The sequence below is a fragment of the Bufo gargarizans genome, chromosome 6 (assembly GCF_014858855.1).
Source record: "Bufo gargarizans isolate SCDJY-AF-19 chromosome 6, ASM1485885v1, whole genome shotgun sequence".
Taxonomy (NCBI): domain Eukaryota; kingdom Metazoa; phylum Chordata; class Amphibia; order Anura; family Bufonidae; genus Bufo; species Bufo gargarizans.
This window is the reverse complement of record NC_058085.1, coordinates 382,741,251-382,885,429: the sequence shown is the minus strand read 5'-3', so window position 1 is coordinate 382,885,429 and position 144,179 is coordinate 382,741,251. Positions and strand designations below refer to the sequence as shown.

The following is a 144,179-nucleotide window of genomic DNA, read 5'->3' as shown; positions in this document are numbered from 1 at the left end:
ACACCCCAGATGATAAGGCCATTGCTTCATTATGATCAGACCAAAAGCGATCGGGACGGCTGGATGTTTTTTCATAGAAAAAAACTTTAATTTTTTATTTTATTTTTTTAAGTTGTATGGGTGGGTTTTTAATATATAAAAAAATCATAATAAAGTCTCTTAATAGTTTATTAGAAATAATGCAGACAATTTAAAAAATCCCCAATAATTCCAATACAAATCAAGTACAAAGCTCAGAACTAAATTATTCCAGGATGTCGTAATGGTTCGTTAATTCGACAATGGTTGATCAATTCGACACACGTCCCCGGATAGGGGACCTAACAGGGATTAAACTGATAGCAATAGTACTAGTTAAGACACCAATCATATAGGGTGTCACAGCACATTGCTCCGTGCACGCGCAGTGCCCCAACTTGGGAGTAAGAGGACCGACCAAGCTGCTTTTTTCATCTCCCGGTTACTAAAATCAATTCAGTTTGGTGTATCAGAGTTTGGTCTGTCACTGTGAAGGCAGTCGAAGGTACCCGGCCTAAATTTTTTTTCACAAAAGGCAATCCCACCCTGATATGGGACGTGACAGGGATTAAACTGATGAGAATAGTACTACAGAAAATAGCACTCATATCGGGTGTGACAGTAAATTGCATGGCGCAGACGCAGTGACCGTGGCGTGGATTCAAACAAAGGAGAGGGAGCCAGCAATTTTTTAGCCATCTCCCCGTTCGAAAAATCTATTTAATAAATGGACCCCAGATTGGGGACGTAACAGGGATTAAACTGATGAGAAGAGAGAACTACAGAAAATACCACTCATATCGGGTGGGACAGTAAATTGCACGGCACAGACGCAGTGACCGTGGCGTGGATTCAAACAAAGGGGAGGGAGCCAGCGTTTTTTTAACCATCTCCCCATTTGAAAAATTAATTCAATTCACCTTTCCGGGACCCTTGGTGTTGTACGTGGCTGGGTGGAGGAAGAAACCTTCAATGACATCAACGGGACGAGGCTAGCTTGGTATCCAACCTTGTGCAAATGGGGAGTTTGCTGTTGGGCAAATGGACTGTTTGCGGTTGTTTGCGGTGCATTAAAAGGGGAGTTTGGTCTGTCAATGTCTGCGAAGCGGACGTAACCCTTACACTACCTGATCGATACAACATCATACCTGATCGTATACACACACTGGATGTTTTAAACCACGTTGTTCAAAAAAAAATTGGATTGTTAGGTGATATATGCCCTTTATGGATTAAAATCCAACTCTGCGTCAACTATGTAATTTTCCATAGGAGTTTTGCCATGGATCCCCCTCCGGCATGCCACAGTCCAGGTGTTAGTCCCCTTGAAACAACTTTTCCATCACTATTGTGGGCAGAAAGAGTCCCTGTGGGTTTTAAAATTCGCCTGCCTATAGAAGTCAATGGCGGTTCGCCCGGTTTGCCGTTCGCGAATAAAAATTTTTATGTTCGCGACATCTCTAATAATAAACCACACTGACTGGTGATCACTAGATCCCAAGCTTTCCCCTACAGTAATATCAGATACCAAATTCCCATTTGTGAATACTAAATCTAAAATGGCCTCCTTCCGTGTTGGCTCCTCCACTACTTGCTGTAGAGATAATCCCAGTAGGGAATTTAGAATATCTGTACTCCTGGCAGAACTAGCTATTTTGGTTTTCCAGTTTACATCAGGAAGATTAATGTCTCCCATAATGACAACTTCCCCCTTCAATGTCATTTTGGCTATTTCCTCAATTAGTAGATCATCTAAATCTTTGACTTGGCTAGGTGGTCTGTATGTCACACCTACACGAGTTACTTTATGATTATCAAGTTGCAAGGTAACCCAAACGGACTCTAAATTGGTCTCGCTAACTTGTATCAAATTAGATTTTATGCTATCTTTCACATACAGGACCACCCCTCCCCCTTTCTTGCCTTCTCTGTCTTTCCTGTATAGAGAGAACCCTGGTATTGTTATATCCCAGTCATTACTCCCATTGAACCACGTCTCAGTAACAGCCACTAAATCTATATTCTCAGATGCCATTATAGCCTCAAGTTCATTGATCTTATTCCCTAAACTGCGAGCATTTGTCGACAAGAATCTGAGCTTGTCATTTTTTTTTTATTTTTTTTTTTGAACAATAGGTTTTTTATTCAATTATAGAATAGGTTACAAGTACAAAATGAAGTAGTACATGAAAGTAGGGTATTGACACCTTTGTGCTACTGGCATCTTCTGGCATTGTTCCGGGGGGCAGTCGGACTGCTGGATTATCACTCTTTTGCCCCCCTTTCCTAGTTTAAATGCTCCTTAGCAAATACTTGGAACTGTTGACTGAGGACATTCGTTCACTTGAGAGAAAGATGCAAACCATCTTGCTTGTCCAGTTCTTTTCCATTCCAACGTGAGCTAACATGAGACACACAAAGCCAAACCCTTGGTTCAGACACCATTCACCAAGCCATACATTGAATTCCTTAATGCACATATTCCTGTCATGCTGAAGGTTATGCACTGGCAAAACTGCTGAGAATGAAATCAGTTGATGCAACCTCCCGTATATCATTTCCAAGTGTGTGAAAAGCTTCCTTCACCTTTGAAACCTCATTGCAAGCCAGATCATTTGTTCTAAGATGGACAATAACATCCACCTCCCTTTCCTGCTTTGCTTGCCTAACAATATTAAGGATCCGTTGTCTATCCCTGCTAGCGGTAGCACCAGGGAGACATCTCACAACACCATTTTCCTCAAACTTCACACCTCTTATGATTGAATCGCCCACCAACAGCTGCTTACTATCAGTCCTCACTTTCTGCTTTTTGTCTTTGGCTGCAGTCTTGCATACTTTAGGCATGGGAGATGATTGTTTCTCACCCACTGCACTTGAGCCATCCTCCATGTTGCTCTTGCACTCTGAAAGTGCTGAAAATGAATTATGGAGAGCCACAGACTGTGGGACATGTCTTCTATCAACAACTCTCAGTCTACCAGAACCTGCAGGAACCCATTTTCCATTTCTAGGGGGCCTCTGTGGCAGTGGCATTGCAACGTTCTCATCCTGAGTTTGTTAACGGTTAATTTACAAATCTCAGTTTTCAAAAACGCGATTTCCTGCTGCATTATGGAGAGCTGTCTATAGACCAGACAGCATCCAAACCTTTGAAGAGTGGAACCTTAAATAAAAGCACAACAATTCCTGCACAGAACCAGGTCTGCTATTTTAAAGAGGGGAAAGATTTTAAACAAACAAATCTTACTTGTTTAGATTGTATCCACCTCCAGATTACCTCCTGAGTATCTCCTGAATATCACCAATGCACTTATAAAAATCAGCAAGCTATAATTAGGCAAGCTAATACTATCTGGCTATATATACACACACTCCTACAAAAGCTCCTCCCCCAACAACACATTTAACACCTTAATCACCTATGCTCATTTGCAATCAGACAGTAGTGATAACCTGTTTAACAAATTCCTCACCTGTTTTGAAACACAGTGTCTGAGTATCCACCAGAAACACCGCTGAAGTTCTGCTACAGTGGAAGAGCTCTAAGTTAGTCTAAGTTAGTATCCTGAATATCTCCAATGCACTTATAAAAATCATCACTTGGAAAATCAGCAAGCTATAATTAGGCAAGCTACAGTAATACTATGTGGCTATACAGTATATACACACATTCCCACAAAAGCTCCTTCCCCCTCACAGTAGTTATGTTCTCCTAGTGGTCCCTTACAGTAGTTTTGTCCTCCTTGTGGTCGCTCACAGTAGTTATGTCCTCCTTGTGGTCGCTCACAGTAGACATGTCCTCCTTGTGGTCGCTCACAGTAGTTATGTCCTCCTTGGGGTTGCTCACAGTAGTTATGTCCTCCTTGTGGCCCCTCACAGTAGTTAAGTTCTCCTTGTTTCCCTCCTCACAGTAGTTGTGTCCTCCTTTTTGCCCCCTTACAATCATAATCCCACATTTTGCCCGTAGTGCCCCCTCCAGCTCCATGAATAAAGTTAAAAAACAAACAAACAAAAACACGAATACGTGTTTCCATGATCTGACGCAGCTTCACCAGAAGTGACGCGGCCGCACAGGAATCAGCTGGAGGAGGGTGTGCGCGGCGCTGCGCAAGCTCACATCCACTGGCTTACCAAACAATCATTGCAGTGCCGCAATAAACGTACTTCATGCACCGCGCGTGCGCACTTAGGGGTATAGAGATTTTGCAGCGCAAAATCTTGCATCAGATCTCCCTACCCCTGAGTGCGCAGGCGACTGGTGACCTCGGTATCCAGCACTCAGCTCTGCAGTAAGCATGAACTGCAACTGATGATTTGTGGGCGCCTGCGCAATCAGGGGTAGGGAGATCTGATGCAACATTTTGCACTACAAAATCTCTATACCCCTAAGTGCGCAGGTGCAGCGCTGCAATGATTCTTTGCTAAGCCAGTGGATGTGCGCTAGCGCAGCGCCGCGCACACCCTCCTCCAGCTGATTCCTGTGCGGCCGCGTCACTTCTGGTATAGACTTTTCGCAAGGTATAAAGATCTGGCAGAACACCGGCGCTATCCAACAGCAGCAGCACGGCGCGGTCACACACACATCGCACTGCTGGCTGTGTAGAAGTAGGCTGATTCCTGGGTTTGCACTGCTCCTCCCACACAGGGCAGTGTAAATCATTAAAGTGCCCGAGCGCACACTCAAACCTCTGTGCCCAGGGCATGTAGCCCATTTGCACCCTCCCTTGCTAAACCCCAGACATTGGAACAGAGCTCTCCAAAAAACACTGATAAATAATATTTCAAGTAAATAACTTTTAGGTAACTTCTAACAGTCTTTATAATTTCTATAAATAATATCTGCTGCAGAACATCTTTTTGAAGAGTAAGAGAGAGTTTCTTGTCCATCACTGGTGAGCTCATATATAATATCCTCCTGCTTTTAAAAAAGATCTGCAGCATCTGAAGTGTATAATATGTTATATATGTAGCAGTTGGGGCACAGCACTGTATAAAAGAGCAGGACTCCTCCAGGAAAAGATGAGCAGCACCAATATTAATTAAGATACAAGATATTTCTTTATTTTAGAGAGAATATGCCTTTTATTCTTCCTTTCTTATAGGTCGGGATGTTGCCAATATATTTATGTGTACAGGTTATGTGCATCTGTTTTTCTTTTTTGACATAATCATGGATTTTTATTTGTTATTTTTTGTTTTTTTTATATTTTAAATATTTTATTAAGCCTTTTTTTCTAAACTCTCATGGTTATTGCACTGTATTATGCCTGTCAGCGAGATGCCGGCAGGCCTTCTATTAGGTCCGGCTTCTGGCCTAATTCATCAGAGTTAATTGACAAAATAGTGTCCATAGATTGTTACAGTCTCCAGAAAGTGATGTTGTCGGCCCCCGCTAAATGGTGTTATTCTAAACAGATGATAAACGGATAACAGATGATGAACGGATAACAGATGATGAACGGATAACAGATGATGAACGGATAACTAATATAAGTGAAGCCAGGAACCAGATCTGTGCCCCATGTGAAGATGACTGGATCTGGTACAGGGGAAAGTGCTACTACTTCTCTAAACAACGTGATACATGGAACAACAGCCAGGAATTCTGTATCTCACATAATGCATCACTGGCGCTTATAGATAATCAGGAGGAACTGGTGAGTAACTGAAAGCGAATGTATAGAACACACAGAGTAGTGAAGAAAATAGGTTTTCTAGTTACCGTAGGTTAATGAAGCTCAATCACTGTATAGTAGACACGGAGGGAATTTACTAACTGGTTTAAATCAGTTTCCCAATGTAGAAAAGTTACAAATTTTGACGCATGCCACATCTGTGGAAAAAATTACAACTTTTTGTTGACTTGTGCTTCCCTTGCTACTTTTGAAAAGTGATGGTGCTTAACCACTTCAGCCCCGCTAGCTGAAACCCCCTTAATGACTAGGCCACTTTTTACACTTCTGCACTACACTACTTTCACCGTTTATCGCTCGGTCATGCAACTTACCACCCAAATGAATTTTACCTCCTTTTCTTCTCACTAATAGAGCTTTCATTTGGTGGTATTTTATTGCTGCTGACATTTTTACTTTTTTTGTTATTAATCAAAATGTAACGATTTTTTTGCAAAAAAATTACATTTTTCACTTTCAGCTGTAAAATTTTGCAAAAAAAACGACATCCATATATAAATTTTTTGCCAAATTTATTGTTCTACATGTCTTTGATAAAAAAAAATGTTTGGGCAAAAAAAAAATGGTTTGGGTAAAAGTTATAGCGTTTACACACTATGGTACAAAAATGTGAATTTCCGCTTTTTGAAGCAGCTCTGACTTTCTGAGCACCTGTCATGTTTCCTGAGGTTCTACAATGCCCAAACAGTAGAAAAACCCCACAAATGACCCCATTTCGGAAAGTAGACACCCTAAGGTATTCGCTGATGGGCATAGTGAGTTCATAGAACTTTTTATTTTTTGTCACAAGTTAGCAGAAAATGATGATTTTTTTTTATTTATTTTTTTCCTTACAAAGTCTCATATTCCACTAACTTGCGACAAAAAATAAAAAATTCTAGGAACTCGCCATGCCCCTCACGGAATACCTTGGGGTGTCTTCTTTCCAAAATGGGGTCACTTGTGGCGTAGTTATACTGCCCTGGCAATTTAGGGGCCCAAATGTGTGAGAAGTACTTTGCAATCAAAATGTGTAAAAAATGACCAGCGAAATCCGAAAGGTGCACTTTGGAATATGTGCCCCTTTGCCCACCTTGGCTGCAAAAAAGTGTCACACATCTGGTATCGCCGTACTCAGGAGAAGTTGGGCAATGTGTTTTGGGGTGTCATTTTACATATAACCATGCTGGGTGAGATAAATATCTTGGCAAAAGACAACTTTTCAATTTTTTTTATACAAAGTTGGCATTTGACCAAGATATTTATCTCACCCAGCATGGGTATATGTAAAATGACACCCCAAAACACATTCCCCAGCTTCTCCTGAGTACGGCGATACCAGATGTGTGACACTTTTGCGCATCTAGGCTGCAAAAGTGCCCAAATTCCTTTTAGGAGGGCATTTTTAGACATTTGGATCCCAGACTTCTTCTCACGCTTTAAGGCCCCTAAAAAGCCAGGGCAGTATAAATACCCCACATGTGACCCCACTTTGGAAAGAAGACACCCCAAGGTATTCAATGAGGGGCATGGCGAGTTCATAGAAATGTATTTTTTTGGCATAAGTTAGCGGAAATTGATTATTTTTTATTTTTTTCTCACAAAGTCTCACTTTCTGCTAACTTAGGACAACAATTTAAATCTTTCATTGACTCAATATGCCCCTCAGCGAATACCTTGGGGTGTCTTCTTTCCAAAATGGGGTCAGTTGTGGGGTGTTTGTACTGCCCTGGCATTTGAGGGTCTCCGCAATCATTACATGTATGGCCAGCATTAGGAGTTTCTGCTATTCTCCTTATATTGAGCATACAGGTAATGAGATTTTTTTTTCCGTTCAGCCTCTGGGCTGAAAGAAAAAAATGAACGGCACAGATTTCTTCATTCGCATCGATCAATGTGGATAAAAAAATCTCTGCCAAAAAACAAAAAAAGGAGGGGAAAGGTGTCTGCCAGGACATAGGAGCTCCGCCCAACATCCATACCCACTTAGCTCGTATGCCCTGGCAAACCAGATTTATCCATTCACATCAATCGATGTGGATGAATAAATCATTGCCGGGATTTTTTTTTTTTTAGATACAAAGTGTTTGCCAAAGCATAGGAACGCCGCCTCCTCCTCAGCTCGTATGCCTCGGCAAACGTATCTGTTACTGCAGAGGAGAAATCTCGTCTTGCAGCGCCGCATACACCGACTTGTGTGTAATCTGACAGCAGCGCAATGCTTCTGTCAGAATGCACATCAGTGCTGCAGCTAGTCGATCGGTTGGTCCACCTGGAAGGTAAAAAAAAAAGAAAAAACCAGGCCACAACGCAATAATTTTATTAACTTTGGAACAGAATACATAAACTTTAACTTTTTGAACTAAACATTAACCTTTTTGCTTACTGGTGTTTTTTTTTTTTTTTTTTTTACCTTTATAGAACAAACCTCTCCTTCCCCATGGGTCAATGTGCAAAGCGCAAAGCGCCCAAAGATGTGGCGAAGTGCGTTATGCACTTTGTCCCAGGTGAAAGGAGACGTTTGCAGCAGCAGTGAGTGAATGGGCCCTAATAGCCCTGTGTGCCTGTCCTGGTGAGATGATCCCTATGCTAATAGTGTACCTGTGAGTGGTACTTCCGGAAACACTCTCCAAAGCATAGGGCAGGGTGGTCAGGACAGTCAGGACAGAAATAGCGGGTGTCACGCCTTATTCCACTCCTGCTACAGACACAACATTTTTTTCGGGGTGGCGGTCGGTTTGAGGTACCAGGAACGACACTGGGGAAATGTCGCTCGTGTAGACGGCTAACTACACTGGTGGATGGGGCCACGGAACCTCCTGGGTACAGGAGGTTCGCGATGATCTCTTCCTGAAATTTGAGGAAGGATCCAGTTCTCCCAGCCTTAATGTAGAGAACAAAACTATTATACAGAGCCAATTGAATTAAATATACAGACACCTTCTTATACCAGCGTCTGGTTCTGCGGGACACTAAATACGGAGCCAACATCTGGTCATTGAAGTCCACCCCTCCCATGAGCAAATTATAGTCGTGGACTGAGAGGGGCTTTTCAATGACACGGGTTGCTCGTTCAATTTGGATTGTCGTGTCTGCGTGAATGGAGGAGAGCATGTAAACGTCACGCTTGTCTCTCCATTTCACCGCGAGCAGTTCTTCGTTACACAGTGCGGCCCTCTGCCCCCTTGCAAGACGGGTGGTAACGAGCCGTTGGGGGAAGCCCGCGCGACTAGTTCGCGCGGTGCCACAGGCGCCAATCCGTTCTAGAAACAAATGCCTAAAGAGGGCCACACTTGTGTAAAAATTGTCCACATAAAGATGGTACCCCTTGCCGAATAAGGGTGACACCAAGTCCCAGACTGTCTTCCCACTGCTCCCCAGGTAGTCAGGGCAACCGACCGGCTCCAGGGTCTGATCTTTTCCCTCATAGATCCGAAATTTGTGGGTATAGCCTGTGGCCCTTTCACAGAGCTCATACAATTTGACCCCATACCGGGTGCGCTTGCTTGGGATGTATTGTTTGAAGCCAAGGCGCCCGGTAAAATGTATCAGGGACTCATCTACGCAGATGTTTTGCTCAGGGGTATACAAATCTGCAAATTTCAGGTTGAAATGGTCTATGAGGGGCCGCATTTTGTGGAGCCGGTCAAAAGCAGGGTGGCCTCTGGGACGGGAGGTGCTGTTATCACTAAAGTGCAGGAAACGCAGGATGGTCTCAAATCGTGTGCTGGACATGGCAGCAGAGAACATGGGCATGTGATGAATTGGGTTCGTGGACCAATATGACCGCAATTCATGCTTTTTAGTTAGACCCATGTTGAGGAGGAGGCCCAGAAAAGTTTTAATTTCGGAAACTTGGACTGGTTTCCACCGGAAAGACTGGGCATAAGAGCTTCCCGGGTTGGCGGATATAAATTGTGTGGCATACCGATTTGTTTCGGCCACGACTAAGTCCAAGAGCTCCGCAGTCAAGAACAGCTCAAAAAATCCCAGGGCCGAACCGATCTGAGCTGTCTCAACCCGAACTCCAGACTGGGCAGTGAAAGGGAAAACTACAGGTGCGGCTGAAGTTGGGGACTGCCAATCAGGGTTTGCCAGCACCTCAGGGATTCTAGGGGCTCTACGGGCACGTCTTTGCGGTGGCTGCGACGGGGTCACTACTGCTCGTGCCACCGTACCAGCTTCAACTGCCCTTCTGGTGCTTGCCACTTCACCAGGTTGTACGGCAGTGCTGGTACTAGGTCCAGGAAGGGCTGGGCTGCTGGTGTATGCCTCACCACGTAATCCGACAGCACCAGCCCCACTCTGCTGCTCTTGAAGCGGATCCTGCGCAACCTGCGGTCTAGCGACACGGGGCCGGGTACGTCTGGTGGTATCAGGGACCTCAGCCTCCTCGTCCGAACTTTGGGTCAGAGAGCCACTGCTTTCTACAGGTTCGTATTCTGACCCGCTAGATTCGTCAGATGAGGGTTCCCATTCCTCATCCGACTGGGTCAGAAGCCTGTAGGCCTCTTCAGAAGAATACCCCCTGTTTGACATTTGGGCAACTAAATTTAGGGGTATTCCCTGAGACTACCCAAGAAAAAAAAGCAAGCCTGTCTTACAAAGGGGAGGCTAGCAAAGTACCGGAGGCCGCTGCGGTTGATAAAAAATATCAAAACTGTTTTTTTTATCGCCGCAGTGCGTGTAAAGTGAATGTGCAGTGATCAAAAAAAATAAATAAATTGTCACTGCGGTGGGGCGGGCGTGGGTGAACGCACGTGTGGGCGACCGATCAGGCCTGATCGGGCAAACACTGCGTTTTGGGTGGAGGGCGAACTAAAGTGACACTAATACTATTATAGATCTGACCGTGATCAGTTTTGATCACTTCCAGATACTATAAAAGTACAAATGCTGATTAGCGATACGCTAATCAGCGAATAAGGGACTGCGGTGCGGTGGGCTGGGCGCTAACTGATCGCTAAACTACCTAACCAAGGGGCCTAAACTATACCTAAAACCTAACGGTCAATACCAGTGAAAAAAAAAAAAGTGACAGTTTGCACTGATCACTTTTTTCCTTTTCACTAGTGATTGACAGGGGCAAGAAGGGGTGATCAAAGGGTTAATTGGGGTGCTGGGAGGTGATCTGGGGGCTAAGTGTGGTGTTGGTGGGTACTCACAGTGATGTGTGCTCCTCTGCTCCTCTGCTGGAACCAACCGACCAAAAGAAGGAGCAGAGGAGCACAGCAGCCATATAACCACATCATATTTACTAATATGATGTGGTATCTGGCTGCTGATTCGTTTTTTTGAAAATCATCAACCTGCCAGCCAATGATCGTGGCTGGCAGGTTGATGACGAACTTGTCCTTTGAATTTTGCCGGCCCGCGATGTGCATGCGCGGGCCGACTTTCCCCGAAATCTCGCGTCTCGCGAGAGGACGCACCGGCGCGTCCACCCAGAGCAGCACGGCCGCCGCGAAGACGCAATCCTGCGTACGGCGGTCGTGAGCAGGTTAAAGAGGCCCCGCGTCCTCTCTTGACAGGCCTGTTTTAATATATACATGCATTCCCCATGTAATAACAGTTCTGGAGCCAGGCTCGGATTGGCCCACAGGGGTACAGGTGAATCCCCCGGTGGGCCCCTGGGCAAAGGGGGCCCCTAGTCTCCCACCCCCTGCACAAGTGGCACTTAACTCAGAAGACTTACTGCACTACATACATATATTCAATGTACAGCACCTTCACTAGCCTATGTTCATATAAAAGACTTGTTAGACTATTTATTATATTTGAATGTATCCATTTGGTGGGCCCCCAAAATAAATTTTTACCTGTGGGCCCTAGGTACCCCAGTCCAACACTGTCTGGAACATCTCTTCTTATGGCTCTATGTTGTACCATTCCTTTGTTATTTCTACTAGAAGTTCTGAATGAGTTGCTAGCAGTCTGCAGTAAGGGTACAGAGGGGAGGTAACCAGTGTGTGTGGGGGGGGGGGGGGGGTGTTACCTGCACAGTCTGACTCTATCCAGTCAGTGCTGCCATTGTCAGACTGTGCAGGTAACACCCCCCCAACCGGTTACCTCCCTCTGTACCCTTACTGCAGACTGCTAGCAAATCATTCATAACTTCTAGTAGAAATAATAAAGGAATGGCACAACATAGAGCCATAAGAATAGAGGCTCCAGAACTGTTATTACATGGGGAATGCGTGAAGCTATTAAAACGGGCATCAGGAGCGGTGACAGGGCCTCCTTAATGGGATGGATATAGCCTCTCACAAATTAAACACATTCACCATAAATTATTTTGGCACATATCTACTGTACTCCTGTAGATTTGTTTGTCCGTTTGCTAGAAAAGCTAAATCATGCCGACTTTATTAAGACACCTGCAGTGGCTGCCAGAGGCCTAACAAAGCCCCCCAGGACCCCAGGACCGCTATGGCTGTATGCCTTTCAGGTCATGGTGAAGGTACAGCGTAATAGAATGGCTTTAAGTTAGTTACAGTCAGGCAATACATGTTTGATATACTGACTATACCAAAGCATGTTAAAAGTGGTTTAATGATAAATAAATAATTAAAGTTTGTTACGACACTCACCGCCAGGTAGATGACGCCGCTGGTTAGTGAATAAGCCCCTTTCTCCAGGAATACAGTTTTTAATCCAGCCGATCATCAAACCCCCGAATGGAGCATAAGAACGTGGCAACTCCCGATCAGCAATTCAGTCGAACTCCTTCCACAGCTAGCAATATACGGAAGCGCTGTCCCAATAATAAATCCCTCCATAAACGAGACCAAGCTCCGTCTTGAAAGTCAAACAGGGAATGATTTATTGAGGGCTACCCGCCCGTATTTATGCAGGTCCCCATCTGGTGGACACGCCCCCAGGGGCCCAGAAGGGAGACTGCGACACAGGACAGACATGCAGCACTACAGAGACAATACATCCCCACAATGCATTATGGTTTCCTCCTCTCTGCCCTGGAGACACCCGAGGAATAATCCAATTATCTCTCAAGACAGAGGGAAATCACCAATACACATGTGGGGACAACAGAACAGACATCACCATTTACACACACAATGTCACAACCCTTTTCAATACACAGACATTTAGCATCCCACAATGGCACGAATTAGACCAGGAGTTCAAGTTGGTTCAAGTCCTTTGTGAACAATGAGGCCATTTAGGTTACTAGCAGCAGACTCCTCTCCTGGGTGGCCGTCCGTTCAGTAGTTCCAATCGGTATGTGGGGAAACACACGAACAGGGGCATACGGACAGGAAATCCAGCGAAATGAAGGCAAACAGACGAACCAGCAATATAGGTCTATACAGATGGATCTGTCACAAAGTTTAACCCCTTCATGCACCTTGGGGTAACTATAAACCTGAGGGGCATGAGGAGTGTATGTAGCAGGCTCATGGGCTGTGACTGCCCCATATATTGCGAGTATCCGCTGTATTAAGCTACTTTCACATCTGCGTTTTGCTTTACGGATTTGAGATCCTTCACAGCAAAACACTTCAGTTTTCTCCGTATTCATTTTCAATGGGGACAAAACTGATAGAACTTGAGCATCGTACACCAGAATGCTCTCCGTTCTGTTTCGTTGCGTTCCCATGCCGCACACAAACACTGCAAGCAAGCATTTTTGTGCGTCATGGGACACTGAGCAAGACGGATCCGGCATGAAACACAATGTAAGTCAATGGTGCTGGACACAAAAATAACTGATCCGGCGCCTATTGACTTACAGTGGGTTTAGTGCTGGATCTGTCTTGTTCATTTTGGAGATAATACGACCGGATCTGTTCTGAACCAATGCAAACAGTTGTATTATTGACCGGATGCGTTTTTTCTGATCCCCTGACGGATCAAGCGAAAACGCAGATGTGAAGGTAGCCTCACACAGCTAACACCCGTCCATAGAAGCCAGAACTGGAGACAACTCTGACCTTGGTCCTGAAGGGGATTCTGGAACTAGTTTATGTTGAGATAAAATTAAGTGCAATAACTAAGATCGTTTTTTTATTATTGCAGGATTTTTTGCTCTGGGTTAAGGGTTTAGACAATCACTGGATCGGTCTGAGACGTACAGAAGATAATAAAGCCTGGATTTGGACCAATGGAACATTATACAACGAAAGCCTGTAAGTCACCTTATTAAAGTGTATACATCCACTCTATTACTACTATTACATCTATGGCAAGTTCTCAGAACATGAAGTCTTAGATGATTTAGTGATTGAAACAGTATGAAAATTGCTATGAGCCGATCTACATTCTATGATACAAGATTGAGTGGCCGATAGTCTGCGATAAAGGCACGTCTGTGTGTTAAGTTGGGGGGTGTCCCTGCATAGTCTGACATAATCAGTGCTGCCAGTGTCAGACTTGCAGGGACACCACCTTTGGCAGGAGGAATAGTAATGCCCTGTTATCAATTTCTTCAAAAATATTCATGGGGAGTAACAGAGGAATGGCGCATAGTAGAGATGTAACAGAAAAGTCTCCATAATCCATAGAAGTATCTACCATTTGATATAAAATAATGAAAATAGATATTAATATTTTGTTTTCAAGAGGAGATGATTTAGTAAAAGAATAGATTGATTAAACTATTGTTCCTGACTGGATTATAGATACCGTATTATGGGCCGACAATTGAAATGATCATTGCTAACCAGCATTACTAGTAACACTCGTTAGTGATGATCTGGCGGTGTAAATGCACTGCCAAGTACCCGATGAATGGGTAATTGTATCTTTTGTACAGCACAAAAAAAATCTTCTTTCCCGGTGGCAGATCGCGCTGTGTAAACACAATCTGCTGCTGGGAAACAACAGTATGCGGAAGAGCGATGGCATTAGCAACATCCCCTCCCCATACTCTGTACATGTAAATGCACCGATCTCCTCCGCTAGCGATCAGCAGATTGTTGGGAAAGAACGCTTCCTTCCCGACAATCTGCTAAATCATCATCCTGTGTAAAAGGGCAATTACCATACCATAAGACTCAACTTTTTTTTTTTTTTTTTTTTTTTACAAAGGGTTACTTTATATCAATCATTATATTATACAAAGCTCATACTTTACATAATGCCAATGATTGTTTCACAAATAACGGAGATTTCACATCTCAGTTTCATTTTCCATTCTTGTGATCCATCAGAAGAACAGAAAAAAAGATAAAACAGGATCCTGTAAAAAAAAATTGACCCTGTTGCACATTTGGCATCCGTTTTTTTGTGTTGTGCGAGTTTAATGTGTTGAAGTCGCTCGTCTGAAACCAGCCTTATAGGCCGAAAAATATGGTAATTTAAAAAATGGTTATCAAACTATTACCTAAATAAGAACTGTGTTTTAATTTAACAAAACATACAAGGAAATATTCAGAAGATAAACACTAAAATTAAAGGGGTTGTCTCACTTCAGCAAATGTATTTATTTATTTTATGCACTTATATTGCGCTACTATATTCCACAGCGCTTTACAGACATTAGCATCCAACTGTCCCCAATGGGGCTCACAATCTAAGGTCCCTATCAGTATGTGTTTGGAGTGCGGGAGGAAACCGGAGAACCCGGAGGAAAGCCACACAAACACGGGAAGAACATACAAACTTCATGCAGATGTTGCCCTTGGTCTGATTAGAACCTAGGACCCCGGCGCTGCAAGGCACCAGTAATAACCAAATGATGTTTATCATGTAGAATAAGTTAATACAAGACACTTATTAATGTATTGTGATTCTCCATATTGCCTCCTTTGATGGCTGGATTTATTTTTCCATCACATTATAAACTGCTTGTTACGACCACCCTGTAATCCAGCAGTGGTGGTCGGGCTTGCACCCTATAGGAAAAAGCTCTGGCCTATGCACTCTCCCATGGTCCTTGCCACTAGAGAGGCCAGCGCTTTTTCCTATAGTATGCAAGCATGACCACCACTGCTGGATTGCAGGTTGGACGTAACCATGGAAATGAACAGTGTATAACGTGATTGAAAAATGAATCCAGCCAGCAAAGGAGACAATATGGAGAATTACAATACATTAGTAAGTACCTTGTATTAACTTTCTCTACAGGATAAATGCCATTTGCTGAAGTGAGACAATCCCTTTAAAGCAGAGATGCTTAACCTGCGGCCCACCAGCTGTTGTAAACCTACAACTTCCACAATGCCCTGCTGTAGACTGAAAGCTGTAGGCTGTCCAGGCATGCTGGGAGTTGTAGTTTTGAAACATCTGGAGGGCCGCAGGTTGGACATCCCTGCTTTAAAGTATACCCTTGAATGCAATTTTTATTATTGCACTGTACTTATTTTGGTGTAAAACATTTTGCCGGTAGGTCATCATTAAAAATGTAGCTCTGTTTTCATTACATTGAAGGCTGTTCTGTGCCGTACAGAGTGAACGCCATCAAGACCAACTTTCTAACACTACGGGAGATTTATCAAAAACTGGTGTAAAGTAGAACTGGGTCAGTTGCTCAGAGCAACCAACCAGATCCCACCTTTCATTTTTCAAAGCTCTTTTGGAAAATGAAAGGTAGAATCTGATCGGTTGCTATGGGATACTAAACCAGTTATTTTGATTGATAGAGAAGTAAGGGCCCCATAGCAAGGATCAAACCGGGCCCCCACACAGGACAGAAGGGTTTCCGCCTAAACCCATTTCAGTGACCCTTGGGCCATTTCTCCACTGCCTCATTTGCTAAAAGTTGTTCCTTTAGAGGGTAGAGTCCTGACCAAGTGTTCACCCCCAGTAGAAGAGGAGATATTCCCAACTAAGACTGGGCCCCCTCCTGCCCTGGGCCCCATAGCACTCACATGGTCTGCCGCTATGGTAGTTGCGTCCCTGGCTGCAGGCCAAGCAATAAGTGAGTTCGTCTGACAGAAGGAGCTCTGAGCAGTTTGCACTGTATTGTAAAACATGTAATTGTCGATAAAAGCCTTTGAAACATATGAAGTGCGTGTAATTATATTTCACTACATCACAGAAACAACTGAAACAGATCTAAAAGCAGTTTAGCAACAAACTTTGTGAAAACTAATATTTGTGTCATTCTCAAAACTTTTGGACACGACTGTACACTATGCAGTAAAATTGACCAGTTAACTCCTTAAAGAGGACCTTTCACTAGAATAAAAAATCTAAACTAACTATACAGACATGGAGAACAGCGCCGCTCCGTTCTCCCGGTATAGCCTCCGGTATCTTCATATGTTAGGCTCCACCCAGTGGAACCTGCCGGCGTCTCATTCTCCCATGCAGTAGCGCTGGCCAGAGGCTATACCGGGAGAACGGAGCGGCGCCCAGGTATAACAGTAAGTGCAGGGAGATCCCCGGGCGCCGCTCTCCATGTCTGTATAGTTAGTTTAGATTTTTTATTCTAGTGAAAGGTCCTCTTTAAGGACACAGCCCTATTTCACCTTAAGGACCAGGCCATTTTTTGCAAATCTGACCAGTGTCCCTTTAAGTGGTGATAACTTTAAAACGCTTTGACTTATCCAGGCCATTCTGAGAATGTTTTTTCGTCACATATTGTACTTCATGACACTGGTAAAATGAAGTAAAAAAATAAAAACATTTTTATTTATATAAAAAAAAACTAATTTAGCAAAAGTTTGTAAAAAAAATAAAAAATTTCCAAGTTTAAATTTCTCTACTTCTATAATACATAGTAATACCTCCAAAAATAGTTATTACTTTACATTCCCCATATGTCTACTTCATGTTTGGATCATTTTGAGAATTATATTTTATTTTTTGGGGATGTTACAAGGCTTAGGCTACTTTCACACTAGCGTTCGATCGGATCCGTTCTGAACGGATCCGCTCATATTAATGCAGACGGTGGCTCCGTTCAGAACGGATCCGTCTGCATTAGAACTTAGAAAAATTTTCTAAGTGTAAAAGTAGCCTGAGCGGATCCGTTGAGACTTTACATTGAAAGTCAATGGGGGACGGATCCGCTTGAAGATTGAGCCATATGGTGTCATCTTCAAGCGGATCCGTCCCCATTGACTTCCATTATGAGTCGGAACGGATCCGCTCGCCTCCGCACGGCCAGGCGGACACCCGAACGCTGCTTGCAGCGTTCAGGTGTCCGCTCACTGAGCGGAGCGGAGGCTGAGCGCTGGCAGGCGGATGCATTCTCAGTGGATCCGCCTCCACTGAGAATGCATTAGGGCCAGACGGCTGCGTTCAGGGCCGCTTGTGAGCCCCTTCAAACGGAGCTCACGAGCGGACACCTGAACGCAGGTGTGAAAGGAGCCTTAGAAGTTTAGAAGCAAATCTTGAAATTTTTGAGAAATTTTCAAAAACCCAATTTTTAGGGACTAGTTCAGATCTGAAGTCACTTTGCGAGGCTTACTTAATAGAAATCACCCAAAATGACCCCATTCTAGAAACTACACATCCCAAGGTATTCAAAACTGATTTTACAAACTTTGTTAACCCTTTAGGTGTTCCACAAGAATTAATGGAAAATAGAGATACAATTTCAGAATTTCAAATTTTTGGCAGATTTTCCATTTTAATATTTTTTTTACTTTTACAAAGCAAGGGTTAACAGCCAAACAAAACTCAATATTTATGGCCCTGATTCTGTAGTTTACAGAAACACCCCATATGTGGTCGTAAACTGCTGTATGGGCACACGGCAGGGCGCAGAAGGAAAGGAATGCCATACGGTTTTTGGAAGGCAGATTTTGCTGGACTGTTTTTTTTTACACCATGTCCCATTTGAAGCCCCCTTGATGCAACCCTAGAGTAGAAACTCCAAAAAATTAACCCCATCTAAGAAACTACACCCCTCAAGGTATTCAAAACTGATTTTACAAACGTCGTTAACCCTTTAGGTCACGGGTGTCAAACACAAGGCCCGCTGGCCGAATCCGGCCCGCCAGACCTAGTCATGTGGCCTGCGTAGCCGCCGCCGGCCGCCAGCCTTCACCTTTTATTATCACTTCCTGCAGGCGGCCCCTGCAGGAAGTGATAATAAATCGCATAAGGAGCGCTGTATATTACCGGTACTTACAACTACAAGCGCTCGCAGGAAGGAGGGAGGAGGCAGGCTGGGAGGATGGGCGCTGGCAGTGTGAGTCATAAGTCACGCCGCGCCTGCGCCACCCACTTTATGAATGAAGCAGGCGGCATGGGCGCATGACGTATGACTCACACTGCCAGCGCCTGTCCTCCCGGCCGGCCTCCTGCCTCCTCTCTGCCTACCGAGCGGCGAGAGCTTGTAGTTGTAAGTACTGTAATACACAGCGCTGATTATGCGATTACATACAATTAACTATTAGACATAGGATTATACAGTGAGCGGGGCCCGTGTAGTAGAATACAGTCACTGCACAGGCCCCGCTGTCATTATAAAAGCAGATGCCGGCCCCTAGCCCGTGTATTGAGAGTCATTCACTACAGGGACACTTATGGAGGGGATCTGTGGATGACACATAGCATAAGATGCTATATATGTGTCATCCACAGATCCCCCCCATAACTGTCATACACAGATCCCCCATAAGAGTCACCCACAGATCCCCCATAAGTGTCACCCACAGATCCCCATAAGTGTCACCCACAGATCCCCCATAAGTGTCACCCACAGATCCCCCATAAGTGTTACCCACAGATCCCCCATAAGTGTCACCCACAGATCCCCCATAAGTGTCACCAACAGATCCCCCATAAGTGTCACCCACAGATCCCCCATAAGTGTCACCCACAGATCCCCCATAAATGTCACCCACAGATCCCCCATAACAGTGCGTCACCCACAGATCCCCCATAAGTGTCACCCACAGATCCCCCATAACAGTGCGCCACCCACAGATCACAATTAGTTCAAAACCCACCAAAAGCACACCTTTTGGTTCAAAATATTTTTTTTCTTATTTTCCTCCTCAAAAACCTAGGTGCGTCTTATGGGCCGGTGCGTCTTATAGGGCGAAAAATACGGTAACCCTTACAGTTCTGGAATGTGTTGAATAACACTGACACCATTATGTCAGTGTTATCCAACACATTCCAGAACTGTAAGGGTTACATAGCATCATAAATCAGTATAATGCTATGTGACCCCAGTCAGCGCTTGCAGGTCAAGCTTTCAGAGCTAGTTATTACTTACATTATTACAAAAAACAGTAATAATTGAATGCAGTGACAATAATTTATGATAATAAAGAGTGGACACATAGTCCTACAGATACAACCGGCCCTTTGAGGGTGACCAAACTGCTGATGTGGCCCCCGATGAATTTGACACCCCTGCTTTAGGTGTTCCACAAGAGTTATTGGCAAATGGAGATGAAATTTTAGAATTTAAATTTTTGGCCACATTTTCCATTTTAATCCATTTTTTTCAGTAACAAAGCAAGGGTTAACAGCCAAACAAAACTCAATATTTATGGCCCTGATTCTGTAGTTTACAGAAACACCCCATATGTGGTCGTAAACTGCTGTACGGGCACACGGCAGGGCGCAGAAGGAAAGGAATGCCATGCGGTTTTTGGAAGGCAGATTTTGCTGGACTGTTTTTTTTTTACACCATGTCCCATTTGAAGTCCCCCTGATTCACCCCTAGAGTAGAAACCCCAAAAAAGTTACCCCATTTTAGAAACTACGGGATAGGGTAGAAGTTTTTTTGGGTACAATGATTTTTGGTTGCTCTATATTACACTATGGGGCAAGATAACAAGAAATAGCTGTTTGGCACAGTTTTTATTTTTGTTATTTACAAAATTCATCTGACAGGTTAGATCATGTGGTATTTTTATAGACCAGGTTGTCACGGACGCGGCGATACCTAATATGTATACTTTTTTTTATTTATGTAAGTTTAACACAATGATTTCATTTTTGAAGTGTTTCCATAGTCTGAGAGCCATAATTTTTTCAGTTTTTGGGCGATTACCTTGGGTAGGGTAAAATTTTTGCAGGATGAGATGTCGGTTTTATTGGCACTATTTTGGGGTGCGTGTGACTTTTTGATCGCTTGCTATTACACTTTTTGTGATGTAAGGTGACAAAAAATGGTTTATTTAGCACAGTTTTTATTTTTTACGGTGTTCATCTGAGGGGTTAGGTCATGTGATATTTTTATAGAGCCTGACGATACGGATGCGGAGATACCTAATATGTATATTTTTTTATGTAAGTTTTACACAATAACAGCTTTTTTAAAACAAAAAAATGATGTTTTAGTGTCTCCATATTCTGAGCCATATTTTTTTTTATTTTTTGGGCGATTGTCTCAGGTAGGGGCTCATTTTTTGCGGGATGAGATGACGGTTAGATTGGTACTATTTTGGTGGGCAAGTGCCTTTTTGATCGCTTGCTGTTGTACTTTCTGTGATGTAAGGTGACAAAAAAAATGGTTTCTTTAGCACAGTTTTTATTTTTTATTTTTTACGGTGTTCATCTGAGGGGTTAGGTCATGTTAGGTTTATAGAGCCGGTCGATACGAACGCGTCAATATGAACACGTCGATACCTAATATGTATACTCCCCCCCCCCTATTTTTTACCAATTTTTTTTTACTTTATTTGGGGGAAAATGACGTTTTTGTTTATTTTTACTTGAAACTTTTAATTCTTTGGGAGGAAAACTTTATTTTTAAAAAAAAAAAATTCTGCCTTCCATGCCATCGGGTCCCCCGCACAGCCCCATGGGGACCCGATGGCACCGCTCACCGCCGCCGCAATAGATAAAAGCCGCAAACCGCAGGTCTGAATTGTCACGGGACCCCCCCGGGCATTTAGCCGAGGTGCCTGCTCAGTAATTTGAGCAGGCACCGGCTTCCACTGCGCGACAGTGATCAGAAATACACAGGGCGTCCTGAAGAGGTTAAATTCATTTTTCTGTTCAGTACGGTTCCAACGATGCCACACTTGTATAATTTTTCTTGCGTTTTAATACTGAAAAAACAATGAAAACCTTGGAGGAAAAAATAAAATGTATAACCATATTGTGACCCCTATAACTTTTTTGTAGCTATGTGTACGGGGCTCTGTGAGGGCTCATTTTTTGCAGGACAATCTGTTCTTTTCAGTGATATCAATTTGAAGTGTGTGCGACTTTTTGATCACTTTTTATTTAAAAAAATGATTGTGTAGTTGAAGTGACAAAAAATGGCAAATTGGCAGTTATTTTTTTTTCTTATTTCGCCATTTGCCGTATGCCATTAATATTGTTATATTTTAATAGTATGGGCATTTTTGCAAGCGGCGATGCCCATGATGTTTATTTTTTTTATTGGTTAAGTATTTTTAATTTTTATATTTGCTAAATCTCATTTTTTTTACTTTTTTTAAGTCACTTTGGGTGACAATAACTGGCAATCATTAGATTGCCCAATGTGTTCACTGATGGCTAAATAGCCATCATTGAACACTTCATTTGGAATATAACAATACAATGCTGCCACCTAGTGGCCTGTATTGGTATATTCCTGAAATAGACACCAAAGCCTCAAGCAGTACTTCAGCGAAGTAACACGGTCCCTGATCTCAGCTGTTACTGACCCAGAGAATGAAGGGCACAGGTTAATTTTCCTGCAAACATAATGCCATGGGAACAAAACCCATAAAACTGTGGAGGAATTTTTTTTTCCAATTCTACCCCATTTTGATTTTTTTTCCCAATTCCCACTACATTGTATGGCATATTAAATGGTGCCATTAGAAAGTACAACTTGTCCCTGAAAAAATAAGCCCTCATACAGCTATGTGAATGGAAAAATAAAAAACGTTATGGCTCAAGGAAGATAGGGAAAACGTAAAAACAAAAAAAAACTTAGCAATGCTCACTTACAGCTTGGCTAAGAAGACTCTTTAAATTGAAATGACAGTTAGGCCTCTTTCACACGGCCGTAGGTGTCCTGTGCCCGTGCAGCGGACTGCAAATTGCGGTCCGCAATTCACGGGCGCCGACCGTGGGGCATCTGCAGCGGATCGCAGACCCATTTACTTCAATGGGTCCGTGATCCGCCCGTTCCGCAAAAAGATAGGACATGCGGAATGACAACGGAACGGTGCCCGTGTATTGCGGATCCGCAAATGTGGTCCGCAACACAGGAATGAGACACTTTGTGAAAGGGGCCTGACACTTTAACATCTGCATGGAGTTTGTATGTTCTCCCCGTGTTTGCCTGGGTTTCCTCCAGGTTCTCCGGTTTCCTCCCATACTCCAAAGACATAATGATAGGGAACTTAGGCCCAATGCACACGGCCGTGGAACACGAATGTGAGCGGTCCGTGGTATCCCGGCCTGGCATCCTGCTGAGAGCAGGAGTGCACGGCGTCATTGGTTGCTATGACTTTGTGCGCTTCATGCCGCCGCTGCACTACAGTAATACACTCGTATGATCTATACAAGTGTATGACTGTAGTGCAGCGGCGGCATGAAGCGCATGGCGTCATAGCAACCAATGACGCTGTGCGCTCCTGCTCTCAGCAGGATGCCAGGCCGGGATACCACGGACCGCTCACATTCGTGTTCCACGGCCGTGTGCGTTTGGCCTTAAATTGTGAGGTCAGTAAATGATGATGATGTCTGTAAGGCCTCATGCACACAACCGTTGTTTTATTCCATGTCCATTGTGCCGACCTATTTTTGATTTTCTGCAGACCCATTGATTTTCAATGGGTCCGTTGAAAACTCGGCTAATGCACCGATTGCCATCCGCATCCGTGGTTCCAGTCCGTCAAAAAATATAACCTGTCCTATTATTTTCACGGAAAACGGTTTGCGGCCCCATTCAAGTCAACGGGACCGCTAAAAAACGCGGAGGCACACAAGATTGTCGTCTGCGTCCGTTTTTTTCCTATCATTTGCATGGTCTTAGACTTTTTTTACCTTCCTTTATGTCTGGTGGTCCTCCAAAAATAAAGGAAGACACACGGAAACAAAAACGGAAATGGATCACCGAACAACGGAACCCCATTTTGCGGACCGCTTAAAAATACTGTCGTGTGCATGAGGCCTAAGTGTGCAAAAAAAATACATGAAAGTGAACTGCTGTGTGGCTGTTTATCAGCCTCCCATAGATCTCACTACTTACCAGTAATACCTACATAGCGTTAGCCTGTCTTCTTCAGAAAGATATGTCTGTATACAGTAACTATGTTCTGTGAGGTGTGGAAATCAGACAATAGTGAAAGACGTTTATAATACCACCGAATACTGAGTGTTTGATAAAAGCATTCCTTGTATAACAAAATGCCTTCTTTTCTAGATTCTATATCCAAAGATCATCACAAGAAAATGTTGAATGTGTTTCATTAATTCACGATCGTGTAAGAAGTAACACTGGAACTATTTACTACAGATGGATATGTAACAAGTAGATTCTTGCACGTGACCATGTGCCCTCCGAGAGAAGGCCTTATGCATAATGAGATTGATGAAAAAAGAAGGCCATCTTTCTACCGAAGAATCGTTTTTCTATCAACAAATGAACCAACTTCATTCAGATACAGCTAAACAACCACTAATCCTTGTAATAGTTGGACACTTATTGTTCTGTGGCGGTCTCAGCAGTCATCTCATTATTACAACAGGCAGGATTATGGGTAGCATGGTGGCTAAGTGGTTAGCACTGGTGCCTTTCAGCGCTGGGGTGCTAGGTTTGAATCTGAGCGAGGACAACATGCATGGAGTTTGTAGACAGTGCTGATAGGGAGCTTTTAGATTGTGGGCCCCATTGGGGGAGAGTAAAGATAATGCCTGTAAAGTAGTGCAATATAAGGGCGCAAAATAAATAAATTACAGATAATGCAAGATGACAATAGTGGATGGTCACCGCTGTCAATTAATGGCTTTTATTATTATTATTATTAGTAGTAGTAGTATTATCATCTGTTATCAAAATGTCAGTATTTGGAGTATTACTTTTTTTGTCTTCTTAAAATATAAGCTGTTTTCACAAAAAAAATAATGTAAACTGAAATTAACATTTTGTATCAAATATAAAATTTCATAAAGTTGACAAATACCTTTCAAGTATTAAAGAAAGCAAAGCAGTACCCGAAACAGTGTCCAAGGTTACTAATAGCAAAATGAAAAACATTAGCCATCTAGGACCTAGTGAGGAACTTCACACATATGAGATATTTTGAAAATTTCCATAATGTTTCCTGCAGTCATATTGACATAACTCCAAGTCTCTCTTTAATCCATATATTTTAGTCATGTACAAAGGCCGAACCATTGTGGTAACAAGTCCGCACAAATCATGTCTATATTTAATATAGGTATTCAGCTTTCTCCGGCACTAGCTCTACTATTCTTTGGATTACAATCCATCCCATTTGACAATTACAATATGTTACACCTTTACGCCAAGTAGAACTCAAATTGCAAATGACTGGAAATCTCGAACCCTCACCCCACCCATAATCATGTAACTTAGAATAAAGATAAAGGGGGTCAATTACTATCTCATATATACGCCAATTTCTGGTGTATAGCTGGTGCAGATTGCAGAGGAAATGTATCATCTCATTTATCATATCATTTTCTATGCCTGTTTTAGGCATAGAACATGTTCTAAATCAATGCCAGCAAGGAAGGTGGATGTGCTGACGTAATGTAGAGACCGGTGCCTCTTCATAACTTCAGGGGATCCACCGCCAGCGCAGGGATTTATTAAGACCAATTTCTAAAACGTTGCTCTTAAAAAAATAACCCCCAAAGTTTATGGTTATAATTAGTAAAAAAAAAGGTGATACATTAAGGCCTCATGCACACGACCGTTGTGTGTTCCGCAATTTGCGCAACGACACGGACAGTCATTGATATAACTGCCTATTCTTGTCCGCAAAACTGACAAGAATAGGACAGGTTATATATTTTTTGAGGCCCGCGGAACAGAGCAACAGATGTGGACAGCACACGGAGTGTATGGGTCCGCATCCATACTGTTATAATGGCCTTTCACTTGTACCATCTGCACCAGCCACAGTTGCTTGTGGGTTTGTATTTGTGCTGGTCCTGGTTACTTTTGGTATAAAATGTGCCAATGTGCTTGTACTCCTCCTCAGGACTGTATTGCGAGGGTTAATCGTGTTATGCGTGTGTCTGCATCTGTTTGGCTAATGAGTTTGTTAAGTCTGCTATATAGTCCTGAGTTCTGTGTCAGTTTGGTGGATGTCTCCAGCGCTATTACCTGCCCTGGTTGAGCAACTTTCTTGTCTCTCGTGTCTTTCTTGTTTGTTCTGTTCGGAGTTTGTCTGTGCCCTAGTTATAGTCATTGTCCTAGTCCATAGTTTGTGTGGATTGTTCTGTTTGTCACAGTCTGAATTATGTCTTGGTTCATTTGCCATAGTCTGATCTGTGTCACAGTCTGAATTCTGCTCTGTTCCGTGTGTTGTCTGGATTCCATCCTAGTTCTTCTCCGATCAGTCTTGCCTAGTTTCTGTATGTGTCTGCTGTTTCCAAAGGTCCAAGTTCCTGAAGTTTGTCCAAGTGCATGAAGTTAATATGTCTGGGTTCCTGATCTATTTGTCTGCCTGTGCTCTGTGTCTTGTCTTATGCCTGTGATTTGTGTTTGCCTTGGATTTGCCTGCATTGAATCGTACAAAGGCTGTGTCTCTGGTGCTTTGCACTAGTATTTATGACCCCAGTATGTCAGCTGCTCAGTACACTGGGACCATCCCAGGAGGTAGCGGTCTGGTCACTAACCCACAGTGAAGTCAACATCCCTGTACAAGGGTTAAAGAATAAATTTGCTTTCCTTTAGTCCAAATGCAGCACACACAAAGGGTTAATGTCTTGCTCTTTTCATCTAGGACAGAAGACAAATCATTAGTAAATCATCCTAATTAACTCCCCCTATAAAGTAGTGCACACCCACTAGGACTAGGGAGACATGTTTTTTCCAAGCAATTCCTTTATTAGGGATGGATATCTGTGCTGCCTTTGGACTCAAGGAAAGATCAATTTCGATAAGCAAATGTATTCTTTCCTTATCGTCCGTCTGGCAGCATACACAAAAGGATATTAAGAAGCAGTATTAAACAAGGGGCGGATTAGAAGTTGCTGCCTTAATAAGCACTTGTCTGTAAAAAGGCTGAGTCGCAAGCAGCAGATACATCTAGTTTGTAATGTTTTTGGAAAGGTGCTTGGAGAAGACCATGTAGCAACCCTGCAGATTTGATTGAATGCCACTTTATTTTTTCTTGCCCAAGCGACTAAGTGGACCAAGTTGAGTGTGCTGTAACTCCACCTGGTAACTGGAGTACTTCAGATTGAAAAGTAGACTTAGTAGTATTCTTGATCCAAGCAGTCAGTGTGACCCTGTTGGCTTTTATGCCTCTCTATAAACAGCCGGTCAGCCGACCTGAAGGACCCCGAACCTCTAATGACTAATAAATGAAGCTTCTCTTGTTTAGCTGATTGAGGATTCTGAAAGAAGGCAGAATAATGTCTTGATTTACATTCATGTCAGATGAGACCTTTGGTAGGAAATAAGACATCAACCTTAAAATGAAGACTTCTTGATGTACCTTCAGATAAGGCTCTTTACATGATAGAGCTTGCAACACTGACACCCTCTTGGCTGATACAATTGCTACCAGAAACAAACCCTTCCAAGTTATGAATCTTAGTAGTGCTTCTGTAAGAGGCCCAAGTGGAGATTCAACCAGGGTCTTGAGGAGAATAGCCCAATCCCAGGCTGGAATAGGAGACAACTGATGGATTCAAATTGAATAAAGCTTTAAAAAAAAAATCTCTAAAATGGATGATTGGACAAAGCTCCATCTATGAAAGCATTGGCAGCCGTGAAATGCACTCTCAGTGTTTCTGGTTTTAACCCAAACTGGAAACCTCCCTGTAAAAACTGTAAGGCCTCTTTCACACAGGCGTCATGTTTTTTGCCCGGATAAGAGGCGGGTGCGTTGCGGGAAAATGCACGATTTTTCCGCGCGAGTGCAAAACATTGTAATGCGTTTTGCACTCGTGTGAGAAAAATCATGCATGTTTGGTACCCAGAGCTTGGGATTGATGTTCTGAAGGTTATAAGGGAAAATAATAGCATTCTGACTACAGAATGCATAGTACAATAGTGCTGGAAGGGTTAAAAAAATAAAAAAGTTAACTCACCTTATCCTCTTGATCGCGTAGTTCCCGGTCTGTTTACTAGCTGTGGGCTAAAGGACCTGTGGTGATGTCAGATCACATGCTCCAATCACATGAGTGGTGCAACTGGGCACTGGCAGTAGTGAGCACAGTACACGCTGTAGGCCTGACACACACACTTGCAGGCAACTGCAATTATATTACAGAGAATAGAAGAAAAAAAAAGCAAACTGATGTACTAGCCCTAAAAAGGGCTTTTTGTGGTGCTGTCAGGACGCTGTCCTTACAGCAGATCAGATGAGTCTTTGAGGACTGCAGTGGACACTGAATACACTGGCCTAGCTATCGATTTCCCTATTAGATCAGCAGCAGCAGCACTGTCCCTCCTCTCACTAAGAATGCAGCTTCCGAATGAATCTAAAATGGATGCTGTCCAGGAGGTGGGAGGGTCTGGGAGGGAGGGTCTGCTGCTGATTGGCTGGAATGTGTCTGGTGACTGTCAGGTACAGGGTCAAAGTTTGCTCAATGATGACATATAGGGGGCGGACCGAACATCGCATATGTGCGCCCACCGCGGCGAATGCAAACAAGCGATGTTCGCCGGCGAATAGTTCGGGACATCTCTACTGCAGAGCAGGCCAGCACCTCCAAGGGGTAAAGGGCAAGCTCAGGCCATGTGCCCAATTTGGAGACGCAGAAGTTGCAGGGGCTGACCCCTGTCAGTCAGTTCGTGTAGGTGTGTGCATACTTACTGCCCCACCATGTCGCACGTCCCCGTGATGTTCACGATCCAATTTGATTTGCCCCTACTATGGTGATTACGGGTGGCGGGGAATCAGGGTTCCAGGCCACAGAGGGAGCGTGAGAAAAAGAGACCAAATTTAAGGGAGGATCCATTTTTTCAAATTTAAAATTAGAGTTGAAATATGGGAGAAATTATTAAAACATAAAAGTGTGACAACTTTTCAAAGTTTAAGCATTGAATGTAAGGATGTGGTGCGCATTAATTACTGAATAATTTATAAAATTTTATCCCCTGTCACCTATGCAGAACAGGTGTTTATTCACGTCTAAAATTGTATAATGTCAACCCAAGAATGTAACAGAAAAATTATTGAAATTTATTAAGCTGTCAACTAGGTAAAGGAGGGGTATATTACACCCCAAAATTTGTGAATTTCACCAAAAAATTTAACTGACAATTTTTTATTTTTTTCCGGTCTACTAGGTATAGGAGTGGTACATCACACCCAAAAATTGGTGAATTTCACCAGAATATATAACTGACAATTATTTTTGTTTAACCTGTCTACTAGGTATAGCAGTGGTACTATACACCCAAAAATTTGTTTATTTCGCCAGAAAATGTAACTGACAATTTTTTATTTATTTTTTACCGTTCCACTAGGTATAGCAGTGGTACTATACACACCAAAATTGGTGAATTTCACCCTAAAATGTAAATGACAATTTATTTATTTTATAACCGGCCTACTTGGTATAGCAGTGGTACTACACACCCAAAAAATTGTTAATTTCACCATAAAATGTAACTGACAATTTATTTTTATTTTTTTACCGGTCCACTAGGTATAGCATAGAAACATAGAATGTGTCGGCAGATAAGAACCATTTGGCCCATCTAGTTTGCCCAATATACTAAATACTATGGATAGCCCCTGGCCCTATCTTATATGAAGGATGGCCTTATGCCTATCTCATGCATGCTTAAACTCCTCCACTGTATTTGCAGCTACCACTTCTTCAGGAAGGCTATTCCATGCATCCACTACTCTCTCAGTAAAGTAATACTTCCTGATATTACTTTTAAACCTTTGCCCCTCTAATTTAAAACTGTGTCCTCTTGTAGCAGTTTTTCTTCTTTTAAATATTCTCTCCTCTTTTACCTTGTTGATTCCCTTTAAGTATTTAAAAGTTTCATCTCCCCTCTGTCTCGTCTTTCTTCCAAGCTCTACATGTTAAGGTCCTTTAATCTTTCCTGGTAAGTTTTATCCTGCAATCCATGTACCAGTTTAGTAGCTCCTCTCTGAACTCTCTCCAAAGTATCGATATCCTTCTGGAGATATGGTCTCCAGTACTGAGCACAATACTCCAAATGAGGTCTCGCTAGTGCTCTGTAGAGCGGCATGAGCACCTCCCTCTGTCTACTGGTAATGCCTCTCCCTATACACCCAAGCATTCTGCTAGCATTTCCTGCTGCTCTATGACATTGTCTGCCTACCTTTTAAGTCTTCTGAAATAATGACCCCTAAATCCCTTTCCTCAGATACTGGGTGCATTATCTTGCACTTATCAACATAAAATTTAAGTTGCCAGATTTTTGACCATTCCTCTAGTTTTCCTAAGTCCTTTTCCATTCGGTGTATCCCTCCAGGAACATCAACCCTGTTACAAATCTTTGTGTCATCAGCAAAAAGACAAACCTTACCATTGAGGCCTTCTGCAATTTCGCTAATAAAGATATTAAACAATATGGGTCCCAGAACAGATCCCTGAGGTACCCCACTGGTAACAAGACCTTAGTCTGAATATACTCCATTGACTACAACCCTCTGTTGCCTGTTCCTCAGCCACTGCCTAATCCATTCAACAATATCGGAGTCCAAGCCCAAAGACTGCACTTTATTGATAAGCCTTCTATGTGGGACAGTATCAAAAGCCTTACTAAAGTCTAGATAAGCGATGTCTACTGCACCTCCTCCATCTATTATTTTAGTCACCCAATCAAAAAAATTAGATTAGTTTGACATGATCTCCCTGAAGAAAAGCCATGCTGTTTTTCATCTTTCAATCCATGGGATTTTAGATGTTCCACAATCCTCTCCTTAAGTATGGTTTCCATTAATTTCCCCACTATTGATGTCAGGCTTACTGGCCTATAGTTGCCCGATTCCTCCCTACTACCTTTCTTGTGAATGGGCACCACATTTGCTAATTTCCAATCTTCTGGGACGACTCCTGTTGCCAGGGCCGGCTCCAGGATCATGTGGGCCCCCTTACACAGTGATAACTCTCTGAGTACAGATAATACAGTAGATATCACCTGCACTCCTATGTAACAGCATAGATAACACAATCATGGCTATCTGAGTACAGAAAATGTAGTAGTGTTATCTGCAGTCCTATGTAAAACCACAGATAACACTAGTGTAGATCATGTAGTAGTGTTACCTGCGTCCTTAGTGTACCTCCCTGTGCCTCTACCACGGACTCCATGCTGGCGGTGCTGCCTTTTCTTCCATCTTCTTCTTGCCCCGCACAGAATGTCCTGATGCAGCTGCGTCAAGACAAAGGGAACACTCTGGGCATGGTGATGGTGACACACACACACACACACCGGGACAGACACACACTGGGACAGACACACACACACACACGGGGACAGACACACACATACGGGGACAGACACACACACATATGGGGACAGACACACACACAGGGACAGACACACACACACAGGGACAGACACACACACAGGGACAGACACACACACACACACAGGGACAGACACACACACAGGGACAGACACACACACACACACAGGGACACACACACACATACACACAGGGACAGACACATACACACAGGGACAGACACACACACACACAGGGACAGGGACACACACACACAGGGACAGACACACACACACAGGGACAGACACACACACACGCATGGACAGACACACACACACACAGGGAGAGACACACACACACGGGGACAGACACACACACACACGGGGACAGACACACACACACACGGGGACAGACACACACGGGGACAGACACACACGGGGACAGACAGACACACACATAGGGACAGACAGACACACACACGGGGACAGACAGACACACACACACGGGGACAGACAGACACACACACACGGGGACAGACAGACACACACACACAGGGACAGACAGACACACACACACACAGGGACAGACAGACTGACACACACACACACACAGGGACAGACACACATCATGGCCCTCAGAATACACCCGGATCTGTATGATAACCCCCCTTAATTGCACCAGATTCCACTCCACTTGAAAACCACTGCCCCTGTGTGTGCTCCACCTGCCCCCTCATATATGAGCTCCATATGCTTCCCCTCACAAGTTCTATGTTCTCCAGCAGCACATCCTACCTCACTCTACAGCATCTTGCAGGCACACAGCCCCTCCTCCTTCCACAAGCTGCTGCTGCCGTCAGGGTCTGTCATGTGACCACGAAGGAGCATGTGACCAGTGATGTCACAGACCTCCTTCTAACAACTACATTCTAGCATAGGATCGATCATCTACCGAAATAACTCCATCTACCCTGTTCTGAGTCCTGGGGCCGCTTACCCCAGCAGTGCACATGGCGAAAATTGTCTGCATTGCTGGGGTAAGCTGCCCTAGAATTCAAAACAGGCAGGACACAGCTGCAGGAGTGAGCGGGCACAGTGGCCCCCCCAGGAGCAGGGGGCCCCGGCACTTGCCCGGGTTTGCCGGGTGGTGGCGCCGGCCCTGCCTGTTGCCATTGATTGGTTAAATAAATCTGTTAATGGTTTTGCTAGTTCACCCCAGAGCTCTTTTAATAGCTTTGGGTGTATCCCATCAGGCCCCTGTGACTTATTTGTATTAATTTTAGACAGTTGACTTAGAACCTCTTCCTCTGTAAAGACACATGCATCAAAAGATTCATTAGTCTTCCTTCCTAACTGAGGGTACTATACTGAGGGTACTATACACACCAAAATTGGTGAATTTCACCCTAAAATGTTAATTTCAATTTATTTATTTTTTAACCGGCCTGCCAGGTATAGCAGTGGTACTATACACCCAAAAATTTGTTAATTTCAGGTTTTTGGTTTTAATTTAATTTTGTAAAATGAAGGTACACTCCAAAAGAGTGTGAAATATCCAAAATACAAACATGAGCAATTGCTCTGCAGTATAACAATGGCTGCTTAGTGCTGGTATACATGTCTATTCTGCACAAGGTACGGACAAGTCCTGAGGGATCCATGCCTGGTTCATTTTAATGAACGTGAGCTTGTCCACATTGGCTGTGGACAGGTGGCTGCGCTTGTCTGTGATGTCGCCCCCTGCCGTGCTAAACACGCGTTCAGATAATACACTGGCTGCAGGGCAGGCCAGCACCTCCAAGGCTCAAAGGGCAAGCTCAGGCTATGTGCCCAATTTGGAGACCCAGAAGTTGAAGGGGTCAGACCCGTCATTCAGTACGTGTAGGCGTGTGCACACATACTGCTCCACCATGTTGGTGAAATGCTGCCTCCTGCTAAGACGTTCCATGACGGGGGTATTGGTTATGCATAGTTCGCCCCTTCTTACCTCATTACACTTTCTTGTATCTTCCCACCACCCCCATTACATCTCACCGTCACCATCCCCCAAACCCACATAAGACTCGGACCACTGACTGGAAATGTAATGGCCACAGCAGCCGTTTATTGAATAACAAATACATAAATAACCACAACAATAATAATAATAATAATAATAATAAATAACCTAATAACTCAATGGGGGAAGGTCCTTGAAGCCCCAAAATCATCGAGCTGCCAAACCAGGGTGAGCCATTCCTGCCTCCAGCCGTTACCTTCAGCTCAGCGGCACCATCGAATGACCCCCCCTCAATTCACCACAACCGCTCGGTCCACCTGGGAGTCCAGCCCCACGGTCGGGCCCCCAATGTCCTCAAATTCCACCATGACCAACTCCAAGGACCCCCCCACCGCCACCGACGCCCGGATTTGACCCCCTCAACTCCGGGTGTTCCTCCACAACCTGAGGGCAATCTCAATGCCTTCCTGCAACACCAAATTCTACATATCTAGACCTACGGCGTTCAAGTGCACCCCGTCCAACCTCCAAAAGGCCCCCACTCCACTCTCTAACTCCTTGTGCCTGACCACCACAGCCCCGTTCCGAGCCATATAGCGCCCTATCACCCTATTTACCTTCATCCGGGCCTTATTGACCGCCTCCACCGATCGAGCGTCCCTCCAAACCCGCCTCGGGACTATGTCCGACCACACAGTCACCATACCGGGAAACAATGACCATAGCCGCAGAAAATACCACTTGATCTCCTTTATCAACTCCCGAATAGGCCTAGCTGCCAAATCATTGCCTCCCGCATGGACCACTAATACATCAGGCGCCCTGTCCATCCGCGCAAACCAATGTACCTCTGGCGACACCCCCTTCCAGACCATGCTCCTGCGCCCAATCCATCTTACCACCGTGGACTCTCTGCCAAATCCCAACTGCTGGAAGTCCGGCCGAACCACTGCCCGAACGGCCCCCCAGAAGACTTATGGGTGCCCCAAGATTCACACCAGAGCGGGTGCCGCATCGGCAATGAGAAGATTACAAGAACAATACCACAGCTTTTTACATGCACAAAACACACAATCCCCCCTCCTACAAACTTCCCATTACCACAAAACTCCTATAAGCGCTCTATCCGAATGTAAGACCGAAACCGAGCCGATTCCCAACGCCCAATCCGCTTGATAACCTCTTCTCCTAGGCCCAACCTTGCCACCTCCGTTGCCGCCCCAATCCTTAAGGAGTGGCTGGAGTACCCCTCTCTTTCCAACCCCACCCAGTTCAAACACTTATCAAATACCACTGAAAACGGGATAAAAAAGTGCCATCGGCATGCACCAACAAAAGGGGACGACGCCCCAACAATCCCTGCCCCATAGTCCTGGAGACATTGAACAGGGCACATATCACAACCCCCAATCCTGAAAAGCACCACTCTCCGACCCCGACCCGCCACATCCGTCTTTGACCGACGGATCACAAACTCCACTCTATCCGCAAACAAATCAACATCTTCCCTCAAAAGCCCCCCCACCCTGCTCACTGATGGACAAACCAGTTCACCCAACCGCATTGCTCCAAAAAACGCTAAAGAGAATGCCAAACGAAACAACCGGACTTCCCACTCCGAACTACAAACCCCCCGTAATTGACTTCCCAGCTGAACCAATAACACGAACGACACCTGCCTCCTACCATCCACCCCTGTCCCCATCCTTCGCCACCCTTTCAGTGCCTGAACCACCAAAAACGACTTTGTAATATTAACCATTCGCCGTAACCGAAAACCAAAAACGCCAACCCTGCCATATAACCGTTAATCTTACTCACTGACCAACCCTCCTCTTTACAGTGGCCCAAAAACATTAACAAAGAAAACTCCAACTCCTCATTCCCCCCTCCCAAACCGGTACATCAATCCTCCCAATCATGCCAGGCCCTCAGATATGTGGACCATGTATCCGGCGCCAATAAAGCTTGGATGAGCCCCGTTACGGTTCCTCCAACAGATCCCACAGGCAAGCTGGACACTCCAATCCAACCGCGTCTGCCTCCGGAGCCAACCGCCGAAACCGATCCCACTGCGAACGAGAAAGAGCGTCAGCAATACAATTGTCCACCCCGGGCACATGCACCGTTACAACCCAAGCATTCAGCGACAAGCACTCAAACACCAAGTGCTGCAGTAGCCGCACCACTAATGGCGACGATGCTGAGAAGCCATTGATTGCTTGAACCACCCCCATATTGTCTCAGTGAAAACGTATCTTCCTATCCTGAAAACGATCCCCCCCATAACAAAACTGCCAACACAATAGGAAATAACTCCAATAAGGCCAAATTCCTCACCCAGCCCCGCTCTACCCACACCACCGGCCAGCCCCCAGCACACCATTGACCCCCACAGAAGGCCCCAAAACCCAAACCCCCTGCCGCATTAGTAAACAATTCAAAATCAAATGAATCAACAACTTCACCCATGAACAGTGAGCGAACGTTGTACTGGTCTAGAAATGAACTCCACACCTGCAAGTCCACTCGCAATTCCCTCCCCAACCGAATGTAATGATGCGGGGCGACCACTCCTGCGGTTGCCTGTGCCAAGCGTCTGCAGAACACCCGGCTCATGGGCATGATCCGACAAGCGAAATTGAGTTTCCCCAGCAGCGACTGAAGCTCCCTCAACTGTAACTTCTTCACCCGTCTAGCCCTGGCCACCAGCCCCCTCAAAATCTCAAAAAGCGAACTCAACGTTTCCAACAATAACGCACAAACCCGCGACCACGGGGGCCGATACACAGAAAATCATCCAGATAATGAATCAGTGATTCACAACCTGACGAGTCCCCGACTGCCCATTCCAAAAACGAGCTGAATGTTTTGAAGTAGGCACACGACAGCGAACACCCCATGGGTAAACAACGATCTACAAAAAAAAACATCCCAAAAACACCCCAACAAATGTTGACACTCAGGATGAACCGGCAGCAACCTAAAAGCCGCCTTGATGTCCGTTTTTGCCATCAGAGCACCGTTTCCAAAACGCTTTACCCAACCCACGGCCGCATCAAACGACGTATAAACCACTGAACAAACCGCAGGGTCAATACCGTCGTTGACTGAGGAGCCCCTCGGAAACGACAGGTGATGGATAAGGCGAAACTTATTCGCCTCTTTTTTGGGGACAACTCCCAACGGTGATACCCGCAAATTAAAAATGGGCGGCTCCGGAAATGTGCCCGCCATCTGCCCCAGCGACACCCCCTTCCCCAGCTTCTCTCCCACCACTTCCGGATGCTCCCTAGCTAACCACAAATTTCTCCTGAGCAACACAGTCTCCCCTGGCACGAACGGAATCCTAAAACCCTCCGAAAACCCTGACCACAACAGCACCGCTGCTTCTCTATCGACGTACCAATCTAGATAGGACTGCATCTTTACCAGCCGCACAGGAGTCACCCCCTTTTCCATTAATTTCCGCCCCTCTTTGCTTTCCGCTTCTAAAACATCTCGCCGCCCCATGATTTCCCCCACAACCTGAACATTCATGTTTAAATTTACATTTTGCTGTATTGAGCGTCCCCCCGCTGCTCCCCTCCCCTCGAAAGGGATGCCCAGACCGAACCGGAGCCGTAACTTTAACCACAGTGCAATATCCTTGTGGTCCCACCGCATTTCCGGACGCACGGCTTTCCGCTGACGGAAATGCTCATCATATCTTAACCAAGCAACTCCCCCGTATACCCGGTAAGCCTCACCAATTGCGTCCAAATAACAAAAACGGCCCGGACAAGCCTCCGGCGCCTTTTCCCCAATCACGCTAGCCAATATTGCGAACGCCTGCAACCAATTTGCAAACGTCCGCGGTATCAATCTAAAACAGCGTTTCTCCTCTTCCTCCTTTTTACCCTCGTCCCTGCGTACTCTGTCCAAATTGAAACGTTCCAAGGGAAGCAGGGAAAATATCTCAACATATTCTCCCTTTCAAATGCGCCCCCAACGGACCCTCAAAACAGACGTAAACCTCCCCCTTTGTCTTATCATCCACCCGCACATTATCTTCCTCCACATCCGCCCCCGCCTGCACCGACACCCCTATGCCTGGTAACCCCCGCCTCTGCTCCCCTACTGACCGCCCGCCTCCCGCTAAGCCCTGCACACCCTCCCCCCTTAGCTTAAACTGACCTATCCTAACCCCTTGCTCACCCTTTAGCCCCCTCCCCCCCCTCTAACCTCGTCCTTCAATCCCAAGAACTCCGGGGCTCCCTAACCAAACCCCCCGTCATGGGGGCCTCCCCTAAAGGGCTTCACCTCCCCCAGTCCGGCCATTGCTTATCAGCTGGTGGTGCTGGTTGTTGTGGCCTGCTGACAAATCTTTTCCACATTTTGGCCATGTTAACCCTGCCTTCTGAGGTGCTAGCGGTTCCCTAGATGCATTGGCGACCTCTTCCTTGTCCTCTTCCTTCGCCTTGTGCTTCCGCTGTGCCCCCGCTGTCAGGTGGGAATGCCACCAGCAGCGTGTCTACCAGCATGCGCTTGTACTCGCGCATCTTTCGATCACGCTCCAGTGAGGGAATTAAAGATGGTACGTTGTCCTTGTAACGGGGATCCAGCAGCGTGGCCACCCAGTAATCAGCACAAGTTAGAATGTGGGCAACTCGGCGGTCGTTGCGGAGACACTGCAGCATGTAATCGCTCATGTATGCCAGGCTGCCCAGATGCAATGAAAAGCTGTCCTCTGTGGGAGGTGTATCGTCTGTCTCCTCTGTATCCCCCCATCCACGCACCAGTGATGGCCATGAGGTGGTCTTGGTGCCACCCTGTTGTGAACATGGTTCCTCCTCCTCCATCTCCTCCCCCTCATCCTCCACCTCCTCATCCTCCCGAACTGTGGCCTGGCTGGACAATTGTGTACCTTGGGTTTGTGGGTGCAGGAACCCACCCTCGGAGCCACTTGGGAATGACTGGCCGGAAACCCTACGATATGATCCCTCTTCCTCCTCCTTCTCCTGTGCCACATCCTCTTCCATCATCACCAGGAGCGTTTTTTCAAGGAGACATAGAAGTGGAATAGTAACGCTGAGAACGGCGTTAACGGCACTAGCCATGTTGGTGGAGTACTCTAAACAGCGCAACAAGGAACACAGGTCTCGCATGGAGGCCCAGTCATTGGTGGTGAAGTGGTGCTGTTCCGCTGAGCGACTCACCCGTGCGTGCTGCAGCTGAAACTCCACTATCCCCTGCTGCTGCTCGCACAGTCTGGCCAGCATGTGCACGGTGGAGTTCCACCTTGTGGGCACGTTGCATATGAGGCGGTGAGCGGGAAGGCCGAAGTTATGCTAAAGCGTTGACAGGCAAGCAGCAGCAGGGTGAGAACACCGAAAGTGCGCACAGATGGCCCGCACTTTATGCAGCAGCTCTGACATGTCGGGGTAATTTTTAAGGAATCTATGCACCACCAAATTCAGCACATGCACCAGGCAAGGAATGTGCGTCAAACCGGCTAGTCCCAGAGCTGCTACGAGATTTCGCCCATTGTCGCACACCACCAGGCTGGGCTTGAGGCTGACTGGCACAAACAACTCATTGGTCTGTTGTTCAAGGCCCGTCCACAGCTCCTGCGCAGTGTGGGGCCTGTCCCCCAAACAGATACGTTTTAAAACTGCCTGCTGTCATTTACCCCTGGCTGTGCTGAAGTTGGTGGTGAAGGTGTTACGCTGACCAGATGAGGAGCTGGTAGAGGATGAGGAAGCAGAGTAGGAGGTGGAAGCAACAGGAGGCATATTGAAGCTCCCTGCAATCCTCGGTGGTGGAAGGACATGCGCCAAACTTCTATCCGCCTCAGGCCCACATTTACCCAGTGTGCTGTTATGGAGATATAACGGCCCTGACTGTGCTTACTGGTCCACATACCCGTAGACAGGTGCAACTTGCCACAGATGGCGTTGTGCAGTGCACACCTGATTTTGTCCCCTACTTGGTTGTGAACGGAAGGGATGGCTCGCCTTGAAAAGTAGTGGCGGCTGAGCACAACGTACTGTGGGACAGCCACCGCCATAAGGCCTTTAAAACTATCTTTCTCCACCAGACGGAATTACAGCATTTCAAATGCCAGTAATTTAGAAATACTGGCATTCAGGGCTAGGGATCACGGGTGGGTAGGGGGGTACTTCCTCTTCCTCTCCAGCGTTTGGGATATGGAGAGCTGAACGCTTCCGTGGGACATTGTTGAAATGCTTGGTGACCCAGGTGTTGGTGTTGCTGGCAGATCCTCTGTTTGTGGGGTGCCAGGTGGCACTGTCACTCCAGAGGTGGATGAAGAGGCCGCGACTGCAGCAGAAGAGGAAGCAGGTGGAGCCAGAGACCTTTCTTGGTTTTTGAGGCGTCTACTCCACTGCAGCTCGTGCTTTGCACTTAAATGCCTGGTCATGCAGGTTGTGCTCAAGTTGAGAACGTTTATGCCTCGCTTCAGGCTCTGATTGCACAGCGTGCCTTGTCATCAGCACATTGTCTGAAGAACTGCCACGCCAGGGAATTCCTTGGAGCTAGCTTTGGTGTGCTCGGTCCCTTGCTGCGGTGGGCAGTAGGAGGCGTACTGTCTAGAGGACGGCCGCTCCACTTTTGCACCCTGCTCCCTCTTCTGCTGTGCTGGTGGCTCTGTGCGACCACCGCCTCTTCCTCCGAACTACATCGGTCACTCGCATGATCTTGATTCCATGTGGGGTCGAGGACCTCATCGTCCTCCACATCATCTTCCACCCAGTCTTCACCCCTGACTTCCTTGTCAGTCTGCACACATTCGAAAGCCCCAGCAGTTGGCACCTGTGTTTCGTCATCATCCGAGACGTGCTGCGATGGTCCTCCCATGTACTCATCTTGAAAAATAAGTGGTTGGGCATCGGTGCACTCAATCTCTTCCACTTCTGGGGCAGGGCTAGGTGGATGGACCTGTGAAACCCTGCTAACAGAGTCATCAAAAAGCAGAAGAGACTGCTGCATGACTTGGGGCTCAGACTGCTTGGCTGATTTGCAAGGTAGTGAGGTGAAAGACTGATGGACATCGGCTGCAGGTGCCAACTGTGGTCTTACAGCAGGAGACTGGGTGGGAGACAATGTGAAGGAACTGGATCCACTGTCAGCAACCCAATCTACTATTGCCTGTACTTGTTCAGGCCTCACCATTAGTAGAGCAGCATTAGGTCCGACCAAATACCGCTGCAGGTTTTGTCGCCTACTCGAACCTGAGAAAGGAGTTTCACTTGTGCGTGTAGCTGGCACAGATCGACCACCTCCTCTCCCTGCAACAGGAGCTCCACCAGCAGCACCACAACCTGTGCCACGTCCCTTATTTGACGCTCTCCTCATATTTTTTAATTTAGGATCTTGCCCTAAATTGGTGTTTAATTAATAGTAGAAAAGAACGACAGTATGTCTGGGGTGTATCTCAAACGGCCTGAACCAGACTAGGCCTCAATTAAATATTTCGTTGCACAAAATGGCTGTATTTCAAATAGCTGTTTTTCAAATGCCTGAATTAAATCCCTGTATGTATAGGGGGGATCACACATGCCCTGAATCAGTGTAGGCCTGAATTAAAGATTTCTTTGCACAAAATGGCTGTATTTAAAATGGCTGCATTTTAAATGCCTGATTCAAAACCCTGTATGTAGAGGGGGTATCTCACACGGTCTGAACCAGTGTAGGTCTGAAGTAAATATATCTTTGCACAAAATGGCTGTATTTCAAATGGCTGTATTTCAAATCTCTGAATCAAACCCCTGTATGTAGAGGGATTATCTCACATCGCTGTGCAGAGACCTGACTGTGGGGAGAGTGACGGACTGAGCATGTGTGACCACCAGCCCTCAGCTCAGCAGATGGTCGTGCACATGGCTATACACTTTAAACAGGTGGCGCCATACTATGTAAAAATAAATGTTACTTCACTGGACGTTTTTTTTTTAACAACCTGTAAATGGAAAGTTTGCATCATTTTTATGACATACAATGAATATGACATGTAACGGCTGGACAACCCTTTTAAGGAGGTAGCAATTTTATGTTTCCATATAACAGCATACTGTACAGGGCTGTCATCTTTTAACGCATCCATCAACGTAGCCATATCAAGAGCAAGTTGTTATTTTTATTTTTTTCAGTGGCACTAATTTGTGATTACATATTTTGGGGTCATTTAACATTTAAGGTTATTTTTATGTCAGTTTTAACCGCCTCCGGACCGCCTAACGCAGGATCGCGGTCTGGAGGCGGCAGCTCTGCGCACAGTCACGCGTCTACGCGTCATCTCGCGAGACGCGTGACTTCCTGTGAACGCGCGCACACAGGCGCGCGCGTTCACAGGATCGGCAGGTAAGAGACAGGATCTACAGCCTGCCAGCGGCGATAGTTCGCTGGCAGGATGTGGATGCAATTTTTTTAACCCCTAACAGGTATATTAGACGCTGTTTTGATAACAGCGTCTAATATACCTGATAACTGGTCCTCTGGTGGTCCCTTTTGTTTGGATCGACCACCAGAGGACACAGGTAGCTGTGTAAAGTAGCACCAACCACCACTACACTACACCCCCCCTGTCACTTATTAACCCCCTGATTGCCCCATATAGACTCCCTGATCACCCCCCTGTCATTGATCACCCCCCTGTAAGGCTCCATTCAGACGCCCGTATGTGTTTTACGGATCCACGCATCCATGGATCGGATCCGCAAAACACATACGGACTTCTGAATGGAGCCTTACAGGGGGGGTGATCAATGACAGTGGGGTGATCACCCATATAGACTCCCTGATCACCCCCCTGTCATTGATCACCCCCCTGTCATTGATCACCCCCCTGTAAGGCTCCATTCAGACATTTTTTTGGCACAAGTTAGCGGAATATTTTTTCTTTTTTTTTCTTACAAAGTCTCATATTCCACTAACTTGTGTAAAAAAAAAATAATCTTACATGAACTCACCATACCCCTCACGGAATCCAAATGCGTAAAATTTTTTAGACATTTATATTCCAGACTTCTTCTCACGCTTTAGGGCCCCTAAAATGCCAGGGCAGTATAAATACCCCACATGTGACCCCATTTCGGAAAGAAGACACCCCAAGGTATTCCGTGAGGGGCATATTGAGACAATGAAAGATTGAAATTTTTGTCCCAAGTTAGCGGAAAGGGAGACTTTGTGAGAAAAAAAAACAAAAAAAACAATTTTTCGCTAACTTGTGCCCAAAAAAAATAATTTCTATGAACTCGCCATGCCCCTCATTGAATACCTTGGGGTGTCTTCTTTCCAAAATGTGGTCACATGTGGGGTATTTATACTGCCCTGGCATTTTAGGGGCCCGAAAGCGTGAGAAGAAGTCTGGGATCCAAATGTCTAAAAATGCCCTCCTAAAAGGAATTTGGGCCCCTTTGCGCATCTAGGCTGCAAAAAGTGTCACACATGTAGTATCGCCGTACTCAGGAGAAGTTGGGCAATGTGTTTTGGGGTGTCATTTTACATATACACATGCTGGGTGAGATAAATATCTTGGTCAAATGCCAACTTTGTATAAAAAAATGGGAAAAGTTGTCTTTTGCCGAGATATTTCTCTCACCCAACATGGGTATATGTAAAAAGACACCCCAAAACACATTCCCCAACTTCTCATGAGTACGGCGATACCACATGTGTGACACTTTTTTGCAGCCTAGGTGGGCAAAGGGGCACACATTCCAAAGAGCACCTTTCGGATTTCACAGGGCATTTTTTACAGATTTTGATTTCAAACTACTTTGCACGCATTTGGGCCCCTAAAATGCCAGGGCAGTATAACTACCCCACAAGTGACCCCATTTTGGAAAGAAGACACCCCAAGGTATTTAATGATGGGCACAGTGAGTTCATGGAACTTTTTATTTTTTGTCACAAGTTAGTGGAATATGAGACTTTGTAAGGAAATAAAAAAAATACAAAAAATTCATCATTTTCCGCTAACTTGTGACAAAAAATAAAAAGTTCTATGAACTCACTATGCCCATCAGCGAATACCTTAGGGTGTCTTCTTTCCGAAATGGGGTCATTTGTGGGGGTTTTCTACTGTCTGGGCATTGTTGAACCTCAGGAAACATGACAGGTCCTCAGAAAGTCAGAGCTGCTTCAAAAAGCGGAAATTCACATTTTTGTACCATAGTTTGTAAACGCTAGAACTTTTACCCAAACCATTTTTTTTTACCCAAACATATTTTTTTTTATCAAAGACATGTAAAACAATAAATTTAGGGAAAAATTTAAAATTTATATATAGATGTCATTTTTTTTGAAAAATTTTACAACTTAAAGTGAAAAATTTCATTTTTTTGCAAAAATTTCGTTAAATTTTGATTAATAACAAAAAAAGTAAAATTGTGAGCAGCAATGAAATACCACCAAATGAAAGCTCTATTAGTGAGAAGAAAAGGAGGTAAAAATCATTTGGGTGGTAAGTTGCATGACCGAGCAATAAACGGTGAAAGTAGTGTAGTGCAGAAGTGTAAAAAGTGGCCTGGTCATTAAGGTGGTTTCAGCTAGGGCGGTTGAAGTGGTTAAAGAGGACCTTTCATGGGTCCAGACGTTATAAACAAAGTATTAGGGTATGTAGGGCATACAGCGGGGATCTAATAGCGCTTACTATTTATCTGGGCGCCGCTGCGTTCGCCCGCTGTGGCACCCGTTAACTTTTCCCGCACTGTATGCTAATTTTTTGCATCGGAACAATGAGGAGGAGCCTGAGTCTTTCTCTGTGGGCATCTCCATTTCCTTTTGTAGCACTGTCCAATCGCAGCGGAGAAAAAAAAACTCACCTTCTCCGCTGCGATTGGACAGCACTACAGCCAGGGAGAAGGAGACGCCCACAGAGAAAGACTCAGGCTCCTCCTCATTGTTCTGATGTGGAAATTAGCATACAGGGCGGGATAATTTAACGGGGGCCACAGCGGGCAAACAGAGCGTCGCCCAGAAAAAATAGTAAGTAGAGTTGAGCGGACACCTGGATGTTCGGGTTCGAGAAGTTCGGCCGAACTTCCCGAAAATGTTCGGGTTCTGGATCCGAACCCGATCCGAACTTCGTCCCGAACCCGAACCCCATTGAAGTCAATGGGAACCCAAACTTTTCGGCACTAAAAAGGCTGTAAAACAGCCCAGGAAAGGGCTAGAGGGCTGCAAAAGGCAGCAACATGTAGGTAAATCCCCTGCAAACAAATTTGGATAGGGAAATGAATTAAAATAAAAATTAAATAAATAAAAATTAACCAAAATCAATTGGACAGAGGTCCCATAGCAGAGAATCTGGCTTCACGTCACCCACCACTGGAACAGTTCATTCTCAGATATTTAGGCCCCAGCACCCAGGCAGAGGAGAGAGGTCCCGTAACAGAGAATCTGTCTTCATGTCAGCAGAGAATCAGTCTGCATGTCATAGCAGAGAATCAGGCTTCACGTCAGCCACCACTGCAACAGTCCATTGTCATAAATTTAGGCCCAGCACCCAGGCAGAGGAGAGAGGTCCCGTAACAGAGAATCTGTCTTCATGTCAGCAGAGAATCAGTCTTCATGTCATAGCAGAGAATCAGTCTTCATGTCATAGCAGAGAATCAGGCTTCACGTCACCCACCACTGTAAGAGTCCATTTTCATAAATTTAGGCCCAGCACCCAGGCAGAGGAGAGAGGTCCCGTAACAAACAATCTGGCTTCATGTCAGCAGAGAATCAGTCTTCATATCATAGCAGAGAATCAGGCTTCACGTCACCCACCACTGTAAGAGTCCATTTTCATAAATTTAGGCCCAGCACCCAGGCAGAGGAGAGAGGTCCCGTAACAGACAATCTGGCTTCATGTCAGCAGAGAATCAGTCTTCATGTCATAGCAGAGAATCAGGCTTCACGTCACCCACCACTGTAAGAGTCCATTTTCATAAATTTAGGCCCAGCACCCAGGCAGAGGAGAGAGGTCCCGTAACAGACAATCTGGCTTCATGTCAGCAGAGAATTAGTCTGCATGTCATAGCAGAGAATCAGGCTTCACGTCAGCCACCACTGCAACAGTCCATTGTCATAAATTTAGGCCCAGCACCCAGGCAGAGGAGAGAGGTCCCGTAACAGACAATCTGGCTTCATGTCAGCAGAGAATCAGTCTTCATGTCATAGCAGAGAATCAGTCTTCATGTCATAGCAGAGAATCAGGCTTCACGTCACCCACCACTGTAAGAGTCCATTTTCATAAATTTAGGCCCAGCACCCAGGCAGAGGAGAGAGGTCCCGTAACAGACAATCTGGCTTCATGTCAGCAGAGAATCAGTCTTCATATCATAGCAGAAAATCAGGCTTCACGTCACCCACCACTGTAAGAGTCCATTTTCATAAATTTAGGCCCAGCACCCAGGCAGAGGAGAGAGGTCCCATAACAGAGGATCTGGCTTCATGTCAGCAGAGAATCAGTCTGCATGTCATTGCAGAAAATCAGGCTTCACGTCAGCCACCACTGCAACAGTCCATTGTCAGATATTTAGGCCCAGCACCCAGGCAGAGGAGAGAGGTCCCGTAACAGAGGATCTGGCTTCATGTCAGCAGAGAATTAGTCTGCATGTCATAGCAGAGAATCAGGCTTCACGTCACCCAACATTGGAACAGTCCATTGGCATATATTTAGGCCCCGGCACCCAGACAGAGGAGAGGTTCATTCAACTTTGGGTAGCCTCGCAATATAATGGTAAAATGAAAATAAAAATAGGATTGAATGAGGAAGTGCCCTGGAGTCCAATAATATATGGTTAAGGGGAGGTAGTTAATGTCTAATCTGGACAAGGGACGGACAGGTCCTGTGGGATCCATGCCTGGTTCATTTTTATGAACGTCAGCTTGTCCACATTGGCTGTAGACAGGCGGCTGCGTTTGTCTGTAATGACGCCCCCTGCCGTGCTGAATACACGTTCAGACAAAACGCTGGCTGCCGGGCAGGCCAGCACCTCCAAGGCAAAAAAAGGCTAGCTCTGGCCACGTGGACAATTTAGAGACCCAGAAGTTGAATGGGGCCGAACCATCAGTCAGTACGTGGAGGGGTGTGCACACGTACTGTTCCACCATGTTAGTGAAATGTTGCCTCCTGCTAACACGTTGCGTATCAGGTGGTGGTGCAGTTAGCTGTGGCGTGTTGACAAAAGTTTTCCACATCTCTGCCATGCTAACCCTGCCCTCAGAGGAGCTGGCCGTGACACAGCTGCCTTGGCGACCTCTTGCTCCTCCTCTGCCTTGGCCTTGGGCTTCCACTTGTTCCCCTGTGACATTTGGGAATGCTCTCAGTAGCGCGTCTACCAACGTGCGCTTGTACTCGCGCATCTTCCTATCACGCTCCAGTGCAGGAAGTAAGGTGGGCACATTGTCTTTGTAGCGTGGATCCAGCAGGGTGGCAACCCAGTAGTCCGCACAGGTTAAAATGTGGGCAACTCTGCTGTCGTTGCGCAGGCACTGCAGCATGTAGTCGCTCATGTGTGCCAGGCTGCCCAGGGGTAAGGACAAGCTGTCCTCTGTGGGAGGCGTATCGTCATCGTCCTGCCTTTCCCCCCAGCCACGCACCAGTGATGGACCCGAGCTACGTTGGGTGCCACCCCGCTGTGACCATGCTTCATCCTCATCCTCCTCCACCTCCTCCTCATCCTCGTCCTCCTCGTCCTCCAGTAGTGGGCCCTGGTTGGCCACATTTGTACCTGGCCTCTGCTGTTGCCAAAAACCTCCCTCTGAGTCACTTCGAAGAGACTGGCCTGAAAGTGCTAAAAATGACCCCTCTTCCTCCTCCCCCTCCTCCTGGGCCACCTCCTCTTCCATCATCACCCTAAGTGTTTTCTCAAGGAGACATAGAAGTGGTATTGTAACGCTGATAACGGCGTCATCGCCACTGGCCATGTTGGTGGAGTACTCGAAACAGCGCAACAGGGCACACAGGTCTCGCATGGAGGCCCAGTCATTGGTGGTGAAGTGGTGCTGTTCTGTAGTGCGACTGACCCGTGCGTGCTGCAGCTGAAACTCCACTATGGCCTGCTGCTGCTCGCACAGTCTGTCCAGCATGTGCAAGGTGGAGTTCCACCTGGTGGGCACGTCGCATATGAGGCGGTGAGCGGGAAGGCCGAAGTTACGCTGTAGCGCAGACAGGCGAGCAGCGGCAGGATGTGAACGCCGGAAGCGCGAACAGACGGCCCGCACTTTATGCAGCAGCTCTGACATGTCGGGGTAGTTGTGAATGAACTTCTGCATCACCAAATTCAGCACATGCGCCAAGCAAGGGATGTGCGTCAAATTGGCTAGTCCCAGAGCTGCAACGAGATTTCGCCCATTATCACACACCACCAGGCCGGGCTTGAGGCTCACCGGCAGCAACCACTCGTCGGTCTGTTGTTCTATACCCCGCCACAACTCCTGTGCGGTGTGGGGCCTGTCCCCCAAACATATGAGTTTCAGAATGGCCTGCTGACGTTTACCCCGGGCTGTGCTGAAGTTGGTGGTGAAGGTGTGTGGCTGACTGGATGAGCAGGTGGAAGAAGAGGAGGAGGAAGCCGAGAAGGAGGAGGTGGCAACAGGAGGCAAAGAATGTTGCCCTGCGATCCTTGGCGGCGGAAGGACGTGCGCTAAACAGCTCTCCGCCTGGGGCCCAGCTGCCACTACATTTACCCAGTGTGCAGTTAGGGAGATATAGCGTCCCTGGCCGTGCTTACTGGTCCACGTATCTGTGGTTAGGTGGACCTTGCTACAGATGGCGTTGCGCAGTGCACACTTGATTTTATCGGATACTTGGTTGTGCAGGGAAGGCACGGCTCTCTTGGAGAAGTAGTGGCGGCTGGGAACAACATACTGTGGGACAGCAAGCGACATGAGCTGTTTGAAGCTGTCTGTGTCCACCAGCCTAAATGACAGCATTTCATAGGCCAGTAGTTTAGAAATGCTGGCATTCAGAGCCAGGGATCGAGGGTGGCTAGGTGGGAATTTACGCTTTCTCTCAAATGTTTGTGAGATGGAGAGCTGAACGCTGCCGTGTGACATGGTTGAGACGCTTGGTGACGGAGGTGGTGGTGTTGGTGGTACATCCCCTGTTTGCTGGGCGGCAGGTGCCAACGTTCCTCCAGAGGCGGAGGAAGAGGCCGAGGCGGCAGCAGCAGAAGAGGCCGAGGCGGCAGCAGCAGAAGAGGTAGCAGGGGGAGCCTGAGTGACTTCCTTGGTTTTAAGGTGTTTACTCCACTGCAGTTCATGCTTTGCATGCAGGTGCCTGGTCATGCAGGTTGTGCTCAGGTTCAGAACGTTAATACCTCGCTTCAGGCTCTGATGGCACAGCGTGCAAACCACTCGGGTCTTGTCGTCAGCACATTGTTTGAAGAAGTGCCATGCTAGGGAACTCCTTGAAGCTGCCTTTGGGGTGCTCGGTCCCAGATGGCGGCGGTCAGTAGCAGGCGGAGTCTCTTGGCGGCGGGTGTTCTGCTTTTGCCCACTGCTCCCTCTTTTGCTACGCTGTTGGCTCGGTCTCACCACTGCCTCTTCCTCCGAACTGTGAAAGTCAGTGGCACGACCTTCATTCCATGTGGGGTCTAGGACCTCATCGTCCCCTGCATCGTCTTCCACCCAGTCTTGATCCCTGACCTCCTGTTCAGTCTGCACACTGCAGAAAGACGCAGCAGTTGGCACCTGTGTTTCGTCATCATCAGAGACATGCTGAGGTGGTATTCCCATGTCCTCATCATCAGGAAACATAAGTGGTTGTGCGTCAGTGCAGTCTATGTCTTCCACCGCTGGGGAAGGGCTAGGTGGATGCCCTTGGGAAACCCTGCCAGCAGAGTCTTCAAACAGCATAAGAGACTGCTGCATAACTTGAGGCTCAGACAGTTTCCCTGATATGCATGGGGGTGATGTGACAGACTGATGGGGTTGGTTTTCAGACGCCATCTGTGCGCTTTCTGCAGAAGACTGGGTGGGAGATAATGTGAACGTGCTGGATCCACTGTCGGCCACCCAATTGACTAATGCCTGTACCTGCTCAGGCCTTACCATCCTTAGAACGGCATTGGGCCCCACCATATATCGCTGTAAATTCTGGCGGCTACTGGGACCTGAGGTAGTTGGTACACTAGGACGTGTGGATGTGGCAGAACGGCCACGTCCTCTCCCAGCACCAGAGGGTCCACTAACACCACCACGACCATGTCCACGTCCGCGTCCCTTACTAGATGTTTTCCTCATTGTTATAGTTCACCACAACAACAAAAATATTATTTGGCCCAATGTATTGTATTCAAATTCAGCTGAATATAAATTTGAGGCCTAGTATTTAGGCGCTGGGTGACCGGTATGGATTCAGTGACAAAATTAGACTTGGAAATGCACAGTAGCGTGTGTGTGAAGATATTCTGAATGACCCTATGTGCACCTTGAATATTATATACCCTTTTAGGGATAGATTTCAAATAGCTCTGATATAGCAGAAACCACTAAATTATGAAATTGCTAAATTGGGAATTGTATTTCAACCCAGAACAAAAAATGTGCTTTGACGGACACTAAATAACTTGCCCAGCCACAACAGTACAGCGGTAACGACAGATTTAGCGGGATATAAATTTGAGGCCTAGTATTTAGGCGCTGGGTGACAGGTATGGATTTACTAACAGAATTAGACTTGGAAATGCACAGTAGCGTGTGTGTGAAGTTATTCTGAATGACCCTATGTGCACCTTGAATATTATATACCCTTTTAGGGATAGATTTCAAATGGCTCTGATATAGCAGAAACCACTAAATTATGAAATTGCTAAATTTGGAATTGTATTTCAACCCAGAACAAAAAATGTGCTTTGACGGACACTAAATTACTTGCCCAGCCACAACAGTACAGTGGTAACGACAGATTTAGCGGGATATAAATTTGAGGCCTAGTATTTAGGCGCTGGGTGACCGGTATGGATTTACTAACAGAATTAGACTTGGAAATGCACAGTATCGTGTGTGTGAAGTTATTCTGAATGACCCTATGTGCACCTTGAATATTATATATCCTTTTAGGGATAGATTTCAAATAGCTCTGATACAGCAGAAACCACTAAATTATGAAATTGCTAAATTGGGAATTGTATTTCAACCCTGAACAAAAAATGCGCTTTGACGGACACTAAATAACTTGCCCAGCCACAACAGTACAGCGGTAACGACAGATTTAGCGGGAAATAAATTTGAGGCCTAGTATTTAGGCGCTGGGTGACCGCTATGGGTTTACTGACAGAATTAAACTTGGAAATGCACAGTAGCGTGTGTGTGAAGTTATTCTGAATGACCCTATGTGCACCTTAAATATTATATACCCTTTTAGGGATAGATTTCAAATAGCTCTGATATAGCAGAAACCACTAAATTATGAAATTGCTAAATTGGGAATTGTATTCCAACCCAGAACAAAAAATGTGCTTTTACGGACACTAAATAACTTGCCCAGCCACAACAGTACAGCGGTAACGACAGATTTAGCGGGATATAAATTTGAGGCCTAGTATTTAGGCGCTGGGTGACCGGTATGGATTTACTGACAGAATTAGACTGGGATATGGCCAAAAAATAACCACACTATTGCTGGTTAAATGCACTTGGTGTGACAGCTTGACCAACCACACTACTGAGGGTTAAATGCACTTGGTGACGGGCGCAGCTTGCCTCTGATGTAGTATATGGCCAAAAAATAAACAGACTATTGCTGGTTAAATGCACTTGGTGTGACAGCTTCACCCTGATGTAGGCTTTAGCCAAAAAACAACCACACCATTGAGGGTTAAATGCACTTGGTCGCAGCTTGTGCTGGCGCACTACAAGACACAAAATGGCCGCCGATCACCCCAGAAAAAAGTGACTGACAAACGGTCTGGGCAGCCTAAAAACAGTGAGCAATTGAATTTCAGCAGCTCAATGATGCACAGCTGCAGATCGATCGATTAATCAAGTCCTTTGGAGGAGTTAATCTGCCTAATCTCGCCCTACTGTCGCAGCCGCAACCTCTCCCTACGCTAATCAGAGCAGAGAGACAGGCGGCGCTATGTGACTCCAGCTTAAATAGAGGCTGGGTCACATGGTGCTCTGGCCAATCACAGCCATGCCAATAGTAGGCATGGCTGTGACGGCCTCTTGGGGCAAGTAGTATGACTGTTACGGTTACTCCCCGGCTAGCTGGGAGCTGGACCGCTTGGATAGTCTGGATCTCTGTTTAGGGAGAAAGAGAGGAGCCGCTTTGTCGCGATATCCAGAAGGATCCTGTAAATGTAGAACAATCCCGGTAATGATCTTTCAGCTAGGATAATCCTTCCCCCCTCCACAAACGAGTCGAGGCTGCGATTTGAAGGTTAAGCAAGACTGATGTTTATTGACCCGGGGCCTCCTTTTATGCCATCCTGCCCTGGGAAGGGCTACATTTACATGATTACCACAATACACAATTACATGTCTGGGACAGCCCCCACGTCTCCTCCCCTCAGATAAGCCTTTAACATAATCAACCCACACACAATGTTACCCAAGTTCTGGATGTACCCCAAAACCAGGGGGTACATCTTTACATTCGGTATCCTCAGACAGTCCTGGTGTAGGGGAACAACATATCCAAAATCCGGCTCCGTCGGTCCAAGGGTTCGGGAGTTACGGGTCCCTGAAGTCCTGACCGACCGCACACAGTGTAATTAACAGTTTTGTAACAGTGCTCCCTTTTTGTGGAACACTCTGGCAGACACTGTCTGACCCCTTTTCGGGGCAGACTAAGGCTGTCCAGACCACGGGTTATGCTGGGCTGAGGTCTGTTTGTCTGGACAACCCGTCAGCGTTGCCATTCTGTTTCCCAGGTCTGTAGGTAATGGTGAAGTTGAAGGGTTGTAATGACAGACTCCAACGTAAAAGTCTGCCGTTATCCCCCGAGACCCGGTTTAGCCACACCAACGGGTTATGGTCAGTAACCAGAGTGAACTCTTGTCCATACAAATAGGGAGTCAATTTCTTTAGTGCCCACACCAAAGCCAAACACTCTTTTTCTACCGCTGCATAGCTGACTTCGCGTGGCAGGAGCTTACGGCTGATGTAGACAACTGGGTGCTCCCCTCCGTCTTCGCCTACTTGGCTGAGGACAGCTCCCAGCCCGAACATGGAAGCGTCTGTATGGACGATAAAACGTTTGTTAAGGGCTGGGGCCGCCAAGACGGGAGCGTTGACAAGAGCAAGTTTGAGAGCTTGGAAAGCCGTTTCACAGTGGGGAGACCACAGGACCTGTCGAGGTAAGTTTTTCTTGGTCAGGTCAGTCAGGGGTTTGGCAAGTGTGCTGTAGTCTGGTACAAACCGTCTGTAGTACCCTGCTGTGCCCAGGAATGCTAGGACCTGAGTCTTAGTGGTGGGGGTGGGCCAATTGGCAACAGCTTCTATCTTGGCCGGCTCTGGTCGCTGTTTCCCACACCCCACCCGGTGACCCAGGTACTGTACCTCGGCCATCCCAAAGTGGCATTTTTCTGGCTTCAGAGTCAGGCCCGCAGTCCGGATCTGATCCAGAACCATTCCTACATGAGCTAAGTGGTCCCCCCAGGACTCACTGTGGATCGCTATGTCGTCCAGGTATGCGCAAGCAAAACTCTGGAAGCCATCCAGGAGCCTATCAACCAAGCGCTGGAATGTAGCTGGGGCATTCTTCATCCCAAACGGCATTACCTTAAAATGATATAAGCCGAACGGGGTGACGAATGCTGACTTGGGGACAGCCTCCTGGGCCAGGGGAATCTGCCAGTAACCCTTGCAGAGGTCGATGGTGGTCAGATAATTTCCCCTGGCTATACGATCGAGTAGCTCGTCTACCCTGGGCATAAGGTAAGCGTCCGTCACTGTCTTTTCATTGAGCCTCCGATAGTCTACGCAAAACCGGGTTGTACCATCTTTCTTGGGCACCAGGACCACTGGAGAAGCCCAGGGACTATCGGAGGGCTCAATTACCTTGAGTTGGAGCATCTCATCGATCTCCTTCTTCATCTCTGCCCTAACTGCCTCGGGGATTCGGTAAGAAGCCTGGCGTAAAGGAGCTTGTCCCGGGGTATCTACCTGGTGGGTGGTTAAGGTAGTGTACCCTGGCTTCTGGGAGAAAGTGGGGCTTTTGGACTGCAGGAGTTGGTTAAGCTGCTTCCTTTCAGTGGGGCTAAGTCGGTCCCCTATCTTGACCTGAGCTACTATATCTGCGTGGGGACTTTTTTCTAACAGATCTGGAATGGGTAGACTGTCGGGGTCTTCCTGAGGGGGACAGCATATGGCCGTCACGTTCTCCGGCCGCTCAAGATATTCCTTGAGCATGTTCACATGGAATGTCTTTCTAAGATTGCTGTCATGGCAGCTAGCTATTACGTAGGTGGTGTCTCCCCTTTTCTCCACTATCTGATAGGGGCCCTGCCAGGACGCCTGTAATTTGTCTGTCTTAACTGGCTTAAGCACTTACACCTTTTGTCCTAGGGTAAAGATTCTCTTTCGGGCCCCCCGATCGTACCACACCTTCTGTCTTCTCTGGGCCGACTGGAGGTTAGCCTGCACTGATTTAGCTAATTGCTCCATTCGGTCCCTGAGTTCCAGCACGTACGGCACAATGGGGACACCGTCAGTCTCCATCTCTCCCTCCCAGTGCTCCCGGATCAGGTTTAGGGGTCCCCGTACTTTTCTTCCGTAGAGCAACTCGAAGGGCGAAAACCCGGTCGTTTCCTGGGGCACCTCCCGATAAGCAAATAGGAGGTGTGGCAGAAAACGCTCCCAGTCTCGGTATTCCTGAGTAAATGTTTTGAGCATTTGTTTGAGGGTCCCGTTGAACCTCTCACAAAGTCCGTTTGTCTGGGGGTGGTATGGAGAGCTCAGGAGGGACTTAATTTTGCAAACCTGCCAGAGTTGCTGAGTCAATTCGGCCGTAAATTGGGTGCCTCGGTCGGACAGGATTTCTTTCGGAAATCCTACCCGGGAAAACACCTGCACCAGCGCATTCGCTACCGTATCCGCTTGGATGTTGGATAGGGCGACAGCTTTCGGGTACCTGGTAGCGTAGTCCACTACGGTAAGAATGTAGCGCTTACCGGAGGGACTAGGGGTAGCCAGCGGTCCCACTAGGTCAATAGCAACCCTGCTGAAGGGTTCCTCCACAATGGGCATATTTACTAAATGAGCTTTAGGGTGATCGCCTCTCCTCCCTACTCGTTGGCACACATCGCAGGTCTTACAATATGTCCTAACATCAGCGTGTACCCCTGGCCAAAAGAATGTGTGAGTAATGCGGTGTAGTGTGCGGGTTACAGCTAGGTGGCCTGCCAAGGGAATGTCATGTCCTATCTTGAGTATTTCTCTACGGTATTTGTGGGGCACTACCAGCTGTCGCCTCTGCTGCTCCCTTTTCTCCGTCAAGCGATACAGCTTTCCCTTTTCCCATAAAAAGGTTTCGTTATCTGACCCGCTCCCTCCGGTCTCTGCTCGTTCCCGGTACTTTTGTAATGTCGGGTCAGTCTTAGACTCTGTCTCGAAAGCATCTGGGGTGTCCCAGGGTATGGGACCTAACGGGTCAGTCTTGGTCGGGGTAGGTCTTACCTGTGTCTCCCGCACCGGTGATAGTTCTTGCTGCGTTCGGGCTTGGGCTCTGGTAGTCACTGGGTTTGCCTCGTTGTTGTACACTGGAGCATAGGCAGAAGTCATGGGGCCCAAATCGTTGCCCAGTAGTACTTCGGCAGGTAAATTATCCATTATGCCCACGTTTACGGACCCCTTTCCCACTTCCCAATCAAGATGTACTTTAGCGGTCGGAATTTTGTACACATCCCCTCCCGCCACTCTAACGGCCACAGTCTGCCCTGATCGCTTGTGCCCCGGCACCAAATGGCTCTGGACTAGTGTAATGGTAGCCCCCGTGTCTCTTAACCCCTCGGTAGATCGCCCCTCGAGCCATACCTTCTGCCGATTGTGCTGGCGGTTATCCGAAGCAGCATATACCGGATCTGCTTCGTGAAGTGGTCCCAAATATTCCTCCATAGGGGCTTCTTGGTTAACACAGAGCGCCCGGGCAGGACGAGATGACCCAGGGGGGTAATTATAATTCCGGGGGGTCTGGTGTGCATTAAGGGGGCAGCTAGCCATGCGGTGGCCTGGTTGATTGCATCGGTAGCAGGTCGGTCTGGGACGATCAGAGTTGTTATTCGGTGGTCCTGAGTAACGTGCGGGGCCCGCGGGCACCGAGGCTCGGAATTCAGTACGTGGTGGCGTGCGGTAAACATCTTTGTGTTCGACCCGTGCTGGGGCTCGGTAGTTCGTGGGTTCGTGTAGACGGGAGTCGTAATGTTCATCGGCCAATTTGGCTGCTTCTTCTAAGGTAGAGGGTCGTCTGTCTCGCAGCCATTCCTTCCCCTGCTGCTCCATGCCGTTATAAAAATGTTCTAAGAGAAATAATTGTAAAATTTCCTCACCAGTCACAGCTTTACTTCCGCTCATCCAGTGATTTGCCGCTCTCCGCATTCGGTGCGCCCATTCCATATGTGTGTCGTTAGGCTTCTTTCTCGTGCTACGAAATTGTCGGCGATACGTGTCAGGAGTTACAGCGTACCGCCGCAACAGTGTCTCTTTGACCAGCGCATACTGTGTCACTTCCTCAGCGCCCAGAGTCCGAAATGCTTCCAGAGCTCGCCCGGATAGTTTTCCAGACAATATTGTGGGCCACTCTCTGTTGGGAATCTGGTGCAGGGCACATTGCCTCTCGAAGTCCGCCAAATATTCATCGATTCCTGTCTCGCTTTCTAGGAAGGGTCTAAAAGCCGCATAGGGTATCTTTGGCCTCCCGGCGTTTCCGACAGGAACGATTACCTGAGGTGCTTCGGCATTGCGGTGTGCGGTCACTAGGCTGAGTTCGTGGGCTCGAGCTTTCCGTATATCCTCGTCCGCTTCTGCCATCAACTGCTGTACCAGTTCCATAGGTGGGTTCGGCCCGTATAGAGAGAGCCTCTCCCGAACAATCCTGGTCTTTTCGTCACTACTCGTGGTCGGGGTTTCTGCCATCGTGAAGCCCTGATCCAGTTCGGTTAGTTCTGCGATCAGTTCCCTTCTCGGACGGTTGCTGGCGTTCCCCCCTCTGCTTTCGAGTAAATCCTTCAGGGTCGCACGTTTCAATTTTTCGTAAGCGCTCTCCATCCGTTCAGTACCTCTCCTAGGAAATCCAGGACAATCCCACCGCTGCCATCCAAATGTTACGGTTACTCCCCGGCTAGCTGGGAGCTGGACCGCTTGGATAGTCTGGATCTCTGTTTAGGGAGAAAGAGAGGAGCCGCTTTGTCGCGATATCCAGAAGGATCCTGTAAATGTAGAACAATCCCGGTAATGATCTTTCAGCTAGGATAATCCTTCCCCCCTCCACAAACGAGTCGAGGCTGCGATTTTAAGGTTAAGCAAGACTGATGTTTATTGACCCGGGGCCTCCTTTTATGCCATCCTGCCCTGGGAAGGGCTACATTTACATGATTACCACAATACACAATTACATGTCTGGGACAGCCCCCACGTCTCCTCCCCTCAGATAAGCCTTTAACATAATCAACCCACACACAATGTTACCCAAGTTCTGGATGTACCCCAAAACCAGGGGGTACATCTTTACATTCGGTATCCTCAGACAGTCCTGGTGTAGGGGAACAACATATCCAAAATCCGGCTCCGTCGGTCCAAGGGTTCGGGAGTTACGGGTCCCTGAAGTCCTGACCGACCGCACACAGTGTAATGAACAGTTTTGTAACAATGACGCTTGTTGATTGGCTGTTAGCAGCCTTTCAAAAAGCGCCAAGAAAGCGTCACAAAAGCGCCAAGAAAGCGACGAACACCGAACCCGAACCCGGACTTTTACGTAAATGTCCGGGTTCGGGTCCGTGTCACGGACACCTCAAAATTCGGTACGAACCCGAACTATACAGTTCGAGTTCGCTCATCCCTAATTATTTCTTATTTTAAAGGGGTTCTCCAGGATAGGATAGGTCATCAAGATCAGATTGATGGGAGTCTGAATCCGGCCACCCCACCAATCAGATGTCCGTGAACGCTTATGCCACTCCCTGGACCAGTGATGTCACATTCATCGGTCACATGACCCAGACGCAGTTGAGTCCCATTCAAGTGAATGGGGCTGAGCTCAGTGGCGTAGCTATCAGGGAAGCGATTGCTTTGGGGCCCGAGCTCAGAAGGGGCCCCAGAGCAGTAGTGGATGTTTTCATTAGATCTAGGGCTGCCCCTGCTCACAGCTCCTGCACTTTATAGAAGCAGATGCCACTTACAGCAGCAGCGCTGGAGCTCCTCCCGCTGAAGGTCCGCACTCAGTGAGGAGCAGACACAGTATCATGGCGTCTCCTCCTCCTCCTATGGCCGCTCTCAGGCTGGGATCCGCAGTACTGCACACCACTTACCAGCACTGCTTTCCGTTTTCTATTGGCTGGCAGCTTACTATGGCATCAGCTGCCAGCCAATAGCAGAACTTTATGGGATCAAGCCCCACCCACCAGTGTGAAGCCACTGTAGAGCAGGCTGGCTGCTCCAGCACTCAGAGCTCTAGAATGCCCCCCCCCCATGTGTCCTGTTCTCTGACCCCCATAGTAGGTTACTGATTAACCCCTCCACTGCTGTCCCTGGATGGCACAGAGGGGTGATGGCACTTACTTCTCCAGGCTGCCTGTGAGGACCAGACATCAGCTGTCTACAGGAAAGGTAAGTGTCTGTGTGTAGAAATAGGTGTATAATTACTTGTATGTTCATGTGTGTGTATGTGTGTGTGTGTGTGTATGTGTGTGTGTGTATATATATATATAGTATATACAGTATATATTTTTGTTTTATGCACTATACAAAATATAAATTTTTAATAGTTCTTACCTCAATGTGACTACAAGCCTTTACTCTGCAGAGATGCTGCGCCTCATACTCGTGTCCATGAAGGTCAGGTCTGGATGTAGAGACACCAGCAGATGATCAAAAGCCTCCATGGACATACGGCAGTAATTCTTAAACTTGAAGGGGTCCTGTCGCAGGTCGTTGTATAATGTGTGGAACTATGCCTTCCGATGACGCTGAGCGACAATAGGATGAACCCACTGTCGCCTCCTCCTCTCCGGTTCTTCGTCCAGCATCGCTGCTTGCTGTCCAAATCGCCGAGATAGGAGACACTGGAAGAGAACAACATTGATATTAGTGTCTCCACATTCTGAGAGACAGTTTTTTTTGGGGGAGGGGAGGGCGATTGTCTTAGGTAGGGTCTGATTTTATGCAGGATGAGATGACGGTTTGTTTGGTACGATTTTGGGGTGAGTATGACTTTTTGATCGCTTCGTATTACACTTTTTGTGATGGAGGGTAACAAAAAATTGCTTTTTTATTTTATTTTTTTACTGTGTTCACCTGAGGGGCTAGTTCATGTGATATTTTTATACAGCAGGTTATTATTATTTATTATTAAAGCGCCATTCATTCCATAGCGCTGTACATATGATAAGCGGTGCACATACATAATACAGACAATTGCACTAATCATAAACAAGACGAGTTACAAACTGGTACAGAAGGAGACAGGGCCCTGCCTGTGAGGGCTTACAATCTACATTGTTACGGACGTGGCGATACCTACAGCATTTTTCGCCCTATAAGATGCACCGGCCCATAAGACGCAGCTAGGTTTTAGAGGCGGACAATAGGAAATAAATATTTATTATTAGACCTCAGCTAACAGCCCCAATCAGCCCCCAATGTTACTAAGACCTCAAGACCTCAGATCAGACCCACAATCAGACCTCAGCTCAGACCCCAATGTGAATGACCCCTAATCAGACTTTAGACCACAATCAGACCTCATATCAGCCCCCACTGCCTCTCATATTTGCCCCTTGCAGCCCCCATTGCCTCTCATATTGGCCCCAAGCAGCCCCTACTGCCTCATATCAGCCCTCTGTTGCCCCCATTGCCTCTCATATTGGCCCCCAGCTGCCCCCGTTGTCTCAGATCAGCCCCTATTGCCTCGTGTTTAATAAAATAAATAAACCACTTACCTCACTTGCTCCTGGACGTGGCCGCTCCTCACGGCCTGCGCTCTGTCTTCCTCCTGCTGTCAGCTGTGCTGTAAATCTGTGCGCACAGCGTGAGGGAGCTCTGTGACCCAGCCACTGCACAGCCGACAGCCGAGGTCCAGGAAGCAGTGAGTACAGAGCCTTCACCGCTTCCTGGTCCTCGGGTACTAATGAGTGCTTCCATAATGAAAGAGCTCATTAGTATTCGCCCCATAAGACGTAGGGGCAAAAGAAATGCGCCTTATGGAGCAAAAACTATGGTAATATGTATACTTTTTTTTATTACTTAAGTTTTACACAATAAAAGCTTTTTTGAACCAAAACGAATAATGATTTAGTGTCTCCATATTTTGAGAGCCATAATTTTTATTTTATCTTTGATGATTGCCTTAGGTAGAGTCTCATTTTTTGCAGGATGAGATGACGGTTTGATTGGTACAATCTTGGGGTGCGTATGGCTTTTTGATCGTTAGGTATTACACTTTTTGAGATGTAAGGTGACAAAAAATTACAGTTTTTATTTAATTACATTTTTTTACGGTGCTCCCCTGAGAGGTTAGGTCATGTGATATTTTAATAGACCTAGTTGTTACGGACACGGCGATAACTAATATGTCTAAATTTTTTTCACTTTTAACACAATAAAAGCATTTTTGAAACAAAAAAAATCATATTTTAGTGTCTCCATAGAGTCATAGTTTTTTATTATTTTTTGCCCGATTGTTTTATGTAGGGGCTCATTTTTTGCAGGATGAGGTGACGGTTTGATTAGTACTATTTTGGGGGACATACGCCTTTTTGATAGCTTGGTGTTGCACTTTTTGTGATGACAAAAAAATTATTGTTTTAGAACAGTTTTTATTAAAAAAAATTCTACAGCGTTCAGGTGAGGGGATTGATCATGTGATATTTTTGTAGAGCCGGTTGTTATGGACGCGGAAATACCCAATATGTCTGTTTTTAGTTAATTTTTTTTTTTTTTACAATCTTATGTGTTTTATTTTGGGATTTTTCTTTTTACTTGAAACTTTTTTTAATTTGTTTTATATTTGTCCCATTCTGGGACTTCAACTTCTGGTGTCTGATCCCCTCTGCAATGTATTACAATAGATCCTGCATTGTAATACATTACATGTCGGCTTTTATGCTGACAGCCTGCCTGTGAGACCCAGCCTAAGGCTTCTGTAGAAGAAAAGCTCTGTTTCCTATGGACGGCATCGGGCTTGCCTTCTCTGCCCTTGGGTCCCCGTCACTGCAGCGTGGGACACCCGTACCCTCAGCGAACCCTCTGCATGCAGCTTTGATCACGGCAAACAAGGGGTTAACACTGGCATCTGTGTTTTCACTGATTCCGGCATATGCAGCAGGGGCCCGGCTGTCAGTGACTGCCTGGTCCATGTCGCTGATAGGGGGGGCGCAGCTCCTGCACCTGCCCAATCAGCCCACAGTACATGTACGGCGCTGGTTCTTAAGTCACGTCCACCAGCGCCGTTCATGTACAGCGCGGGTCCTCTACGGGTTAAGAAGAACAGAAAAATAAACATTGATGTCAACACAAACAGGGACAATAGTGGCCCCATAACAGAGTGAGGAGGAGGGACAGCAGCAGTGGCAGTAACAGGGACAATAGTGGCCCCATAGGAGAGTTGGGGGGCAGCAGCAGTGGCATACAGCACAAGATGGTGGAAGATCACAGTAATAGCAGAACCCAAAAACAGCAGTGGGAAAGTAAGGCCCAATGGCAGGCATATCATTAAAAAAATTAGGGGGCCATTTATTATCAGATAGATGACAATTTTTGTCATATATCTGGCGCAGATACGGTTGGAAAGGAGATTTGCGGCTAAATCTGCGACTATTTCACGCTCACACCAGGTCTTAAAAAGGGGGCGGACCAGCAGGCCCATCTTATTTATCATTTTCTACGCCTGTTCTAGGCATAGAGAATAGTCTAAATCTATGCTAGCAAGGAAGCGGGCAGAGAGCGGGCATAGATTTAGACAGGTGGAGGATATGCTAAAGGTATGAAGAGGCCGGCGCCTATACACAAGTTCGGTGCATCCACCGCCAGCTAAAGGGGTATTAGGACTGGCGTCTAAAACGCTGGTTTAAATAAAGCAGCACGTGGCCAGAAGTAACGGCCCATTTTGCAGAATATTCCGGTGTGGCAGCACACTGCAGTATGATCCTTAGTGGCAGAAAGATCTATTCTGTTGCATCAGGCACCGGCGTCTCGATATCCGGGGTGATTCATGCCTAATTTATCTTTATGAAGGTTAATCTTTCAACATTTTGGGAGGAAAAGCAGGGGTAGCTATGCCGCCCGCCGCACTGAACACCTGCTCTGATGCCACACTACTGGCTGGGCAGGAAAGCATGCCCATGGCAAACTCAGCCAGTTGCGGCCACACTTTAAGTTTGACTGCCTAGTAATCCAGGGGATCTTGGATTATGGGTGACAGAGTGCAGTCCAAGTATGCCACCTCCTGCTGGCTGAGGTTCTGCTGCATGTCCTGCTGCTGCTGGCTGGTTTCTTCAGTAGACGGCTGAAGAAAACTGCTCATCATAGACTCCAGACTGAAGTTGCTGCTTATGGAGCTGGTACTGCTCTGGCCCCCCCCTCCTCCCCCCCCCCCCCGGCAATGGCAGTGGAGCGTGAGCGCAGAGGTCAGACCTTCCTGAGGACGGGTGATGGCGCTCGTAGGCAGGGACCAGCTGACCACACAGCATGTCACTACACAAACATGACAGCATGCATCTGGCCATTTGGGCAAGGGACTCGGAGGGTCTAGTTCATCAAACGCTGTGCGACTATTAAAAATACCCGGCAAAACAAAGACAGCCGAATGAAATACCCCTTTTTTTATTTTATTGCTAAAAACAGTCGAGCTTGATAAATGTGCCCCCCTGACTGTAAGCGGGAAGACTATCTCCCCACTCGCTGCCGCAATCATAGGAGGAGACTCTCTGGGGTAGATTTATCAAAACTGGCTTAAAGTAAAACTAGCTTAGTTGCCCATAGCAACCAATCAGATTCTACCTTTTATTTTTCAAAAAATGAAAAATAAAATAGAAAAAAGGAGGAATCTGATCGCATCATTAGAGGCCACTGACAGCCGACTGCTCCTGGACCTGCCATTGTTTCAGTCCAGGTGTGTCCCGATAGTTAGTAGTAAATCACAAGTGTAACACCCTGGAGTGCTGTTACCATTCCTACACCCTGCTACGGTCTCTAATGGGCTAACATAAATGCCATCTTATGTATTTCTTTCCAGGTCTTTTACATTGTGCAATTATATGATTACTATGCAACTGTTTGTTCATGTAATATGCCTGGTTCACCAGCAGGTGGCAGTGTAAATGGCAGAGCTATACTTAGAGAGAATGGAGTTCACCATTCCATTCTCCCTTCTCTGGGCAGAAGTGGGCCAGTCCTGCTTCCTACCAGTAGGGATTGGCAGAAGGTCCAGTTAGAGCAGGAGTCTAGTCTGGACAGAAGAGAAGTAAGGGGGGGGGGGGGGGGGGCACGCTCAGGCATGCCTATGTCAGCCAGAACAGCCTAAGCTCTGCTGACCATGGAAGCGGATGTCTGGAAATCATAGGGGCCAGAGGAAATTGTTCTTCGGTCACCATAAGAGAAATCAGCAAGAGGAAGAGTTATTCGGCTGAAAATAAGTTATTTACTGAGTGACAGAAGGGGGATAACAGTCGACGGCACCCCATCCAAGGACACCAGAACAGGTCTAAAGTACAGAAACAAGACTTAAGCAGAGAGGCCACTAATTAAATAAGTAACAGCAAAACTGCTGATTCCTCCCCTAACAACTCTATAAGGAGGACGGGGCATTTTCTTCTGCTTTCTGAATTTTGTTTTCCTTTTTGGAGAAATAACGCCACATTGATGTCTATTGGTTTTTGTTCCCACCTGAGGCTAATCAGGATCTATAGAAGCTGGTGAGGAGCACACGAGGAGGAGGCACTTACTTCTCCCCATGACTGTATATGGAGGCACAGAGATCAGAAGTGGAAACAACTTGTGGTCTCCTCTGTGCACTGACTGCTCTGTACAGACGGCTGATAACTACTGACCGCCGTGTGGGTTGGACGGATGTGGGTGACAAAATGTTTTTCACAAGACACAGAAAGGTCATCATCCTGAGAGAAGACACCACACATCTTATACTGAAGTGTCTGTAAGACCTGACACCATTCTACAGCATCTTAAGAATCCCTGTGAGCGGCTATAGACATGAAGACTCCCGGTAAGAGACATTTCTGTAATGATTTCATCAATATTGTAAAGTGTGACTTGTTAATCCGAGCGCCAGGGGTGTTGCTAGTGTCTCAATGCATATGGCCCAATTCTCTAAGACTGCTGGTACTAAAATGGGGATGGGGCAAGGAGGGGGAACAAGTGAGGACCACCGGCCCCTTAACTTAACCCCCAAAAAAGACTCAGACAACTTAGTTTTAGCAACCAATTCTTTACTGGGTGATGATCGGCCACAGCTAATATTTTCTTTTAACAAAACGGTATCAAAAACACCACCTCCTCCACGAACCATTCCTCCAATGCAGTATACCACTCTGGCTCCCCAGGGTGTACGTACGCCAATAACTCTTCACCACGAACTTTCCTTTTCAAATGCCGCCAGCTGTGACTTCCATTTTCCACCTCTCACCGAACCTTGAAAGAGAGACATAATGAACCGAACTGGTCTTGCAACCACATATCACTTTTTTATATATATATATATATATATATATATATATATATATATATATATATATATATTACTTTATAAACGTATAAAAATAAACCTGATATAAAAATAAACCTGAACCCTAAGGGCGGGCAACTCAGCTTACCTTGTCAAGAGGAAGTCCCTACCCTGACCTCCCCTATATATATCCACCTATACTCCTCCTCCCACCGGCTCTCCCCCTCTTTCCTTACTCCACCTACCACTTCTTTAACCCCTTACTATTCTCCTTCCAACCACACACCGGGGCCTATTCTTTACCCCTAACCAGGGAAACATAAAGGGAGGGGAAGGGGGACCAACAGTCCCTCATCACCCTCCCTACCCAGTCGGGTGCTCTCCAGTCAACCAACTGTCCCCCCAACAGCCCCCGAAGCCCCCCCCCACCTCCGCAATTTTTCTGTACTCGCTATACAGCAGCATGTACCTCTCACATCCAGGGCCTCCAGGTGACGTCTCCTCTGATGTAGATCTTCTCTGTCATCTTCTTCTCCATTTGGTCCGAACACTTCTCTCAGCCGCCTCGTCTCTGTGGAGTGTGACACACAGACATCTTAGCTGCCTCACTTTTCTGTACCCCCAAATACTATGCTGTACAAAAATGAGTGACGCCCCATAGTAACAGTACTCCTCATAGTCCCACCAATAGTAATTTCCTTCTAGAATGTCCTCATTAGTAATACTGCCCCCAACAGCGATGATGCTCCCCAAGAATGCCTCCATTAGTAGAACAACCCTCCAGAGCCCCCAGTAGAAATAAATTCCCCCTCTTGTTCCCCCTGTGGTAATAAAGCTCTCTACAGACCCCTCAGTAGTAATAAGGTGGATCTATAAGTCCCTCCTATAGAGCCCCCAGTAGTAATAACGCCTAATGTTCCCGGTATTTATAATGCTCCCTACTGTTATAATGCTCGCCCTGCAGTGCCCCCTGTATTTATATTTATCTGATTAGTATCCTAAGAAATTATAATTCCTCAGCCCCTCCAACATACAGTCCCATGTACATAACATTATTTCCCTCCCTCTGCTATAGAGTCCCATATAAATAACATCACATCATCTCTCCAGCCCCCTCCAATATACAGTCCCATGTAAATAACATTATTTCCCTCCCTCTGCCATAGCGTCCCATATAAATAACATCACATAATCTCTCCAGCCCCCTCCAATATACAGTCCCATGTAAATAACATCCCTCTCTATCTACAGCCCCCTCCAAAATATAGTCCCATGTATATAACATCAGACCATCTCTCCTGCCCCCTCCAATATACAGTCCCACATAAATAATATCACCCCCTCCCCCCGCCCTCAACTTTCAGTACTATGTAAATAACATCACTCCACCCCACTGTCCCATGTTAATAACTTTACTCCCTTCAGCCCTAACATACAGTCCCAGTTACATAACTACAACTCCCAGCTCTGCCTCTCCCTTCACTTACCTCTCCTCATGTACAGACATCACCACAGCTTCTGCCCAGGACTTCTCTTCAATGCTGTCCTCTCCTGCACTGGTCCCATGATGGTGACATCATCGCAGGCCCTTTTCAGCTACTGCATTAAGAACTGATCAAATGACCTGTGATGTCATCACAGGTCCTTCAGCTCTTGCAGGGTATTAGATTCAATAGTATTGCCATCCTGAGGACTTTGTATCTATCTGGCAGGCAGGACATTCGGGGCCTGGGACAAAACATCAGGGGCCCAGGCCCCGAATGTGTTAACCTAGCGACACCCCTGCCGAGTGCCCAGGAGATGACTAAGAACAGGGATAAGCTGTATTTCATTATAAACCCTCCATACACTGTAACCAGCCCTGCAGATGTGTGAGCAGGACACGGGCAGAAGAAGGATTCCATTCACTGACAGCAGCAGAGATCTAGAAAACAGCGAGGAATTTATACACAAGTGTATTATAAATGTCCAGTGCCTTTCATCAGACAGTGATTAAAGGGATTCTGTCATCAGATTTTACCCCTATAACCTAAAGATATCCTCATGTCCGGACTCAGAAGAAGAATCCTAAGCTGGCCTTATTAAACCTCACTGTGGCTCTATTTGTCAGAAAAACAGGTTTTTATAACCTGCCAATCACTTACTTAAGGTGCCCAAGGGAAGGTCCGTTAATACAGGGTGCCCGTCCACACCCCTTGCCGTCCGGTGCCCAGCGCCGCCTTCCGTCTTCATCGCCGCCTTACCTGTCTTCAGCGCCGCCTTCTACAGCTCAGCACCGCCTCCGCAATCCTCCCCGTCCCTCTGCCAGATCCCGCGCCTGCGCACTAAGCTCAGCCAATCTGCAGGTCATACTAGGGTTGAGCGAAGTGCACATCATGCCGGCGCATGCGCACTTCGCTCAAGGAAGCCGCTGCCAGGAACCCGCATGGGCGCATCAGGCCGAGCCTAGTGCGCAGGCGCGGGATCTGGCAAAGGGACGGGAGGATTGCAGAGGCGGCGCTGAGCTGTAGAAGGCGGCGATGAAGACGGAAGGCGGCGCTGGGCACCGGACGGCGAGGGGTGCAGACGGGCACCCTGTATTAAGGGACCTCCCCTTGGGCACCTTAAGTAAGTGATTGGCAGGTTATAAAAAACTGTTTTTTGGACAAATAGAGCCTCAGTGAGGTTTAATAAGGCCAGCTTAGGATTCTTCTTCTTAGTCCGGACATGAGGATATCTTTAGGTTATAGGGGTAAAATCTGATGACAGAATCCCTTTAAGGCCTATTCACATAACACAGGACGAGCTCTTTAAGCAAAGCTGCAGCTTGATTCAGACCTCGGCTTTAATAGAGCGCCCAAAGAAATCCATGGGGTCTTTACTGCCCCTCATTGTCCCTCCACAAGGTTTGGGGTCATACAGAATCAGACAGGAAATAACAGTGACACGCTCCACCTAACGCCATGTGTGCAGAAGGACGTGCTAGGGGAGAATATCACTGTACATATACAGCACTTATTGTGCCTCCCTGTGCCGTCTATCACTGCCTATATAGTCAGCACATTTCTAATTCATCATCCTTGAACTATTTATTTGCTACATTATTTTTCATTTTCACTTATTTTTCTGATTATTTTAACTTTTTACAATTTAGAAAAATAAATTATTGCTCTCCATAAACCATCAACGAGCTGCTGTTTACTGATCTAATTACAGATATAGTCTAATACCAACCGAACCAAGGGAGGATTAAGCGGTTACTGGGCCGTGCCTGGGAAAAACATCTCTGTCCTAAGATAAAAATATCCCTTTCAGGACACAACTATTTTTATTTTTAATTCCCCTCCCCCCCCTGCCTTTTTAGTTTTCAGTTCACATAGGCGTCTGAGGGCTGTTTTTTTGTCAGACAACTTGTATTTTTAATGGCCCTGTTTAATTTACCATATCTTGTACTGAGAAATGGGAACTTTTTTTTATTGTGAGGTTAAATTGAAAAAATAAAAAATATTATTCCGCAAGTCAGTGTGATTTCGCCAAAACCAGAATTATATATGACTTTTTGATTGTTTTATTCCATTTATTTGGGGGGACAGGGGCAAGGTGACCAAAAGACAGCAAATTAACTGTTTTAATTTTTTTTTTTTCTATTGCAGCGATCATTGCACAGAAAAATATATTTTATATTTTATTAGTTGACATTTTTATATGTGGCCACACCAATTATCTATATTTTTTTAGCGTTTATTTTTATTTGTAAAATTGCGAAAGGGGAGTAATTAAAAATTTTGATATTATTGTATTTTTATACTTTTTTTAAAAAAAACTTTTTTATTTTTACTGTCCTTTTTAGTTCCCCAAAGGACTCTTCTGATCGCTTGTACCATAGACTATTGCAGTCTGTGGGATTTTTAAAAGCTGCTTCACGCATGGCTTTGAAGGCACCCCACTATGACAGCGCAGGGAGCCTTTTGCAAGGTTGTTAAACCAATCGGAGTCGTTTGCTATTACACAGCCGCCACTCACCGAATATGGAGGAGGCTGAGCTGGTAATGCCCGCTACACACACTTACACAGCACTAATGACGTACAGTTATGTTGTGGTGCGTGTAAGAAATATAAAGGAAATAATATAAAAGCAGACTACAGACACAACAAACAATAAATTGTCACTTAAAGGGATTCCGTCACCAGTTTTTGACCCCCACATTCAAAAATATGGTTATGTTCATGGTGCCCTTGTGATTCCTAATGTGGTCTTATAAGCTGATGCGCCGTGCGGACTTCTACATTCAGCTTCATTGAGCGAAGTGCCGGCGCATGCGCACTTCGCTCAATGAAGCTGAATGTAGAAGTCCGCATGGGCGCATCAGGCACAGGCCTGTGCACACGCGCGGGATCTTAGAGAAGAAGGAGGGGGAGTGAGGGAGAGCCGGAGGCGTTGAAAAGGATTCTAAGGCGGCGCCAATGACAGCAAAGGAGGAGCTGGGCACGAACGGCGGTGGCGGCGGGCGGCATCTTGGAGACATGAGCGTCCTCCTGGGCACCTTAATCTGATGAATGACAGGTTAGATAAAACATTTTTTACACTAAATGAGCACACAGATTTAGCTTATAAGACCACATTAGGAATCACAAGGGCACCATGAACATAACCATATTTTTGAATGTGGGGGTCAAAAACTGGTGACAGAATCCCTTTAAGATAAAGTCAGATCCGTCAACAGCAAGTAAGGTAGAAAACAAAATCTGTGTAATATTTTCTACTATAAGGTCAGACCAGATGTAGGTTGTAAGAAGGTTTCTCTATGTAAACTAAAACTAAACTCCGCTTTGGACAATCCCTTTTATTGAACGCGTTCACAACAATAATCTGATTATCAGGTGTCCTATGTGTCCAAACTTCCTGCAGAGCCACCACAGGAGGAGAAGATGTATTACACTCTCTCCATTGAACTGAATGGCCTGTCAGTGTTATACATAGAGATGCCGGGTCCTCCAGAACCAGAGATGTCCCTTTGTGGCTGCTCTTCGCACTGGTTAATAGATGAGGGTCCTGATCAGGAGGTTCTCCCTCTGTTACTTCAGAATTACCTAATGAACGTTCTCATAATGCCCACAGATAACACCAAGATCTGGACGCCTTCCTGGAAATTCCTGATTATTACTGTCCTCCTAGGAGCCAATATTGTTCTCTTCCGTATTATCGAAGCACTTGGTAAGTCTGACAACTCCTATAGAAGGCAGGAGGGTCGGCTCATTGTCACTGATGATATTACTAATTACTAATATTCATGTTTCCTTCCCTAGTTTATAATCGGGAACTCTCTGAAGCTAAACACTCTGAAATTCTGCATGAGCTCTGTATGAACAGCAGTGACGTGCCCAGAGGTGAGTACCAGAGAACGCTAACTCCTCAACCGCTGATTTCTTTCTGAAGAGTAACATATAACATACTACTGTATATAATGTATTTTTCGCTAAATAAGACTCCTTTTTTCCCCAAAGAAAGTGAGGCGATATGGCCATGTGTCTTAATTAGCACATAGAATACAGGAGCACGGGGAGCGGTGAGTGTAGCACTGACTGTACTCACCGCTCCCTGGTCTTCTTTCAGGTGCCTGCTGTGCTGTGTCCTGACTGTGTATAGCGCCAGGACGTAGTGCACCGGTCACAGTGCAGAGCGGTGCCAGCAGGAGACCAGGGAGCCATGAGAGCAGGAAGAGCCGTCTGGAGCCAGGGAGGTAAGTAGTTTTATTTATATTACTGTCTGTTCTGAGGTCTGATGAAGAATGGGGGTTTGATTTTGGGGTCTCATCAGAATTGTGGATCTGGTCGGGGATCTGATCTGAGGAAAAATATTTTTTTTCTTATTTTCCTCCTCTAAAACCTAGGTGAATATTATGATCAGGTCCATCTTATGAAGCAAAAAATAAGGTATCTTGTTAGGTCCTATTGACAAGGCTGTAGTGTTGCTATGCCACCAACCGAGGGTCCGCAAAACACCGGCGCCAGCCGTGCAAGCTCCGCATCGTGGTGCAGACCCAATAACTTCATTGGGTCGGCTATCCGCAAGATACGGTGACAGATAGGAGGTGTCATATCTTTTGCAGAGCAGAGGCACGGACCCGGGAGCCCAAGGAAGGACTTCTGTGCTTTTCCGTGGGCTTCCAGAGCCGTGTCTCCGCTCTGCAAAGAACAGAACATGTCCTATCTTTTGCTGTATCTTGCGGATTACTTGCCGCATTGAAGTCAAAGGGTCCGCACCACGATGCGGTGCTCACACAGCCAGTGCCCTGTTCTGCTGACCCATGGTTTGTGGTCCACAACACAGGCATGGCGGCACTGCAACCATGTGAAGGGGCCTTTAGAGTCACAGATGATACTACTACTACCTGACATTATTGGATTCAGAGAAATTTCAACAAAAACAATAATATAAAATCCCCATAAATATCATTGTCTTCCTTTTAATTCATCACGATTTTAAACAATTCTATGTAGATGGTTCTCACTGCTTTTGGTTATTTGCTTTCGGGGAGAATCTGGGTGAAAACCGTGGCCTCTGCTCCAACCTATAGAGGATGGTCACCATTTGACATTGCTGGACACTAATGCTCCTTTAGAAAATAAAAAGTGGAATCTGATTAGTTGCTATGGGCAACTAAGCCAGTTCTACTTTACACCAGTTTGATAAATCCGCTTAAATCTGCTTCTCTATTGTGCTACACGTACTGTACTGCTCTCTACCTGTACTACATGTACTGTACTGCTCTCTACCTGTACTACACGTACTGTACTGCTCTCTACCTGTACTACACGTACTGTACTGCTCTCTACCTGTACTACACGTACTGTACTGCTCTCTACCTGTACTACACGTACTGTACTGCTCTCTACCTGTACTACACGTACTGTACTGCTCTCTACCTGTACTACACGTACAGTACTGCTCTCTGCCTGTACTACACGTACAGTACTGCTCTCTGCCTGTACTACACGTACAGTACTGCTCTCTGCCTGTACTACATGTACTGTACTGCTCTCTACATGTACTACACGTACTGTACTGCTCTCTACCTGTACTACATGTACTGTACTGCTCTCTGCCTGTACTACATGTACTGTACTGCTTTCTACCTGTACTACATGTACTATACTGCTCTCTACCTGTACTACATGTACTGTACTGCTCTCTACCTGTACTACATGTACTGTACTGCTTTCTACCTGTACTACATGTACTATACTGCTCTCTACCTGTACTACATGTACTGTATTGCTCTCTACCTGTACTACATGTACTGTACTGCTCTCTGCCTGTACTACATGTACTGTACTGCTCTCTGCCTGTACTACATGTACTGTACTGCTCTCTGCCTTTACTACATGTACTGTACTACTCTCTGCCTGTACTACATGTACTGTACTGCTCTCTACCTGTACTACATGTACTGTACTGCTCTCTACCTGTACTACATGTACTGTACTGCTCTCTACCAGTACAGCATGTGCTTTACTGCTTCTACCTTTACTACATGTACTGTATTGTACATGTACCTTATTGCTCTCTACCTATACTCTTACCACGTTACAATCTCTTAAGTGTATTTATATTGTCATCTTGTGTAATTTCATGTAATTTCCTCACAATTGTGTGTTAAAAGCCTTGTAAAATATATATTGCTGTAATTACTATGTTCACCAGCAGGTGGCAGCAATGTTAGCAAGGACTTAGAGCCAGTTTAGTATTTCTGAGCTTAAATAGTACATTCCAGTCAGGGGCATAGCTAAAGGCTCATGGGCCCTGCTGCAAGAGCTCAGCTTGGGCCACCCTTCCCTCAGTGCTTTGTAGCCAGGGAGGCACATAGCCTTCGTGCTGCCTGAGGAAAAAATTGAAACGCCCCCCTATACCAAATTCTTGACCCAACCCCTCTCCTTTCATTCAGAGGTGTAACAACCATCATGCACTTTCTATAATCCCGGTCTCTTCTAAAGCGGCACAAGGGTCTTTGGGCGCCCTCGGGCTCCTGGGCCCAGTAGCGACTGCTACCTCTGCAACCCCTATAGCTATGCCCCTGATTCCAGTTTAGCTCCCCCCTCTGTGAGGAGGTGTTGAATGTTCCCACATCCTGCCTCATGGAGAGAGAAGGAAGTTTGTGTTAGTCTGCCAGCCACCCTGCTAGGGGAAGGCTGTGCAAGTAGGAGCTCCCAGATTTAGGGATCCAATCCAGGATCTTGTCTCGGCTGAGACATTGATCATCATTCCCAGCCTGAGCTTTGCAGCCTCAGCTGGTAGAAGCAAGCAGCCACCTCCAGAACTCCAGGAAGAAGCATACCCTGTGAAGCCAACTGTGAGTGCCGTCCTATGTATGTTTAAGAACATACCCCTAAAACATACATAAAATATGGTGCATCAGATGATAGGTGCACACTCAGTACCAATGAAGATGCAATACAACCACCAAGTGGCTGTAAATTTAAATTTCTGTTGTTATTCACAATCAGCGATGGTGTCCACAATAATATCCAGCAAATGTCCAGCAACTATTGTCAGTTGAAATAAATTATGTCCCACAAGTGTATAGAACAGATGTATACGTTTACGTCCACTAGCCCACCAAGCTGTAAATGGGCCTGTTCAGTCCAGTACGCTTCTGGTATACTGCCCGTGGTTGGGAGCTCAATACTGCTTTCATATAATAATATTTATGCTCCAAAACGAGCCCGGTCTTACCCGTCTCCGCTGCTGTAGCGTTGGTCCAGGAGGCCGCACACCCGCAGCGTCCCACGTGACCTGGTAACCAAGGGGAACGGATGCAAGCTCGTATGACGTCAGTCTTGTGCGCCCACTTTCAATCAGTGCTGCTTTATCTGCGTCTCTTTCTTTCCTTGCCGGCTTTGTTCCTTTTCTTTAATATTAGGTGGATCAACGCTCACTCTAAACAACCGCCAGACGCGTTTCGGGGTCTCAAGCCCCTTCCTCAGTGGCCTACTGAGTGAACGGATCCTCACTCTTTATATGTGGTCAACTCCACCCACCATCCTCCATATTGCTTTAGCTCTTTCTACTATGTGGGGTGGATTTACCTTTGATGAACCGGATTCATATCCTTAGAAGTACCTTTTAATCATACATTTTAGCAATTCATGTTTAAAATACATTAAGACAATAAATAAATAAATAAATATACCCTACATATTTAACACTCTCTTAAAATTAAGGAATGGAGAAGGCTACAAGGTCACACACAAAAACGCACAAAAAACGCCTCAAAACCGCAATAATATTCCCCGCGTTTTCAATGTGTTTTTTCCTTTTTTTATATACAATTTTGCTGTCATATAGGGAAATGACCAGCCAACAAACTCTTATTTTTCACCGAACATACATGGGAAAATTCATTGACTTTTTGTAATTAAGAGAAGATTCGTTGACTTTTTGTGGTTGAGAGGAGATTCATTGACTCTCTGTAGTTAAGAGAAGCCGTCCTGCGGGGAGGGGAGATCAGTGTCGGTAAACGGCCAGACTGCGATGTCCCATCCCTACAGGACAACCCTCACAGAAACGCAAAGACCTCCATCTCGGCATTAAGGCCTCTAGGGATGATAGTATCATATTCGAAGATCCTGCAGATTCTTGAAGTGACATGTGTGCAATATGGTTTCCCCCCCTCCAGGCTTTTTTGACTTTTTCAATTGCCACAAATTTTAAACTTGTAGGGTCACAGTTATGTGTTATTTTAAAATGTTTGGATAGAGAGTGCGTGTCTAGGCCTTTTTTGATATTCGCCACATGCTCTGCTACTCTCTTCTTCAATGTTCTTTTGGTTTTGCCTATATACTGCTTCCTGCAGCCACATTGTAGCAGATATATAACATCTGTAGAATCACAGGTTAGGCATTCCTGTATCTCCAAACTAAACGCATTCACTGTGGACACCACTTTCGTGGTCTTTTTTGGGAAACTCGTAATTTTGCAATTAGAACACCTGCCACATTTAAAGAATCCATTTACTGCGAACCAATTTTCTTTTCCTTTCTTCTGGCTTTCCTTCCTCAACTTCACCGTTGGGGCTATTTTACCGGCCAGGTTATTTGCCCTAGTGTAGGTGATTTTGGGTACTTCGAATATGATACTATCATCCCTAGAGGCCTTAATGCCGAGATGGAGGTCTTTGCGTTTCTGTGAGGGTTGTCCTGTAGGGATGGGACATCGCAGTCTGGCCGTTTACCGACACTGTGATCTCCCCTCCCCGCAGGACGGCTTCTCTTAACTACAGAGAGTCAATGAATCTTCTCTCAACCACAAAAAGTCAATGAATCTTCTCTTAATTACAAAAAGTCAATGAATTTTCCCATGTATGTTCGGTGAAAAATAAGAGTTTGTTAGCTGGTCATTTCCCTATATGACAGCAAAATTTTATATAAAAAAAGGAAAAAATGCATTGAAGACGCGGGGAATATTATTGCGGTTTCGAGGCGTTTTTTATGTGTGACCTTGTAGCCTTCTCCAGTACTTAATTTTAAGAGAATGTTAAATATGTAGGGTATATTTATTTATTTATTGTCTTAATGTATTTTAAACATGAATTGCTAAAATGTATGATATAAGGATATGAATCCGGTTCATCAAAGGTAAATCCACCCCACATAGTAGAAAGAGCTAAAGCAATATGGAGGATGGTGGGTGGAGTTGACCACATATAAAGAGTGAGGATCCGTTCACTCAGTAGGCCACTGAGGAAGGGGCTTGAGACACCGAAACGCGTCTGGCGGTTGTTTAGAGTGAGCGTTGATCCACCTAATATTAAAGAAAAGGAACAAAGCCGGCAAGGAAAGAAAGAGACGCAGATAAAGCAGCACTGTGGGCACACAAGACTGACGTCATACGAGCTTGCATCCGGTCCCCTTGGTTACCAGGTCACGTGGGACGCCGCGTACAGGCAGAAGCACACCACGTGGGACGCTGCGGGTGTGCGGCCTCCTGGACCAACGCTACAGCAGTGGAGACGGGTAAGACCGGGCTCGTTTTGGAGCATAAATATTATTATATGAAAGCAGTATTGAGCTCACAACCACGGGCAGTATACCAGAAGCGTACTGGACTGAACAGGCCCATTTACAGCTTGGTGGGCTAGTGGACGTAAACGTATACATCTGTTCTATACACTTGTGGGACATAATTTATTTCAACTGACAATAGTTGCTGGACATTTGCTGGATATTATTGTGGACACCATCGCTGATTGTGAATAACAACAGAAATTTCAATTTACAGCCACTCGGCGGTTGTATTGGAACTGAGTGTGCACCTATCATCTGATGCACCATATTTTATGTATGTTTTAGGGGTATGTTCTTAAATAGTTTTATATAATAAAGTGTATCATCACTATCCCACTTAGTGTTTCCTCTTGAAGTGTGCCCCCCCACACCTGTTATTGAGACGCAATTTTTTCACTTTGTCCTGAGGGTGGGACCAGGGGGTGTGCACCTTATTCATATAGGAAGGGGGTGAGCCGCTGTATTTCTTATATGTTATTATGGGTTCGGTTAAATTGTATTGCAATGTATTGTTGTCACGAGGGTGTCAAGAGCCACGTCTGACTCCGTTATACCCGGGGTCAGGAAGTCGCAGCGGGTGGCTGCGCGCTCTATGTCTGAAGATCACGCCGTTTCATAATGATAGTTTTCTGTGTTTGCCTTGCAATCCTTTTTGTCTCACTCAGGGATCCGTAGCTTCTCCTCCTCAGCTGTTTCTTGTCTGTCACTCCCAATCTCCTTATATTCTCCTCTCTCACTTCTCCGGTTGCCAGATATAGAGCTTCCTGCCTGGACTTCTATACTGACCCACTGGAGCTGTGAATCCTGGTTGTTGTTCCAGAGTGTTACCCTCCGGTTGTTGTCTTCTGTTGTCGCCCACCTGGGATTATATGTTGTCTGTTTTGTCTGTCCTCCCCTTGGTGTTTTCCTTTAGAGTTAGTGGTGCGGACTAGTGTTCCCACCGCCCTATTCACTATCTAGGGCTCATCTTAGGGAAAGCCAGGATTTTAGGCACGCGATCGGCGTACGGGTGAGGAACCCGTCTAGGGACGTCAGGGCAGTCAAGTGCCAGCCTCAAGGTGAGATAGGGGTCACTACCTTTCCCTCTCCCTTGGACAGAGCCTTCCCTTTTCCCTCCCTTTGTGTCACGTATGTGATCGGTACGCCGGTCGTGATAATTGTAAACTGTATATATCTTGCTCTTACTGTAATGTTTACTATGTTAAAGGCATTGCTGTTCTGTGCCTCTTCTCCTCCCCCTTTTTCCTGTCCCATTGTTTCCTCAGCAAGGTGTCTCAGGGACACTGGGAGACCAGTTTAAACCAGCTGCTCAATCTCCCATCAGCCCTTGCTATTGTCTGGCCCCACCCTTCCTTGTACCATAGTCCTCCATGTGCCCTATTGTATGTAAATTAGGCTGTTGGGGGGGGGGGGAGTTAAAGTAGGTGTGCTATGTCTAAATAAAGGGAGTTCCTGTTTTAACCCTCAAAGTGAAGTGTCATCTCATTCTTGGGGGAGGATTTATGGTACGCTGTTCCAGTTTGACTGCTAGGAGCGTAAACCTATTCGTATGGTTTCCTATTCAACTGTCTACAATATTCATATGCTTGAGAGGATTTATATGCTTCTTCAGTTCGGTGATGGTGCTTGGAAACCATAGGAAACGCTAGGAGCATCCATCAACGGAGGTACTCAGTCAGGGTGCCAGGTGATCCGTTACAATTACTACCATCCAGAGACATTACACCACTCTGGCATTCCTAACCTGGTACGTGAGTTGCAACACCTTAAAGGGCCCTGTAACTGTACCCTGTGCACGCTGCAATTGGCATCACAAACAAAACTATTAACTATCATTTTCACCTGACCCAGTCATTGCATATTATTGGTGTCAGAGTGCATACCCCAATCCAGCTTACTGCATATGTACTGTACTGCTCTCTAACTGTACTACATTTACTGTACTGCTCTCTACCTGTAATACATATACTGTACTTCTCTCTACCTGTACTGTACTGCTCTTTACCCGTGCTTTACTGCTTTTACCTTTACTACATGTGCTATACTGCTCTTTACCTGTAACACATGTACTGTACTGCTCTCTACCTGTACTACATGTGCTGTACTGCTCTCTACCTCTACTACATGTACTGTACTGCTCTCTACCTGTGCTACATGTATTGTACTGCTCTTTACCTGTAACACATGTACTGTACTGCTCTCTACCTGTACTGCTCTTTACCTGTGCTTTACTGCTTTTACCTTTACTACATGTGCTATACTGCTCTTTACCTGTAACACATGTACTGTACTGCTCTTTACCTGTGCTTTACTGCTTTTACCTTTACTACATGTGCTATACTGCTCTTTACCTGTAACACATGTACTGTACTGCTCTCTACCTGTACTACATGTACTGTACTGCTCTTTACCTGTGCTTTACTGCTTTTACCTTTACTACATGTGCTATACTGCTCTTTACCTGTAACACATGTACTGTACTGCTCTCTACCTGTACTACATGTGCTGTACTGCTCTCTACCTCTACTACATGTACTGTACTGCTCTCTACCTGTACTACATGTGCTGTACTGCTCTCTACCTGTACTACATGTGTTGAACTGCTCTCTACCTGTACTACATGTACCTTACTGCTTTCTACTAGTACTACATGTACTGTACTGCTTTCTACTTGTACTACATGTACTGTACTGCTCTTTACCTGTACTACATGTACTGTACTGCTTACTACCTGTACTACATGTACTGTACTGCTCTCTACCTATACTACATGTACTGTACTGCTCTTTACCTGTATTATTTGTACTCTACTGCTCTCTGCCGTCACTACCTGTGCTGTACTGCGCTTTACCTGTACTACATGTACTGCAGTGGTGTGTTAAGGGGGGGGCCTGGGGGACAATTCTCCCCGGGTGCCGCTCTCAGAAGGATGGTAGAGTCCAGAAGCAATCAGTGCTTCCATCATAAGAGATGGAAGCGCTCATTGCTGGAGCACTGGGAGCTGCAGTCCTGTCACTCACCGCTCTCCAAGCTCCTCCCCTCCTTCAGGCTGGCGGCGCTCTGAATGGTGAAGCAGGAAGACTTCTCCCTGTTACACCATTCAGCCGGCAAGCACAGATTGCGCTCCCAGCCTGTGTGGGAGGAGCTTGCAGCCCGGGAATCTACATAAGCTCCACCCACACAGTGCTGCAGAGCAATCTGTGTCTGCAGGGGAGAGAGTACTGTGAGCTTAAGGAACGGGACAAGGTGAGGAGTTAGTGTTTTTTTTGTGTTTTTTTTTTTTTTAACACAGAGTGGGCACAATGGGCATTTCTACTCTGGAGGCGGAACAATGGGCATTTCTACTCTGGAGGAGGCACAATGGGCATTGATAATGTGAAGGAGGAACTAGGGACATTTCTATTCTGGAGTGTGCACAATGGGCAATTCTACTCTGGAGGGGCACAATTGGCATTACTAATATGAAGGGGCACAGAGGGCATTATTACTGTGAATGGGTACAATGAGCATTATTACTGTGAAGGGGCACAATGGGCATTACTACTTTTAAAGGGGTTGTCCGGGTTCAGAGCTGAACCCGGACATACCTCCATTTTCACCCTTGCAGCCCGCCTGACATGAGCATTGGAGCAGTTCATGCTCCGATGCTTTCCTTTGCCCTACGCTAAATCGCGCAGAACAAAGGCATTTTTTGGAGATCCGGTGATGTACCAGGGCTCTCCATGGGGCTGCCAGGAACCTAGGTGACGTCACTGACACTGATGGGCGGGATTTAGTTTTTCTGGCTAGGGCAGCACTAAAGCCCGCCCATCAGAGCCGGTGATGTCACCGAACACACTGCCCGGCAGTGTGTTATTTAAAACAAAAAAGCCTGTGCCCTGCGCGATTTAGCGCAGGGCAAGGGAGCGCATCAGAGCATGAGATGCTCCGATGCCAACATCAGGTGGTCTGCCGAGGTAAGAAAATAAGGGTATGTCCGGGTTCAGCTCTGAACCCGGACAACCCCTTTAAGGGGGGGAAATGGCATTGTTACTATTAGGGAGGCACAATGGGGATTATTACTATGAAGAGGACACAAAGGTGGGGGGTTACTGTGTGTTTTTTTGTGTTTTTTTTTTTTACAGAGGGGGCACAATGGGCATTTCTACTCTGGAGGAGGCACAGTGGGCATTGCTAATGTGAAGGGGGCACAATGGGCATTTGTACTATGGGGGGCACAATGGGCATTTCTACTATGGAGGGGGCACAATGGGCTTTGGTAATGTGAAAAGGGCACAATGGGCATTTCTACTATAGAGGGGGCACAATGGGCATTACTACTATTAAGGGGGCACAGAGGGCATTTTTATTGTGAAGGGGCACACTGGGCATTACTACTATTAAGGGGGGAATGGGCATTGTGCCGGCATACATACATAATTCCTCTGGGTAGCCATCTTATATGCTTCTGGCCTATGTAAAAAGCTGTGAACTCTCATCTTTCTGAAGCCTGGGTCGCCTATGATATAGATGGACACTTTTATTACCACTACTCTGTAAGGCCAGCAATAAAAGGTCATAAAGGCTATACCAGGCCCAGCTCATCCTATAAGATAAGATCAGCTCGCTGTCAAGCCTGGCTGGAGCGTGACGTCATTAATTTCCAGGTCTGGTTTGAGGAGAGCTAATAGCCCTTAATTAGCTCTGGGCATAAAACCAGTCCACTTTCATATTTCATTTAGGAATCAACTTATGCCCTTTCTGACACCAGATCCAGGCTCTACAGAGTATTGTGGTAGACTTGTATGCACTGCTTTTTGCCGCTTATTAAAGATTATAAAATCTAAGTGGCCAAGTCTTCCATATTCTAAGCTGCCGAACAACGTACCTTGCCTTTGAGGAGACGTTACCAGGTAGTTAGTTAAATTGCATTTAGGAATTGTAGCTGGGGGTGATTGACTGCGGTTGGTCAGTAAGTGATATCCGGTTCATCCACTGATCTGTGTGATAGTGAATGACCCGGATAGTCGGCTCGTGGACCGGGAACCCACGTGGTGGCAGTTACCGAAGTATAGTGGGGGGTGTTAGCCGAGTGGTAATACCCCGGTCACGTGAGGTCTCTGTGTGTGCGCAGACTCCGTCACAGACCACTACGTCACAGCTGTGGAATCCGGAGCGATCCGATCTATAGTTCGTGACATTTTTCTGGTGGCAGCTTACGGGATTCTGTATGCTTAGAATATTAGTGCATGAAGTTATGTCCATAACTCTGTACTAAAGGATTGAAAAATTCTGGAAGACGAAGCACAGTGCATTAGTTTTGATAGAATAATAATTCACGACAGTACCCTCCCCTCTCTCTTGTTTTCTGTCCTATCTTTTATTTGGCAATAATGTCCGAATCCGTGAATTATGACGCCCTGAGCGTGGCTGATATCACAGCTCTGTGTGAGCACAAAGGCATCCAAGTATATGGGAAAAATAAGACTGTCCTTATCCAGGAGTTATGTGCACGGAGGAGTCAAGAGTCATCCCTGCAGGATTCAGAGAATGGAGGAGACTCTGGGGCCCCTGAGGCAGGTGACCCCTTCCAGAATGAGGATGATGAACTGGGAGGAGGACAGCCTGCTGGGGCTTGCAGTCCTCTAGCTGGACATAACTCTGTCTCTATGCCATCCCAAAATGGTCTGGACCAACTAATGCTCAGTAACCCGGACTTATATTTTCGGCTGCTGGAGGCACGTCGTGCAGAGCGTAAGGCTGAGCTCGAGGCTGCAGAGCGCAAGGCTGAGCGCGAGGCTGCAGAACGAGAACGGGAAGCTGTCCGCAGGCATGAACTGGACCTGGCCCGAGTACAGCTTCAGGGGTCTGACCGGCATGCCACATCCACAGGCCCATCCCTGATGGTCAAGCCAAAACTGCCTGTGATGGAGTCTGAGAACTGTGACATTGATCTTTTCCTGCATGCTTTTGAAACCTCATGCCAGCAGTACCAGGTACCAGAGCCACAGTGGGCGGGACATCTAATGTCCGCACTGAAGGGCAAAGCTATGGAGGCCCTGGTCGGACTACCATTAGCAGAGTGTACCAGTTACGCGGTCATCAAAAAGGCTATTCCGGTCAAGTACCAGCTGACTCCAGAGACTTACCGTTTACGGTGTCGGTCCCTGCGGAGAGGGCCCGGAGATACTTTTATGGACCATCTGGGCAAGTTGCAGACCACCTTCCAACAGTGGTCTGATCCCCTCACAGAGGACACCAAGCAGTCCCTGGCGGATCTGATGGTCCGAGAACAGTTTGTCTCCAATTGCCCCACAGATGTGCAAAAATATGTATGTGAGCACAAGCCGAAGAGTGCGCGAGAGGCGGCCGAGCTAGCCGATGAATACGTCGCCATGCCCAGCACTCGGGCATTCAAAGACACTCTGTCCCGTCTGGGAGGAACCTCTTCATCTGCTTCTTCCTCCCGGCCAGCTTTGTCGGTTCCTGTCCAGCGACCCTTTCATAGGCCTGCACAAAGACCGGAAGGAGTCAAGCCAGCACCGACAGACGCACGCAAGTGCTATGCGTGCGGCAAGCCAGGACACCTCAGCCACTCGTGCCCGGAGAAGAAGACAGCACCCCCTGGCAAGCTTGCCTGCAACCCATCATCTGTGCTGTTAGTGAATGGAGCTGCAAGACACACCGCAGACAACCTACAGTCGGTTACTGTGGGCAACCGGTGCACCACAGGCTTCCGCGATACAGGAGCCAAAGTCACACTAGTTCGGCCTGAACTAGTGGATGACGCAGACCTTATTCCCGGCAAAAGCCTCACCATCACGGGAGTTGGGGGGGTGAGCCCTAATGTTCCCCTAGCTCGTGTTTTCCTTGATTGGGGGGCTGGGAGTGGAGTAAGGGAGGTGGGAGTCTCTGCGGAGATCCCCACAAATGTTTTATTAGGCACCGACCTAGGACGATTGGTCTCGTGCTACGTGCCCCCTGGAAGCACACAGGACTCACCCGTCCCTATGGAGGTCCCTGGACATCCGAGGTACTGTGCAAGGATGTTTGCGTAACATCAGATCACCTTGGGGATGGACCGCGGGAGGTGGGAGGTGGGGTGTGTGGGAGCAGTTCTCCTATGACAGGAGATGTAGAGGGGATGGCGGGTGTATGTACACAGGTAGCAAACATGTGTTTAACTGATTCAAGTTGTGCAAATGTTAAATGTGATGACATTATTGTGCCTGTGTTGCCCGTCACTCGCAGGGCTGCAAAAGCCGCAGCGGAACGCTCCATTGGGGAAGAGCAAGTGGAAGTGTCCCCTTCCACCGGTTCGGACCCCGTGGACTTAACCGCGTCAGAGCCTCAGCCACTGTCCCTGTTCGCCACAGGACAGCTGGCTGGGACTTGTAGTGCCGCCTTTGAGCAGGCCCTGCGAGATGACCCTACCTTGGAGCAGCTAAGAGGGTTAGCTGCCAGCCCTCCCACTGAGGGAGGCAAATACCGAGTGTGTTGGGACAATGGGAAACTGTATAAGGAGGACATCTCCCACAGTGACAGTAGGGTGGGGCCACTCAAGAGGCAGCTCATTGTACCTGTGCAGTTCAGGGAACAATTACTGCAAGTGGCTCATGAGATCCCCTTAGCTGGTCACCTGGGAATAACCAAAACAAAGTCCCGGGTGATGCAGAATTTTTTCTGGCCTGGCCTCGGGGCAGATGTCGCCAAGTACTGCAGGTCCTGCGACATCTGTCAGCGAGTTGGCAAAGCAGGAGACCGTCACCGAGCTCCATTGAATCCCTTACCAATAATTGATGAACCCTTCAGGAGGGTGGCCGTGGACATCATTGGTCCACTGGCCATCCCCAGCAGTTCGGGTAAACGGTTCATATTAACCCTGGTGGATTACGCGACGCGCTACCCGGAAGCAGTGGCGTTATCCTCCATTAGGGCGGACAAGGTTGCAGACGCCCTGCTGGGGATCTTCACGAGAGTGGGGTTCCCAGCTGAGCTTCTCAGCGACCAAGGACCTCAGTTCATGTCTGAACTAATGCAGGGGCTCTGTAGGAAAATACAGGTGAACCATATCGTAGCCAGCCTTTACCACCCACAAACAAACGGCCTCTGTGAGCGCTTCAACCGGACGTTGAAGCAGATGCTGAAGACGTTTGTGGAGGCGCAAGGGAAGGACTGGGAACGATATCTACCTCACCTGCTATTTGCCTACAGAGAGGTTCCCCAGGAGTCAACCGGGTTTTCGCCCTTTGAACTCCTGTATGGTCGACGAGTAAGAGGTCCCCTAGACCTAATCAGAGAGTCTTGGGAAGGCAAGGTTGCCGGAACTGAAGTCTCTGTAGTAGACTATGTTCTCAGGTTCCGAGACAAAATGGAGTCGCTGGTAGGTCTGGTACAGGAGAATATGGTACAGGCCCAAAGCAAACAGAAGCAGTGGTATAACCGCACTGCCCGAGAGAGAATCTACCAGGAGGGGCAGAAGGTCTATGTCCTGCTGCCAATGCGGCAAAACAAACTGAATGCCATCACAACCTCGGATGCTTACCCCATGCCCAGGATTGATGAACTGTTAGATAAGTTGGCAGGAGCCAGCTACCTGACAATCATGGACCTGAGCAGGGGGTATTGGCAGATTCCCCTGACCTCGGAGGCTCAGGAGAAGTCGGCCTTCATCACCCCTTTCGGCTTATACGAATTTACTATAATGCCATTTGGGATGAAGAATGCGCCAGCCACCTTTCAAAGGCTTGTGAATGACTTGCTGGAAGGACTAGAAGAATGTGCTGTCGCCTATTTAGACGACATTGCCGTGTATAGCCCCACGTGGAAGGAGCATCTGGTGCACCTGTCGCAAGTACTGGACAAACTTGCTGCGGCTGGACTAACTGTTAAGCCTAGCAAGTGCCAGCTGGGCATGAATGAGGTCACTTACTTAGGCCACAGAGTAGGAGGAGGCACACTGAGGCCTGAAATAGAGAAGGTGAAAGCCATTACGAGATGGCCAACACCTCTCACCAAGAAGCAGGTCATGTCTTTCTTGGGAACGGCCGGGTACTATAGGAAGTTCATCCCGAACTATAGCGCCCTGGCCAAGCCTCTGACAGACTTGACCAAGAAGAAGCTGCCCAGGATGGTGTCATGGACGCCGGAATGTGAGCAAGGCTTCCAGGCCCTGAAGGATGCACTAGCCAGTGCTCCTGTGCTTCAGGCCCCAGATTTCACTCGGAAGTTTGTGGTCCACACGGATGCTTCCGCCTTTGGTCTGGGTGCAGTCCTGAGTCAGGTGAACCAGGCCGGGGAGGAGCATCCTGTACTATACCTGAGCCGTAAGTTACTGGCCAGGGAGACCAGCTACTCCACAATAGAGAAGGAGTGTTTAGCTATTGTGTGGTCCCTGCAAAAGCTACAACACTACTTGTATGGACGCAATTTCACAGTGATCACTGATCACAATCCCCTCAGCTGGTTGGCACGTCTCGCAGGAGACAATGCGAAACTGCTGCGATGGAGCCTGATTTTGCAGCAGTACAACTTCACCGTGCAGCACAGAAAAGGTAGTTTACGTGGAAATGCCGACGGGTTTTCGCGGCAGGGAGAATCGTCCGGAGACGGCTGGGTTGCTGGGGAATAGGCTTGTGGCCATTTCCCCAGGCAACCTTTTAAAAGAGGGAGGTGTGCCGGCATACATACATAATTCCTCTGGGTAGCCATCTTATATGCTTCTGGCCTATGTAAAAAGCTGTGAACTCTCATCTTTCTGAAGCCTGGGTCGCCTATGATATAGATGGACACTTTTATTACCACTACTCTGTAAGGCCAGCAATAAAAGGTCATAAAGGCTATACCAGGCCCAGCTCATCCTATAAGATAAGATCAGCTCGCTGTCAAGCCTGGCTGGAGCGATGACGTCATTAATTTCCAGGTCTGGTTTGAGGAGAGCGAATAGCCCTTAATTAGCTCTGGGCATAAAACCAGTCCACTTTCATATTTCATTTAGGAATCAACTTATGCCCTTTCTGACACCAGATCCAGGCTCTACAGAGTATTGTGGTTAATTGGGTATCAAATATGACTAGAGGATGTGATTCCTTAGCTGACCTATGGGTGGTAGAAGAACTACAGGTCCCAGCATTACCGTGTGTGGTCTCATTCTGTAGGTAAATAAATAAGGATCGCAAATATGTATTCTGTATAAAAATATGCCGATGTATCAGGGAGATACGGGCTTAAGTATAATCCTCATTGTAGGGACTGAACTTTGATGGGGTCATAAAACACTTGGAGGCCCTAGGCTTCACAGTCACTCTGCTGCCATTGGCTGACAGGAGTAAGTCTCCTGCCCATGGGAGAGTTCATAAAAACCCATGCATAAGGACAGAGGAGAGAGACCCATGGAACATCACCAGACACTTAATTGGACATTGACGGCATATCCCTGTATCAGAAGAACTTTGAGGGTCTCCCCTGATACATACTGAAAAGGGGTTTGCAAGGATTCAAAAAGGACATATGAGCGACCATCTGAAACCCTCCAGAGAAACTAAGTATTCTTTCATCTTTTTCCCTTTCATTTGAACTGTTGTGATTATTTATATTGTTATTATTATTCTGTAGATTTATAGTCATTTTCATTAGACTTGTATGCACTGCTTTTTGCCGCTTATTAAAGATTATAAAATCTAAGTGGCCAAGTCTTCCATATTCTAAGCTGCCGAACAACGTACCTTGCCTTTGAGGAGACGTTACCAGGTAGTTAGTTAAATTGCATTTAGGAATTGTAGCTGGGGGTGATTGACTGCGGTTGGTCAGTAAGTGATATCCGGTTCATCCACTGATCTGTGTGATAGTGAATGACCCGGATAGTCGGCTCGTGGACCGGGAACCCACGTGGTGGCAGTTACCGAAGTATAGTGGGGGGTGTTAGCCGAGTGGTAATACCCCGGTCACGTGAGGTCTCTGTGTGTGCGCAGACTCCGTCACAGACCACTACGTCACAGCTGTGGGATCCGGAGTGATCGGATCCATAGTTCGTAACAGGCATTGTTACTGTGAAGGAGGCACAATGGGGATTATTACTATGAAGGGGGCACAAATAGGGCATTACAACTGTGAAAGGGGCACAATGTGGTCATAACTACTATTAGGGGGCACACATCTGTACAAAGCTGCTGTGAAGGTTGTACAATGAGGGCAATACTACTGTGAGGGGGTTGTTCTGTCCCCACATGAAGGCGAATGAAGGTGTAACTGATAATGACCTTGTGACTGTCCTACCTTCGTATCCAAGCAGTGGAGCAGACCGGACCGGCAGATGCTCAGGTTAGATGGACCCAGATGTAGACATGAGGATGCAATCAAACGTGGGTTTATTTGATCCAGAGCAGTGACATACAGTGATGCAGTACAGGAATGCAGTAGATGCTGTGATGTGGAAGTCTTTCCTGAGGCTAACTGCTGAGGCTAACTGCTGAGGCAACTGCTGAGGCAACTGCTGGTCAAAAACTGATGCCTTCACAAGCCAAGATGTGTGTCTCCAGTCACAAGGAGTGCAGCACTGAAAATGGCTACAGGAAGTGACAAGGACCAAGGCTGCTAAAACCACGCCCAGCAGAGAAAAACTTTATAGACAAGGAACAAGGCGTGCAGCATACGAATTCCGGCCAGCAGATGGCAGCAGAGAACAATACATTGGTAACAATATAGTGAAAGAAGATATAATAATACAATGCAGGAATTCAATTTGAAAAGAACAGCACAGGGGGTACAGTTTTTTTTTTTTAAGTATGGGGAGGGGGCAGAGAATGGACCCACCCTGGGTGCCAAACAACCTAACCACTGATGTAATGCACAAATACTGTAGCTGCATCCAGTTATTTCCCACCACTGGGTGAGGAGTCTCTGATAGGACATTTGCAGATAGCCTGCAGGCAGAGAGAGGAAGAGACAGGCTGCAGGAAGGTAAGCAAGATGCTCCTTTCCACTAGTACGATGTATTACATGTTATGTTTCTTGTATTCTGCTTCTGCTAAATGCAAAAAAAAAAAAAAAAAAAAGATATATAATTTCATTTGAAGGTGTATTTTTCACTCTTTGATGTCTGGTTGACTTTTGTGTCTTTCAGTTTGTCAGCGCCTTTATAACCACCATCCAACAAAACAAAGTAATACTGAATATAAAGAACTACGTCAGGAGCTCTGTGTGTACAACGCTGACAGTGCTTCAGGTAAATCAATTATTTTGACAGTTCAAATATTCACATTAACCCTTTAGAGAATCAGACGATTTTCAGTTTTTTCCTTTTCCACTTCCCACTTCCCAGAGCCATAACTTTTTTATTTTTCCGTTCTTATAGCCTAAGGGCTCTTTCACACCTGCATTCTTTTCTTCCGGCATAGAGTTCCGTCGTCGGGGCTCTATGCCGGACGAATCCTGATCAGGATTATCCCAATGCATTCTGAATGTAGTGAAATCCGTTCAGGATGCATCAGGATGTCTTCAGTTCCGGAACGGAACGTTTTTTGGTCGGAGAAAATACTGCAGCATGCTGCACTTTTTGCTCCGGCCAAAAATCCTGAAGACTTGACGTAAGGCCGGATCCAGAAGTATTGCCCATTGAAAGGCATTACCGGATCCGGCCTTAAGCTTTTTCTGAATGGTTACCATGGCTGCCGGGACGCTAAAGTCCTGGCAGCCATGGTAAAGTGTAGCGGGGAGCGGGGGAGCAGCATACTTACCGTCCGTGCGGCTCCCGGGGCGCTTCAGAGTGACGTCAGGGCGCCCCACGCACATGGATGACGTGATCGCATGGCACGTCATCCATGCGCATGAGGCGCTCTGACGTCATTCTGGAGCGCCCCGGGAGCCGCGCGGACTGTAAGTATACCGCTCCCCGCTTCTACTATGACAACCAGGACTTTAATAGCGTCCTGGCTGCCATAGTAACACTGAAAGCATTTTGAAGACGGATCCGTCTTCAAATGCTTTCAGTACACTTGCGTTTTTCCGGATTCGGCGTGTAATTCCGGCAAGTGGAGTACACGCCGGATCCGGACAACGCAAGTGTGAAAGAGGCCTTATAAGTCTTGTTTGTGTCAGACAAGTAGTACTTTCTAATGGCACAGTTTTATATCGTTTACAATGTAGAGGGGAGCTGGAAAAAAATTCCAAATGGGATGGAGTTGGAAACAAACTCAATTCTGCCACAATGAGGGGTTAATTGTATGCGATCAGCCCTGGGCCGCTGCTGTTTGAAACAGCAGAAACCTGACAGCTATGGCGCCTGCTGCATGCGCGAGCGGGCTTCCTCTTTAAAGTTCTGACTTCCGCCGTACACGTATAGTCGCAAAGGGCTTAAAGCGGGTTTTCAGCTCCAGAAAGGTGGGCGTCCTACTGCCCATACTCCTGCTGATCAGCTGTGAAGGGGCCATGGCACTCTTGAAGCGAGTTGCATCCTCTTCAATCTTTACCTGCATGCTGTCTGCATAGTGGAGGCGTTGCAGGGCTATTACAGTTTTGTGCCGTTCGTCCTCCCCTACAGCACCACCATAGCTTATTTTCAGCTGCTTCGCCAAATTTCACAAAGAAATTCAATTAGTTACAAATTACTTTGTCACAAATCGCCTTCCATTGTAAGTAATGGTCTCAATGACGGGGAATGGCAATTGTACCCCCCCCCCCCATCATTGAACCCCTCAGATGCCATGTTCATCGCTGATAGCGGCATCTGATTTTCAGATGGAGGCCTTTCAGGGGTTAATTAGGATAAAAAAAATATATATATATATTGGGCGCGGTGAACGTGCCGCAGATCACCTGATGAATGAGCGACACGTTCGTTCATTGGGTGAAATTATCAGAGTCGAGGACACCTCAATCATCGTTCCCGGGCAGCAGACGGTGCTCTCTAATCAGCTCTCTACTGCCCAGGAGCAGTCATTTTGTATGGGGACGAGCGATAGAAGCAGCGATCCCTCCTCCTCATACTGTGGAGGAGATCGCTGCATGTAAATACAGAACTTCACCTCCACTATATATATTATATAGTATATACAGTAGTGTAATATGTGAGGTACGAGGTATAATACAGGTCCTTCTCAAAAAATTAGCATATTGTGATAAAGTTCATTATTTTCTGTAATGTACTGATAAACATTAGACTTTCATATATTTTAGATTCATTACACACCAACTGAAGCAGTTCAAGCCTTTTATTGTTTTAATATGGATGATTTTGGCATACAGCTCATGAAAACCCAAAATTCCTATCTAAAAAAATTAGCATATTTCATCCGACCAATAAAAGAAAAGTGTTTTTAATACAAAAAAAGTCAACCTTCAAATACTTATGTTCAGTTATGCACTCAATACTTGGTCGGGAATCCTTTTGCAGAAATGACGGCTTCAATGCGGCGTGGCATGGAGGCAATCAGCCGGTGGCACTGCTAAGGTGTTATGGAGGCCCAGGATGCTTCGATAGCGGCCTTAAGCTCATCCAGAGTGTTGGGTCTTGCGTCTCTCAACTTTCTCTTCCCAATATCCCACAGATTCTCTATGGGGTTCAGGTCAGGAGAGTTGGCAGGCCAATTGAGCACAGTAATACCATGGTCAGTAAACCATTTACCAGTGGTTTTGGCACTGTGAGCAGGTGCCAGGTCGTGCTGAAAAATGACATCTTCATCTCCATAAAGCTTTTCAGCAGATGGAAGCATGAAGTGCTCCAAAATCTCCTGATAGCTAACTGCATTGACCCTGCCCTTGATAAAACACAGTGGACCAACACCAGCAGCTGACATGGCACCCCAGACCATCACTGACTGTGGGTACTTGACACTGGACTTCAGGCATTTTGGCATTTCCCTCTCCCCAGTCTTCCTCCAGACTCTGGCACCTTGATTTCCGAATGACATGCAACAGTCCAGTGCTGCTTCTCTGTAGCCCAGGTCAGGCGCTTCTGCCGCTGTTTCTGGTTCAAAAGTGGCTTGACCTGGGGAATGCGGCACCTGTAGCCCATTTCCTGCACACGCCTGTACACGGTGGCTCTGGATGTTTCTACTCCAGACTCCGTCCACTGCTTCCGCAGGTCCCCCAAGGTCTGGAATCGGTCTTTCTCCACAATCTTCCTCAGGGTCCGGTCACCTCTTCTCGTTGTGCAGCGTTTTCTGCCACACTTTTTCCTTCCCACAGACTTCCCACTGAGGTGCCTTGATACAGCGCTCTGGGAACAGCCTATTCATTCAGAAATTTCTTTCTGTGTCTTACCCTCTTGCTTGAGGGTGTCAATGATGGCCTTCTGGACAGCAGTCAGGTCGGCAGTCTTACCCATGATTGCGGTTTTGAGTAATGAACCAGGCTGGGAGTTTTTAAAAGCCTCAGGAATCTTTTGCAGGTGTTTAGAGTTAATTAGTTGATTCAGATGATAAGGTTAATAGCTCGTTTAGAGAACCTTTTCATGATATGCTAATTTTAGAGATAGGAATTTTGGGTTTTCATGAGCTGTATGCCAAAATCATCAATATTAAAACAATAAAAGGCTTGAACTACTTCAGTTGGTGTGTAATGAATCTAAAATATATGAAAGTCTAATGTTTATCAGTACATTACAGAAAATAATGAACTTTATCACAATATGCTAATTTTTTTTTAGAAGGACCTGTATATGCGGTGTGTACAGGTATACAGGGAGTGCAGAATTATTAGGCAAATGAGTATTTTGACCACATCATCCTCTTTATGCATGTTGTCTTACTCCAAGCTGTATAGGCTCGAAAGCCTACTACCAATTAAGCATATTAGGTGATGTGCATCTCTGTAATGAGAAGGGGTGTGGTCTAATGACATCAACACCCTATATCAGGTGTGCATAATTATTAGGCAACTTCCTTTCCTTTGGCAAAATGGGTCAAAAGAAGGACTTGACAGGCTCCGAAAAAGTCAAAAATAGTGAGATATCTTGCAGAGAGATGCAGCACTCTTAAAATTGCAAAGCTTCTGAAGCGTGATCATCGAACAATCAAGCGTTTCATTCAAAATAGTCAACAGGGTCGCAAGAAGCGTGTGGAAAAACCAAGGCGCAAAATAACTGCCCATGAACTGAGAAAAGTCAAGCGTGCAGCTGCCAAGATGCTGCTTGCCACCAGTTTGGCCATATTTCAGAGCTGCAACATCACTGGAGTGCCCAAAAGCACAAGGTGTGCAATACTCAGAGACATGGCCAAGGTAAGAAAGGCTGAAAGACGACCACCACTGAACAAGACACACAAGCTGAAAGGTCAAGACTGGGCCAAGAAATATCTCAAGACTGATTTTTCTAAGGTTTTATGGACTGATGAAATGAGAGTGAGTCTTGATGGGCCAGATGGATGGGCCTGTGGCTGGATTGGTAAAGGGCAGAGAGCTCCAGTCCGACTCAGACGCCAGCAAGGTGGAGGTGGAGTACTGGTTTGGGCTGGTATCATCAAAGATGAGCTTGTGGGGCCTTTTCGGGTTGAGGATGGAGTCAAGCTCAACTCCCAGTCCTACTGCCAGTTTCTGGAAGACACCTTCTTCAAGCAGTGGTACAGGAAAAAGTCTGCATCCTTCAAGAAAACATGATTTTCATGCAGGACAATGCTCCATCACACGCGTCCAAGTACTCCACAGCGTGGCTGGCAAGAAAGGGTATAAAAGAAGAAAATCTAATGACATGGCCTCCTTGTTCACCTGATCTGAACCCCATTGAGAACCTATGGTCCATCATCAAATGTGAGATTTACAAGGAGGGAAAACAGTACACCTCTCTGAACAGTGTCTGGGAGGCTGTGGTTGCTGCTGCACGCAATGGTGATGGTGAACAGATCAAAACACTGACAGAATCCATGGATGGCAGGCTTTTGAGTGTCCTTGCAAAGAAAGGTGGCTATATTGGTCACTGATTTGTTTTTGTTTTGTTTTTGAATGTCAAAAATGTATATTTGTGAATGTTGAGATGTTATATTGGTTTCACTGGTAAAAATAAATAATTGAAATGGGTATATATTTGTTTTTTGTTAAGTTGCCTAATAATTATGCACAGTAATAGTCACCTGCACACACAGATATCCCCCTAAAATATCTAAAACTAAAAACAAACTAAAAACTACTTCCAAAAATATTCAGCTTTGATATTAATGAGTTTTTTTGGTTCATTGAGAACATGGTTGTTGTTCAATAATAAAATTAATCCTCAAAAAAACAACTTGACTAATAATTCTGCACTCCCTGTATAGTACATACAGCAGTGTACTGATATGTAAGGTATGAGGTACTCGTACCTCACATATTAGTACACTGCTGTATATACTATATACCTGTACACACTGCATTTATTATACCTCGTACCTCACATATCAGTACACTGATGTATATACTATATATCTGTACACACTGCATCTATAATACTGTGTATGCAGTGTGTGTGTGTGTGTGTATATATATATATATATATATATATATACAGTACAGACCAAAAGTTTGGACACACCTTCTCATTCAAAGCGTTTTCTTTATTTTCATGACTATGAAAATTGTAGATTCACACTGAAGGCATCAAAACTATGAATTAACACATGTGGAATTATATACATAACAAAAAAGTGTGAAACAACTGAAAATATGTCATATTCTAGGTTCTTCAAAGTAGCCACCTATTGCTTTGATTACTGCTTTGCACACTCTTGGCATTCTCTTGATGAGCTTCAAGAGGTAGTCACCTGAAATGGTCTTCCAACAGTCTTGAAGGAGTTCCCAGAGATGCTTAGCACTTGTTGGCCCTTTTGCCTTCACTCTGCGGTCCAGCTCACCCCAAACCATCTTGATTGGGTTCAGGTCCGGTGACTGTGGAGGCCAGGTCATCTGGCGCAGCACCCCATCACTCTCCTTCATGGTCAAATAGCCCTTACACAGCCTGGAAGTGTGAATGGGGTCATTGTCCTGCTGAAAAATAAATGATGGTCCAACTAAACGCAAACCGGATGGAATAGCATGCCGCTGCAAGATGCTGTGGTAGCCATGCTGGTTCAGTATGCCTTCAATTTTGAATAAATCCCCAACATAGTCACCAGCAAAGCACCACCACACCATCACACCTCATCCTCCATGCTTCACGGTGGGAACCAGGCATGTAGAGTCCATCCGTTCACCTTTTCTGCGTCGCACAAAGACACGGTGGTTGGAACCAAAGATCTCAAATTTGGACTCATCTGACCAAAGCACAGATTTCCACTGGTCTAATGTCCATTCCTTGTGTTCTTTAGCCCAAACAAGTCTCTTCTGCTTGTTGCCTGTCCTTAGCAGTGGTTTCCTAGCAGATATTCTACCATGAAGGCCTGATTCACACAGTCCCCTATTAACAGTTGTTCTAGAGATGTGTCTGCTGCTAGACCTCTGTGTGGCATCGACCTGGTCTCTAATCTGAGCTGCTGTTAACCTGCGATTTCTGAGGCTGGTGACTCGGATGAACTCTTGGTCTTCCTTTCCTGAGGTGGTCAACATGTGAGCCAGTTTCTTTGTAGTGCTTGATGGTTTTTGTGACTGCACTTGGGGACAATTTTTTCCCAATTTTTCGGACTGACTGACCTTAATTTCTTAAAGTAATGATGGCCACTCGTTTTTCCTTACTTAGCTGCTTTTTTCTTGCCATAATACAAATTCTAACAGTCTATTCAGTAGGACTATCAGCTGTGTATCCACCTGACTTCTCCACAATGCAACTGATGGTCCCAACCCCATTTATAAGGCAAGAAATCCCACTTATTAAACCTGAGAGGGCACACCTGTGAAGTGAAAACCATTTCAGGTGACTACCTCTTGAAGCTCATCAAGAGAATGCCAAGAGTGTGCAAAGCAGTAATCAAAGCAAAATGTGGCTACTTTGAAGAACCTAGAATATGACATATTTTCAGTTGTTTCACACTTTTTTTGTTATGTATATAATTCCACATGTGCTAATTCATAGTTGTGATGCCTTCAGTGTGAATCTACAATTTTCATAGTCATGAAAATAAAGAAAACTCTTTGAATGAGAAGGTGTGTCCAAACTTTTGGTCTGTACTGTATATATACAGAGCAGTGTATTGATGTGAGACATACAAGGTATAACACTGTAGATGCAGTGTGTAGATATATGTGGTCAATTATACATTATGGTCACTGTGTGTGTGTGAAGTACATGAGGTAGTTGTCACTGACTGTAACTGAAATATTATACATCAATGAGCAATGAGTAAAAACAGGGCGGGGGGGGGGGATAAATGACGAGAAGTGGGGGACCTCCTCTTACCACTCCATTCCAGTCTGTATGGATCAATGCAGAGCTGATTGTGAACTTCTAATACTTGCTGTTAGGGGTTGAAGGACCTGTGATGATGTCATCACAGGTCCTGGCAGATGTACCTTTCAAACCTGGGAACTACACCATTTTTGGTGCAGTTCCTTTACTAGATCCTGCAGGACCTGTGATGTTGAAGATGATGTCATCACAGGTCCTGGCAGATGCACTGTTCTAACCTGGGAACTACATTTTACACTGTGCAGTTCCCTTAAAGGACCTGTGATGACATCATCAAAGGTCCTTTAGCTTTCACTGCACCCAGGGTAAATCCACCCTTAGTCTCTCGGTACATCTGCCAAACCAATCTACCTTGGAGTAAAACCTCAGCGCTGCGCAGTATTCCTTACACACGTCTTATGAATGTAAATGGTGCTCCTACTATTACTGGATCTATAAAGAAGCTTCAAACTCTTCCAGGTTGTCTTCTGTGTCCTAATGGTTGGATTCTACATGGAGACGACTGTTATTACTACTCAGATGTAACAGACAGAACATGGGACCAGAGCCGAGATCAGTGTGAGAAGATGGGAGCTGATCTACTGGTCATAAAGAACCAGGAACAGCAGGTATGGCGTCTATGTCCATGTATAAGGAGATTATAGGAGGAGGAGACCGGCCGCAGTCCGCTGTGTCATCACATCTAGTTATATCTGTCATGTTAGGATTGTTCCTCATTTATTACAGGAGTTTATACAGAGACATCTCAGACAGCGGAGAGAGGACACATACTGGATAGGACTTCACCATGATGGAGACGGCTGGAGATGGGTGGATGGAGAACATTATAACAGCAGCTTGTAAGTGACCTCCTGACACTAGCACAACACTGGTCATTACTGGGAATATAGATAATCACCGGGGTCTGGACTTCTCTTATAATCACTGATTTCTCATAATTTCTCCTTGTTTTATTCTCTTGTTGCTCAGGATCCAGATAAAGACACAACCATCAGGACGCTGTGTATTAATGACTGATTCTGACTATTATCAGGAGGACTGCAGATCTACTAACAGATGGATCTGTCTAAAGAAAGCCGTGAGGATCTGACCTTTATGTAATGTACATGAAGCTGAATAAAGTTATAAAAACTTTCCATTAGATCTGTGGGTTCGGGAGACTGCAGACACGGCAGATTTGTTACAGACATTTCTGTCCCATTCCTCTGAATGGAGCCGGCAGAAAATCATTAAGTTAATAATCAGAACTGATTTTTTTGAGATTTAGAAATTTTGCCAAGAAATCCAACAATCTTTTGCTGCATCAAAATAACAGAATATTACACAATATAATACAAATCTAACAAGACAAAGAGCCATCACCACTAAGGCCACACACTCTGCGGAATACAGATTCCCGTGCAGAAAAAAACCTGAGTATTCCGGTACCAGCAAAGTATGAGATTACACAATTCTCATGTAAACTGCAATTTTTTTCTGTGCAGAAATTGATGTGCTAATTCCGCAGCGTGTCAATTATGTTTGCGGTTTTAGCTGCATTTTTAATGGAAGGGTGAGATCTACGGTAAAACCGCATCTAATCCACACCATAATCCACAAGTAGCGGATCTTATGTGTGTGCAGGTGGAGTAAGTCTTAGGTTATGTTCACACTCCTAAAATTTGCCACTAATCTACCACTGATTCAGCAGCGGAAAATTGGCATTTTCACCTGCTAAATCCACAACTAAAACTCGCTAAACAGTTTCCCCATCGACTTGTGTTCAGAGCTGAACCCGGACATACCTCCATTTTCACCCAGGCAGCCCCCCTGACAAGAGCATCAGGGCAGTTTATGCTCCGATGGTCTCCTTTGTCCTGCGCTAGATCGCAAAAGCATTTTTAGAAGATCTAGGGACGTACCTGGCTCTCAATGGGGCTGCCACTGATGGGCAGGCTTTAGCGCTGCCCTAGCCATTAAAAGGCTACGGCAGTCCTAAAGCCTGCCCATCAGAGCCGGTGACGTCACCGAACACACTGCCGGGCGGAAGCTTCCGCCCAGCAGTGTGCGATTGTAAACAAAAGAGCCCGTGGCCTGCACGATCTATCGCAGGGCACGGAAGCTCATCAGAGCATGAGATGCTCCGATGCCAACATCACGGGGCTGCCTGGGGGAAAACATGGATATGTCCTGGTTCAGCTCTGAACCCGGACAACCCCTTTAATGTTCAAAAAATCTTGGGGCACATTTACTAAAACTGGCTTTATATACGCTGCCCTAAGATTTGCCGGGTTGGAGTCTTTGCTCTGGTACGGCACCCAACACGCTCCTGCTCCACCACCTTCCTGCCCAAATAGCGAACATGGTGTAAAACTGGCCATACAGCAAAATCATGTCACACGGCCAGTTAAAATGGGACTTGCAACTATTTTTCAACTAAAATACGCTCTAGCCCCTTAGTAAAAGTGCCCCTTGTGCACACAGTGTAAAATCCTAGTATTTTCTGCAGCCGATTTGTAAAAAGCTTGAGAAGAGACGTTACTTCTTGGAAACAGATTTGATTTAGCATTTCATAGAAGTCAATAGGGAAGCGTCAATTTTGACGTAAATTTGTTTTCCCTTAGTCCTAACAGCAGCACAAGTGGGGTATTTGCCCCTGTGAAGCTGGTTAGGACAGGCAGAATTTTTGTTGAATAAAATTCTGCATCCTTAATAATTAATTAGTTAATTAATCCCCCCTTCCCCCCCTTATATGGACCATCCTCCACAGGACTAGTTGCTTTTTTAACAAGTAATCATAACAGCATAGAGGGAGGGATATTTGTGTGCTGCTGTTAGGACTAAGGGAAAACAAATTTACGTCAAAATTGACGCTTCCCTTTCGTCCTAACCAGCAGCACAAGTGGGGAAGTAGCAAGAAACCTCACACAAACCTCTTTAATCCATCTGCTCAAGGTGGGTTTGGAAACCTTGAGCCCTCTGTTGTTCCCCGAATACGCAATGAGCAGATTTTCCGATCTACTGAACTCTTCAGTTCTGTTTAAATATATTCTGAGGACCCTTGGGATATCCAAGGTAAGTAATCTCTCCTCCTCAGGAGAGTTAGAAGTAGGAGAAAACACAGGTAGAGTTATCGTCTGATTGATATTTCCAAACGAAGGAACCTTTGGTAGAAGGTAGGTTGAAATCTTAACAGGACCTTGTCCTGCAGAAAACTTAAATATGGTTCCGCTGCCCCCAGAGCCTGGGGCTCCCCAACCCTCTTGGCTGAGGTTATAGCCAAGAGAATGGTAACTTTGAGGGAAAGGTATTTTAAGTCTACCTGTTCCAAAGGTTCGAAGGGGGGGAGAGCACAACCCCCTTAAGACCACTGGCAGCTCCCACTCAGCGATTGGTCTCTGGATGCTGGGCCTAAGCCTCTGAGCACCTTTAAGGAACCTCTTGATTAAGGGGTCCTGAGAAATTGGTTTACCAAGGCATGCTAACAGGGCAGCAACATGAGCTCTCAGTGTAGATGGGCTCACCAATGACTGGGCCTCCATGCGAGACCTGTGTGCCCTGTTGCGCTGTTTCGAGTACTCCACCAACATGGCCAGTGGCGATGACGCCGTTATCAGCGTTACAATACCACTTCTATGTCTCCTTGAGAAAACACTTAGGGCGATGATGGAAGAGGAGGTGGCCCAGGAGGAGGAGGAGGAAGAGGGGTCATTTTTAGCACTTTCAGGCCAGTCTCTTTGAAGTGACTCAGAGGGAGGTTTTTGGCAACAGCAGAGGCCAGGTACAAATGTGGCCAGCCAGGGCCCACTACTGGAGGACGAGGATGAGGAGGAGGTGGAGGAGGATGAGGATGAAGCATGGTTACAGCGGGGTGGCACCAAACGCAGCTCGGGCCCATCACTGGTGCGTGGCTGGGGGGAAAGGCCGGACGATGACGATACGCCTCCCACAGAGGACAGCTGTGAGTTGCCCACATTTTAACGTGTGCGGACTACTGGGTTGCCACCCTGCTGGATCCACGGTACAAAGACAATGTGCCCACCTTACTTCCTGCACTGGAGCGTGATAGGAAGATGCGCGAGTACAAGCGCACGTTGGTAGACGCGCTACTGAGAGCATTCCCAAATGTCACAGGGGAACAAGTGGAAGCCCAAGGCCAAGGCAGAGGAGGAGCAAGAGGTCGCCAAGGCAGTTGTGTCACTGCCAGCTCCTCTGAGGGCAGGGTTAGCATGGCAGAGATGTGAAAAACTTTTGTCAACACGCCACAGCTAACTGCACCACCACCTGATACGCAACGTGTTAGCAGGAGGCAACATTTCACTAACATGGTGGTACAGTACGTGTGCACACCCCTCCACGTACTGACTGATGGTTCGGCCCCATTCAACTTCTGGGTCTCTAAATTGTCCACGTGGCCAGAGCTAGCCTTTTATGCCTTGGAGGTGCTGGCCTTCCCGGCGGCCAGCGTTTTGTCTGAACGTGTATTCAGCACGGCAGGGGGGGTCATTACAGACAAACGCAGCCGCCTGTCTACAGCCAATGTGGACAATCTGACGTTCATAAAAATGAACCAGGCATGGATCCCACAGGACCTGTCCATCCCTTGTGCAGATTAGACATTAACTACCTCCCCTTAACCATCTATTATTGTACTCCAGGGCACTTCCTTATTCAATCCTATTTTTATTTTCATTTTACCATTATATTGCGAGGCTACCCAAAGTTGAATGAACCTCTCCTCTGTCTGGGTGCCGGGGCCTAAATATATGCCAATGGACTGTTCCAATGTTGGGTGACGTGGAGCCTGATTCTCTGCCATGACATGCAGACTAATTCTCTGCTGACATGAAGCCAGATTCTCTGTTACGGGACCTCTCTCCTCTGCCTGGGTGCTGGGCCTAAATATATGACAATGGACTGTTGCAGTGGTGGCTGACGTGAAGCCTGATTCTCTGCTATGACATGCAGACTAATTCTCTGCTGACATGAAGCCAGATTGTCTGTTACGGGACCTCTCTCCTCTGCCTGGGTGCTGGGCCTAAATATATGATACTGGACTGTTGCAGTGGTGGGTGACGTGAAGCCTGATTCTCTGCTATGATATGAAGACTGATTCTCTGCTGACATGAAGCCAGATTGTCTGTTACGGGACCTCTCTCCTCTGCCTGGGTGCTGGGCCTAAATATCTGACAATGGACTGTTGCATTGGTGGCTGACGTGAAGCCTGATTCTCTGCTATGATATGAAGACTGATTCTCTGCTGACATGAAGCCAGATTGTCTGTTACGGGACCTCTCTCCTCTGCCTGGGTGCTGGGCCTAAATATCTGAAAATGGACTGTTGCAGTGGTAGCTGACGTGAAGCCTGATTCTCTGCTATGATATGAAGACTGATTCTCTGCTGACATGAAGCCAGATTGTCTGTTACGGGACCTCTCTCCTCTGCCTGGGTGCTGGGCCTAAATTTATGAAAATGGACTGTTACAGTGGTGGGTGACGTGAAACCTGATTCTCTGCTATGATATGAAGACTGATTCTCTGCTGACATGAAGCCAGATTCTCTGTTACGGGACCTCTCTCCTCTGCCTGGGTGCTGGGCCTAAATATCTGACAATGGACTGTTGCATTGGTGGCTGACGTGAAGCCTGATTCTCTGCTATGATATGAAGACTGATTCTCTGCTGACATGAAGCCAGATTGTCTGTTACGGGACCTCTCTCCTCTGCCTGGGTGCTGGGCCTAAATATCTGACAATGGACTGTTGCAGTGGTAGCTGACGTGAAGCCTGATTCTCTGCTATGATATGAAGACTGATTCTCTGCTGACATGAAGCCAGACTCTCTGTTACGGGACCTCTCTCCTCTGCCTGGGTGCTGGGCCTAAATTTATGAAAATGGACTGTTACAGTGGTGGGTGACGTGAAGCCTGATTCTCTGCTATGACATGCAGACTGATTCTCTGCTGACATGAAGACAGATTCTCTGCTATGGGACCTCTCTCCAATTGATTTTGGTTAATTTTTATTTATTTAATTTTTATTTAAATTCATTTCCCTATCCACATTTGTTTGCAGGAAATTTACCTACATGTTGCTGCCTTTTGCATCCCTCTAGCCCTTTCCTGGGCTGTTTTACAGCCTTTTTAGTGCCGAAAAGTTCGGGTTCCCATTGACTTCAATGGGGTTCGGGTTCGGGACGAAGTTCGGATCGGGTTCGGATCCCGAACCCAAACATTTCCGGGAAGTTCGGCCGAACTTCTCGAACCCGAACATCCAGGTGTTCGCTCAACTCTAATAGTGAGTTCATGGAAGATTTTTTGTCACAAGTTAGTGGAATATGAGACTTTGTAAGGAAAAAAATTAAAAAAATCATCATTTTCCGCTAACTTGTGACAAAAAATAAAAAGTTCTATGAACTCACTATGCCCATCAGCGAATACCTTAGGGTGTCTACTTTCCGAAATGGGGTCATGTGTGGGGGGTTTCTTATGTCTGGGCATTGTAGAACCTCAGGAAACATGAGAGGTGCTCAGAAAGTCAGAGCTGCTTCAAAAAGCGGAAATTCACATTTTTGTACCATAGTTTGTAAACGCTATAACTTTTACCCAAACCATTTTTTTTTTTACCCAAACTTTTTTTTATCAAAGACATGCAGAACAATAACTTTAGAGAAAAATGTATATATAGATGTCGTTTTTTTGGAAAAATGTTACAACTGAAAGTGAAAAATGTCATTTTTTTGCAAAAATTTAGTTAAATTTTAAATAAATAAAAAAAGTAAAAATGTCAGCAGCAATGAAATACCACCAAATGAAAGCTCTATTAGTGAGAAGAAAAGGAGGTAAAATTCATTTGGGTGGTAAGTTGCATGACCGACCAATAAATGGTGAAAGTAGTGTAGTGCAGAAGTGTAAAAAGTGGCCTGGTCATTAAGAGTGTTTCAGCTAGCGGGGCTGAAGTGGTTAAACGTCCAGGCACCCGACCAAATGCCAAACTCGTCCAGGTTTTTAGCTGGTATTCCCTGGACCTCTCCGTACCTTCCTAGCCAGGTCATGATGTCAATACAATAGAGCGACTCGTTACGGGTCAGCACGGTCACTCTCTTGACCTCACTCTGGCGGGTTATCGCTTTCGCAACGAAACCACGCCAGTCCAGCATGTTTTTTACCAGCTCATATCCGGACCAGAAGAGCTCAAGCCCCTCAGGCCGGACATCCCGTCTGGCTCCAGGGCCGGTTGTGGGTGAAGACCAGGTGGTCTCGCCCCCGTTCTGTTCTCGGAAGGTCCGAACGCCATGTCTGTTGAACCAGAATGAACATTCCACCTTCTTCCCCTCTACGGAAAAGGAGCTCTCCCCCTTTTTGAGGGACTCCAGCAGTCGCCGCTGCAAGTCACCATTACCAGACCCTGAGAGCGAGGAAGCCAAAGAAGTCAGCCCCTCCCCCCCTACAGCCGCAGCCACACTGGCATAACTTCTGCCAGGCGCCACGGGCGCAGGAGGGGCAGCAGAACCGGCTCCGCCCCCTACCTGTCACAAGTGTCGCACCGGATCCCCCTGAGGGGGGCCTGCAGGGGGGGCCCGCCACTTTTCCAGCAGCAGGACCAACCCCCGCATCCACCCCCCCCCACCAGGACCCCGAACAACCCCTGAATTTTCACCTGCCCCCAAACACACAGCTGGGCCAGCTGGGGCAATGACGTTAACATTTTTCTTTCTATACACATCCGCCTCCGCCTCAGTGGTCCCTACCACCATATCCTCGGCTTCATAGGCATTTTCATGGTGGAACGCGACCTCTGCCACTATCCTCCCCACCCCCCCTTCTTCTGAGGAGGACAGAGAGGACGCAGCGACGTCCACCGCCCTGTACACCCTATGTACAGTCTTTGCAACTTTTTTTGCTTTATTTACTTTACTGTCCACACAACGTCCTTCTGCATTGCTTGTATCTATAACAACTTCACTGGGGCTCCCTTTCCCCAGAGGATTTGGCTGGAGCAGGCGCCCTGTGGCACTACTGCTCCCAGCCATGCCAGCCCAACACAAGGTAGAAGCCACGGCCGCAGGAGCCCCGCCCCCCATCCCCGCCCATGGACACGCCCCCAGGCACTCCCAGGGGCATGTCCGCAGACTCCCCCGCCCCCCCCCCCGCCACCGGCAAAATGACACCAGCAGGGGAAGGAGCAAAGAGTGCATAAGCAGCAGAAGAGGCAAGGGCAGAGAAGGAAGCAGCAGGACCCCCGGCACCCATCACCTTGCACATGGTGACGAACGTATGGACCCCGCCCACAGACATGCCTCCTGGTACACCCAGAGGCGCGACCGCAGATGTCCCCCCCCTGCCCTGGCCCCGCCCCCTCCACCACCGATGCACTAACACAGGCGGAGGGGGCGGCGGGAGACACAGGCTCACGGGGTCCAATGGGGGCAGAGGAAGCAAGGACCACACCAACATCCAAGGCAGGAGGGGCGACGACCAAATCGTCACACCGCCGCACCCCCACCAAACATTTATCTAGCATCCCGGTGGAGGCAGCAGCGGTGGGCGGGACCACACCCAATGCAGCCACGCCCCTCCCCTCCTCTCACTATCGGCACCAGCTTGTGTGGCTTTTCAGCCACTCCCACCTTGCCACCACTGTGTCACGGACGGTGTACAGCAAACAAGACAATGCAACATGCAAATATGACTTACTGGATCCAAAGCTAAGGAACCAAAAGGGAGACCCCTACACAAGACCTGGCACTTTCCCTGGCTGCTCAGCCTATGCAAAAATCCCAAAGGTGGATGGTTGCATATCCACGTACCTCGACTATATAACCCCTGAACACCCTACAATAGTGAGGGGACACGACCACCGGCTCCCTACACCAGACACGGAGGGAGTCAGGGTCACCTGGGATCCAGCAAACAGAAAATAACAGATAAATGTACAGCACTTAACTTTGTAGCAGACTGGGAAACAGGATCAGCATGCATGCACACACACTCCAGGAAGTAGTATAAGCCGCCCAGTAATGCATTATGGGGCGGAATTTAAAGGGATGCAATCAGTCCAACTACATGACAGCTGAGAGAGGCTAACAAGATGAGGAACTGAACACCACAACAAAGAAAACTCAAGGAGGAGGTTCTGAAAGGCTTCTGTCAGAGCTTCTCAGCTGTCTGGTTGTGACAGTATCCCTCCCTCTACGAGTGGACTCCGGACACTCAGAGCCCACCTTCTCAGGATGGGACCTATGGAAAGCCCTGATGAAACGAGAGGCCTTAATGTCCGTCACTGGGACCCACATCCTCTCCTCAGGACCATAACCCTCCCAATGAACAAGGTACTGGAGAGAACCGCGGACAAGAAGAGAATCCACAATCCTAGAGACCTGAAATTCAAGATTCCCATCAACCATAATCGGAGGAGGAGGCAAAGGCGAGGGTACAATGGGTTTCAATAAGGACTTATGAAAAACACTATGGATCTTCCAAGTCAGAGGAAGATCAAGACGGTAGGCGACAGGATTGATGACAGACAGGATTTTGTAAGGCCCAATAAACCTAGGACCCAACTTCCAGGAGGGAACCTTCAATTTGATATTCTTGGTAGACAACCACACCAGATCACCAACATTCAGGTCCGGACCAAGCACACGTCTCTTATCTGCCACACGCTTATATCTCTCACTCATGCTCTTTAGATTATCCTGAATCTTTTGCCAAATAGATGACAAAGACGAGGAGAATCTGTTCTCATCAGGTAAACCAGAAGACCCCTCTCCCGAGAAATTCCCAAACTGCGGATGAAACCCATATGCACCAAAAAATGGTGACTTATCAGAGGACTCCTGACAACGGTTATTTAAAGCAAACTCAGCAAGGGACTAAAAAGAACACCAATCCTCCTGATTCTCCGCCACAAAACAGCGCAGATATGTCTCCAGATTCTGATTGACGCGCTCGGTCTGGCCATTCGACTGCGGGTGGAAAGCAGAAGAGAATGACAACTGAACCCCCAAGCGAGAACAGAAAGCCTTCCAGAATCTGGAAACAAACTGCATGCCCCTATCAGAGACTATGTCTGAAGGAATACCGTGCAATTTGACAATGTGATCAATAAATGCCTGCTCCAGCGTCTTAGCATTGGGCAAACCAGGAAAAGGGATGAAATGCACCATTTTGCTAAAACGGTCCACCACCACCAGAATCACAGTCTTCCACGAGGAACGAGGCAGGTCCGTTATGAAGTCCATGGACAGATGTGTCCAAGGACGGGAAGGAATGGGTAAGGGAAGGAGAGGACCTGACGGCCGTGAATGAGGGACTTTGGCACGAGCGCAAGTCTCGCAGGCTGCCACAAAACCCTCAACCGACTTACGAAGCGCAGGCCACCAGAATCTCCGAGCGACGAGATCCAGTGTGGCTCTTGCCCCCGGGTGCCCAGCAAGGGCCGTATCGTGGTGTTCCTTAAAAATCTTGTGTCTTAAAGCGAGAGGCACAAACAACCTCCCAGGAGGACAAAGATCAGGAGCCTCTGACTGGGCTGCCTGCACCTCTGCCTCCAATTCAGAAAAAATAGAAGAGAGCACCACACCTTCAGCAAAAATGGGACGCGGGTCTTCAAAATTCCCGTGACAGGGCATCTGCCTTCACATTCTTAACCCCAGGGCGGAACGTGACAACAAAATTAAATCTTGAAAAAAACAAAGACCATCTGGCCTGTCTCGGGTTCAGACGCTTGGCTGACTCCAAGTAGGCCAGATTTTTATGGTCAGCACGGTACATAGGGTGTCTGGCTCCCTCTAGCCAATGGCGCCATTTCTCAAAAGCCAACTTGATGGCCAACAATTCCCTATCTCCCACATCGTAATTTCTCTCTGCGGAGGAGAGTTTTTTTTCGAGAAAAAGGCACATGGTCGCCATTTGGCAGGAGAGGAACCCTGAGACAAGACCGCACCCACACCCACCTCAGAAGCATCAACCTCAACTATGAAGGGTAAAGAAATATAAGGTTGCACCAAGATGGGAGCGGAAGCAAAACTCTCCTTGATATTAGAAAAAGCCTTACGCGCCTCTACTGACCAAGAAAAAAAATCTACCCCCTTTCTGGTCATATCAGTGAGTGGTTTAACAATAGAGGAATAATTCAAAATAAACTTCCTGTAATAATTGGCAAAGCCCAAAAAACACATCAGCGCCTTCTGATTCTCAGGAAGCTCCCACTCAAGCACAGCGCGGACCTTCTCGGGGTCCATGCGAAAACCAGAAGCGGAGAGAAGAAACCCCAGAAATTGAATTTCTGGAACCGCAAACACACATTTTTCCAGTTTCGTATATAATTTATTCTCCCGCAGGATGAGCAAGACCTGACGTAAATGTTCCTTATGAGTTTTGAAATCGGGAGAAAAATCAAAATGTCATCCAAATGCACTAATACAAATTTTCCCATCAAATGATAAAAAATGCTGTTCACGAAATGCTGAAAAACGGCTGGGGCATTCATCAAACCAAAAGGCATAACCAAATTTTCAAAATGGCCCTCAGGGGTATTGAAGGCCGTCTTCCATTCGTCTACTTCTCTGACCCTGACCAGGTTGTATGCCCCTCTTAGATCTAATTTGGAAAAGACTTTAGCCCCAACAACCTGGTTAAACAGGTCCGGGATCAGAGGAAGCGGATAAGGGTCACGAATAGTGATACTGTTCAGCGCTCTGAAATCCAGACAAGGTCTTAAAGAACCATCTTTTTTCTTAACAAAGAAAAAAACAGCGGCAACAGGTGACTTCGAGGGTCGTATGTGTCCTTTTCTCAGACTCTCAGAGATATAAGCACGCATAGCGATCCCTTCAGGTTGGGAAAGATTGTATAAACGAGATTTAGGCAGCTTGGCGCCTGGGATGAGATTAATAGGGCAATCGTACTCCCTGTGCGGGGGCAAATCCTGAACTCCATTCTCAGAGAAGACATCCGAAAATTCAGAGAGAAAAGATGGTACAGTCTTAGTAGAAACCTCAGAAACAGATGTCGTGAGGCAATTCTCTCTGCAAAAGTCACTCCAACCATTTATTTGCCTCGCTTGCCAATCAATGGTGGGGTTATGTTTAGTGAGCCAGGGTAGCCCCAACACTAGAGGAGTAGGCAAACCGCTAAGGACGAAACATGACACATCCCCAACATGAGCATCACTTACAATTAAACGGTTGTTGTGAACTATGCCCTTTAATGATTTCTGAGAAAGTGGAGCAGAATCAATAGCAAAAACAGGAATATCCTTTCCCAAAGTGCACACCTGGAAACCATGAGTTATTGCAAATTGATTATCAATGAGATTGACCGCTGCTCCACTATCCACAAAAATCTCACAAAAAATGCTCTTGCTCTCTAGCGCCACCCTAGCAGGCAGGACAAAACAGGAACTACAAGCAAACGGAAAACCTTCAATTTCCGCCTCAACCCTGCCAATAGTAACAGACGGAACATTTTTAAAAGATTTTTTCCTCTTTGTTTCTTTATTACTCCCAGAGAACTGCCTGAATCTCCTAGAGGGACAAATATTTGCCAAATGATTTATACCTCCACAACAAAAACAAACCCTCCCATGCAGGCTGAATCTTCTATTGTCAGAAGCAATCAACCCCAGCTGCATGGGCTCCTGCTCAGAAGGGGCTGACAGCGACTGAGACCCCTGCACACAGAATGGGACCGCTGCACAGTCCTGGGACTGAGTATGACAGGAAGGAGAGATCTATCCTCTCTCTCTAAGACGCCTGTCAATACGAACGGCCTGAGACATAGCAGAGTCCAAGGAAATAGGCCTTTCATGAAAGACAAATGCATCTTTCAATCCCTCTGAAAGACCATGGCAAAATTGACTTCGGAGTGCAGCATCATTCCAACCAGTATCAGCTGCCGATCTCCAAAATTCTGAGCAGTATATCTCTGCGGATTGTTTACCCTGGCATAATAGACGTAGTCTAGACTCAGCCAGAGCAATAAGATCCGGATCATCATATATCTGACCCAGGGCTAAAAATAATTAATCCACTGAACGGAGGGGGCCGTGCCCCCCTCCGGCAGCGAAAAGGCCCAGGACTCAGCGTTACCCCTGAGCAGCGATATAATGATCCCCACCCTCCGTTCCTCATCACCAGAGGAATGGGGAAGAAGGCAAAAATGGAGTTTGCAAGCCTCTCTAAAACGCACAAAATTCTCACTACCCTCGGAAAACGTATCCAGGAGCGAGATCTTAGGCTCAGAACAAACTCCATGAACGTCAGCTGAACCGGTCACTTGAAGCTGAGAAAAAGTCCTGCGGAGATCAGCTACCTCCAATGAAAGACCCTGAAGGCGTTCAGCCAAAAGTGAAACCGGATCCATGCTTGAGACGGTTTTGGCGGCTTATAATGCCACGGACGGTGTACAGCAAACAAGACAATGCAACATGCATATATGACTCACTGGATCCAAAGCTAAGGAACCAAAAGGGAGACCCCTGCACAAGACCTGGCACTTTCCCTGGCTGCTCAGCCTATGCAAAAATCCCAAAGGTGGATGGTTGCATATCCACGTACCTCGACTATATAACCCCTGAACACCCTACAATAGTGAGGGGACACGACCACCGGCTCCCTACACCAGACACGGAGGGAGTCAGGGTCACCTGGGATCCAGCAAACAGAAAATAACAGATAAATGTACAGCACTTAACTTTGTAGAAGACTGGGAAACAGGATCAGCATGCATGCACACACACTCCAGGAAGTAGTATAAGCCGCCCAGTAATGCATTATGGGGCGGAATTTAAAGGGATGCAATCAGTCCAACTACATGACAGCTGAGAGAGGCTAACGAGATGAGGAACTGAACACCACAACAAAGAAAACTCAAGGAGGAGGTTCTGAAAGGCTTCTGTCAGAGCTTCTCAGCTGTCTGGTTGTGACACACTGCTACTGCAAACAGGGTCGGCGTCCAACGCCATCTTTTTCTCACGGATTAAATGACTGTTTGCTACATTCTGTCTATTCTCCCCACTCCCACGCTCTGGTTCCACTGTAGAAACCAGGCTAGGGGGGATAGTGGGGTTAGCCCCCTGAGCCGACTTTGCAGCCGGTCCAGAGGGCAGTGGACTTCTTTGCTTGCCTCTTTTTGTTTCTTCTTTGCTTCTTTTTGTTTCTGTCTCTTTTTCTTTTTTGCAGGTTCATCCTCCAACAATTCATCCCCGAAAACAAGCCTGTCTACATGAGCCCGGGGGGACTCTAGGTAACATATCTGTTCCATCAACTGTCCCCCTACCCCACTGCTCTCGCCGCTCTCTTCCTCATCTGAGCTAGTGGGGAGGAGACGGACCTGCTCGGGCCGGATCCCAGAATCCGCCTGCCCCGCAGACTGTCCCCCCAGGCGCACTATGGTCTCATCCTCATCTGAGGAAACCTTTTTCAGGTTCATCTCTGCGAATCTCTTTTCATTCTTCAATTTTTCCTCAAATGGGCCACTATTTCTCAGTATGTCAGCCCTCTTATCCTCCATCTCCCTTATGTCAACCTTCAGGGTCCTTATTTTAGCCGCTATTTCAGGCCTTTTCACCTTAGAGGCCCTGTTAGCTTTTTGCCTTTCATCCTTTATATCATGCTGGAGTTTGTTTAAGGCCTTACCAGCTTCTTCGTACTCCCGGAGGTGGGCTGCAATACGGGAGCTATATTGGACCACCGACTCCCTGGGCTTCATAGTACCCCAGTCGGCCTCCACCAAACCCGACACACCTCCAGAAGCACCCCGCATACCTTTAGGAGGGTTATCGTCCACCTTCCTGGACTTGCCGGCGATGTTCACGGCTTCGCCCCTGGGGGCCGCAGGGGACACTTCCACATGACCCCTGCTTGATCTTCTGACCCCCGGAGCGGAAGATGGAGCAGAGGCCGGTAGTTCACCTCCCCTACCCCCCGCCGGCCTACCCCGGGAAGCAGGATCCTGGGCCTTGCCTGAGCGCATGGCCCAGGTCCCTACCAGCTCCCTAGGGAGAGGCAGGGCCTGGGCTGGGGAGAAAGGTGGAAAACCTCCCCACAAGCCTAGTTCCTCCCAGGGGATTAAGGTGTTGAAAAATCTCCCTGGGGCCTTAACGAGGTGGAAGTTTTCAGGAGCTGCTGCACACACAACTTTCCACCTCAGCTGCAGGAAACAGACACGCCTGATTCTCTGCTATGGGACCTCTCTCCTCTGTCTGGATGCCGGGGCCTAAATATCTGACAATGGACTGTTCCAGTTTTGGATGACGTGAAGCCTGTTTCTCTGCTATGACATGAAGCCTGATTCTCTGCTGACATGAAGCCTGAATCTCTGCTATGGGACCTCTTTCATCTGTCTGGGTGCCAGGGCCTAAATATCTGACAATGGCCTGTTCCAGTGGTGGGTGACGTGAAGCCTGATTCTCTGCTATGGGACCTCTCTCCAATTGATATTGGTTAATTTTTATTTAGAAATATATAGTAGAAAAGGCGGCTCTCCTCTGGTTTTCTGGAGGCAGGTGTTCTTGCTCAATTTGACTCACCCTCGTCAATTGTAAATAGGTTTAAAAATAGTATATTAATGAGCAGGCACTCTATTTATGGGTACATGGAGGACAATTTATTAAATGTTTAAAATATCTAAACATAAAACCATAACAATACTTAAATACAAATAATTTTAGCAGCAATAGCTATAACACGATGATCAAATGGCAATTGATAATTAACAACAATATCAGTAGCAATTTGGGGATAGCAGCGATATCAACAGCAATAAGAATAGCAATGTAGCAGGGGTGCAGACCTAGCGGAATGTGTCTTGACTTGGGGGGGAGACTTCAGGCAGGTAAGGGTTAAGAGATCGGGAGTGTGGGAAGGAGAGGAGGTAGTTAAGGGGTGGAGTTGGAGAACGGTTTGGCGAGCAGTATAAAATAAAGTGAAAGGAGGGGCTTAGGGGAGTTGCAGAGAACGAGGAAGTTATGGCGGACTTGGAGGCTTTGATGTCGGCGGTGAGAGACGCGGCGCGGCAGCACGGGACGGCGTGGCTGCAGGATCATCTTACTGGGGCACTGAGTGGGGTTCCTGTTCTGAGTGCAGTGGTGGAGGTGAGGACCAGGACACGCTGTTCGGTCCCCCCGGAGCGGCTTAGCCCTGAGGCGACTCCATGGGTCAGGAGGCGGGTGCGGAGTCCTTCCCGTGGCCCACTGAGAAGATCGGCGGTGCCGGCGTCACGCTCGGCACCTCGGCGCAGCGGGAGGTCAGTGGCAGCTCGTGCCGGGTCGGCGGGGGGGCTCTCCTGCCGGAGAGCGGAGATGCGGCCTTGCGCGATTTCGGTGGTTAAAGTGGGATCGCGATCGGAGGCCTCGGCTGGTAGGAGGGGTCGAGCGCCGAGTGCTGCGGCGGGAAGCAGTCGAGATGGGAGCGCGTTGCGGCCCCTGGAGGTGGGCCGGCGACTGGAACATAGAGCGCCGACTAGTGGGCCGGATTTGTTTCCGCCCCCTGTGCAGCGGTGTAGCAGGAATGGTTCGGCAGGAGAGGAGGTGGTGCCGACGGTATATGGGTCAGTGGCGACTGCGGTGGCTGGGGCCAGGAGGTCCTTGGGTTCATCGGATCGACGTGGAGGCAGGGACCAGGGGTCCGTTTCACACACCCTTGCTAGGAGCCCCAGCGGTGGGTCATCATCGGGACGGAGTATGGAGGAGGGAGAGCTTAAAGCGGATCCTTCCCAGGCGGCAGGTGTCCTAGCAGAGGAAGAGGTGCCGGATGCTGTGCCATTTTCGGGTGGAGGCCTGTCGGTGACACATGGTGGAGGAGGGGCGGCTGCTGGGTCTTCTTCCCAGGGACGGCCAGGTGAGAGGACGTCTGGACATGTTGCGGTGGGGGCAGGGATTGGGGATGCTGGGCCTAGTCAGGTGGTGGGAGGGGGTCCTGCGGTTTTAGCACAGGAATTGTTATCCGGTATGTTGGCTCTGTTGACGAGATTGGGGCAGGGAACAGCTGTGTCTCCAGCGACGGTTTGGGATCCTTTGCAGGGTGTCAGTAGTCCGGGAGCGGTTGCTGGGGCGGAGTGCTTGGGATCTCAGCTTGGGTTGTCTGTTGGACCTTCGGTGGGGGAGTCAGCTAAGCAAGGGAGTGTGTTGGATGATGGTGTGCGGTTGGCGGATGCGGCTAAGGGTGAAGTTTACGTGTGCTTCGAGGGTCTGTTGGGGGCGCACCTGAAGCAGGAGGTTAAGGACAAAATATGGCGGGATGAGTATGTGGAGATATTCTCCCTGCTTCCGTTGGAGAAGTTTAATTTGGATAGGGGAAAACCTGACGACAGTAAGCGGGAGGAGGAGGAAAAACTGAGGTATAGGCTCATTCCGCGTACGTTTCAGAATTGGCTCCAGGCGTTTGCCATTTTTGCTAGTGTGGTAGGGGAGAAGGCTCCGGAACATTGCTCTGCGTTGTTCGGTTATATGGATGGCATCGGAGAGGCTCATCGGGTTTATGGGGGTGTGGCGTGGCTCAGATACGATGAGCAGTTTAGGCAGAGGAAGGCGGTCAGACCGAGCATCCGATGGGATCATAAAGACATTAGTCTTTGGATGAAATTGATGACGGCTCCGAAAGGGGGGTCTATACCCTTTCGAGGGGGGGCCGGGGGATCCTCGGCCGGTGAGGGGCAAGGTGTTGGGAGAAAAGGCTGTTGCTGGCAATACAACGAAGGCCATTGTCGGTTCATGGCCGAGTGCCGGTTCAGACACGAGTGCTCCGGTTGCGGAGGCGCCCATAGTTTGTCCAAATGCTTCAAGAGGGGGAGAGGCAAGGAACCTGAGGTTGCGCCAAAGAGGGGTGACGCCGGGGATGGTGGGAGAGATGGTGCCTTATTTAGAGAAGTACCCAAATAGGGAGGCGGCTGCATTTTTGCTTGCAGGTTTTCGGTGGGGTTTCAAAATTCCGTGTCTGTCGGTTGGGGATGGTACCGTTCCGCGGAACCTGACCTCGGCGTTGCGTTGTCCAGGGGTTGTGACTGAGAAGATTGCTAAGGAGGTTGTTGCGGGAAGGGTCGTTGGTCCTTTTGTTTGTCAGCCATTGACGGATTTTTGGGTGTCACCGTTGGGGCTAGTGCTGAAAAAAGAGCCCAATAAATTTAGTTTAATACATCACCTGTCCTTTCCGCCGGGTGGGGCAGTGAACGATGGTATAGCGGAGGAGTTGTGTTCAGTTTCATACACTTCTTTTGACGCGGCTGTTCGGTGGGTCCGTCGTTTTGGTCAGGGTGCCCTGTTGGCTAAGACCGATATTGAGGCAGCGTTTAGGTTGTTACCGATTCATCCAGAGAGTTTCCACTTGTTGGGTTTTCAGTGGGAGGGGAGTTTTTATGTAGATTGCTGTTTGCCGATGGGTTGTGCGATTTCCTGTTCGCTGTTTGAATGTTTTAGTAAGTTTTTGGAGTGGGTGATCAAGGTGGAATCGGGTTGGAATTCGGTGTTACACTATCTTGATGACTTTTTGTTTATCGGCCCTGCGGGTTCGCTGGTCTGTTCGGTTTTGTTGAGAACTATGGAACGGGTGGCGGCTCGTTTTGGAGTGCCGTTGGCCCTGGATAAGACGGAAGGACCGGCAACGGTGCTTCGTTTTTTGGGGATTGAAATAGATAGCGTGGCTATGGAATGTCGGTTGCCGGTGGATAAGGTTAGGGATTTGTTGGAGGATTTGGCATTTTTGGTGCGGGCTAGGCGGGTTCAGTTGCGGAAGGTGCAGTCGGTGCTGGGCAAGTTGAACTTCGCCTGCAGGATATTGCCAATGGGGAGGGTTTTCTGTCGCCGGCTGGCGCAGGCCTCGGCGGGAGTAGTGGTTCCGTTTCACTATTTGCGTTTGTCCTCGGAGGTGAGGGAGGATTTACGGGTATGGCAGGCTTTTCTGGTGGGTTTTAATGGTCGGGCTATGTGGATGGAGGCGCCTGTCTCTAATGTGGACTTGGAGTTATTCTCGAATGCATCTGGTTCCGGCGGGTATGGGGTGCATTGCGGTGGACAGTGGAGTGCGGGGCCCTGGCCGGTGGAATGGCAGGACGCAGGTTTTCTTGGGAACTTGGTCTTGTTGGAGCTTTTTACGATAGTGTTGGCTACGATACTGTGGGGTGACAAGTTACGAAATAAGCGGGTGCATTTTTACTGTGACAACATGGGGGTGGTGCAGGTGATTAATAGTCAATCAGCTTCGTCGCCCCCGGTGTTGAGATTGCTCAGGTTCTTGGCGTTACAAGGTTTGCGGTTGAATGCTTGTTTTGTTTCTGTTCACCTGCCGGGGGTTGAGAACTCCATAGCTGATTCTCTTTCTCGTTTCCAGCGGGATCGTTTTCGAGGATTGGCGCCGGAAGCGGAGGTTCAAGGGTTGTCCTGTCCCCAGTGGCTCTGGAGCGTGGCCTTGGGGTCTCGGCTGACTTGATTCGGTGGTCAGTGAGTAAGGGGACGTGGTCGTCTTACTCGGCAGTGTGGTCGCTTTGGGAAGGTTTGTTGGAGCGAGTAGGGGTGGGTGATTCGGTGGAGGAGTGGCAGACCTTGTTGGTATATTGGTTGGGGGTGTCGTTCAGTGAGGGGTTGTCCTTTTCGGTTGCTTCCAAGAGGTTAGCGGCAGTGTCCTTTTGGTTGCGTTTGCTCGGTTTGGTGGACGTGACCAAGAATTTTTTGGTGCGGCAGGCTTTAAAAGGCTATCGCCGTGGGGCTGTTCGCAGGGATTCGCGGCGCCCAGTGTCTTTTGAAGTTTTGTTGCAGTTATGGGAGCAGGCTGGGGTGATTTGTGTTTCGTCTTTTGAGGTTGTGTTGTTTAGGGTGGCTTTTTCCTTGGCTTTCTTTGGGGCGTTTAGGATATCAGAGTTGGTGTCAGCTACTCGGAAAGGGTCCGGGGGTCTGTTGAGGGAGGTTGTTAGTATTCAGGATGGGGTATTGCGGTGTAGGTTGCGCAGGTCCAAAACGGATCAGGTTGGAAAAGGGGCGGTGTTGTGGTTGCGGCCGTTGACAGGGTCTGTGCTTTGTCCGGTGCGCTGTGTGGAGGAATTTTTGGCAGTGCGGCCACGTGGTTCCGCTCCTTTGCTGGTGCATCAGGACGGATCTAGTTTGTCGGTTTTTCAGTTTGTGGCAGTGTTTCGGTCTTGTTTGAGGGCGGCTGGGTTGCCGGCCCAGGAATATGCGTCGCATTCGTTTCGTATTGGTGCAGCGACAGAAGCGGCCCGGTGGGGCTTGGGGGATAATGTTATTAAAAGGATTGGCCGGTGGGAGTCGTCATGTTTTCGGTCATACGTTCGACCGCATTTGTTATATGGAGGTGCTATATAGATGTGGCATAAGGAATTTTCTTTCCGGGTTTTTTTATGTCAGTGGTTTGTTGTTTTGTTTTACAGAACTGGTGGCGGGATTGGCGTGGATTTTCGGACACTCTTATGTCTACTGGGGTGCCTTGCGGGCGGACGTGCGGCAGAACGGTCGTCGTTTGGGTTTTTCCCCGGAGCAGTTACAAGTACGGTGGATTGGGCTGCGGGGCCTCATGTGGGGTCGTGTGTTGCCGGAGATTCAGGCTTACGTAGCCTTGGATCGGGCTCCTGACATTGTTGTGATACATGTGGGGGGGAACGACTTGGGCATCCGCAGGTCACGAGATGTTATCAGAGACATTAAGCTGGATCTGCTCCGAGTGCTGTCTCAATTCCCGGACCTGATTGTGGTCTGGTCCGATGTGGTTGCCAGGAGATCATGGCGGTTTGCGCGGTCGGTGGACCGTATTAATAAGGCCCGGGCAAAATTAAATAAGGAGGTGGGGCGTTTTGTTCGTCGCCAGGGTGGCTTGGTGGTTCGTCACCAGGAGTTGGAGGCAGCTTCGCCTCAATTTCTGCGGTCGGATGGAGTCCATCTTAACGATCTGGGGATTGATATGTGGGCTTTGGGGATTCGAGACGGTTTAGAGATGGCTTTCAAGGTGTGGCGTGACTCCCACAGGTGAGGTGTCACCGGTGGTCGTTGGTGGCAGTTTCTGATGTGGGATCCTGGGGGGCAATTCATGGTTAAGAGATGGGTTAGATGGTGGAATGCGCGTCTATTGGAGTTAAAAAAAAGCTGGTTAATGCGCCTCCTGTTCAGCCTAAGTTGGCCTAGGGGAGTTGTATACTTGGAATTGGTGGATCTGGTGTCCTTGGGTCGGTGAATGCGGCCAAGGGTAAGGAAAGTCATGAGAAAAGGAGATCGGGAATAAGACGTGTTTTGGGGTTGCCTCCCAGGATCTCTTGGAGGGTTAACAGCGGGAAAATGTTAAGATAATGTTAAGATATTATTGTTTAAATAATATGCATGTTTGAAAGAAAGGTTGTAATTTATATGTTTAATTAATAAAGGTGGCCTTTTACGGCCATATTTTACCAACAAGATGGTGGTTGAGTCTTATTAGAAGAAGGGGGTTGTGGTAAGGGTATGGGGTAGCCGGAAGGGTTCTTCCATCCCATTAAGTCAGAATAGCAGTGTAGCGGGGGCGCAGACCTAGCGGAATGCGTCTTGACTTGGGGGGGGAGACTTCAGGCAGGTAAGGGTTAAGAGATCAGGAGTATGGGAAGGAGAGGAGGTAGTTAAGGGGTGGAGTTGGAGAACGGTTTGGCGGGCAGTATAAAAGAAAGTGAAAGGAGGGGCTTAGGGGAGTTGCAGAGAACGAGGACGTTCCCGCCCACCCGCCCTGGTTTAGGAGCTCATTTCTTAGCGTGCTTGATCAGTGGTGCGTTTTGGTTATGTTGGGGCAGTTTCTGATGTGGGATCCTGGGGGGCAATTCATGGTTAAGAGATGCGTTAGATGGTGGAATGCGCGTCTATTGGAGTTAAAAAAAAGCTGGTTAATGCGCCTCCTGTTCGGCCTAAGTTGGCCTAGGGGAGTTGTATACTTGGAATTGGTGGATCTGGTGTCCTTCCATCCCATTAAGTCAATAATATACAGATAAATACAGATAAAATGCAGAAACGTCTTCTAAGATTGGATTAGTGGCAATAGTTCCGTGTATCAATCCCCATATAGTGTATTCCACTGTCTGTTTGGAGATTAGATAGCTATACGATGTGGCAACAATGTAGCAGCAATGTTCTTAATTGCAACAGTTGTGAGAACTCCGCTATTCACTTGACTACAATTGATCGCTAGGTATCTTTTTCCTTATGCAGCACAGACATTCAGATGCAGTCCCGCTTTTTATAAAGATAGGGAATCTTCTATGGTGCACATTAAATGTTTAGTTTACTCACAGTTTGGCTGTTCTCTGGTGCGGCGTCCCGCTCCTACTATGAAAACAGACTGACCTTTGTATTTCGGATCCCCCGGTCACAGCTTGTTTGGAAAGTCGGCGTGCCACATGTTATGGCGGCGTCTCTGTTTTATATCAGTTCTGCCCCTTCAATGTTCTGATCGCCTCTTAATTTCTTTATTCAGCTGTCGGGGTTCCGCTTTGTAGATATTAGGTCAATTTTCGTGAGTTCTTTAAGTTAGATTCCTCTTGGAGCGCTCCAGCAATATAATTTGAATCTTCATATGCTTGTTCACCCAAACATGTTTCGGAGCTCAAACTTGCTCCTTCCTCAGTGGTCAAGCATATTTCACATCCTGTTCCCCTTTTATCCTGTGTTAGTCTATCGGAAAAGCCAGAGTCTAATCCGGAATAGTATCTTTATATAGTCCATTGTATGAATTTCCATTTTTTTGCTATAGAAATATCAAGATCATTTCCTATTCTATGATGCTTTGGAGTGCTATTGTTCATAGATGTTTTTTCAGTATTTTTGGGTTACTTACAAATAATTATTTGTAGATAAAAAAAATATATTTAATTAGGACAAAAATAAAAACACTATAAAATATTATAAAATATTCTATAAAATATTAGAGGAGTATATCAATAATTCACTTATTAAAAAGGCCTATAGCTCTAAACACAATTATTATTAAAATCATAAAGTACAAAGTATATATATATATATAGAGATCTCTAGAAAGTGTGTCGTTTTGTGGGGGACCCCTAGTTAAGGGGAGACGGGGGTGCTGATAAGGAACAGAGACCACCGTCGTCCGTCAACCAGGGGCGCCCCATTTTACAGGAAGCCAAATATCTCGAGTTCCGCATTCAGGCCGTTCAGGTTGAATGGAGTCGAACTCAAAAATTCTTCTTGACTCCTGTCGAGACATCCTAGAAATATGATCGCCCCCCCCTCCAGTGTTTATTTATTTTTTCAAATGCTGTAAACACTAGGTTCTGGTTGTGATATTGTTTGAAGTGTCTTGACAGGGCATGCTTTTCATACCCTTTCTTTATATTTCCGATATGTTCAGCTATCCTGGTTTTCAGAAGTCTTTTTGTTTGACCTATGTATTGTTTGCCACAAGGGCACTGGATCAAATATAGTACATTGTCTGAATTACATGTAAGTAGGTCATTAATTTCAATTTTAAAATCTGGTGCCCCCAGTTACGCAAATTTATTTATGACAGATTGGGAGGACACTAATATTGGTCCAAGACTGGGGACAGATCTGGTGCTCTGGCAACGTTTTATAGATGACATTATTTTTATTTGGAAAAGTGGGAGAGAGGAACTTTTAAATTTTTTAAAGGATATTAATATAAATACGTTCAATTTAAAGATTACTAGTAATGTGAATGAAATAGAGACCGAATATCTGGATCTATTAATTAGGAATGAAGAGGGAAGATATATATGCAGTACCTTTCAAAAACCAATTTCAAATTAAATGCATACAGTACAGACCAAAAGTTTGGACACACCTTCTAATTCAAAGAGTTTTCCTTATTTACATGACTATGAAATTGTAGATTCACAGTGAAGGCATCAAAACTATGAATTAACAAATGTGGAATTATATACATAACAAAAAAGTGTGAAACAACTGAAAATATGTCATATTCTAGGTTCTTCAAAGTAGCCACCTTTTGCTTTGATTACTGCTTTGCACGCTCTTGGCATTCTCTTGATGAGCTTCAAGAGGTAGTCACCTGAAATGTTCTTCCAACAGTCTTGAAGGAGTTCCCAGAGATGCTTAGCACTTGTTGGCCCTTTTGCCTTGACTCTGCGGTCCAGGTCACCCCAAACCATCTCGATTGAGTTCAGGTCCGGTGACTGTGGAGGCCAGGTCATCTGGCACAGCACCCCATCACTCTCCTTCATGGTCAAATAGCCCTTACACAGCCTGGAGGTGTGTTTGGGGTCATTGTCCTGTTGAAAAATAAATGATGGTCCAACTAAACGCAAACCGGATGGAATAGCATGCTGCTGCAAGATGCTGTGGTAGCCATGCTGGTTCAGTATGCCTTCAATTTTGAATAAATCCCCAACAGTTTCACCAGCAAAGCACCCCCACACCATCACACCTCCTTCTCCATGCTTCACGGTGGGAACCAGGCATGTAGAGTCTATCCGTTCACCTTTTCCGCGTTGCACAAAGACACGGTGGTTGGAACCAAAGATCTCAAATTTGGACTCATCTGACCAAAGCACAGATTTCCACTGGTCTAATGTCTATTCCTTGTGTTCTTTAGCCCAAACAAGGCTCTTCTGCTTGTTGCCTGTCCTGAGCAGTGGTTTCCTAGCAGATATTCTACCATGAAGGCCTGATTCACACAGTCTCCTCTTAACAGTTGTTCTAGAAATGTGTCTGCTGCTAGAATTCTGTGTGGCATTGACCTGGTCTCTAATCTGAGCTGCTGTTAACCTGCGATTTCTGAGGCTGGTGACTCGGATGAACTTCGCAGCAGAGGTGACTGTTGGTCTTCCATTCCTGGGGCGGTCCACATGTGAGCCAGTTTCTTTGTAGTGCTTGATGGTTTTTGTGACTGCACTTGGGGACACTTTCAAAGTTTGCCCAATTTTTCGGACTGACTGACCTTCATTTCTTAATGTAATGATGGCCACTCATTTTTCTTTACTTAGCTGCTTTTTTCTTGCCATAATACAAATTCTAACAGTCTATTCAGTAGGACTATCAGCTGTGTATCCACCTGACTTCTCGACAACGCAACTGATGGTCCCAACCCCATTTATAAGGCAAGAAATCCCACTTATTAAACCTGACAGGGCACACCTGTGAAGTGAAAACCATTTCCAGTGACTTCCTCTTGAAGCTCATCAAGAGAATGCCAAGAGTGTGCAAAGCAGTAATCAAAGCAAAAGGTGGCTACTTTGAATACTAGAATATGACATATTTTCAGTTGTTTCACACTTTTTTGTTAGGCATATAATTCCACATGTGTTAATTCATAGTTTTGATGCCTTCAGTGTGAATCCACAATTTTCACAGTCATGAAAATAAAGAAAACTCTTTGAATGAGAAGGTGTGTCCAAACTTTTGGTCTGTACTGTATATGGAAGCTGCTTGGCCAGGACAACAGAATTAGGGAGCAGGTCACCTCCTACAGTGTCCCTAACTCTGACACTGACTCCTAGCTGTATGAGCCAACCCAGATGGTAGGAGGGCTCATACTCAGGAACATCGGGTCTCTACTAGCCCTCAGCAGATCCCTGAGCTAGGAGCTGGGTAAGACAACCTGTTCCTCCTAGACACGGAGGAACAGGAGTCTAAACTGGCCAAACTGCAAGGAAGGGGAAACATAAACAGCCTATGGATATGGCAGGTGAGTGAAACCACTTCCACACCTACCTGCCACAGACACACTGACTGGATCCCGTGCTCACATGCTGTTGTCCACACCAAACATAATGGACACAGCACACACACATAACACACAGGAACCCAGATCCATAGCTGCATTAAGATAAGACATCACTAGAACATAAAATAAACAACACGCATAACTTTTATGACCACAAGGGTGGCCCTCACTGGCAGATGGTATAAGACCAGGAGGATGACTCCAGCTTACCACAAGGCTGGAGTACCCCTCAGCTTCAGGTCTCAACTGAGGCTAAATAGCCCAAGTAGCCACACCCATCGTCTAAGTGTCCCCCACTGGTCTTCAACCTTTAACCCCTATACAGGGATCTAGACTTTGCTGCAGGGGAATCACCAGAACACTATCTTTTGGGGTAGTCTCTGTTCAAGTGACAGCTGAGCCATGGGATTCAAGAGACACTAATGTGAACCTAGGAATCAAGCAAAACCATAGTCAGGGACAGGCCGAGGTCAGGGCAGGCAGAGTACATTCAATCTGATAAAAAGCCAGAGGTCAGGGAAAGCAACTCAGGGTCAGAATGGAGAGCAGGCAGAAGTAAACTGACAAAATTCAGGAAATGGTTCTACAGGTAGATGAACATATGATAGCACATCCTAGCAAGAACCTGGTGAACTGGAACATATTGCACAGGCACTTTCACACAGGGGAAGGTGCCTTAAGTACTCCTGGGTGACCAGCAATAGGCTGAGAAAGATTAGGGCCCTGGCTCTTTAAGAAGCGGAGGGAGGTCGCACCCTATGGGCAGCGTGAGGCAGTGCTGTCAGGAAGCAGGCCGCAGCCTGCGTGAAGAGGCAGGGGTCTACTCCGGTGGCCAAGCCCACTGGGAAGGAAGAGGGGAAGACTGGAAGGTCCGAGCCACCAGAACACAGGAGCTGGAAAGAAGGTGAGCAGAGCAGCAGCCTTGCCTGCCTTGGAGACTGGAACGGTTAACAGTACTTTTATTATTTCCTTGTTCTGGTGCTATAATGGACAGTTTTGTGACATTCATTTAATAAAGTGGATTACAAAAATGCATTTATTGTTATTTATTTTGTGACATTACATTTTTTGCAGTTAGTAAAAAAAAAGTAGTACCGGTATACTTCTACCTTTACGCTTTTTTTAAATTTATTTTTAAAGGTACAATGTCCTGGTATATATGTTATACATGTTAAGAATACTACACTTATTACCCACCTGTAAGGGAATTGATCAAAGTAAACCCTCATACCCAACAAGTAATGTATGTCATGTGCATTAGACTTACCAGAGAGAGTGTATAAAGTATCTTACCTAAATCTGGACATACGGTATAACAACATTTTGGTATGTATTAATGACTGCTTGACGTGTATCACATGATACATTTGTCTTTTCAATAAAAAGATATTTGTTAAAAAAAAGAATACCACACTTATCAAAAAACCCTCTAAAACGTAGATCGTACAGTTAAAATGTCAAAAATACAGAAAACCCCAAACAGATTAAATATTAGGTAGACAAATATAAATCATACCCACATGCATATGGGAACCAAAAGATAAACTAAAAGCATATCCAGTTGCCATATTGATTCTTGTGCATCTTACCACATATGATGACAAGCAGCATCAACCCAGCAGGTCCTGGCTTCTGAGGCTTTAAAGGGAACCTGTCACCAGTTTTATGGTGTCCTAACTAAGGGCAACATAAATAAGTGACTGATTCTCTTAGCAACTGCTGCTGATTGACAGCTATTTTCCATATGAATCAGCAGCATGTGGGCAGGGGAGTGGCCATAGCTCTGAATTAAAAAAAAAAACGCTGGACTCACTGACATCACGTTGGACTCAAATCAGCTCATTAGCATGCGGCATGTGGCATCTTTGTGTGTATATTATGAGGTAACATCTGTCACACCAGTAAGTGAATACATCTAAGGCACTTTTTAGTAGTTAATGATTGTATATAATTAGTTAGATTATAATCAAATATCCACATGACAGGTTCCCTTTAAGTTTTGGCCTTCATGGCCAGCAGAGCTGAGGGTGCTCTAGCTGGCTTGGACACGTCCAGCAGAGACGTGCCCTGCACACCTTCCGCACACCTTCCCTTGGCAGGGGGTAAACTGGAACTCACTAACTCTGGTCCCCACCCTTCCTCCAGGAAGTGGGGCTGTGGGCCTGGACTCTGGGGTGTTAGAGAAAGAGAGAAAGTATGAGGGTCAGATGGATCTATTGGAAGGGATTCCACTAGATCTGAAACACTTGAGGCGCCTCGGGTTTATAGGAGTGGGGTTGAAAGAAAGTTGGGTGCTAGGTACTAGAGGCTGCTCTGGGTTTAGTCAGGTCGACAAGGGTGTCTGCCTGTATAGAATATGGTAGTATGCCAAAATAGGGGGACTGGTTGGGTGGAGATACCCTCCAGGTCTCCCCTATTTTTGAATAAACCCTTTTGGGCGCCAGTAGTGGTCGATTGATAGTGGTGGTTTCTTGTCAAGCTGCTTAAGTGTGTAATAGGTTTTGCATCAGCGTTATATTTGTAAAAAAGGAGTGAAGGTAAAGGGATGTGTATAGAGATATCAATGTGTAGGATAAAAATGTATATATATATACACACACATATGTAAAAAATCAGCATAAAAGATCAAATGATTATACACATATATAAATTCTGCCGAAAGGATAAAAAGATTGTACACATGGGTAGAATCACTGCATACCGTCTCGAGTGCCTGAGAGACCGTGTTCTGCAGTATCGTACACAATATAGTGTGGTACAGTTAGGCAAATCAATAGGTAAAACAATTTTTGTTTAAAAGGATACCAATACATATATTAAAATAATGTGGTATCGTGGGTACATTTACTCACTTCACGAGGGGGGCGGTTTACCAGGATAAGCATAATACACCTGTAAACCCAGCCTGGATCGCTTCTAGAGTTTTAACGGATGAAGGCAGCCAATCACACGGGTGCTTCTCTTCAAAGGTCTTTATTGCATGTACATATAAATCCGGCTCATATAAACTAGTATGACACATACAGGTCCTTCTCAAAAAATTAGCATATTGTGATAAAGTTCATTATTTTCTGTAATGTACTGATAAACATTAGACTTTCATATATTTTAGATTCATTACACACCAACTGAAGTAGTTCAAGCCTTTTATTGTTTTAATATTGATGATTTTGGCATACAGCTCATGAAAACCCAAAATTCCTATCTCAAAAAATTAGCATATCATGAAAAGGTTCTCTAAACGAGCTATTAACCTAATCATCTGAATCAACTAATTAACTCTAAACACCTGCAAAAGATTCCTGAGGCTTTTAAAAACTCCCAGCCTGGTTCATTACTCAAAACCGCAATCATGGGTAAGACTGCCGACCTGACTGCTGTCCAGAAGGCCATCATTGACACCCTCAAGCAAGAGGGTAAGACACAGAAAGAAATTTCTGAACGAATAGGCTGTTCCCAGAGTGCTGCATCAAGGCACCTCAGTGGGAAGTCTGTGGGAAGGAAAAAGTGTGGCAGAAAACGCTGCACAACGAGAAGAGGTGACCGGACCCTGAGGAAGATTGTGGAGAAGGACCGATTCCAGACCTTGGGGGACCTGCGGAAGCAGTGGACTGAGTCTGGAGTAGAAACATCCAGACCCACCGTGTACAGGCGTGTGCAGGAAATGGGCTACAGGTGCCGCATTCCCCAGAAACAGCGGCAGAAGCGCCTGACCTGGGCTACAGAGAAGCAGCACTGGACTGTTGCTCAGTGGTCCAAAGTACTTTTTTCGGATGAAAGCAAATTTTGCATGTCATTCGGAAATCAAGGTGCCAGAGTCTGGAGTAAGACTGGGGAGAGGAAAATGCCAAAATGCCCGAAGTCCAGTGTCAAGTACCCACAGTCAGTGATGGTCTGGGGTGCCATGTCAGCTGCTGGTGTTGGTCCACTGTGTTTTATCAAGGGCAGGGTCAATGCAGCTAGCTATCAGGAGATTTTGGAGCACTTCATGCTTCCATCTGCTGAAAAGCCTCATGGAGATGAAGATTTCATTTTTCAGCACGACCTGGCACCTGCTCACAGTGCCAAAACCACTGGTAAATGGTGTACTAACCATGGTATTACTGTGCTCAATTGGCCTGCCAACTCTCCTGACCTGAACCCCATAGAGAATCTGTGGGATATTGGGAAGAGAAAGTTGAGAGACGCAAGACCCAACACTCTGGATGAGCTTAAGGCCGCTATCGAAGCATCCTGGGCCTCCATAACACCTCAGCAGTGCCACAGGCTGATTGCCTCCATGCCACGCCGCATTGAAGTAGTCATTTCTGCAAAAGGATTCCCGACCAAGTATTGAGTGCATAACTGAACATAATTATTTGAAGGTTGACTTTTTTTGTATTAAAAACACTTTTCTTTTATTGGTCGGATGAAATATGCTAATTTTTTGAGATAGGAATTTTGGGTTTTCATGAGCTGTATGCCAAAATCATCAATATTAAAACAATAAAAGGCTTGAACTACTTCAGTTGGTGTGTAATGAATCTAAAATATATGAAAGTCTAATGTTTATCAGTACATTACAGAAAATAATGAACTTTATCACAATATGCTAATTTTTTGAGAAGGACCTGTATATAGCATAAGACGCTATATATGTGCCCTCCACAGATATCCCCCATAAGTGCCCTCCACAGATATCCCCCATAAGTGCCCTCCACAGATATCCCCCATAAGTGCGTCATCCGCAGATATCCCCCATAAGTGCGTCATCCGCAGATATCCCCCATAAGTGCGTCATCCGCAGATATCCCCCATAAGTGCGTCATCCGCACATATCCCCCATAAGTGCATCATCCGCAGATATCCCCCATAAGTGCATCATCCACAGATATCCCCCATAAGTGCGTCATCCGCAGATATCCCCCATAAGTGCGTCATCCGCAGATATCCCCCATAAGTGCGTCATCCACAAATATCCCCCATAAGTGCGCAATCCACAGATATCCCCCATAAGTGCGTCATCCACAGATATCCCCCATAAGTGCCCTCCACAGATATCCCCCATAAGTGCCTTCTAGTAAGTAAAGTAATGTATTAGTGGGGGGGAAGGGAGGAGGCAGGGACACCTACGGCGGGGCCGGTGCAGTGCCTGGCGCTGTGCACACACCGGGGACAGCTCCTACCTTTCTGCTGCAGGACATTTCGCTCCAAGTCTCCTGAGCATCGGCCTGTTCACCACTCCACCACTCCTCACATGGCCGGCAGTGGGCAGCCAAACTAGAGCGCCGCTGCCTGCCCTTCTGCTGCTGTGCGCAGAGTGACATCTCACCCTCCGTCATGCGCCTCCTGCCCCGCCTGCCTGCTTCATTCATAAAGTGGAATGAGCAGACAGACGGGGCAGGAGGCGCATGACGGACGTTTTGCAAGCAGCTTGAGCCGCGCGATATGGCTGCGCGGCCGCCCACCCGCACCAAAGAGCCGCATTGAAGGTCCTAAAGAGCTGCTTGTGGCTCGCGAGCCACACTTTGCCGACCACTGTACTATGCAATCCCAATATGAGTGGTATGTTAAGTAGTACTATTCCAATCAGTTTAATCCCTGTTACGTCCCCTATTAGGGGACGTGTATGAAATAGATTTTAGGAACCGGGAGATGGAAAAAGATGCTTGGTTGGTCATCCTACTTCCAATTTGGGACACTGCGCATGCAATGTACAGTGCCACCAGATATGAGTGGTGTGTTAAGTAGTACCATTCCTATCAGTTTAATCCCTGTTACGTCCCCTATCAGGGGACGTGTATGGAATAGATTTTAGACAACCGCAAAGAGTTGTCAATAGTTGACACACTCATGACATAAATTTTATTCCTCTATGCGTCAATCTTGGTGTAGTGATGACTGTGCTCGTGCGCATGTTTGGGAGATTGCAGGCGATGTTTTTTTTTCAAAGCCTATGGTCGTGCTGAGGTAGTTCAGTGACAGTTAAGTGACCCATTAAACAATGATTCTGCAGTGTGGGCCCATTGTTGGCCTAGTAGGCTTTAATGATCACCTTAGATGATCACAAAGAAAATTCATGTTTTTTCTATGCTGAATTATCCAGCCGATAACTTTTGGTCTGTTCACAATGAAGCAACGACCTTATCATCTGGGGTGTGCCAACATTGCCATTGCCAAAACACTCATAGAGGTGATTGCTTCATTGTGATACGCAAGCCCCTTCACCACAACAAGGCAACGATCACAAAAGGGGAATTGACACATGTATGTGCCTATTTTTTTGTTTTTGCAGCCACAGTGCAGCACCAAAGGCAGAAAAATTAGGCATGCACACATGCCTAAAACATTGGGTATTGTAGCAGCGGACAGAAAAATTTATGTTTTCCAGGCAGAAAGTGCCCTAAAACATTGCGGCTTAAACCCAAGTTGGTGGCGGATAAGTCACGCAAGTCATCCGGCATGCAGAGATAAAATACAGCAGCGTGTGGACCATTTTTAGCCCAAGGCAGCTCATCTCAGTCATCAGGCCTTTTTTAGTCAAATATATCGCCCACTGTCAGTCCCTTCGGGATCCATGCCTCATTCATCTTAATAAAGGTGAGGTAATCTAGACTTTTTTGACCTAGGCGACTTCTCTTGTCAGTGACAATACCTCCTACTGCGCTGAAGGTCCTTTCTGACAGGACACTTGAAGCGGGGCAGGCCAGAAGTTCTATCGCAAATTGGGATAGCTCAGGCCACAGGTCAAGCCTGCACACCCAGTAGTCAAGGGGTTCATCGCTCCTCAGAGTGTAGATATCTGCAGTTAAGGCGAGGTAGTCTGCTACCTGTCGGTTGAGTCGTTCTCTGAGGGTGTACCCAGAAGGGCTCTGGCGATGCGTAGGACTTAAAAAGCTCTGCATGTCCTCCATCAACAACACGTCTGTAAAGCGTCCTGTCCTTGCCGGCGTGGTCATGGTAGAAGAAGGATTACTTTCACCTCTTCCCCTGTTAGATACCCGTTGTGCTGTAACATCACCCTTATACACTGTGTAAAGCATACTTTTTCATTTATTTTGGAACTACTGCATCCTTTCTGACTTCCGTTAATTTGGTAACATTTCAGGCACTTTCTGCTTATACCGGGGGTCTAGTAACGTGGCCACCCAGTACAGGTCGTTCTCCTTCAGCCTTTTTATACGAGGGTCCCTCAACAGGCACGACAGCATGAAAGACCCCATTTGTTTTCCAGGCAGAAAGTGCCCTAAAACATTGCGGCTTAAACCCAAGTTGGTGGCGGATAAGTCACGCAAGTCATCCGGCATGCAGAGATAAAATACAGCAGCGTGTGGACCATTTTTAGCCCAAGGCAGCTCATCTCAGTCATCAGGCCTTTTTTAGTCGAATATATCACCCACTGTCAGTCCCTTCGGGTTCCATGCCTCATTCATCTTAATAAAGGTGAGGTAATCTAGACTTTTTTGACCTAGGCGACTTCTCTTCTCAGTGACAATACCTCCTACTGCGCTGAAGGTCCTTTCTGACAGGACACTTGAAGCGGGGCAGGCCAGAAGTTCTATCGCAAATTGGGATAGCTCAGGCCACAGGTCAAGCCTGCGCACCCAGTAGTCAAGGGGTTCATCGCTCCTCAGAGTGTAGATATCTGCAGTTAAGGCGAGGTAGTCTGCTACCTGTCGGTTGAGTCGTTCTCTGAGGGTGGACCCAGAAGGGCTGTGGCGATGCGTAGGACTTAAAAAGCTCTGCATGTCCTCCATCAACAACACGTCTGTAAAGCGTCCTGTCCTTGCCGGCGTGGTCGTGGTAGAAGAAGGATTACTTTCACCTCTTCCCCTGTTAGATTCCCGTTGTGCTGTGACATCACCCTTATACACTGTGTAAAGCATACTTTTTAATTTATTTTGGAACTACTGCATCCTTTCTGACTTCCGTTAATTTGGTAACATTTCAGGCACTTTCTGCTTATACCGGGGGTCTAGTAACGTGGCCACCCAGTACAGGTCGTTCTCCTTCAGCCTTTTTATACGAGGGTCCCTCAACAGGCACGACAGCATGAAAGACCCCATTTGCACAAGGTTGGATGCCGAGCTTCTCATGTCCCGTTTCTCGTCCTCACTGATCTCACTGAAGGTCTGTTCTTCCCCCCAGCCACGTACAACACCACGGGTACCAGATAGGTGACAACGAGCACCCTGGGATGCCTGCTGTGGTTGGTCTTCCTCCTCCTCAAAGCCACATTCCTCCTCTGACTCCTCGTCCTCAGACTCCTCTTCCAGCGTTGCCGCAGGTCCAGCAAGCGATGCTGATAAGGCTGTTTCTGGTGGTGATGGTGACCACAACTCTTCCTCTTCACGCTCATCTACGGCCTGATCCAGCACTCTTCGCAGGGAACGCTCCAGGAAGAAAACAAATGGGATGATGTCGCTGATGGTGCCTTCAGTGCGACTGAGTAGGTTTGTCACCTCCTCAAAAGGACGCATGAGCCTACAGGCATTGCGCATGAGCGTCCAGTAACGTGGCAAAAAAAATCCCAGCTCTGCAGAGGCTGTCCTAGCACGCCGGTCATACAAATACTCGTTGACAGCTTTTTCTTGTTGGAGCAGGCGGTCGAACATTGGGAGTGTTGAATTCCAACGTGTTGGGCTGTCGCAAATCAAGCGCCTCACTGACATGTTGTTTCGCCGCTGAATATCTGAAAATTGCGCCATGGCCGTGTAGGAACGCCTGAAATGGCCACACACCTTCCTGGCCTGCTTGAGGAGGTCTTGAAACCCTGGGTACTTATGCACAAAGCGTTGTACGATCAGATTACACACATGTGCCATGCACTGCACATGTGTCAACTTGCCCAAATTCAATGCCGCCAACAAATTGCTTCCGTTGTCACACTCCACTTTGTGACTCTGTGACATTGGCTTCTTACGCTCAAACATGTCCATGACAGACACCTGACTGTGGGCAGATGAGCAGGAACTGCTTAAGGCGAGAGGCGGAGTGGCGGGTGGTTGAGAGGGGGCAAGGAGGACAGCAGTGTGTCACGGCTGAGGACGGGGAAAACCCTCAGCCGTGCGATTCTCAGAAATGTCCAGTCACTACTCGGTCAGGGCAACAGAATTAGGGAGCAGGTCACCTCCTATTGCGTCCCTAACGCTGACCCTGTCTCCTGTCTGTATGAGCCGACCCTGGTGGTAGGAGGGCTCATACTCTGGAACCTAATAGTCCCTGCAAGCCCTCAGGATAGCCCTGAACTAAGGAGCAGGGTAAGACGACCTGTTCCTCCTCGGCACGGAGGAACAGGAGTCTCACTGGCCAAGCAGCATGTAGATGGGGAACATAAACAGATCTATGGACATCAACAAAACATCAAGGTTATGGATTTATGACCGGAAGGGTGGCCCTTACTAGAAGGATGGTTACAGGATAACAGGAGGACAGGAGGATGACTCCAGCAACATGCCTGGAGTACCCCACCAGAGAACTGATCTGGACTGAGACTTTATAGCCCATGAAGCCACACCCCACAGTCAGACACACCCAGTGACTCACACACACACTGGGAAGGGAGTTAACCCTTCCAGCACCAGGGAAGGGAAACACCAACTTAAAGGGAAAGTGTCCAACACAAGAACACACTGTGGCTGTTGCCGCAGGCAACGACATGGGTGGCAACCATGTCCTGGGAGTCAGCCCAAAGGCCGGGACACTGCCATCACATGTACACCATAAACCAAACTTTGCCAGGGGCAACCACAGTGTAGGAAAGATGTCGGTGCACACCAAACATAACACAGAGTGCACACAGACATACAAAAGTGCTTACCAACACGCACACAACTCCAAGGGAACCGCACACATAACTGTTGTCCGCGGCAACCGCACCTGAGGCAAAACGCAAAATGCCTCCAGCTGCGGTTGACACAACAACCCGAAAACCGCGGGCAACTGTATGCGGCTCCCAAGGAGTCACGGCCATAAACATGGTCGTGACACAGTGGTTGACGTGGCTGAAGATGCTGGACCAGGAGGAGGATGGTGGCTTTGAGTTTGTGTGCTGCTTGTACTCATGTGTTGATCCCATAGGCGTTTGTGATGTGAGATCATGTGCCTTCGCAAAGCAGTTGTACCTAGGTGGGTGTTGGACTTCCCACGACTCAGTTTATTTTGGCACAGGTTGCAAATGGCATTGCTGTTATCAGAGGCAGACACACAAAAAAAATGTCACACTGCTGAGCTTTGCAATCACGGCATTCTGGTGGTGGCAACAGCATGCGTTGATTGGCGTGCTGTCTGGCTCACCCCGGGTGCCAATACATGCTGTCTGACTGTGCCACTAGCTCCTTGCGACGACCTGCCCCTGCTTCCAACTCGTCTCCTCCTCCTCTCTGTCTCCCCATCTGAACTTTCCCCCTGTTCTTCTCTTTGAGCGGGCACCCACATGACATCCACGGACACATCGTCATCATCAACCGCTTCACTTGTATCTGACAACTCAGCAAAGGAAGCAGCAGCGGGTACAACATCATCATCATCACACCATACGTCCATCTGAGTAATGCTGCCTGACTGAGACATATCCCTTTTATCTACATCCTCTGGCAATAATGGTTGCGCATCACTAATTTCATCCAACTGATGTGTAAATAACTCCTCTGACAGATCAAGTGAAGCGGCTGTGGTGCTAGTGTTGGCGGTGGCGGCAGGCGAACGAGTGGTAACTTGAGAGGTGCCCGAAGCTGAGCTGGAGGAGGAAGGTGCGTCAAGGTTCCTAGCGGAAGCTGTAGAAGACTGGGTGTTCTGTGTTAGCCAGTCAACTATGTCCTTTTCGAGTTCAGGGTACGTGGCCTCTGAACACTGGGCATTAGTCTAGGGCCAAAGGGAATCACAGCACCATGACCACGACGGCCCCTGCGGAGTGGCCTGTCTCTGCCTGTCATTTTTTTTTTAGATTAGTTTAGTTGTACTATGCGTGCAAGCTACTGTGACACCAGATATTAGTGGCACTGTGCACTGGCAGAAGTTGGCAGAGTAGACGCTGTAGGCCTGACACACAAACTAACTGCTATTATATTACAGTCAAAATTGTTGTATATTTTTTTTAATGCAAGCTACTGTGTGTGACACCAGATATATGAGTGGCACTGGCAGAAGTTGGCAGAGTAGACGCTGTAGGCCTAACACACATGCTTGCAGAAAACTAACTGCTATTATATTACAGTCAAAATTGTTGTTGTTTTTTTAAATGCAAGCTACTGTGTGTGACACCAGATATGAGTGGTGGCACTGGGCAAGTGGGCACAGTATACGCTGTGAGCCTGACACACACGCTGGCAGGCAACTGCAATTAGATTACAGAGGAAAAAAAAAAAGAAGCCTGATGCACTAGCCCTAAAAAGGGCTTTTTGGGGTGCTGTCAGGACGCTGTCCTTACAGCAGAGATCAGATGAGTCTTTCAGGACTGTAGTGGACACTGAATACACTGGCCTAGCTATCCATTTCCCTATTAAATCAGCAGCAGCTACACTGTCCCTCCTCTCACTAAGAATGCAGCTTCCGAATTAATCTAAAATGGATGCTGTCCAGGAGGTGGGAGGGTCTGGGAGGGAGGGTCTGCTGCTGATTGGCTGGAATGTGTCTGCTGACTGTGAGGTAGAGGGTCAAAGTTTGCTCAATGATGACAAATAGGGGGCGGACCGAACATCGCATATGTTCGTCCGCCACGGCGAACGGGAACTGTTTGCCGGCGAATAGTTCGGGACATCTCTACATGCAACTGGTCTTGATTGAAAGCTGACATTCCAGGCTTTCATACAAGGCCAGACTGACAAAGTCCAAGCAACAGAGGAGAAATAACCTGTTAGAAATTGAGTCGGGAATAATGGATGGTAAAACCTGCTTTCATTTTCACTTTAAGCTGCATTCACAGCATCCCGATTTCTATCAGTGATATCTTCCCCTGTACTGAACAGATTGCTGCTATTCTGGCATTGTCTGAAAAGCTTGGAATGTCAGCTTTCAAACAATATGAAACCATATCTCTAGCTGGTACCAAACCAAGGATATGATGTTCTGTCCCCACATGAAGGCGAATGAAGGTATAACTGGTAATGACTGTGTGACTGTCCTACCTTCGTATCCAAGCAGTGGAGCAGACCGGACCGGCAGATGCTCAGGTTAGATGGACCCAGACGTAGACATAAGGATGCAATCAAACGCGGGTTTATGTGATCCAAAACAGCGACATACAATGATGCAGTACAGTAATGCAGTAGTAGAGTAGATGCTGTCATGTGGATGTCTTTCCTGAGGTTAACTGCTGAGGCAACTGCTGGTCAAAAACTGATGCCTTCACAAGCCAAGGTGTGAGTCTCCAGTCACAAGGAGTGCAGCACTGAAAATGGCTACAGGAAGTGACAAGGACCAAGGCTGCTAAAACCACGCCTAGCAGAGAAAAACTTTACTAAGGGTACTTTCACACTTGCGGCAGGACGGATTCGACAGGCTGTTCACCATGTCGGATCCGTCCTGCGGCTTTTTTGCCGTGCCGCCGTACCGCCGCTCCGTCCCTATTGACTATAATAGGGACAGGGGCGGAGCTCCGGCGCAGCACGGCGGTGCACGGAGAAAGCCTGCCGGACTAAAATTACGAATTCCGGCCAGCAGATGGCAGCAGAGAACAATACATAGAAACAACATAGTAAGAAGAGATAATAATACAATGCATGAATTCAATTTGGAAAGAACAGCACATATGAGCAGCCCACCCCTCTCCCTGTCAGGGTGGAGGAGAATAAGGGAGCAGCTGCAGAGGCCATTTTAGGAAGATGCTGAAATAGAGGCACAGAGAGATATGGTTGCTAAGGGCTGAATACAGACATCAGAAAGGTAAAATTAACAAAAAAAATAAAGCTTCAAGAAAATAATGCAGATGTTCGTTTGGATTTTACTGCATTTTAGCACCGAATCCACACCAACATGCAACATGTGTTACTTGCGGATTTGCCCCAGATCTCAACCTTTACATTGCAAAAGATGCATTCGACATTCATCAGATTTCCAATCTGTACGGCAGAAAAATGTCTGCACTGTGTATCTGCTTAACTGGTACTGTGGATTTCCTGCATGAGGGTTAATCAACGAAAAAACGATTCAATCAGTGCTTATTTAAAAGGCCTTCACCCTGGCCTATGGATGCTGTATAAGTAATGAATGATCACTACAATCCTTCATTCCCCATAGACTTCACATCCCCTCTGCTGCCAAACAGCGATCACTTTTATAATTGCATAAAAGATGCAATCCGTTAGTTTGTCTGCAGAAACAAATCACTTGAATTAAATGCCAGCTGATATTGAAATCATGGTATGGACCTAACACAACATGCAGACCCATACACATGACAACCAGGTCCACACATGGTGGAGGGAAATATTTCTACTTGGTCCTCAAAATCATGCTGGTTTTTAACATAAAACATAAAATGATTTGCCCATTTTCTATGCAATTTTAAAGAAAAATGAACATGCGAATGGGGGGGGTGGACTCAAAAATTAAAGTGGCCCCATGTGCGGTATGCCAGACCTTGCAGGGGAATTATGTGTGAGGTCACGGTGTGAGCAATAGGTGGGCCGAGGTAAATACAGTTCTGGTTACTCACGGTTATGTCGTCCCTGGGCAGGCTCACATTATTGTGCCAGTGGCAATATCCCTTGCAATCGTGACGCCAGTACCTTTTGGATGGAGGTACAACCATTTACTATAGTGTTAATAGGGGAACTGAGTCTGAGGCAAGCAGGGTGAAACGCCAAATGGCACATTACTGATGATGACTCTTGATAACAATACATCCATAGGCATTAAACAGTCTCTTGATACAATCCGGCATTAAGCACAATCTCCCATACATATGGGGAAAGGGAAATGCAAATCCTCCATGAAGTACAGGCTCCTGTAATACATAAGAAGACTACTGCTCAGACTAGGCTGGTAAAGTCTTACACTGGTCACAACTCCGGCCTGATCCTAATCCTTGAATAAAGAGGTGCTTTTCTGAATCCTGAAACTTCTATTCCTTTTCTTTTTCAAATTCTTTTTATTAATTTTCAATAAAAGGTGATGACATACAAATGGCTAAACAAACTGCCAAAAGGCAGGCACAGTTCATAGAGCGATTACAGACAGTTATTCTGGAGACAATATACAATCCGGAGACCCGTGACTTGTAAGTACATTGAAGACCAGGTAATCATTAATGCCGCATACAGAACCTGCCACGGGGCAGATTATATAGACAACAGAAGATATTGCTAGTTGACATTAATCATGCCAAAAAGTGGACTTAGTACATACCAAGTAGGCAAGAATTTACCTGGTCCCAGGTTCCAAGAGAACCCACTATCCGAATTGTCTGGAATAGGAAACAGGTCATGGGAACTGATAAGTTCGCAAAAAACGAGTTCCAGAAATGGAAATGCAAATAGTACCTGCAAGGCGTAGGAACATAAACATAAAACATAGGGTATAAAAACAGCGGGAGAGAGGGGAAAAGGAAGGGAGGGGGTAGGGAAGGGGGGTAGGGAAGGGTGCTCATCTAGTTGAGATCGTATCAAGACCTAGAATTTGTTGATATCAAGAGGAGGTTGTGGGATGTCATGTCTTATTTTAAACTCCAGGAGTAACAGTAGTCCCTATATCAGAACCATATGAGCCAGTCAGCGCTTGACTCTTTAGTGAGAACCATTTCATCCATGGAGACCAGATTTTTTTGTATTTACTATGTGTTCTAAGTTCCCAATATGATAATTCTTCTAGTCTGGAGATGGAGGCTACTTTGTTCAACCAGCAGGTGCTGGACAGGGTCCCTTGTACTTTCCAATTGGAGGCTATAAGTAATCTTGCTGCTGCAAGAAGGACTCTTGTCAGTTTTTTATCTGGTGAGGTCAGATGGTGTGGAAGTATGTTTAAAAGAGCAATTTCTGGACTGATGGAAATCTTTGTGTTCCCTTTCCCTATAATAGCGTTAATGTTATCAAAGATCTGGGACCAGAATGTTTTAATCTGTGGGCACGTCCACCAAATATGTATGAAAGTGCCTCTCTCCTTTAGGCATCTCCAGCATTTGTCGGAAGTGTTGCTATACATCTGGCTTAATCTAACTGGTGTGGGATACCATCTAGAAATTACTTTATAGGTATTTTCTTGGATGTTAGAGCATCTTGAGGACCATTTTGGTGACATTAGTATCCATTTAATGTCTTCTTTTGTGAATTTAATGTTTAGGTCTCTTTCCCACTCTCTCAAGAAATATAATGAGCTCGGTGTTTCAATCAGGAGGAGTTGCTGGCTTATATTATGGATAGGTTTCTTGGGTGACTGTGATAGTGTAATCAACTTCTCAAACCAGGAGGGATCTCTAGTATGTTGATCTAGGTTCATGGCTTTCTTTACTGCCCTGGATATAAGATTGTGATGTAGGCTATTTAATAACGGAGTTCTGTGTTTTTCTTTCATTGAAGATAGGTCTGGAATACTTCCATCCTCTTCCAAGAGGTCTGCAGGTGAGATAGAGTTGTGTTGAATTTGTGTCGGGAGGGTTGTAAAACCTTCACCAAAAGAGAGGAGACAATCCCCTAGACTCAGGAGATGGGATGGGTATTTTGAACAGTTTTCCCTTATAGACTTGGTGTTCCACACAGTCATCGTTGCATTAACAAAAAAGTTTTCCATTTTTGTGACAGGGGCGAATTGGGGATCTGAGAATACTAAACTTCTTAGAGGGTATCCAGTAATCTCTTCCTCCAGTTTAATCCAAAGTTTATGTTTGGGGCGTCTCACCCAGTCAATAATGCGGCAGAGGTAAATAGTTTTGACATATCTATCTAACGATGGGAAGCCTATACCTCCTTTTGTGAAGGGTAGTTGAAGGATTTTATGAGAAATTCTTGGTTTTAAATTGCCCCATATGTATTTAGATCAGCTTTTCCTAAAGGATTCAAGGAAAGTTTTGGGTAGTTTAATTGGTAGAATCTGTATTAGGTATGTAAGTTTGGGGAGTATTAAGGAATTAAACATATTTTTGCGTCCTAGCCATGAGATGAAGGTAGGGGTCCATGAACTCAATAAATTTGGAATGGAGTTTAATAGTGGCAAGAAGTTTAATTTGTATAGTTTACTTAGATCTGGTGGAATTTCCACCCCCAGAAATTTCAGAGATTTTCTGGTCCACTGAAAGGCGGAATTATTTTCTAGGTGTTTAAGTGCTTTATTGGAATAATGTGCACCCATTGCCTGTGACTTGGAGATATTAATTTTGAAATTAGATATCTCACCAAACCTCTCAAAGGTTTTAATAATATGGTGGAAAGCTAGTTTAGGGTTTGAGACGACTAGGAGTAAGTCATCTGCATATGCTGCTTGTTTAATCTCCAAGTCACCGCATTTTATGCCATTAATCTCAGGATTCTGCCTGATGGATTGTAGAAGAGGTTCTATTGACAGTATGAACAGGATAGGTGATAGTGGACAGCCCTGTCTGGTACCGTTACTGATATGCACTGCCCGAGACAGAACGTCATTAGCTTTTATGTATGCGGACGGGGAGGCATACATTGAGAAAATTGCTCTGACAAAGGAGTCCGGAAAGCCAAACACCTTTAGAGAGTTTGTGATAAAGGGCCAGGCCACTCTATCAAAGGCCTTTTCTGCATCTGTCCCAAGTAGTACAACCAGCGTTTTACGACATTTGGCGAGGACCATTGCATTTATAATCTTGTACATACTGTCCTTCCCTTCTCTGCCTGGAACAAATCCAGATTGATCTGGGTGAATCAAGTTTTGAAGCAATGGTTTTATTCTAGATGACAGAATCTTTGCATATATTTTCAGGTCAAGATTTAATAAAGATATGGGCCTATAACTAGAGCAGAGGGATAGATCTTTTGAAGCTTTTGGAATCAAGGTAATATGGGCGCTTAGTGTTTGGGGGGTAAAGGGTGTTCCTTCCTTCAAAGCTGAATTATATAATTGGGCCATTTGAGGGACTAAAGTTTCTCTGAAGGTCGTGTAATATATTGCTGGGAGTCCGTCCGGACCTGTTGATTTCCCTTTGGCCATTGACTTCAGGGTTTCCATGACCTCTTCCTCCAAAATTGTGTCACATAGTTTGCTTGCTTGTTCAGCACTGATAGATGGAAGATTCAATTTTCGGAGAAATTCTAAAGACAGTGCATTCTTTTTGTTTATAGTCTCCTCCGAATCTGTCGAATTAATGTTATACAGATCCGAGTAGAAGTCATGGAAGGCCTGAGCTATCTGGTTATCATCTCTGAGTGTTTTTTTATCGCTTGTTTTAATGGACGAGATTATAGATTTACGTTTGCGTTGACGAAGTAAAGCTAACATGAATTTGGTAGGTCTGTTGCCATGAGCAAAGAATTTTTGTTTTAAAGCCATATATAATTTGGCAGATTGCGTGTTAAGATGGCTTTTCGTAGAGTTGAGCGAACACCTGGATGTTCGGGTTCGAGAAGTTCGGCCGAACTTCCCGGAAATGTTCGGGTTCGGGATCCGAACCCGATCCGAACTTCGTCCCGAACCCGAACCCCATTGTAGTCAATGGGGAGCCGAACTTTTCGGCACTAAAAAGGCTGTAAAACAGCCCAGGAAAGGGCTAGAGGGCTGCAAAAGGCAGCAACATGTAGGTAAATCCCCTGCAAACAAATGTGGATAGGGAAATGAATTAAAATAAAAATTAAATAAATAAAAATTAACCAAAATCAATTGGAGAGAGGTCCCATAGCAGAGAATCTGGCTTCCCGTCACCCACCACTGGAACAGTCCATTCTCAGATATTTAGGCCCCGGAACCCAGGCAGAGGAGAGAGGTCCCGTAACAGAGAATCTGGCTTCATGTCAGCAGAGAATTAGTCTGCATGTCATAGCAGAGAATAAAGCTTCACGTCAGCCACCACTGCAACAGTCCATTGGCATATATTTAGGCCCAGCACACAGGCAGAGGAGAGAGGTCCCGTAACAGACAATCTGGCTTCATGTCAGCAGAGAATCAGACTTCATGTCATAGCAGAGAATCAGGCTTCACGTCAGCCACCACTGCAACAGTCCATTGGCATATATTTAGGCCCAGCACACAGGCAGAGGAGAGAGGTCCCGTAACAGACAATCTGGCTTCATGTCAGCAGAGAATTAGTCTGCATGTCATAGCAGAGAATGAGGCTTCACGTCAGCCACCACTGCAACAGTCCATTGGCATATATTTAGGCCCAGGTACCCAGGCAGAGGAGAGAGGTCCCGTAACAGACAATCTGGCTTCATGTCAGCAGAGAATTAGTTTGCATGTCATAGCAGAGAATGAGGCTTCACGTCAGCCACCACTGCAACAGTCCATTGGCATATATTTAGGCCCAGCACACAGGCAGAGGAGAGAGGTCCCGTAACAGACAATCTGGCTTCATGTCAGCAGAGAATTAGTCTGCATGTCATAGCAGAGAATGAGGCTTCACGTCAGCCACCACTGCAACAGTCAATTGGCATATATTTAGGCCCAGCACACAGGCAGAGGAGAGAGGTCCCGTAACAGACAATCTGGCTTCATGTCAGCAGAGAATTAGTCTGCATGTCATAGCAGAGAATGAGGCTTCACGTCAGCCACCACTGCAACAGTCCATTGGAATATATTTAGGCCCAGCACACAGGCAGAGGAGAGAGGTCCCGTAACAGACAATCTGGCTTCATGTCAGCAGAGAATCAGTCTGCATGTCATAGCAGAGAATCAGGCTTCACGTCACCCACCACTGCAACAGTCCATTGTCATAAATTTAGGCCCAGCACCCAGGCAGAGGAGAGAGGTCCCGTAACAGACAATCTGGCTTCATGTCAGCAGAGAATCAGTCTGCATGTCATAGCAGAGAATCAGGCTTCACGTCACCCAACATTGGAACAGTCCATTGGCATATATTTAGGCCCCGGCACCCAGACAGAGGAGAGGTTCATTCAACTTTGGGTAGCCTCGCAATATAATGGTAAAATGAAAATAAAAATAGGATTGAATGAGGAAGTGCCCTGGAGTCCAATAATATATGGTTAAGGGGAGGTAGTTAATGTCTAATCTGGACAAGGGACGGACAGATCCTGTGGGATCCATGCCTGGTTCATTTTTATGAACGTCAGCTTGTCCACATTGGCTGTAGACAGGCGGCTGCGTTTGTCTGTAATGACGCCCCCTGCCGTGCTGAATACACGTTCAGACAAAACCCTGGCCGCCGGGCAGGCCAGCACCTCCAAGGCATAAAAGGCTAGCTCTGGCCACGTGGACAATTTAGAGACCCAGAAGTTGAATGGGGCCGAACCATCAGTCAGTACGTGGAGGGGTGTGCACATGTACTGTTCCACCATGTTAGTGAAATGTTGCCTCCTGCTAACACGTTGCGTATCAGGTGGTGGTGCAGTTAGCTGTGGCGTGTTGACAAAAGTTTTCCACATCTCTGCCATGCTAACCCTGCCCTCAAAGGAGCTGGCATTGACACAGCTGCCTTGGCGACCTCTTGCTCCTCCTCTGCCTTGGCCTTGGGCTTCCACTTGTTCCCCTGTGACATTTGGGAATGCTCTCAGTAGCGAGTCTGCCAACGTGCGCTTGTACTCGCGCATCTTCCTATCACGCTCCAGTGCAGGAAGTAAGGTGGGCACATTGTCTTTGTAGCGTGGATCCAGCAGGGTGGCAACCCAGTAGTCCGCACAGGTTAAAATGTGGGCAACTCTGCTGTCGTTGCGCAGGCACTGCAGCATGTAGTCGCTCATGTGTGCCAGGCTGCCCAGGGGTAAGGACAAGCTGTCCTCTGTGGGAGGCGTATCGTCATCGTCCTGCCTTTCCCCCCAGCCACGCACCAGTGATGGACCCGAGCTGCGTTGGGTGCCACCCCGCTGTGACCATGCTTCATCCTCATCCTCCTCCACCTCCTCCTCATCCTCGTCCTCCTCGTCCTCCAGTAGTGGGCCCTGTCTGGCCACATTTGTACCTGGCCTCTGCTGTTGCCAAAAACCTCCCTCTGAGTGACTTCGAAGAGACTGGCCTGAAAGTGCTAAAAATGACCCCTCTTCCTCCTCCTCCTCCTCCTCCTCCTCCTCCTCCTGGGCCACCTCCTCTTGCATCATCGCCCTAAGTGTTTTCTCAAGGAGACATAGAAGTGGTATTGTAACGCTGATAACGGCGTCATCGCCACTGGCCATGTTGGTGGAGTACTCGAAACAGCGCAACAGGGCACACAGGTCTCGCATGGAGGCCCAGTCATTGGTGGTGAAGTGGTGCTGTTCTGTAGTGCGACTGACCCGTGCGTGCTGCAGCTGAAACTCCACTATGGCCTGCTGCTGCTCGCACAGTCTGTCCAGCATGTGCAAGGTGGAGTTCCACCTGGTGGGCACGTCGCATATGAGGCGGTGAGCTGGAAGGCCGAAGTTACGCTGTAGCGCAGACAGGCGAGCAGCAGCAGGATGTGAAAGCCGGAAGCGCGAACAGACGGCCCGCACTTTATGCAGCAGCTCTGACATGTCGGGGTAGTTGTGTATGAACTTCTGCACCACCAAATTCAGCACATGCGCCAAGCAAGGGATGTGCGTCAAATTGGCTAGTCCCAGAGCTGCAACGAGATTTCGCCCATTATCACACACCACCAGGCCGGGCTTGAGGCTCACCGGCAGCAACCACTCGTCGGTCTGTTGTTCTATACCCCGCCACAACTCCTGTGTGGTGTGGGGCCTGTCCCCCAAACATATGAGTTTCAGAATGGCCTGCTGACGTTTACCCCGGGCTGTGCTGAAGTTGGTGGTGAAGGTGTGTGGCTGACTGGATGAGCAGGTGGAAGAAGAGGAGGAGGAAGCCGAGAAGGAGGAGGTGGCAACAGGAGGCAAAGAATGTTGCCCTGCGATCCTTGGCGGTGGAAGGACGTGCGCCAAACAGCTCTCCGCCTGGGGCCCAGCTGCCACTACATTTACCCAGTGTGCAGTTAGGGAGATATAGCGTCCCTGGCCGTGCTTACTGGTCCACGTATCTGTGGTTAGGTGGACCTTGCTACAGATGGCGTTGCGCAGTGCACACTTGATTTTATCGGATACTTGGTTGTGCAGGGAAGGCACGGCTCTCTTGGAGAAGTAGTGGCGGCTGGGAACAACATACTGTGGGACAGCAAGCGACATGAGCTGTTTGAAGCTGTCTGTGTCCACCAGCCTAAATGACAGCATTTCATAGGCCAGTAGTTTAGAAATGCTGGCATTCAGGGCCAGGGATCGAGGGTGGCTAGGTGGGAATTTACGCTTTCTCTCAAATGTTTGTGAGATGAAGAGCTGAACGCTGCCGTGTGACATGGTTGAGACGCTTGGTGGCGGAGGTGGTGGTGGTGGTGTTGGTGGTACATCCCGTTTGCTGGGCGGCAGGTGCCAACGTTCCTCCAGAGGCGGAGGAAGAGGCCGAGGCGGCAGCAGCAGAAGAGGCCGAGGCGGCAGCAGCAGAAGAGGTAGCAGGGGGAGCCTGAGTGACTTCCTTGGTTTTAAGGTGTTTACTCCACTGCAGTTCATGCTTTGCATGCAGGTGCCTGGTCATGCAGGTTGTGCTCAGGTTCAGAACGTTAATGCCTCGCTTCAGGCTCTGATGGCACAGCGTGCAAACCACTCGGGTCTTGTCGTCAGCACATTGTTTGAAGAAGTGCCATGCCAGGGAACTCCTTGAAGCTGCCTTTGGGGTGCTCGGTCCCAGATGGCGGCGGTCAGTAGCAGGCGGAGTCTCTTGGCGGCAGGTGTTCTGCTTTTGCCCACTGCTCCCTCTTTTGCTACGCTGTTGGCTCGGTCTCACCACTGCCTCTTCCTCCGAACTGTGAAAGTCAGTGGCACGACCTTCATTCCATGTGGGGTCTAGGACCTCATCGTCCCCTGCATCGTCTTCCACCCAGTCTTGATCCCTGACCTCCTGTTCAGTCTGCACACTGCAGAAAGACGCAGCAGTTGGCACCTGTGTTTCGTCATCATCAGAGACATGCTGAGGTGGTATTCCCATGTCCTCATCATCAGGAAACATAAGTGGTCGTGCGTCAGTGCATTCTATGTCTTTCACCGCTGGGGAAGGGCTAGGTGGATGCCCTTGGGAAACCCTGCCAGCGGAGTCTTCAAACAGCATAAGAGTCTGCTGCATAACTTAAGGCTGAGACAGTTTCCCTGGTATGCATGGGGGTGATGTGACAGACTGATGGGGTTGGTTTTCAGGCGCCATCTGTGCGCTTTCTGCAGAAGACTGGGTGGGAGATAATGTGAACGTGCTGGATCCACTGTCGGCCACCCAATTGACTAATGCCTGTACCTGCTCAGGCCTTACCATCCTTAGAACGGCATTGGGCCCCACCATATATCGCTGTAAATTCTGGCGGCTACTGGGACCTGAGGTAGTTGGTACACTAGGACGTGTGGATGTGGCAGAACGGCCACGTCCTCTCCCAGCACCAGAGGGTCCACTAACACCACCACGACCATGTCCACGTCCGCGTCCCTTACTAGATGTTTTCCTCATTGTTATGGTTCACCACAACAACAAAAATATTATTTGGCCCAATGTATTGTATTCAAATTCAGCGGGATATAAATTTGAGGCCTAGTATTTAGGTGCTGGGTGACCGGTATGGATTTACTAACAGAATTAGACTTGGAAATGCACAGTAGCGTGTGTGTGAAGTTATTCTGAATGACCCTATGTGCACCTTGAATATTATATACCCTTTTAGGGATAGATTTCAAATAGCTCTGATATAGCAGAAACCACTAAATTATGAAATTGCTAAATTGGGAATTGTATTTCAACCCAGAACAAAAAATGTGCTTTGACGGACACTAAATAACTTTCCCAGCCACAACAGGACAGCGGTAACGAGAGATTTAGCGGGATATAAATTTGAGGCCTAGTATTTAGGCGCTGGGTGACCGGTATGGATTTAGTGACAGAATTAGACTGGGATATGGCCAAAAAATAACCACACTATTGCTGGTTAAATGCACTTGGTGACGGGCGCAGCTTGCCCCTGATGTAGTATATGGCCAAAAAATGAACAGACTATTGCTGGTTAAATGCACTTGGTGTCACAGCTTGACCAACCACACTACTGAGGGTTAAATGCACTTGGTGACGGGCGGAGCTTGCCCGTGATGTAGTATATGGCCAAAAAATGAACAGACTATTGCTGGTTAAATGCACTTGGTGACGGGCGCAGCTTGCCCCTGATTTAGTATATGGCCAAAAAATGAACAGACTATTGCTGGTTAAATGCACTTGGTGTGATAGCTTGACCAACCACACTACTGAGGGTTAAATGCACTTGGTGACGGGCGCAGCTTGCCCCTGATGTAGTATATGGCCAAAAAATGAACAGACTATTGCTGGTTAAATGCACTTGGTGTGATAGCTTGACCAACCACACTACTGAGGGTTAAATGCACTTGGTGAGGGGCGCAGCTTGCCCCTGATGTAGTATATGGCCAAAAAATGAACAGACTATTGCTGGTTAAATGCACTTGGTGACGGGCGCAGCTTGCCCCTGATGTAGTATATGGCCAAAAAATAAACAGACTATTGCTGGTTAAATGCACTTGGTGTGACAGCTTCACCCTGATGTAGGCTTTAGCCAAAAAACAAACGCACCATTGAGGGTTAAATGCACTTGGTGACAGGCGCAGCTTGCCCCTGATGTAGTATATGGCCAAAAAATAAACAGACTATTGCTGGTTAAATGCACTTGGTGTGACAGCTTCACCCTGATGTAGGCTTTAGCCAAAAAACAACCACACCATTGAGGGTTAAATGCACTTGGTCGCAGCTTGTGCTGGCGCACCACAAGACACAAAATGGCCGCCGATCACCCCAGAAAAATGTGACTGACAAACGGTCTGGGCAGCCTAAAAACAGTGAGCAATTGAGGATCAGCAGCTCAATGATCCACAGCTGCAGATCGATCAGTTAATCAAGTCCTTTGGAGGAGTTAATCTGCCTAATCTCGCCCTACTGTCGCAGCCGCAACCTCTCCCTACGCTAATCAGAGCAGAGTGACGGGCGGCGCTATGTGACTCCAGCTTAAATAGAGGCTGGGTCACATGGTGCTCTGGCCAATCACAGCCATGCCAATAGTAGGCATGGCTGTGATGGCCTCTTGGGGCAAGTAGTATGACGCTTGTTGATTGGCTGCTTTGCA

The 144,179-nt window shown here is 46.8% G+C and overlaps 2 protein-coding genes across 5 annotated transcripts in view; both read left to right on the top strand.

Moving 5' to 3' along the window:
* The window catches only part of LOC122941050 (C-type lectin domain family 2 member A-like), a 152,140-nt gene extending 127,406 nt beyond the window's left edge, over positions 1-24,734 (top strand). For both annotated transcript variants that reach the window (XM_044298040.1, XM_044298039.1), the window contains exons 4-6: positions 5,437-5,678; positions 13,731-13,840; positions 23,938-24,734. In XM_044298040.1, the coding sequence (XP_044153975.1) occupies positions 5,437-5,678; positions 13,731-13,840; positions 23,938-24,049 (464 nt within the window). In that variant the 3' untranslated portion in view covers positions 24,050-24,734. The remainder of the gene's footprint in view (positions 1-5,436; positions 5,679-13,730; positions 13,841-23,937) is intronic.
* Positions 24,735-63,171: 38,437 nt separating this feature from the next.
* Positions 63,172-95,445, top strand: LOC122941049 (killer cell lectin-like receptor subfamily B member 1C). Of its 3 annotated transcripts, none has more exons than XM_044298036.1 (7): positions 63,172-63,527; positions 69,085-69,180; positions 69,273-69,353; positions 87,130-87,231; positions 94,771-94,919; positions 95,038-95,150; positions 95,281-95,445. In XM_044298036.1, the coding sequence occupies exons 1-7, from the start codon at positions 63,515-63,517 to the stop codon at positions 95,399-95,401; spliced, it is 675 nt and encodes a 224-aa protein (XP_044153971.1). In that variant the 5' UTR covers positions 63,172-63,514; the 3' UTR covers positions 95,402-95,445. The 3 variants fall into 3 exon arrangements, with proteins under 3 accessions (XP_044153971.1, XP_044153973.1, XP_044153972.1); XM_044298037.1 differs by having other exon boundaries at positions 63,174-63,527; positions 69,297-69,353; XM_044298038.1 differs by lacking the exon at positions 69,273-69,353.
* The last annotated feature ends 48,734 nt before the right edge of the window (positions 95,446-144,179 follow it).

Bases quoted from the DNA above. Each gene is read 5' to 3' on its own strand.
- LOC122941049 (XM_044298036.1), top strand. The intron at 69,354-87,129 runs GTGAGTACCAGA...TGTGTCTTTCAG, and splicing joins CAGCAGTGACGTGCCCAGAG to TTTGTCAGCGCCTTTATAAC. The intron at 95,151-95,280 runs GTAAGTGACCTC...CTTGTTGCTCAG, and splicing joins GAACATTATAACAGCAGCTT to GATCCAGATAAAGACACAAC.